Source organism: Pongo abelii, chromosome 4 (assembly GCF_028885655.2).
Source record: "Pongo abelii isolate AG06213 chromosome 4, NHGRI_mPonAbe1-v2.0_pri, whole genome shotgun sequence".
NCBI lineage: Eukaryota > Metazoa > Chordata > Mammalia > Primates > Hominidae > Pongo > Pongo abelii.
Genome location: NC_071989.2, coordinates 140,310,660 through 140,424,311, shown reverse-complemented (window position 1 = coordinate 140,424,311; position 113,652 = coordinate 140,310,660). Strand labels below are relative to the sequence as shown.

At 45.6% G+C, this 113,652-nt stretch overlaps 1 protein-coding gene across 6 annotated transcripts; it reads left to right on the top strand.

Moving 5' to 3' along the window:
- The first annotated feature begins 46,422 nt into the window (after nucleotides 1–46,422).
- ACSL6 (acyl-CoA synthetase long chain family member 6) lies at nucleotides 46,423–111,525 on the top strand. Of its 6 annotated transcripts, none has more exons than XM_054555919.2 (21): nucleotides 46,423–46,555; nucleotides 64,059–64,279; nucleotides 67,326–67,440; nucleotides 68,123–68,187; nucleotides 68,762–68,863; nucleotides 69,367–69,466; nucleotides 70,025–70,203; nucleotides 71,370–71,402; nucleotides 72,767–72,818; nucleotides 81,329–81,402; nucleotides 83,081–83,158; nucleotides 84,656–84,790; nucleotides 85,196–85,330; nucleotides 86,410–86,505; nucleotides 87,857–87,929; nucleotides 90,031–90,119; nucleotides 91,536–91,652; nucleotides 95,393–95,536; nucleotides 97,429–97,530; nucleotides 101,901–101,972; nucleotides 107,143–111,525. In XM_054555919.2, the coding sequence occupies exons 2-21, from the start codon at nucleotides 64,085–64,087 to the stop codon at nucleotides 107,278–107,280; spliced, it is 2,094 nt and encodes a 697-aa protein (XP_054411894.1). In that variant the 5' UTR covers nucleotides 46,423–46,555; nucleotides 64,059–64,084; the 3' UTR covers nucleotides 107,281–111,525. The 6 variants fall into 6 exon arrangements, with proteins under 6 accessions (XP_054411894.1, XP_063580311.1, XP_063580312.1 ...); XM_063724241.1 differs by lacking the exon at nucleotides 83,081–83,158 and adding an exon at nucleotides 83,216–83,293 and having other exon boundaries at nucleotides 46,432–46,555; XM_063724242.1 differs by lacking the exons at nucleotides 46,423–46,555; nucleotides 83,081–83,158 and adding exons at nucleotides 46,666–46,815; nucleotides 83,216–83,293 and having other exon boundaries at nucleotides 64,059–64,174.
- The last annotated feature ends 2,127 nt before the right edge of the window (nucleotides 111,526–113,652 follow it).

Here is a 113,652-nt window from a genome sequence, read left to right as displayed (position 1 = left end):
AGTGGACACCTAAAAGTTAGAGGGCTTAAACTTCTGATTAAGAGGGTTGCCTTCCAGGCAAGGGGACCCATCAGGCAGAGGTTGCAGGACAACCACAGGGTCCAGAGCAGGGGGGCTCAGAAGAGGCCACACCATGGGTTTTCCCTTGATGGGGAACTGTGAGGAGGGAGGTCTCTGCTTGTTCTTATGGAAAGTCCTGTAGGATGCATACACATGCCCCATGGGGACCCACCTGCCAGACAGCCTCACAGCCAGACACGGCCAGTTCAAAAAGCAGCAACAGATCAGAGGAGGACGATAGTGTCTGTCATGTAAGAGACAGGTCTCTTTCCACCCTCTTCTTCCCTGTCCCAGTACACCACGGAAAAAAAGGTCCTAAAGAGGGAGGAGAGAGGAGAAAGGCCAGACCATGCCCTCCCCCGCACCCCCCTTTCAGCTGTCTGTGGCCAGTGCTGGTCAGCCCCGGGGAGGGGAAGAGACGGGCGTCACATTGGAAAAGAGATTGAGGCTCTAAGCTGTGCTGGATTTTTTTTTTAATGCTGCAAGTGACTCCAGAATTGGGAATCTGCCCTAGAAGTTGACCAGGGTCAGGAGTGAGTGGCAGGAAGGGACACAGTTGTGGCTGGTGATTGGAAAAAAACAAAGTGTTCTGTGTGTGCCCCCCAGGTTCCAGGCATGCCACAGCCACGTGCAGGTGTAGAGCACCTAAACCAGCTGCCCACGGCCCTGCCGCAGCTCCCCCATGCCCTTCACTCAAAGCCAGCTATTCCCATGCACCTGCCTCCCCATTCAGATGCCTGACTAACCTTTCCCCAGGGAAACCTGTCAGGTGTGGATAACCTTCCATTCCTGCTAAAGTGGAAGTCCCTGAGACTGAGAGAGGAGAATTTGGACAAATGTTTACTGCTCTGACTCACACACATCTTCCTCCAGGGCACTTCTTTGGGGAGCTAAAATCCTTCAGCCCCTGGACCATCACCCTCTTTTCTCAGAGAAAGCCCTCCTCCCAGGCCTGCTCTTTCATCAGGACTCAGCTCAAGAAGATGCCAGAGGTCTCCTTTGCAGAGCCTGGATCCACTTTCTCAAATCCCCAGGTAGGGCCCCCTATCTCAGGCCTGGAGACCTGGCTCAGGAATTGTGGGTGCAAGGGTGATGCCCACCCCCTACTGCTTAGTTTCCAGTCCATACAGTGGGTAGCTCTGAGTTACAGCAGCAGGGGAAGTGTGACAAGCAGCCCGGAGCATAAGTGCCAAGAGCCCTGAGTAGTGGTCAGAGAAAGAGGAAGCCACAGGGCCCCGGATCACGGGAGTGCTGTGTGGTCCCAGCAGGCTGGGGCTCATGTTGTATGTAATTGGGCATTAAGGGGAGAGTGACCCAGAAGTCTGGAGGACAGTGTTCCGTGACACAGGCCTGGACCACACAGGACGGGTCTCACTGCACCTCTTCATGTAAGCTCTGCATTCTACAGACTTTGCACCTTCTGACAGTGTCCACTTCTGGGGTAAAGGAGCAGGCCCATGAGAATACCTCGGGGCCGTTATAAACCTTACTTTGATGCAGGGAGTGGGGGCTGCAGGGCTCTGTGTTTCACATGAGCTCCAGGACAAGCTCACTTGCCTCTTACTCAGAGCTCTCCAGAGTGCTCTTCCCAGATAATCACGCACATTGAGTTTTCCAAAAGGGCTTTGAGCTTTAGCGGCAAGAGGGTCATAAGCCAGACCTCGACATGGGCTGAGCGCAAGAGTGTATCATCCAGGAGGAAAAGTGTCTTTCTGTAATTTGCCCACTTAGAGGGCGAATTCTCACCCATGCAAAGGCACCTCATGCATGCTAGCGGAGATCAGCTTTGCTTGGCTGGTTGCTGTTGCCATCCTTTAATTTACATAGCTTCTGCGGTGAGCAGGTCTAACGCACACCCACCCCTGAAGGCCGAGGGAGCTGAGAGGCTGAAGTAATAAGAGGCTGAAGTAAAAGTCTGACAAGTCCAGTTTCTCAGAAAGAAGCATTTAATAGGGACTTAGGAACGGAAGTGATGTCTCTGGCAGCCAAGACAGTGGATCCCCACACTTGTCCTCCAGAAAGTACTCTTAATACGGCAAGCTTTTAGGATAAATGCATATGCAACTGTTCATATCTTAGACACTCCTGTGAAACTCCTAACCTCTGGGGGAGTTAGATAAGCATCTTTACAAGGGTTTATCTTTACTACAGGCGTTGTTTCTTGACCTTGCTGCCGAACACCTTGGTATGCAGGAGTCAAACGTCAGTCACAATGGTGGTTTTGCTTCAAGATGGCGTCACTCTTGCCATGCAACGGGCTATTTTCCTACACGTGGCTGCAATTATGGCGATTATGAACTCCCTGCTCACTGTGTGTATTTCCCCTACAGGCACCCAGAGGCAAGTAGGGCAGAGACATCTTTGCTGAAGGCCATGTGAAGCCCAAGAGCACAAGAGATTTGCCCTGGCCTGAGGGGGTTCCCAGTACAAAGGACTTTTAGCTTTAAAAAACCAGGATGGATCCAGGCAAACCTCACTGTAGTGAGGATCTCTATGCTGTACCTGATTGGTGAGTCTCCCGTCTGTACGTAGAACCTTACATTTGGCTTCATTTGTAGGAGTTTAGTTTGAAACATTTACTTTACTATTGAGCACTAACGTTCTCCAAGCATTTTCTTGCATACTGGATCTCGCAGGTTTGCGATGGACTTTTTCGACTCTGAAAACTTTCAGATTTATCCACTGAGTTACATTCTTGTCACTCCACTGAACATGTACGGTATTCCATGAGGCTGCGGTGAGGTTTTAGCTGCTATTGAAAAGCCCATGGCCTGGAATGACCACACTTCATTTCTGCAGAGATGCCTGTGCCAACAGGGCCATGAGGTCACTGACAGCAGGTAGGAGATGGATTTGGAGTTTCTGGGTCTCTCTCTGGTCTTGGTAATTGTAACTGTACTGGCCTCTTCAATGGTTGTTTTCTTAACTGAAATTGCCTTAGTTTTTCACTTTGAAATATCTAGGCTGTATTCATACACCAATGTTCATAGTAGCTGTCTTATCCCATTAGGGCTGCTATAATAAAATACCATACTGAGTGGCTATTCAAGAACAGAAATTTATTTCTCACAGTTCTGGAGGCTGGAAGCTCAAGATCAACGAACCAGAAGATTTGGTGTCCAGTGAGGACCCACTTTCTGGTTCATAGACAGCCATCTTCTTGCTATAACCTCACACCGAAGAAGGGGTAATGGAGTTTTCTAAGGTGTCTATTATAAAGGCCTAAGCTTATTCATGAGGGCTCTGCTTTCATGACCTGATCACCTCCTAAAGTCCTCACCTACAAATACCAACACATTAGGGCTTAGGTTTCAACATAAGAATATTGAGGCATAGATATTCAGTCTGTAGCTGCAGCATTATTCACAATAGCCAAAAGGTAGAAACAACCCAAATGTCCATCAGTAGATAAATGGATAAACAAAATGTGGTATGTATATAAGTGGAATATTACTCAGCCTTAAAACGAAAGGAAATTCTGACATGTGACAATATGGATGAACTTTGAAGACATTGTGCTAAATGAAATCAGTCAACACAAAATGACAAATATTATATGCTTCTATTTATTTATTTATTTATTTATTTATTTGAGACAGAGTCCTCACTCTGTTGCCCAGGCTAGAGTGCGGTGGCGTGATCTTGGCTCACTGCAACTTCCACCTTTCAGGCTCAAGCAATTTTCATGCTGCAGCCTCCTCCTGAGTAGATGGGACTACAGGCGTGAGTCACCATGCCCGGCTAATTTTTGTATTTTTAGCAGAGACAGGGTTTCAGCATGTTGGCCAGGTTGGTCTCGAACTCTTGACTTCAAGTGATCTGCCTGCCTCGGCCTCCCAAAGTGCTGGGATTACAGGTGTGAGCCACCACGCTCAGCCTGCTTCCACTTATATGAAATACCTAAAGTATTTAAATTCACAGAGCTAGAAAGTAGAGTAGTTGTTACCAGGGGCTGGGGGCTGGGGGATGAAGAGTTAATATTTAATGGGTACAGAGTTTCAGTTTGGGAAGATGAAACCGTTCTGGAGGTAGATGGTGGTGATGGTTGCACAACAATGTGAATGTACTTCATGCCACTGAATTGTACACCTAAAAATAGTTATGTTATGTATATTTTATCACATGAAAAAGTCTAGTCTGGATGTTTTCTCAGTAGACCCTGGGACTCTTTCCAAGGTTTCCCACCACCCAAATCTCTCAGCACAGAGACAGCACCCAGCCAATCCCAGCGTCCTCCCCACCCTAACCCCTAGTCCTCCTTAGCCTGGGGTCGTTGCCCCCTTGAGATCTGATGAACGACTCTTCATGTTGAGACCCCAGTTCGTGGTCCCTTCTCTGGATGGCCCTCTCAGCCTCCCTACCACCTAGAAGGCAACACCTATCCTCCTGCGGGTCACCTCTGTACCTGCAATCCTCCCTTTTTGTTAAGGTGTCATACCAGCCTTGGAGGTTTCCATGGAGAGGCCATGTCAGTATCCTCTCTAGCACTAGGAGGCCTGGGCAGGGGTTGGAGCACATACTGGGGGAGTAGACACCAGGCAGGCACCATGTTAAGATGGCTCTAGAGGCTGGAAAACTGTAGCTCACAGCAGGATATGGCACAGCCCCAGGCTCCCCTTGAAATTCATACTCTATACATTTGACATTTGGGAATGTCAGTTAAGTAGATTTGCATTTTCCATGGAGCACCCTCAGGGTGGGAGGAAGAAAGGCCCAGTGGAAAAAGCAAGGGTTCTTGCCATCTTGCCAAACTCTCTTCATTCTAAAAGTTTTTCAAATTCTCTTTGGTTTTCCAGTATTTTAAGTGCAAGAAACATAGTTTTACTTTATTTTTTTAATTTAAAAAAATAGAGCACAAATGCATGCAGAAAAGAGCATAAAACATGTAAATAAAACCTAATTAACCTAATTTAACAAGTAATTATAAGCAATCACCCATTTAACCATGCTTAAGTCAAAAAAAAATTGCCAACGCTCCAAAACTCTCCCCATATTTGTCCTTTAATCGTGACCGCTCGCCCTTAGAGGTAACCCACTCACCTGTCTTCTATGATGATTGCTTCCTTCGTTTTCTTTTTTTTTTTTTTAACCTGGATCTCTGTCAATTTTTTTCTTCCTTGGTTTTCTCTGTGCTTTTGTCACTTACTTACACATTCCTAAACAATACAGTTTTGTTTTGCCTGTTTTTAAACTTTAAATAAATAGATTGGGGTTGTTTTCGGTACATAATGCAAACAAATCTGCTGTGAACATTATCCTGGTGCATGTATATATGAATACATTAACATGTATTTATTAAACAGAATAATACATCACATTCCCCACCCCCAAAAATGTTCATGTCCTAATCCCTGGTACCTGTGATATGTTATTTTACATGCAAAAGGAGCTTTTGCAGATGTGATTAAGTTAAGGGTTTTGAGATGGGAAGATTATTCTGAATTATCCAGGTAGGCCCAATGGAATCACAAGAATCCTTGTAAGAGGGAATTAGGAGGGTCAGATCTAGAGAAGGAGACATGACAATGGAAGCAAAGGAGAGAGAGAAATTTTTAAACACTACACTGCTGGGCTTAAAGATGGAGGGAAGGGCCATGAAGCAGGAAATTTAGGAGGCCTCTAGAAGCTGGAAAAGTCAAAGAAACAGATTCTTCCAAAAGGAATGCAGCCCTACCAATACACTGATTTTAGGATTTCTTAGCTCTAGAACTGTAAGATAATAAATGTGCATTATTTAGCCACTAAATTTGTGATTATGTATGTGTATATGTGCACATGCACACATACACATAGGACTGAAATTGCTGAATCAATCATGGGATATATTCACTTTCCTAGATAATGTTAAACAATTTCACAAACATACAATTTATATTTCCATTAGCAGTATTTGAGAATTCCTTTTGCTCCACATCCTTGCCAATACATTAAATTGTCTGAAATTGCTAATTTTTTTTTTTTTTTTTGAGGAAGGGTCTCACTCTGTTGCCCACGCTGGAGTGCAGTGGCAGGATCTCAGCTCACTGCAGCCTCTGCCTCCTGGCTCAAGCGATTCTCCTGCCTCAGCCTCCCAAGTGGCTGGGACTACAGGCGTGTGCCACCACGCCTGGCTAATTTTTGTATTTTTTGATAGAGATAGGGTTTCACCATGTTGGCCAGGCTGGTCTCAAACTCCTGACCTCAAGCCATCTGCCCACCTTGGCCTCCCAAAGTGCTGGGATTACAGGCATGAGCCACCGTGCCCGGCCCAAAATGTTTTCATTTATATCAATCTGGTATGCACAAATGTCCCCAGCACAGCACAGTTGCTCTACCAAAATGTAGCCAGACAACTTTTTTAAGCAGGTCCCTGATCCATTCCCCTTCACTATGTGGGACCTCCCAACTGGGGCCACTAGTCACCCCCAAGAGAGATTTGAATTCTTTCTCTTATTGTGGGTTTAAATTTTCCTTGATCTGATTATGAGTGAGGTTGAGAAACTTTTATTGATTATTTGGATTTCCTGTATTATAAAGTGCCTGTTCAACCTTTGTCTGGCTTTCTATAGGATTGTCTGCATTATTTTTTTTTTATACAGACAGGGTCTTGCTGTCGCCCAGGCTGGAGTGCAGTTGGTATGACCATAGCTCACTACAGCCTCAAACTCCTGGCTTCAAGTGATCCCTGCACCTTGGCCTCCCAAAGAGCTGGGACTACAGGTGTGCACCACCATGTCCTAGCTAATTTTCTTTTTTTTTTTTTTGATCTTCCCTTTTTATTTTGTTTTTATTTTTTATTTTTATTTATTTATTTATTTATTTTTGATGAGTTTATAATGTATACAAATTTAATTGGTATAAATAAAATAGTACAAAAGAGGGAAAAGGGAAAAAAGCCATATTGGAACAGGTTTTCTTTTTTTTTTTTTTTTTATTTTCCCAGTGAGGTTTCTGTGATCTCTTTATTAGACACAACGTGTTATCAGCTATTCAACTCATAAAGAGCTAAAAAACATGCTAGGAAAGGAGAAATATTTTCTGTCTCTCCCTTCCTGTGAAAATGTCAGATGAGCTCATCTGTGTTCTCTCCTTTCAATGAAAGATACACTCATCCCTCAGCCCTCATCTTGTTCTCATTTCCCATTGATGATGTCAGGCAGGCCTTACAGTATCTCTTTTGTGATCTTTTTTTTTCTTTTTTCTTTTTATTATTATTATTATTATTATTATTATTATACTTTAGGCTCTATGGTACATGTGCGCAACGTGCAGGTAAGTTACATATGTATACATGTGCCATGCTGGTGCGCTGCACCCACCAACTCGTCATCTAGCATTAGGTATATCTCCCAATGCTATCCCTCCCCCCTCCCCCCACCCCACAACAGTCCCCAGAGTGTGATGTTCCCATTCCTGTGTCCACGTGTTCTCATTGTTCAATTCCCACCTATGAGTGAGAATATGCGGTGTTTGGTTTTTTGTTCTTGCGATAGTTTACTGAGAATGATGATTTCCAATTTCATCCGTGTCCCTACAAAGGACATGAACTCATCATTTTTTATGGCTGCATAGTATTCCATGGTGTATATGTGCCACATTTTCTTAATCCAGTCTATCATTGTTGGACATTTGGGTTGGTTCCAAGTCTTTGCTATTGTGAATAATGCTGCAATAAACATATGTGTGCATGTGTCTTTATAGCAGCATGATTTATAGTCCTTTGGGTATATACCCAGTAATGGGATGGCTGGGTCAAATGGCATTTCTAGTTCTAGATCCCTGAGGAATCGCCACACTGACTTCCACAAGGGTTGAACTAGTTTACAGTCCCACCAACAGTGTAAAAGTGTTCCTATTTCTCCACATCCTCTCCAGCACCTGTTGTTTCCTGACTTTTTAATGATTGCCATTCTAACTGGTGTGAGATGGTATCTCATTGTGGTTTTGATTTGCATTTCTCTGATTGCCAGTGATGGTGAGCATTTTTTCATGTGTTTTTTGGCTGCATAAATGTCTTCTTTTGAGAAGTGTCTGTTCATGTCCTTCGCCCACTTTTTGATGGGGTTGTTTGTTTTTTTCTTGTAAATCTGTTGGAGTTCATTGTAGATTCTGGATATTAGCCCTTTGTCAGATGAGTAGGTTGCGAAAATTTTCTCCCATTTTGTGGGTTGCCTGTTCACTCTGATGGTAGTTTCCTTTGCTGTGCAGAAGCTCTTTAGTTTAATTAGATCCCATTTGTCAATTGTGGCTTTTGTTGCCATTGCTTTTGGTGTTTTAGACATGAAGTCCTTGCCCATGCCTATGTCCTGAATGGTAATGCCCAGGTTTTCTTCTAGGGTTTTTATGGTTTTAGGTCTAACGTTTAAGTCTTTAATCCATCTTGAATTGATTTTTGTATAAGGTGTAAGGAAGGGATCCAGTTTCAGCTTTCTACATATGGCTAGCCAGTTTTCCCAGCACCATTTATTAAATAGGGAATCCTTTCCCCATTTCTTGTTTTTTCTCAGGTTTGTCAAAGATCAGATAGTTGTAGATATGTGGCATTATTTCTGACGGCTCTGTTCTGTTCCATTGATCTATATCTCTGTTTTGGTACCAGTACCATGCTGTTTTGGTTACTGTAGCATTGTAGTATAGTTTGAAGTCAGGTAGTGTGATGCCTCCAGCTTTGTTCTTTTGGCTTAGGATTGACTTGGCGATGTGGGCTCTTTTTTGGTTCCATATGAACTTTAAAGTAGTTTTTTCCAATTTTGTGAAGAAAGTCATGGGTAACTTGATGGGGATGGCATTGAATCTGTAAATTACCTTGGGAAGGATGGCCATTTTCATGATATTGATTCTTCCTACCCATGAGCATGGAATGTTCTTCCATTTGTTTGTATCCTCTTTTATTTCCTTGAGCAGTGGTTTGTAGTTCTCCTTGAAGAGGTCCTTCACATCCCTTGTAAGTTGGATTCCTAGGTATTTTATTCTCTTTGAAGCAATTGTGAATGGGAGTTCACTCATGATTTGGCTCTCTGTTTGTCTGTTATTGATGTATAAGAATGCTTGTGATTTTTGTACATTGATTTTGTATCCTGAGACTTTGCTGAAGTTGCTTATCAGCTTAAAGAGATTTTGGGCTGAGACAATGGGGTTTTCTAGATATACTATCATGTAATCTGCAAACAGGGACAATTTGACTTCCTCTTTTCCTAATTGAATACCCTTGATTTCCTTCTCTTGCCTAAATGCCCTGGCCAGAACTTCCAACACTATGTTGAATAGAAGTGGTGAGAGAGGGCAACCCTGTCTTGTGCCAGTTTTCAAAGGGAATGCTTCCAGTTTTTGCCCATTCAGTATGATATTGGCTGTGGGTTTGTCATAAATAGCTCTTATTATTTTGAGATACATCCCATCAATACCTAATTTATTGAGAGTTTTTAGCATGAAGCATTGTTGAATTTTGTCAAAGGCCTTTTCTGCATCTATTGAGATAATCATGTGGTTTTTGTCTTTGGTTCTGTTTATATGCTGGATTACATTTATTGATTTGCGTGTATTGAACCAGCCTTGCATCCCAGGGATGAGGCCCACTTGATCATGCTGGATAAGCTTTTTGATGTGCTGCTGGATTCTGTTTGCCAGTATTTTATTGAGGATTTTTGCATCAATGTTCATCAAGGATATTGGTCTAAAATTCTCTTTTTTGGTTGTGTCTCTGCCAGGCTTTGGTATCAGGATGATGCTGGCCTCATAAAATGAGTTAGGGAGGATTCCTTCTTTTTCTATTGATTGGAATAGTTTCAGAAGGAATGGTACCAGCTCCTCCTTGCACCTCTGGTAGAATTCGGCTGTGAACCCATCTGGTCCTGGACTTTTTTTGGTTGGTAAGCTATTGATTATTGCCACAATTTCAGCTCCTGTTATTGGTCTATTCAGAGATTCAACTTCTTCCTGGTTTAGTCTTGGGAGGGTGTATGTGTTGAGGAATTTATCCATTTCTTCTAGATTTTCTAGTTCATTTGCATAGAGGTGTTTGTAATATTCTCTGATGGTAGTTTGTATTTCTGTGGGATCGGTGGTGATATCCCCTTTATCATTTTTTATTGCATCTATTTGATTCTTCTCTCTTTTTTTCTTTATTAATCTTGCTAGCGGTCTATCAATTTTGTTGATTCTTTCAAAAAACCAGCTCCTGGATTCATTTATTTTTTGAAGGGTTTTTTGTGTCCCTATTTCCTTCAGTTCTGCTCTGATTTTAGTTATTTCTTGCCTTCTGCTAGCTTTTGAATGTGTTTGCTCTTGCTTTTCTAGTTCTTTTAATTGTGATGTTAGGGTGTCAATTTTGGATCTTTCCTGCTTTCTCTTGTGGGCATTTAGTGCTATAAATTTCCCTCTACACACTGCTTTGAATGCATCCCAGAGATTCTGGTATGTTGTGTCTTGGTTCTCATTGGTTTCAAAGAACATCTTTATTTCTGCCTTCATTTTGTTATGTACCCAATAGTCATTCAAGAGCACGTTGTTCAGTTTCCATGTAGTTGAGCGGTTTTGAGTGAGATTCTTAATCCTGAGTTCTAGCTTGATTGCACTGTGATCTGAGAGATAGTTTGTTATAATTTCTGTTCTTTTACATTTATTGAGGAGAGCTTTACTTCCAAGTATGTGGTCAATTTTGGAATAGGTGTGGTGTGGTGCTGAAAAAAATGTATATTCTGTTGATTTGGGGTGGAGAGTTCTGTAGATGTCTATTAGGTCTGCTTGGTGCAGAGCTGAGTTCAATTCCTGGGTATCCTTGTTGACTTTCTGTCTCATTGATCTGTCTAATGTTGACAGTGGGGTGTTAAAGTCTCCCATTATTAATGTGTGGGAGTCTAAGTCTCTTTGTAGGTCACTCAGGACTTGCTTTATGAATCTGGGTGCTCCTGTATTGGGTGCCTATATATTTAGGATAGTTAGCTCTTCTTGTTGAATTGATCCCTTTACCATTATGTAATGGCCTTCTTTGTCTCCTTTGATCTTTGTTGGTTTAAAGTCTGTTTTATCAGAGACTAGGATTGCAACCCCTGCCTTTTTTTGTTTTCCATTTGCTTGGTAGATCTTCCTCCATCCTTTTATTTTGAGCCTATGTGTGTCTCCGCACGTGAGATGGGTTTCCTGAATACAGCACACTGATGGGTCTTGAGTCTTTATCCAATTTGCCAGTCTGTGTCTTTTAATTGGAGCATTTAGTCCATTTACATTTAAAGTTAATATTGTTATGTGTGAATCTGATCCTGTCATTATGATGTTAGCTGGTTATTTTGCTCGTTAGTTGATGCAGTCTCTTCCTAGTCTCGATGGTCTTTACATTTCGGTATGATTTTGCAGTGGCTGGTACCGGTTGTTCCTTTCCATGTTTAGCGCTTCCTTCAGGAGCTCTTTTAGGGCAGGCCTGGTGGTGACAAAATCTCTCAGCATTTGCTTGTCTGTAAAGTATTTTATTTCTCCTTCACTTATGAAGCTTAGTTTGGCAGGATATGAAATTCTGGGTTGAAAATTCTTTTCTTTAAGAATGTTGAATATTGGCCCCCACTCTCTTCTGGCTTGTAGGGTTTCTGCCGAGAGATCCGCTGTTAGTCTGATGGGCTTCCCTTTGATGGTAACCCGACCTTTCTCTCTGGCTGCCCTTAACATTTTTTCCTTCATTTCAACTTTGGTGAATCTGACAATTATGTGTCTTGGAGTTGCTCTTCTCGAGGAGTATCTTTGTGGCGTTCTCTGTATTTCCTGAATCTGAATGTTGGCCTGCCTTGCTAGATTGGGGAAGTTCTCCTGGATAATATCCTGCAGAGTGTTTTCCAACTTGTTTCCATTCTCCCCGTCACTTTCAGGTACACCAATCAGACATAGATTTGGTCTGTTCACATAGTCCCACATTTCTTGGAGGCTTTGCTCGTTTCTTTTTATTCTTTTTTCTCTAAACTTCCCTTCTCGCTTCATTTCATTCATTTCATCTTCCAGGGCTGATACCCTTTCTTCCATTTGATCGCATCAGCTCCTGAGGCTTCTGCATTCTTCACGTAGTTCTCGAGCCTTGGTTTTCAGCTCCATCAGCTCCTTTAAGCATTTCTCTGTATTGGTTATTCTAGTTATACATTCTTCTAAATTTTTTCAAAGTTTTCAACTTCTTTGCCTTTGGTTTGAATATCCTCCCGTAGCTCGGAGTAATTTGATCGTCTGAAGCCTTCTTCTCTCAGCTCGTCAAAGTCATTCTCCGTCCAGCTTTGTTCCGTTGCTGGTGAGGAACTGCGTTCCTTTGGAGGAGGAGAGGTACTCTGCTTTTTAGAGTTTCTAGTTTTTCTGCTCTGTTTTTTCCCCATCTTTGTGGTTTTATCTACTTTTGGTCTTTGATGATGGTGATGTACAGATGGGTTTTTGGTGTGGATGTCCTTTCTGTTAGTTTTCCTTCTAACAGACAGAACCCTCAGCTGCAGGTCTGTTGGAGTACCTGGCCGGCCGTGTGAGGTGTCAGTGTGCCCCTGCTGGGGGGTGCCTCCCAGTTAGGCTGCTCGGGGGTCAAGTCAGCCGGTTCTTGAGGAGGCAGTCAGCCGGTTCTCAGATCTCCAGTTGCGTGCTGGGAGAACCACTGCTCTCCTCAAAGCTGTCAGACAGGGACATTTAAGTCTGCAGAGGTTACTGCTGTCTTTTTGTCTGTGCCCTGCCCCCAGAGGTGGAGCCTACAGAGGCAGGCAAGCCTCCTTGAGCTGTGGTGGGCTCCACCCAGTTCAAGCTTCCAGGATGCTTTGTTTAGCTAAGCGAGCCTGGGCAATGGCAGGCGCCCCTCCCCCAGCCTCGCTGCCGACTTGCTGTTTGATCTCAGACTGCTGTGCTAGCAATCAGCAAGATTCCGTGGGCGTAGGACCCTCTGAGCCAGGTGCGGGCTATACTCTCCTGGGGCACCGTTTCCTAAGCCCGTTGGAAAAGCGCAGTATTCGGGTGGGAGTGGCCCGATTTTCCAGGTGCCGTCTGTCACCCCTGGAAAGGGAACTCCCTGACCCCTTGCGCTTCCCGAGTGAGGCAATGCCTCGCCCCTGCTTCGGCTGGCGCACGGTGCACTCATCCACTGACCTGCGCCCACTCTCTGGCACTCCCTAGTGAGATGAACACGGTACCTCAGATGGAAATGCAGAAATCACCTGTCTTCTGCGTTGCTCGCGCTGGGAGCTGTAGACTGGAGCTGTTCCTATTCGGCCATCTTGGCTCCTCCCCCTAATTTTCTTATTTATAGAAGTTTTTTTTTTTTTTTTTTTAACATTCTGGATACTAATGCTCTATGGGTTATATATGTTGCAAATATCTTCTCCCACTATTTTTTATCTTTTCATTCCATGGTATCTTTTGAGGAACCAAAGTTCTAAATTTTAGTGTAGTCAAATATTTTCATTATAGATACTGGAGTGTGGCCAAGACGGCCAACTAGAAACAGCTAGGGTGCATGGCTCTCACAGGAATGAAAGAGGCAAGTAAATACAGCACCTTCAACAGAAACATCCAGGTACTCTCATTGGGAGTAATCAAGGAAACAACTTGACACACAGAGGATGGAGAAAAGGAAGGCAAAATGACAGCCCACCTAGGAGCAACACGGAGCCAAGGGAACCTCTCCCAGACAAGGAAGTGGTGAGTAAATGTACCACCCCAGGAAACCACACTTCTCCCACGGATCTTTGCAACCCTTGGGTCAGGAGATCCCTTCGTGAGTCCACTCCATCAGGGCCTTCAGTGTGACACATAGAGCGGCCGCTCAGGCATGTGTGGGCACTCAGGAGTTTTACATATTCGGGCTCCAGGCTTTCTGGTAAAAGTAACTGCAACTCCAGCAAAGTGGGAGGTTAGACCCCCATACACACCCCTAGGAAGGAGGCTGAATCCAGGGGCCCAAGAAGTGACAGTCTGCAGACCCCACTTCTAGGGCACCTCACAGGATAAGACCCACTGTCTTGGAATTTCAGCCAGCCACTGGCAACAGTGTTGCTCCTACCTGGAACAGAGTTCCTATGGGGAAGGGAGGGCTGCCATCTTTGCTGTTTGGGCGACTCAACCATTCCAGTCTTTGGGCTGTGGGGAGTCAAAACCAACTGGGGGCAGAAGGGAGTCTCCAGCACAGAACTGTTGCTCTACCAAAGTTTGGCCAGGCTGCTTCTTTAAGCAGGTCACTGATCTGTTCCTCCTCACTGGGCAGGACCTCCCAACTGGGGCCTCCAGCCCACCCCCACTGGTGTTCTCTGGCTAACAGAGATTTGAATTCTTCCTGGGGCAAGTTCCCCAGGGGAAGGGCAGGCCACCATCTTTGCTATTTGGGCAGCTCAGCCCAACTCAGGGCAACAAAGCCTCTAACTCAGGCTTTGGAGAGCCCAAACTGACCGGGGCAGAAGTAGTACCCCAGCACAGCATAGCTGCTCTATGAAAGCATGGTCAGACTGCTTCTCTAAGCAAGTCCCCAATCCCATTCCTCCTCACTGGGCAGAACCTCCCAACCGGGCCTCCAGCCACCTCCTCCAGTGTTCTCCTACTGACAGAGATTTGAATTCTCCTGGGGACAGAGTTAGGGGAACAGGCTGCCATCTTTCCTGTTTGGGTGATTTAGCCATTCTAGCCTGCAGACTTTGAGAAGTCCAAACTGACTGGGGGCAGAAGGGATAACCCAGCACAGCACAGCTACTGTACCAAAATGTGGCCAGACTTCTTTAAGCAGGTCCCAAATCTGTTCCCCCTCACTGGGCGGGACCTCCCAACCAGAGCCTCCAGCCACCACCACCAGTGTTCTCTGGCTAACAGAGATTTGAAAACTTCCTGGGACAGAGCCCCCAGAGGGAGGGGCAGGCTGCCATCTTTGCTGTTTGGTGCCTTTGCATTCCAGCTTCCAGGCTTTGGAGAGCCGAAGACGATGGTGGGTGGAAGTGGTACCCTGGCACAGCACACCTACTCTATGAAAGCATGGCCAGACTGCTTCTTCAAGTGGGTCTTCGATCCCAATCCTCCTGGGTGAGACCTCCCAACTGGGGTCTCCAGCCACCTCCTACAGGTGCATTTGGGCCAGCAATAGGTCCATACTTCCCAAGGAGGAGCTCCCAGAGGAAGGGGCAGGCTGCCATCTTTACTGTTTTGCAGCCTTCACTGGTGATACCTCCAGGTACTGGAAAATCTATGGTGACTAGGGACTGGAGTGGACTCCCAGCAAGCTGCAGCAAAGTGGCCAGTCTGTTAAAAAAAAATATCCAAAAGTCAGCAATCTCAGAGATTGAAGATAGATAAGCCCACAAAGATGACAAAGAATCTGAACAATAATGCTGAAAACTCAAAAAGCCAGAGTGCCCTCTTTCCTCCAAATGACTGCATCACCTCTTCAGTAAGAGTTTGGAACAAGTCTGAGGCTGAGATGGCTGAAATGACAGAAGTAGAATTCAGAATATGGATAGAAACGAACTTCAGTAAGCTACAGGAGTATGTTGTAACCCCATGCAAGGAAGCTAAAAATCATGATAAAACATTGCTGGAGCTGACAGACGAAATAACCAGTATAGAGAAGAATGGAACTAATCTGATAGAGCTGAAAAACACACAAGAATTTCATAACACAATCACAAGTGTTTATAGCAGAGTAGACCAAGCAGAAGAAAGAATATCAGAGCTTGAAGACTGTTCTAAAATAAGACAGACAAGAAAAGAGAAGAAAGAATGAAAAGGAATGAACAAAACCTTTGAGAAATATGGGATTATGTAAAGAGACTGAATCTATGACTGACTGGTGTACCTGAAACAGATGAGGAGACTGGAACCAATCTGGAAAACATATTTCAGGGTATCATCCATGAGAACTTCCCCAGCCTAGCAAGACAGGCCAACAGTCAAATTCAGGAAATGCAAAGAACCCCAATAAGATATTCCACTAGAAGATAATCCCCCAGACACATAACCATCAGATTCTTCCAGATCAAAATGAAAGAAAAAAATGTTAAGGGTAGCTAGAGAGAAACTCCAGGTCACCCACAAAGGGAAGCCCATCAGACTAATAAAACTCTCAGCACAAACCCTACAAGCCAGAAGAGATTTGGGGGCAATATTCAACATTCTTAATGAAAAGAATTTCCAACCCAGAATTTCATATCCAGCCAAACTAAGCTTCATAAGTGAAGGAGAAATAAAATACTTTACAGACAACAAGGGAAGTCATTACTGTCAGACCTGCTTTACAAGAGCTCCTGAAGGAAGCACTAAATACGGAAAGTGAAGACCACTGCAAGCCACTACAAAAACACACTGAAGTACACAGATCACTGGCACTATAAAGTAACCACATAAATAAGTCTGCAAAATAACCAGCTAATATCATGATGACAATACCAAATCCACACATATCAATACAACCTTAAATGTAAATGGGCTAAGTTCCCTAATTAAAAGACAGAGTGGTAAGCTGTATAAAGAACCAAGACTCATTGGTATGCTGTCTTCAAGAGACCCATCTCACATGCAGTGACACACATAGGCTCAAAATAAAGGGATGGAGGAAAATCTACCAAGCAAATGGAAAGCAGAAAAAAGCAGGGTTTGCAGCCCTAGTTTCTGACAAAACAGACTTTAAACCAACAAAGATCAAAGAGGACAAAGAAAGGCATTACATAATGGTAAAGGGTTTGATTCAACAGGAAGATATAACTAGCCTAAGTATATATATGCACCCAATACAAGAGCACTCAGATTCATAAAGCAAGTTCTTAGAGATCTTCAAAGACATATAGACTCCCACATAATAATACTGGGAGACTTTAACACCCCACTGACAGTATTGGATAGATCATTCAAGACAGAAGATTAACAAAGATATTTAGGACCTGAACTTGGGACTGAATCAAGTGGACCTCATAGATATCTACACAACTCTCCACCCCAAAACAGTAGAACATACATTCTTCTCATTGTCACATGGCACTTACTCTAAAATCAATCACATAATTGGAAGTAAAACACTCCTCAGCAAATGCAAAAGAACTGAAATAATAACAAACAGACTCTCAGACCACAGCACAATCAAATTAGAAACCAAGACTAAGAAATTCACCCAAAACCATACAATTATATGGAAATGGAATAACCTGCTCCTGAATGACTTTTAGATAAATAATGAAATTGAGGCAGAAATCAAGAAGTTCTTTGAAACAAAGACACATACCAGAATCTCTGGGACACAGCTAAAGCACTGTTAAGAGGAAAAAATGTCCTTGTCAAAAAGTTAGAAGGATCTAAAGTTAGTAACCTAACATCACAATTAAAAGAGTTAGAGAACCAAGAGCAAGCAAATCTGAAAGCTAGCAGTAGTTGAGAAATAACCAAAATCAGAGCTGAGCTGAAGGAGATAGAGACACGAAAAAAACATTCAAAAGATCAACAAACCCAGGAGCTGGCTTTTGGAAAAAATTAATAAAATAGATAAACTGCTAGATAGACTAATAAGGAAGAAAATGCAGAAGATTCAAATAAACACAATCAGAAATGATAAAGAGGATATCACCACTGACTCCACAGAAATATAGACAACTATCAGAGAATATCATGAACACCTCTATGCACATAAGCTAGAAAATCTAGAAGAAATGGATAAATTCCTGGACACATGCACCCTCCCAAGACTGAACAAGGAAGAAATTGAATCCCTGAATAGATAAATACAAGTTCTGAAACTGAGGCAGTAATAAATAGCCTATCAACCAAAAAAAGCCCAGGACCAGATAGATTCACAGCTAAATTCTACCAGATGTACAAAGAAGACATGGTACTGTTCCTACTGAAACTATTCCAAAAAATCAAAATGGAGACTCCCCACTAACTCATTCTGTGAGGCCAGCATCATCCTGCTACCAAAACCTGGCAGAGACACAACAAAAAGAGAAAATTTCAGGCCAGTATCCTTGATGAACACCAACACAAAAATCCTCAAAAAAAAATACTGGTAAACAGAATCCAACAGCACATCAAAAAGCTAGTCCACCATGATCAAGTAGGCTTTATCCCTAGGATGCAAGTTTGGTTCAGCATTCACAAATCAATAAATGTGATGCATCACATAGACAGAACTAAAGATAAAAACCACATGATTGTCTCAATAGATGCAGAAAATGCTTTCTATAAAATTCAACATTCATTCATGTTAAAAACTCTCAATAAACCTGGTATTGAAGGAACATACCTCAAAATAATAAGAGCCATCTATGGCAAACCCACAGCCAACATCATACTGAATGGGCAAAATCTGGAAGCATTCCCCTTGAAAACTGGCACAAGACAAGGATGTCCTCTCTCACCACTCCTATTCAACATGGTGTTGGAAGTTCTGGCCAAGACAATCAGGCAATAGAAAGAAATAAAGTGCATTCAAATAGGAAGAGAGGAAGGCAAACTATTGCTGTTTGGAGGTGACATGATCCTATACCTAGAAAATCCCATCATCTCAGCCCCAAAGCTTCTTAAGCTGATAAGCAACTTCAGCAATGTCTCAAGATACAAAATCAATGTGCAAAAATCACTAGCATTTTTATTCACCAACAACGTTCAAGCCAAGAGCCAAATTGTGAGCAAACTCCTATTCACAATTCCCACAAAAAGAATAAACTACCTAGGAACACAGCTAACTAGGGAGGTAAAAGATCTTGACAAGAACTACAAACCACTGCTGAAAGAAATCAGAGATGACACAAACAAATGAAAAAAAAATTCCATACTCATGAATAGGAAGAATCAATTTTATTAAAATGGTCATACTGCCTAAAGCAATCTATAGATTCAATACTATTTCCATTAAACTACTGTTGACATTCTTCACAGAACTAGAAAAAAAATTTTTAAATTTATATGGAACAAAAAAAAAGAGTCTGAATAACCAAGGCAATTCTAAGCAAAAAGAACAAAGCTGGAGGTATCACACTACCTGACTCCAAACTATATTCCAGGGCTACAGTAACCAAAATCGTATGGCACTGGTACTAGAACAGATACGTAGACCAATGGAACAGAATCAAGAACCCAGAAATAAGACCACACGCCTACAGCCATCTGATCTTTGACAAAGTCAACAAAAACAAGCAATGGGGAAAGGATTCCCTATTCAATGTGTGGTGATGGGATAAGTGGCTAGCCACATGCAGAAGATTGAAACTGGACCCCTTTCTTACACCATATACAAAAATTAACTCAAGATGGATTAAAGACTTAAACGTAAAATCCCAAACTATAAAAACCCTGGGAGACAATGTAGGCCATACCATTCAGGACATAGGCACAGACAAAGATTTCATGATAAAGATGCAAAAAGCAATTGCAACAAAAGCAAAAATGGACAAATGGAATCTAATTAAACTTAAGAGCTTCAGCACAGCAAAAGAAACTATCAACAGAGTAAACAGACAATCTACAGAATGGGAGAAAATTTTTGCCAACAAAGGTCTCATATCCAGCATTTATAAGGAGCTTAACAAATTTACAAGAAAAAAACAACCCCATAAAAAATGGGCAAAGGACATGAACTTTTCAAAAGAAGGCATACATGTGGCCAATAATCACATGAAAAAAAGCTCAGCATCACTGATCATTAGAGAAATGCAAATCAAATCAAAACTACAATGAGATACCATCTAACAACAGTCAGAATGACTACTATTAGAAAGTCAAAAAATCACAGATGCTAGTGAGGTTGTGGAGAAAAAGGAATGCTTATACATTATTGGTGGGAGTGTAAATTAGTTCAGCCATTGTGGAAGACAGTGTGGCAATTGCTCAAAGACCTAAAGACAGAAATACCATTCGACCCAGCAATCCCATTACTGGATATATACACAAAGGAATATAAATCATATTATAAAGACACATGCATGCGTATGTACATTGCAGCATTTTTCACAATAGCAAAGACACAGAATCAACCTAAATGTCCATCAGTGAGAGACTGGATAAAGAATATATGGTACATATACACCATTGAATACTATGCAGCCATAAAAAAGAACAAGATCACGTCTTTTGCAGGGACATGGCTGGAGCTGGAGGCCATTATCCTTAGCAAACTAACACAGGAACAGAAAACCAAATACCACATGGTCTTATTTAGAAGTGGGAGCTAAATGATGAGAACACATGGACACAAAGAGGGGAATAACACACATTGCAGCCTTTCGGAGGGTGGAGAGTGAAAGGAAGCAGAGGATCAGCAAAAAAGCACTAATGAATACTAGGCTTAATACCTGGGTGATGACATAATCTGTACAACAAACCCTCATGACACAAGTTTACCTATGTAACAAACCTGCACTTGTATCCCAGAATTTAAAATGAAAGTTAAAAAAATACGTACTGCTTTTTTGTTTTGTTTAGGAATTCCTTCTCTACCTTGAGATGATGATATTTTCTTGTATAGTATCTTAAAAACTGTATGGTCTTTTCTTTCACATCTATGTCTTTAATTGACCTGAAATTGCGTGAGGCAGGGCTCTGGTTTAGCTGTTTCCATATTAATACTCATTTGTTCCAGCACATTTTTTGCAAAGACTTCTTTTCCTGCTGATTTGCATTGCTGCCTCTTATATTTCAAGGGTTCATAGATACGTGGGTGTGGGTCTTTCTCTGGGTTTTCTATTATGTTCCATTGCTCTATTTGTCTCTCCTTAAACTAATATCACATTGTCTTAAATATTCTAACTTTATAATACATCTTGGTATCTACAAGAGCAAGTTCTCCCACCTTGTTTTTTTTCTTTAAGAATGTCTTGGCTATTCTTTATCCATATTCATTTTAAACTAGCTTGTCAACTTTTCCCACCACACCCCAAAATGCTGGGACTTTGAGATTGCACTGATTCTATAAATCAATTTCAGTAGAATGACATCTTTACAATATTGAGACTTCTAGTTCATAAACACGGTATTTTCACTTTGTGTGTTTGTGTGTGTGTGTGTGTCTCCCAATAAAGTTTAAAATTTTCTTAATAGAGAACTTCTTTTGTTATATTTATTCCTAGGAACTTAGTATTTTGGCATTATATTAAAAAATGGCAACTTCTTTTAAAATATCATGTTAATAAATGTCTTTTTCTGGTGTAAAGAAATGCAATTGATTTTTATAGATTGATTTTGTATCCAGCAAACTTGCTAAACTCTCTTATCAATACTAAAACCTTATCTATAGATCCTTTTGAATTTTCTACATATACAAGTGCATCACTTATGAGTAGTGACAGATTTTCTTCTATTTTTCTTAGTTTTCTATCTTTTGTTTATTTTTCTTTCCTTACTACACAGACTGGGATATCTTGTAGAATGCTGAATAGAAGTAATAACATCAGGCATCCTTGTTATAGATCTCAAAGGGAAAGATTTCATCATTTTACCATTAAGCATGATGTTTTCTCTAAGTGTATTGCAGATATTCTTTATCAGACTAAGGAAGTTCCCTTCTATTCCTAGGTTTGCTAAGAGCCTTCGTCATGAATGGATGTTGATTTTATCAATTGTTTTTTCCACATATATTGAGATGATCATATGTGTTTTCTTCTTCAATCTTTTAATGTGGTGAATCCCATTAAGTTATTTTCTAATGTTAAAATAGTTCATATTCCAGGTAGACTCAACATGGTCATCATATGTTATTACCATTTTTTTTGGTATTACTAGTTATGTGTTATATCTTTGGAGGATTTTTGTATCTGTGTTTATGAGTGAGATTTAGGGGACCACATGGCCCGATTTACCTGGAACAACTCCAGTTTACACTTGTTTTTCTGCATCATTATTGATAGCATTTACACTCTTAAAGTGCCTGGGTTTGGACGATAAAGCATATGGTCATGCTAGTAAGAATGGCCTGTGATGTTATCTTGTCATATTGTCTTTGTCCAGTTTTGGTATCACAGCAATGTTTTCTCATTCTATATTTCCGAGAACAGTTTGTATAAGATTGGAACAGTTATTTTCCTTGAATGTTTGGTAGAATTCACTGTTGAAGCCATTTGGGGGTCAAAGTTTCCTTACTGAATCCATTATTTTATAGATTATACAGTTATTACTGTTTTCTATTTTTTAGTCAACTTTGAGGTTATAATTTTATAGTAATTTGTCAATTTTTTCTAAATTGTGTTAGCATAGGGTTTTTCAAAATATGTGCTCATCTTCTTAATGTCTGCAACATTAAAGGTTCTGGTATTGGTTATTAGTTCTCTCTACTTTATTATTTCATTAGAGGTTTGTTAATTGTTTTAGTTTTTTCAAAACACCAGCTTTGAGTTTTGTCAATCCTCTCTATTAAATGATAATTTTCTGTTTCATTACTCTTTACTATTTATTACTTCTTTCTTTCATCCTTTTTTTTTTTTTTGAGATGGAGTCTCAGTCTGCCACCCAGGCTGGTGTGCAGTGGCACAATCTCAGCTCACTTCAACCTCTGCCTCCTAAATTCAAGCTATTCTCCTGCCTCAGCCTCCCGAGTAGCTGGACCACAGGCGTGTGCCACCACACCCACCTAATTTCTGTACTTTTAGTGGAAATGGGGTTTCACCATGTTGACCAGGCTGGTCTCAAAACTCCTGACCTCAAGTGATCTGCCAGCCTCAGCCTCCCAAAGTGCTGGGATTACAGGCATGAGCCACTGCACCCAGCCTTCTTTCATACGTTTTGTTTGGGTTTATTTTGCTGTTCTTTGCCATATTTCTTGACATGGATCCTTAATTTTTTGCTTTTCATGATGTATTTTTTTCTAATGTATGTACTAAACCAAACATTTTTTTCTGTAAAGGGTCAAATAGTAAATATATTTGTCTCGGCAGGTGTCTGTCTGAACTACTCAATTCTGCCATTGTAGGGCAAAAGCAGCAACAGGCAATAAATAAATAGAAGTAACTTTGTCTCAATAAAAGTTTATTTATAAAATCGGGTTGCGGGCTGGATTTTGCCACATTTTTTCTAAATTTTGCTCAGTGTATTGCTTTAGCAACATGCCACAGACCTTGATGTTATACTTTTTTATTCAGTTTAAATGTTTTATAATTTCAATTTTGATTTCTTCTTTGACACACGAGTTATTTTTGAAATGTTTCTTAATGCCTAAGTATTTAGGCATTTTTAGTTTTCTTGTTTTTTTTTTTTTCTTGTTTTTTCATTTGTCTGTTTTGCCACTGATTTCTGTTTAATTGCATTATGGTCAGAGAATATACTCTATATCAGTGCTATTTAAAAGAAATATAATGCAAACCTCATATGTAATTTTAAATTTTCTAGTAGCTATATTGGGAAAGTAAAAAGAAGCAGGTGAAAATTAATTGTAATAATATATTTTATTTGACACAATATAGTATATCCAAATACTATATCATTTCAGCATGCAATGAATATAAAAAATTACTGATATTTTACATTTCTTTTTTGACAATGTCTTTAAATACAGTGTTGATACATCTTAATTGGGACTAGCCACATTTCAAGTGTTCAGCCTGTGCCTAGTGGCTACTGTATTGGACAGTGCAGCTACAGATGATGTCATGGTTTGAAATTTATTAAGATTTACTTTATTGTCTAGTATAATGTCAATTTTTATAAATGCCCCATGTATAGTTGAGAAGAATCTGTATTCTTTAGTTATTGGATACAGCATTTTATCCATGTTTATTTGTCAGGTTTTCTCACTTTTTTAAAGTTTGGTGTCCTTACTGGATTTTTGATATGTATATTCTGTCAGTCACAGAGTAGCATGTAAACATCTTCCACTATGATTGTAAATGTGTCTAATTATCCTTGTAGTTCTGTCAGTTTTCCTTTATATATTTTGAGGTTATTCATACAAATCTTAAAGTATTGTATCTTCTTGAATTGAACAATTCCTTGTCATTGAGTTTTTTGCTTCTAGAAAAGCTGTTTGCCTTAAAGTCTATTTTGTCTTATATTTCTATGGCTCCACTTTCTTTTGGTAAGTGCTTGCGTGGTATATCTATCTTCCCCTAGTCTTACCTCAACTTTTCTCATGTTTCAGGTGTGTCTCTTGTAAGCAATATATAATTGAGCTTTGCTTTTTAACCCAATTGTTATCTTTTACCCAAGATGTTTGTTTTTCAATCTAATGTAATTATTGTTATATTTTGGATAAATTTATCATCTTATACAGTGATTTTCATTTGTCTTTCCTTCTCTTTTTCTTTGTTTTTTTTGTTTGTTTGTTTGTTTTGTTTGTTTTGGTTTGGTTTTGTTCTTTTGGATTAGTTTCTTTTTTAAATCTTTTTTACCCCTCTACTAGTTTGGAAGTTATACACTGTGTTTCAATTCTTTTAGTGATTACCCTAGAAATTATAACATTCTTAACTTATCAAGGTCTAAAGTTAATTATTATTTTCCTCTTGAGAAATAGTTTGGAACATTTTAATATCATTTACCTATTTCCCAACTTACATGTTTTCATTTTTATATATTTTCCTTCTATATTTTAACTCCATAAGAGATTATTTCTGTTTTATGCAGTTTGTGTTTGTTTAGTTCTATCCCCCCTCCATGATTATACTTTCTCTGCTCTTCTTTCATCTCAAACATTCTATGTGGAATTACTTTCCTAATGCCTTGAGTGTATCTTTTAGAATTTCTTTTAGTCAGAACTAGATGGTTAGAAAATCTCTCCGTTTTTATTTCTTGAATATAAAATTCTAGGCAGGCAGTTATTTCCTTTGGCACATTCCATAAACGATTCCCCTGCCTCCTGTCTTTATTATTGCTATTGAAAAGTCAGCTGTCAGTCTAATTCCTGCTCCTTTCAAGTGAATAAATTCCTTTTCAGACTTCTTTTTAAGATTGCCTATTTGTCGTTTATGATCTACAGTATACCTATAATGTGTCTTGGTGTAGATTTATTTTTATTTATTCTTTTTGGGTTTCAATAAGTTTCTTAAGTGTGACAATTGATGCCTTTACATCAGTTTTGGAAAAATAAAATCTGTTTTGTCTCTAAATATTTCCTCTGTTTCATTCTTTCTGCTTCATCTGGAATCCTGATTAAATATAGATTAGTTCTTTTTATTTGATCCCTCATATATCCTAATTTCCATTTTTTTCCTTCCTTCCTTCCTCCCTCCCTCCCTCTTTCTCTCTCTCTGTGTTTCTTCTTTCTTTCTTTCTCTTTTTCTTTCTTCTTTCTTTCTTTCTTCTTTTTCTTTTTTTTCTGTCTGTCTTTCTTCTCTCTGGGCTATAATCTGGATAATGCCCTCTTACCTGTTTTATGGTTTACTAAGTCTCTCTTCAGCTGAATCTAGTACGCTATAAACCTTTCCATTGAGTTTTTTATTTAAGTGTTGTGTTTTTTAAATGCTACAAGTTCTACTTTATTTTTTATTTAATTCAAAACTGCTAGATTACTTTTTATAGTTTCCTATTTCCTTCAGATATTTTCAAGCTTCTCTTCTATTTCTTTGAATCTTAACAAACATAGTTGTTTTATAATCTATGTCTGATAATTCAAATATCTAAAGTCTTTGTGGTTCTGTTTCTTCTGGTGCTCATTCACAGTGCTTTGTTTTCTCATATGCCTGGTTAATTTTTACTGTGCATGTTTCAAAGTCCTTGAAAAATTATTTATGGTGATAATTGAGGTCTAAGATGAAGGTGACTGCATTAGCTTCTGCCAGATTTATTTCTGTTTCATTCTTATTCTGAAAGTGCAGGCCTCTAGGGCCACAGGCTAGTGAGGAAAGTGTGCCCTATTAGACTCCCTACCTCAGGCAGACTTGCACTTTGACTTCTGACTCCTCACTCTGTAAGACCATCAGAACTGAGGTCAAGATTTGCAGGACTGGTAAATACTCTGAGCAGAAGTGGCTTCAGTGTTCTATACACCTCTTTAGAATTTTGTTTTCCCTTTTTTCTCCCCTTCAGTTTTTACTCTACCCCTAGTTTATACTCTGATCCTTCTTGACTATCTTATCAAGTAATTCATGCCTTTTTTCAATTCAAATAACCTAGACCAGTATATTACTGTAAATGAAACCTTTTAGTTTATTTTTGTGACTAAATGCATTCTCCATTGCAAGCCTCTGTGATACTTGATAAATTCATCTGGGTCTTCTCCCATTTCCTGGGTTGTATTTACATTCTGGGTATTTTGGAGCCATCAGAGAAGAGAGAGGCGTGGACAACAACAAACCATGTAATCATGAATCGATGAGGTCCTTCAGATGTTGGTTTTCATATGTCATTGCAAAATCTTCCCTCATTCCTCACCCAGGCTTCTTCCATCTGACCCTCTCTCAGGTCACAGGCACCCCTCCATGAGGGGAAGAGGTTGGATGGCTCTGTTGCCCCTAGCCATCCTGTTGCTTCTGGGCCAAGCTGGAGGTTCACAGTGATCTCTGTGAGAGTCTCTGGCCCAGCAGCCTAGATTGGCCACTGTGGTCTCACCCACCTCTAGCTCCACCTGAGAAGAGGGTACCCTTCCCACCCTGAGATCCTTTCAATCCTTCTGGCCAAGAAGTGGGAGGGACAGGACTTTTCCTAGGGACCTTCGCTTTCCCTCTGGCTGGCCTCACCCCAAATACTCCCTCCTATCAGTCTAGGGAACCTTTTTCTAGTTGGACTAGAGGCCTAGCTCTAAATCATTTTGCATTCATTCCCTGTGTCCCAAATTCCTTAAGAGTTCGGACTTTTGAAACTCAAGTTTTTTTTTTTGTTTTGTTTTGTTTTGTTTTTCTGTTTCTGACCCCTCCCTAGAAGTCTCAGATACATCACATTCCATGGGAATTTGGGAAGCCTTGTGGATAACAATTTACCAGGGAATTACAACTGGGTAATATCCCCTAACATTTTCCTTTAATGTAATTGTCATCATACCATTTTTCCTTGACTTCTTGGGAACTAAGGAAAGTTATAAGGAGCAGAGCCCAGGGACCACAAGCAACAAGGAGGGGGATAGGAGTTTGGGTAGAAATCCTGTTCTCTCCTACTCTCATATTTCATTTTTCACTCCTCCAGTCTGGGCTGTGAGTCCACTACCCAAGGAGGCTGCTTTGAAAGGAGCATTGCTTAAGGTCCTTGCTATAGTTGAAGCACATGAGGGTTCAATTTCAGTGAGTATCTACTCCAGGGATTTCACTAAATGGTTTCAGAATCCTTAACCTGTTGCAGCAGCAGCCTTATTGGTTTTTCTGGTTATCCTCCTGACAGCTCCTTCTAGACTTTGTAACTTATTCCTCTGCCGCTGTCTGACTCCAAAACAGTCTTGGAACTCTACCACTTAGACCAGGACAGCCAGCATTCCACAGCTCCATGACACCTCTAGGCCAGTGTCTCCCCTGGGTTGCGCCCGACCTCCCGCTTACCACATTCTAAGCTGGATCATCTTGCTCTAGTTGAGCCTCCTCTTCCCAAAGCATTTCTCACCCAGTGACTACCACCATCATCCACCCAGAAACTCAAGCCACATGGTCATCCTCACCTCCCCTGCGCCTCACCCTCACATCACCTGCTCACCTCACCTCTATCTCCAAGCACTCTCTCAATCCTGTTGGGAAGACTCTTCCTGGCCCTGTCCCCTGCCCCCAACCCCATGGCTTCTTACTCATTGTCTACTACAGGCTTCTCACTAGAATCCTGCCCTCCAGTCCTGCTCTGTCAATCTGTCTCCCACCCAGAGCCAGATGTGGTCTTCTTAAATTTAACTCCAGGCATCTCACTCCCCTGCTTCTCAAAATTCTTCAGTTTCTCTATGGCCTTGTGTCCAAGGTCATGGCCCCTTGTTCCTCCAGCCTTATCTCCCATCACTCCTGTGCCCCTGAACCCTGGGTTCACCTGGCCTGAACCACTCATGCTCCTTTCTCTCCCTCCCAGGCCTTTACACAGGTTTTTCTTTCACTCTGGAATGCTGGCCTCCGCCTCTTCTGCCCTTGTACCACCTGTTTCTCTTCAAACCATAGCTCAGACACTGCTCCCTCCAGGAAACCTCCATGTCTGGGTCAGATAACTGCCATGGGCTCAGATAGCACCTGTGCTTACCAGGTGGATTGTAGACTTTATCCTTCTCGTTTAATTGTCATTTGCTCATCTTTCTCATGACACTGTGAGCACTGTGCCTTATTTCCTCTTATAATCCCAGCATCTAGTCAATGCCTAGACAGTAGTCCTATCATAAATGCTAGTTGACTGAAAGTGATTGAATATCTTCTTTTCTTCCTTCCTTCTTCTTTCTCTTCTTCCCTCCCTCTCTCCCTTTTTTCCTTCCTTTCTTTTCCTTTCCTTTCCTTACCTTTCCTTTCCTTTCCTTTTCCTTTTCCTTTCCTTTCCTTTCCTTTCCTTTTCCTTTTCCTTTCCTTTTCCCTTTTCCTTTCCTTTGCCCATTTTTCCATTGAGGCCTCAAGTGTTTTTCTTAGAAGAGCTTCTCATATATTAAGGTGAGAAATGTTTTGTCAAATTTGTGGAAAATATTTTCTCCAGCCTGATACTTACTTGTTAATATAATTCATGATGATTTTCACACATAAAAGTTATAAATTTATATGAGCACGTCTACTGGCCTTTTGGCCTTTCTCTGCTTTCTTTTGGGAGGATGTTGAGTAAGACGGTGTATGAGGGAAACCTCTGGGGTACTGAAAATGTTCTAGATCCTGATTGAGTGTTGCTTACACAAGTGTATAAGCATATGCAAAAATTCACTGAGTTGTACACTTATCTATCTATATTATTATATATAAGACATACCTAGGCCAGGTGCAGTGGCTAACACCTATAATCCCAGCCCTTTGGGAGGCCAAGGTGGGTGGCTTGTTTGAGCCCAGGAGTTCAAGACCAGCCTGGGCAACATAGTAAAACCCTGTCTCTACAAAAAAATACAAAAAATTAGCCAGGTGTTGTGGTGTATGCCTGTAGTCCCAGCTACTCAGGAAACTGAGGCAGGAGAATCACTTAAACCCAGGAGGCAGAGGCTGCAGTGAGTCGAGATCATGCCTCTGCACTCCGGCCTGGGTGACAGAATGAGACTCCCTCTCAGAAAAAAAAATAAAAAATAGAAAAAGTAAAGTTCATTCTTTCTTGTTGCTGAGTAGTATTTCATTGTATGGCTATACCTCAATTTGTTTATCCATTTATCTGTTGGTGGAAATTTGGGATGTTTCCAATTTAGGGCTGCTACACCTAAAGCTGCAATCATTCATGTACAGGCATTCATTATATGGACACATACTTTGATTTCTCCTGGATAAATTCTTTCATTGATTTTTATTTAGAAACTCCTCTACCATTCAATGGGAGGATAAGTATTTAAACTTTTCTTCTAGTTGTTGGGCTTTTTTTTTTTTTAACATTTAGCTTTTAGTCCAGCTGGAATTAATTTTGTTGTGATTAAGCATGAGGCAGGGATCTCAACCAGCTTTTGTTTTGTTTGTTTTGTTCCTAAAAAGCCATTTTCTCCATCACTATTAGTGAAGAATTGATCCTTTCCCCCACTGATTTGTATTCTGTAACTCACCCCTCTTCAAATGTAATTATAGCAATTGGAACAATTACAGGAATTGCTCTGACCCACACACGTCCATGCCCCTCCACCATCCCTCAATTATTTCTGAGTGTCCCCAGAGCAGTATCCATGGTCACACACAACTCATACTGATGCCCACACACACTCAGATGTTAGAATTATTCACTCCCAGGTACAAGTGACCACTGATCATTGGCAGGAGATCTTAGCAGAGCCTGTCCCGTTCATGTAGTGATGCAGGCATTGGCAGAGTGGGCAGCCTGGAGTGAGCCACAGTGAACAGGGCAAAGCAGCTGGCCAACTGTTTAGCCAGAACTTCTTACCGCTGTACTCTGCTGAATGAGGCTAGAAAGAAAGCTCGGTTGTAGATGATAGGAGCCTTGAATGGCAGGCCAAGGGCTTTAGTTTACAGATGCCTGCTCTGCCCACGATCCTGCACTGAGTGCTGAGTACACAGAGGGGGCTCATCTTTAGGCCCTACCCTTGAAGCTTACCAACAAGTAAAGAGACAGCTATGGTTCATTAATTCCACTGATATTTATTGACTGCCTCCTAGTTGCCAGACACTGTTCTAAGTGCTTAGGATGTAGAAGTAAAGAAAACAGCCAAAGATCCCTGTCCTTGTAAAGTTCAGCAAGGAGAAAGAGAGACAATACTAATACTACATGTGATTTTAGTAAGAAAATGTATGGGATGTTAGAAGCTGATAAATGCTTTAGAAAAAGTAGAGCGGAATAAGGGAACCAAGGATACTTGGAAGAAGAAGAAGGAGGGATAGCGATGTTAAATAAAGTAGTCAAGGCAGCACTTGAGGAGATCATTTGCAGCCTCATTGGGAACTACACTGTTGGCCGGGCATGGCAGCTCATGCCTGTAGTCCCAGCACTTTGGGAGGCCGAGGCAGGCGGATCACTTTGAGCTCAGGAGTTCAAGATCAGCCTGGGCAACATGGTGAAACCCTGTCTCTACAAAAAATACAAAAATTAGCTGGGTGTAGTGGCGCACGCCTGTGGTCCCAGCTACTCAGAAGGCTGAGGCTGGAGAATTGCTTGGACCTGGGAGGGGGAGGTTGCAGACAGCCAAGATTGTACCACTGCACTCCAGCCTGGGCAACAGAGTGAGACCCTATTTCAAAAAAAAAAAAAAAAGAAAGAAAGAAAGAAAAGAAAGAGAGAGAGAGAGAACTACACTGTCCAGGGCCTTTGAGAGCATAGAGGGGTGCTCTTCCTGATGGCAGGGAGTTTATGGAGGGCTTCCAGGAGGAGTGTCCCATGAGTGAAGACAGTGGGGAAAGGTATTCAGGCAGAGGAAGGTGCATGAAAAGTGAAAGAGAGAGTGGCTCCGCAGAGAGCCACAGGCCAATCAAGGCTTCATGAGGGCAAGGCTGTGCGCATGAGGCATGTCCAGCCTGGGTCATGGAGAGCTTGGGTGAAGAGCACAGTCCAGGGATGTTGGTCCACAGATGGCCCCCAGTACCTACATCTGTACCCCTGGCCAGGGGTTCAGTGAGGTTCCCCAGAGCCCGAAGGGTGCTCATCATACCTGTCATGAGTGCAGGTCTACCCAGAGCTATACTGTCCATCCAGGGCCAGAGCTGACCCTCCCCAAGACATCCAACTGGCTGCCACTGAATGTGCCCCCTGAATCACAGAGTGCCAACCTTGGGAAGGGCTTGGGTGGGGGTGGGGGAGTGTGGGCTGACATCACATGCCTGGCCCTGTCCCTCAAGTAGTCTGGCTGACTCTCAGCCAAGACCAGCCTTGTGGGGCAGTCACTGAGACTGTGGCTGTGGCTTCTGATCTCAGAAGAAGGCAGGAAACTGTGGCCAAGGCCCCAGTGACAACATTTGCTCATCAAATGGGAGAAAGGAAGCGTGTGCCAGGAAATGTGTACAGCAGCCCCACCGCCCCCAGCCCGTACCTGAGTGGCCTTGGTCCAGCAGAGTCCCAGGTCTGACCTGAGGCCTGCCATGGCCCACTTTGTCCCAGATGGTATCACCCACCCCATAGTGGTCAGGGTGGTCATTATAGCATCAGGAACTCCAGACCCTAGCAGATGTGGAATGCATGACCAAAGGCCTCAGGATGACTTGAGATCTCCCCACACACACCCTGCCCCAGGGCCTCCCTGAGTTGGGGCTTCCTGTGACTGCAGCCACAGAGGTTTCTCAGGCCCCTTTTCTCTGATGCTTTTTCCATAGAACATCTGGGAACTGGTGTGAACTACTCTCTGGAGCCACAGTCTCTGAAAGCCTCATAGATTCTCCCCTGAATCCTCTGCATCTGCATCTGCATCTGCACTTCCATTCTGCCCAGAGGCCTGGAGGAAAACTCTGGCTTCCAGTGCAGTGGGGCAGAAAGTCCCACACCAGTGAGGCCACAACCACCTTCTGCTTCTATGATGGCCACGAACGTTGCTGGAGTTCACATTCTGTCCAAATGCAATGCTAGGACCTAGGATATAGCAAGGAACAGGGCTGGGCCTGCCAACAAGGAGTTTCCAAGGGAGGGAGAGAGACAGACAATTAAAGAGTGAACACATGCACACACAAGGTAATGTCCCATAGTGATAAGTGGTATTCATCCAACAAGGGACTGCGACAGAGTTTGGGTGGGCGCCATGAGATTGGGCCACAGGCCAGGCCTCCCTGAGGAGAGGACATCTGAACTCAGACCTGAATGGCATAGGAAGAATGTGGGTGCAGTGGAACAGGGACAGGGCCTGTGGTGGGAGTGACCAGGGAGTTTCTGAGGAAGAGGAGGCCAGTATGAGTGGGTGGGGGCCGTGGAGAGGATAAGCCAGAAAGGTAGACAGGGCTGGATCACTCATGGCTTTGTGGACCTGATAAGTACTCTGGATTCTCTCCAAGTTGGAGAGTTTCAGGCGGGCTAGTGACATGATCTCATTTAGGTTTTTCAGAGATGAGCCTGGCTGCTGTGGTGGAGTGGGAAGCAGGGAGACAAGAGTACTAGTGGGGTGACCAGTGAGGCACCTGCCACGGCAGGGCGGGGAGCTGGGGGCAGCTGCAGAGCAGCCAGTCACCCACGGACTCTGCATTTGTCGTTAAAACAGAGCTGGAAGGAGCTGCTGACCGGCAGGTGGGATGTGAGGTATGAGAAGAAAGAGGCAAGGGGGAACTGGAGGATTGCAGTTGGACTGCATAGACTCCAGTGACTGAAAAGCCCAGAGGTGGTACAGGTTCTGGCATGGCTGGGTCAGTGCTTCTCCATCAGTTGGTTTGTCCTCAGTCTGGCATCCCTCAATAAGGCAAAATGGCTGCACTGGTTCCAGTCCTGACATCCACCAGCAGAAGTTTCTGCTGTCAAACCATTAAACAAAAGTCCTGAACTTTTGTTTAATTTAGATGACCAATCATGGTGGCAATGGTGCAGGGTTCTACCAGTTGCTTTCACACCAGGAGTATCTGCGTACCAGAGCAGGAAGGGTGGGAAGGATGCCAGGAAAGCGCATCTGCACCGATGTCCATAGGGCTGTAGTTCACTGGAAAGGCCACTTGATATCCAGTGGGAGTTGCCAGAGGAAAGGTGGATGTAGGAGTCTGAAGCTCCAGAGAGAGATCAGGGTGGGAAATAAGAATTTAGTTGTCATTGGCAGGTAGACAGTACTTGCACCTGTGAGGCTGGGAGAGGGGACCGAGAAGCATGTGTAAATTGTGCTCTGAGGACTCAGCCCCAGAGCATTCCAGCACTTAGAGGCAGGACAGCTCCTGAGGAGAAGCAGCAAAGGAGAGAACAAAGGAGCATCTGGAGAGGTGGCAGGAAAGCCTGGGGTGTGTGCTGTCATGGAAGCAAGAGAAGAAAACACTCAGGAAGCTGTTTCCCTGCAGCTGAGTGGAAGGCTGCCCGGCAAAAAAGCAAGATGAGAACAAAGACGTGGACCCTGGATTTGGCAACATGGTGGTGTTAGTGACCTTAACAAGTCACGCCTTGGAGGACAGGCCATGAGGTGGAGAAGTAGGAATAGTGAGTGTAGACAGCTCCATCAGGGAATTCTGCTGTGAATGGTAGAGAAAAGGTGCGATATTTGGGGGTAAAAATGGACTCAAGTAAGAGTCTGTCATGGCTGGAGCCAGTGCCCATGTGGTTCACAGCTGTGGTCCAAAAGGAACATCTAGGCCACAGGACAGTCATTTTCTTCTCTGTTCTGGGTTGAACTTGGACTCAGAGCAGCCCTGGGCTAGGAGCCCCTGTGCCCTATGCCTCCGAACCCCTCGGAGTCTTTCTGTCAGAGCACACAGCCCACCCCGCTGTAACTACCCATGCCCACCTCTTCTCAGCAGCCCAGGCTGGTCCCGGGCTGGGGACAATGGAGTGGAAGATTAAGCCCCATTCACAGGGGCGTCAGCACAGACGAAAAACCCAGGGCACTGACAAAAGTGATTGATAGGGAGTTGGGGGCACGGGCATCAGAGAGTTGGGGCTGGACAGGAATGGAAATAAAGGATGAGGGAGAGTAGAGGCCCAGTGTCCAGCATGGCAGGGAGAGTGGCACGAGTGCTGGACTGTCCTGAGGCAGTGTTGTGTGGGATGTGTGTGGGTAAAAGTCATGGAAGGAGAGAGCTGGGACACAGAGGTGATGGCCTGGAAGAAGAGAGCAGGAACAGGATCCTAAAGTTCTGGGCCATCCTTGGAGGCTGGTGGTGCCTGGGCTGGGAGAAGCCCCATAAGCTGGTGCCGAGTCATCACATGTGTCATGATAAAGTTTGGAAGCATTCATCTCCTTCTGAGCTGTGTCATTTCTTCACTCATGCCACCGAACTCCAGCCCAGTGGCCCATCCACACCTGGGAAAGAAGCCACATGATTAGCTGCACAGATCAGGGCAAGATCTATCCATGGCTGACTTAGGAGCCACATGAAACCCCAAAGACTATCAGCACTCCATTTTAGGGAGGATCACCATAACCAGCTCTAGAAGATAGAGCAGGGCTGGACTTGGGGTCAAACAAGGAACTGGAGCACAGAGAGTAAGTAGATGATCTGTGACTGCTGCTGTCCTGCCCATCTGCCAAACCCACCTTAGTGTGGTCCATGAGAAGAAACAACCCCTACCGAGGACTTCCAGGAACAGCATCCTGGGCCAGATCAGGGCAGGAGGTGAAGGGAAGGTCTGTGAAGACTTCCAGGACATTCGGGATTTTCCTGCTCTGGAGTCCAGAGGACACAGGAAGGCCGTATGGGAGCAGAGGCTGGGATGGAGGTTGTTGAAGGGGAATGGGGTGAGGGGCCAATGACCTGAGGAGTGGAGATCGCAGGCATCAGACTATTGCCAGGGGATTACAGGATACCCCTGAGGGTGAGCAGAGGTCAGAAAATGGGACCTCAGGCATCTCGGAAAGGGCTTGGACTGGGCTGGGTGGATTGTCATGGGTGTGGTGGGTCTGCAACATCTCAGGATGTGGGAAAAAAATCTTGGCCACCCATTACCTGGCTACTAGAAGGAACCAAAAGTGACACATTTGATGAATAAAAAGAAAACAAGCGGTCAAATAATTACTGACCAATTCTGAAAGCTAATTTCCAAAAAGTCAGCAGAGGCTCAGAAAAAAAACAACCAAAAAGGCCAGGTTAGGAAGGACTGAGTCAAGCCAGTGGGCAACCTGTCTGTCCCAGCTGCTCAGGGGAAGCCTGGGCCTCAGCCATGCCTGGGGATGAGATGACACTGACTCATGGGAAAGACGCTGTAATCAGGATCAATATGATTTTGTGGGGGAGGTTGTTTGAGAAAGACCTGCAAGATGTTCCTTTGCCTGAACTTTCTTTCCTCCCACCTCTCATCCTGTGTTATCTGGATCCCACGCCCACCTCTGCTGCTGAGATGTCCCTTCCCCAGAGCTCCCTCACCTCCATTCCCAGAGCAGCCAACTCCTGAGCCCCATCCAGCCTGTCTTCTCTGCAGCAGTGGGCAATGCATTTAGAGAAAAACAAACCCTGTGATTTTGAAAACCTGATTATTACGTATGTCTTAATTTGCATTCCTTTTTAAAAATATAACTTCATTTTTCTTTCTGACTACAAATGTGATATATGTTCATTATAGAAAGTTTGGAGAACTCAGAAAAGCACCAAAAAGAGTACAAAAACCACCCTCGATCCAGCTCAGAGGTCATTATTTACTTCTGACACATCAGTCTGTGTCTTTCCTGACTCCCTTCCAATCACATCTTCTTTTTGTTAATTGGAGCCATACCTTCCATTCTAGTTTATAAATTTCATAATGGAATGTAAGCTCCATGAGAACAGGGGTTTTATCTTCTTTGTTCACTGCTATTTCCTAGTACGTAGTAGGCACTCAATAAATATTTGTTGGAAGAATGGATTTCATAACCCATTTTAATTTAATGCAGTGCAGCCATCTTCTGGCATTATTTCCCATTCTCATATGCCATTATTTTTACTGGCTACATAGTATTTGTCCTATGGGTATGCAATAATTTATTTCTCTAATCCACTATTGTTAGATATTAAAGTTGCTTCAAACGTGTTATATTATCAGTAACATCACGGTGAACATCTTCATATATAGCTATTTTTTGTACGTATTTCCTTAAGATAAATTCCTAGAGGGGGACTTGCTGGGTTTACCATGCTTACTAAAATTTTCTATGTATTTTGCCAAATTGCCTTCCCTCCCCAAAAGGGTGATTTAAACCCATGTCCTTAACCCTTTCCAATAGAATCTATTATCATGCTTTAAACTCTGATAACTGACAGGAAAGATGTACATTATTTTTATTTTTATTGGCTTTTTCTTTGATTACTTTTGGGATTGACAAATATTTACTAGTGATTTGTATTTTTTTATTTTCTGAATTGCTTAGTCAGCTTCTTGAGGGGTGTGTTTTTCCTAACTGATTTATAAAGAGCTCCTCATATAATACATATTTTTGAGTTGAAATTTTTTAAATTTTATGTGGTATTTTTATTTAATATTTGGGCTTTCTAATCAATTGATCTATCCATTTTTGTACTTGTATCACAGATTTTATTTTTGTGCTATTCATTATACTTACGTAATATGGTATTTTAATGCTTAGTATTATTCTCTTTTCACAAATGTTTCTCGGCCAGGCCAGCATTGTACATGTACAATTTTCAAATGATATTTAGATTCACATTGTTAAGTTTAAAAATGAGATTACATTAAATATAAACCTAAGTTTGGGAAGAATTAACGTCTTCATAACATTTAGTATTTTAATCCAAGAATATAGTTTACCTCTTCGTGCATTTATGTCCTTCTACAAAGTTTTATATTGCTCTTCATCTAGGTCCTGCACACATCTTAAGTTTATTCCCAGTTATTTTCTATTTTTTGTTGCTTTTTGAATGCAACATTTTTCCTGTTATTTTTCTGTTTCTTTTCGTATGTAATAAATACTCAGCCACCTCACAAACACTCCTCTTAAGTACAAAGCTTTTTAGTTGTTTCCGTTGAAGTTTCTGCCCTCCAGGCACTCACTTTAGGTCTTTCCTCTTTCTCTCTTCCATCCACATATAGATGTAGAGCTAAATTTGAGTAATCCAAAGTGGAAGTACAAAGCAGTGTGGGCTGCTGTCCTCAGAGGAGTGCGATCTTCCACCAGTGAGCTCATTGGTGCTTATCTTGGAAAGAGGAGTCTTATGTGGAGGCATAGTCTTGTCCAGGTTGAGAAAGGAGGGATACCCAGCCAGGAAACTGTGGAAATAGGTCCCCTGGTAGGAGCAAATCAGTTAGGGGAAGCAGAAAGCACATGGGGAGCAGAAAGTAGTGGTTAATATGGCAGGAGGTTCAGCAGGACCAGTCCTTGGATGCTTGGGCTGGCTGGAGGACCTGGACTTTACGCTTGGGCAGGGAGGACCCACCCATGAGGAGCATGGTGATGGGAATAGAAGAATGGCCCATGGAGGAAGAGGGGCTGAATCTGCATAGAAGGGGGCTGGCAGGAACAGAGGTGCCTGGAGGGAGGCGCAGGGTGAGTACGGACCTGTCTGCCAATGCTCCTCTTCCTTCAAGAGCAACTCTCTGCCCCTGCCCTGCTGAGGAAACCCTTTAAGAGCCACTGTCTGCCCCTGCCCTGCTGAGGAAACCAAGGGCACAAATTAGAGGTCCATCCTTCTCACTCCCAAAATGCACATGCTGACTCTGGCACAAAAAGTACTGCCCCAGGGTGAATTATTTTCTGACCCTCCACCAGAACAGGCCCTACTGGTGTTTACACCTGCTCAAGGACTTCTCTTTCATTCTGAAATTCTATAGCACAAAATTTTAGTGAATGCCTTTATTGAGTGTCTCTGGATTGCCAGAAGGCTGAGCGAGATACCATGTGCATGCTGAGTGTAGGAGGTGACGTAGTGTCAGGAAAGGGTGGCCCTGTGGGTTTCGGTCTGACTTTTCACAGGTGTTTGTGGCCAAGTCACCTCCCTTACTCCTCACCTCACAGTTTCGGGGAATTCACTTTGTGAAACTGTCCTCTCTTCATTGCACACTTGGCTCAGTGTGTCTGTCCTGAGTGTCTTACATGCCATTACATTTTCCTCGTTTGGGAGTTTTCATTGTACAGATTTCACCTTTTCTTTTTGGAAATTATTTTGAGAGAGGTTGGAGTGTAGGATGTGCTGGTATTTTGGGTGGATTCCCTGCTGTTGTGTCGTCACTGAGAGCTCATGGTTGGCTCTGGTATTTCTACAAATGCAGGGGATCTTCTGTTTCTTTCCCTCTGGGGTTTGCCCCTACACAACCACAGCGAGGCTGTAGTAGCTTCAATGATGAGAGCAAAGGCTCCAGTTACTAAGGTTTCTGGGGTTACACTTGCTATGTTTTCCTACTATGAAACAGAGTGCCTCCTGAATTCAGTTTGCCTCTTCCCAAGAAATTAACTCTTGCGTTTCCTTTTCCACATAAGAAATTCTCTATTTCTAATTTTAATAGATTTTATTGAGAAAAGATGTTGAATTGTTGTGAATTCCTCTTTGTACGATCTTTGCCAGTTTTCCTGTTAATAGGTATAATGGAAAGAACACAGGCTTGGAATTTGGATGGCTTTGGGTTCAAATCTCAGGCCAGCTGTGAGACCTTGGGCAAGCTATGTCAGCTCTCTAAGCCTCAGTTTCGTCAGCTGTAAAATGAGGTGTTAGTCAGTGCAGGTGACCACAAGCACCGTAACCTACTCAAGCCAGCTAAAAGGGAATTGAGATTGATCAGTCACCAGAAGTATCTCACATGTTCCAAATGCAGGAGTGCAGCTGGGCTTCCAGGGCTGACTAGAATCAGAGTTGCAGGCACAGTGGGAAATGAGGGCCACTGAAAGGTCAGACTCCATTCTGGACTGGCTGAAAACCTCTACCTGGGCTTTGAGATGCAGCATAGTTGGTTTTGAGCCCTCTTCTAGTTTGATTTTTTACACTGATTTCCCCACCTGTCATCTGCCCTATAGAGAATCTAGCAATGCATTCCTCTGTTTTTCATCTCTGCTTCTCTGGGCATATTTGCTTCACTTGTCATGTTTTTTGCAGATAAATATTCTCTGCAGAAAAGGACTAAAGTCCCAATTCAGAGTTCCCAGGGAAGAACTATGATGGGTCCAGCTAGTTATTGGACCAGTTAGTTATTGGTCACCTGGACGTTTCATAGGTGACCAGTGAACAGGGTCACACTTCTGTGACCGTGGCAGCTGCTCTCATAAAGTTATGGATGGAATGAAGGGCATAGTGAGAGCAGGCATTCTCTAAAGAAGCTGCTGCAGCGATAATCCTAGCATCCTTATATTTTAGCGTGGCTAGGGGTAGAATGTGAGTTCATCATGCAGTTGCGCTTGGATGATGCTCAACAAGTCTGTGGGTTCTGCCCCTGGCTGCTTGTTCCATATCAACCTGGCACCTTGGAGAGAGATGCTATTTTATTTTCATGGAATTTCTATTTATATAGTTAATCCATCTGTTAAAATTTCATTTAGGATTATGGTGCCTGTATTTACATTCAATATTGGCCTATTTTTAGTTCAAAAAATTTGATGTCACATCAAGTCTTAGAACTGTGTCTATATTTACCTCATAAATTGAACTGGATGACAAATAATGTTTTTATATAGTTTTAAATAATTTATATGCAGGAATTATTTAAGTTTTCAACATTTTAAACATTCTCCCTAGGGAATAATGAATGGTGCATTGGGGAGGGAGTTAGAAATCCATGATTTGGTCTGGTCTTAGTCTTAATTTTCCGTGTGGCCTGGGGCAGTTTCCTGCCCCACCTTGGTGGGCCTCTGTGGAATTAGGGAGGACAGGACAGCTGGCTCCGATGGCTTCTCAGGCCCCCGCCCTGCTGGCCTTTCTGGGTGGTCTGCCACTGGTTCTTGGGGTTGTTTCTTTTGTCAGGCCCCTTCTACACCTTTCTGGTGCCCTCTAGCAGATTTCTAGTGACTTTTTTCTCCACCTTCCTGTTACTCTCCTGGCCCTGAGGGTGTCCTCCCAAAGGACGGGTTTTGTTTTCCATGGGTCTGGGTGCAAATGGGCAGGGTCCAGTGTCTTAGGTGTTGAAGTCTTGGTTCCCTGTAATAAGCTCTGTGAGCAGGACACATTCTGCCTGCCTCCAGAGAATGCACCACCCTCTTCTGGAAATTCTCTTTTTTGACTTCCTGGCACCTGGCCGCCTCCTGGAGTTCCTCCTTCCACCACCTCTGAAAGCCTCTGGCTCTTCCCCCTTCTCTCCCTCTGTACCATCTTCCCAGGCTTAAAGGAGCTACCCTGAAAGTCCTCATGGCCACCTCCAGCCCTGTTCTCTCTCTCTCTCCAGCCCCAGCTCACTGTGGTTTTCTAATGGCCGCAAGAGAAAGGGGGACCTGGGGCAGGTGCCAAAAGACTGCAGGGTCAGAAGGTAACAGGTCCCGGGAGGAGGAACTCTCTACTCATACCCTGCTGTCAGGCAATGTGGGAGGGGGCGTCACTCTGATTTCCCTAATTATCTTCCCATGACCTGCTTCGCCTTCTCCAGCACCCCAGCCCTCACTGAACCAAGAGACACTGGAAATGGCTTCTTCTTATAATAGATTTTTCCTTGTTACAAAAATGTTTATTCATTGTAGAAAATTTGGAAAATAGAGATAAATTTAAAGAAGAAAAAAGCCTTATTATCCCATCACTCACTGATAACTACTATTAACCTTTCTTCTATTTTTTCCATGAATATATAACTGCTTCTAAACATCATTTGAATAATGCTGACTATACTGTTTTATAACCTGCATTTTTCAATTGGCCGCATGCCATGAACATCTCTCTGTGTCATTGTGCAGTCTTCTGCATCATCGTTTTTGTGGGTAGCAAAGCATATGCCATCCTATAGATATCCAAAAATGTTTCCAACCTTGTGATTGGGCATTAGGGTAGCTTCCAACTTGGCACTACTGTAAATAATATTGCAATGACAATCCTTTTGAACAAATAATTCCTGATTCCCACCCCCCTCACCATATACACGCACTTTGTATTAATTCCTGAGCAACCCACCATTGATAGTCCAAAGGTAAGAATTTTTTGAGGTTTATATTACCCCTTACCAACCCCCCCCAGAAAGGGCTCTCAGGATGTCAGACCCTCAGATACACAGTTTCTTAACATCTCTATCCTGCTTTTATTGTTTAAAATCATCTGGCCTGGTTGGTGAGCTTGAGTTGCTTAGGTGGCCACTGGGGAAAAGGGTCTGAATTCTTAGTGAAGAGAAAAGTGATTGGGGTGGGTGAGGGGGTTCCAGATGGATGAGATTGGGCTTATGGAATGCTGGTCATCTCTCCTATCACAGGGATCAGCACCCTGCGATGCCACCATAGTCTCTGGAGGAGGGAGACAAAACGTACAGGCAACAGCTTCACATTTCGCCTGGGTGGGCAGTTCAGCTGAGAAGGACAGCATTTCTTTCTTGAATTGCCTGTCTATGGCTTTTGCTCTTTTGTCTTTTTCTTATCGATTTGGATTACATGTCATACCCTCTGTTGCCTGTGGCATAAATATTTTTGCAAGTTATCTATTGATTCTTTAGATTTTTGTAATGGTGTTTTTTTAACATGTAAACATTTAAAATGTGCATGTAGTCAGACCTTCAAATCTACCAGTCTTTTCCTTTGTGGTTTCTGCCTTCTCTGCTGTGCATAAAAAGACCTTCCCCATCCCCAGATGGTGTAAACATTAATCTATATTTTCTTCAAGTTGGATTCATTTTCAGTCTTTAAAATGTAGTTTGTTTCCCATCCAATTCTGACCTCGTGTGAGTGGGAGACATATGCACAGGCGTCCCCTCAGGAACCTGGAGGTGCCAGTGCTAACTCCCAGCCAGTTGACCATTGCTAACTTCCAGCCCAGTGGACTCAGGACAACTTCTAAGAGCTCTATCTTTGCCTTTCCGTAGCTCTGGGGAAATCCCAGAAGCCCTTCAGTTATTTAATTGGCGTTTTTTTAAAAAAAGAATCTCATTGGTTTTGTCTGTCTGGTTGGATCAACAGAGAATTTTCAATTAAAAGAAACCCTCCCAAATAAGCGGGGTTAATTCATGCCTGACAGATGGACAATGGCATTTCCACAGGGCAAGTGCTGTCCATGCAGGCAGGGACCTTTTGTTTGTTTACTGCTACATCCCCAGGACCTAGAACAATGCCTTGCACATAGTGGGGACTCAGCATATACTTGTTAGATGAATGAATGCATGAATGGCTCTCATGTATTCATTGTTTAAAATGTAAAGAGGTAATAACATGGGAAAAAAACTCATGTTAGGTTTTTAAAAAGCAACATAAGGGCCAGGCACGGTGGCTGACGCCTGTAATCCCAGTACTTCGGGAGGCCTAGGTGGGCAGATCACCTGAGGTCAGGAGTTTGAGACCAGTCTGGCCAACTTGGCAAAACCCCGTCTCTACTAAAAATACAAAAATTAGCTGGGGGTGGAGGCGGGCGCCTGTAATCCCAGCTACTCGGGAGGCTGAGGCAGGAAAATCGTTTGAACCCGGGAGGCAGAGGTTCAGAAGTTGCAGTGAGCCGAAATCATACCACTGCACTCTCCAAAAAAAAAAAAAAAAGGGCAACATAAGATACTGCATAAATAATATCCATCATTCATTTATTCATTCAACAAGTACTTCTTGAACTGCACTACACATGGGGAAAAGACAGGGTTGATGTAAAGATTAAACAAGTTAGCATATTATATTAGGCTGCTGGAGCTGCCATAACAAAAATACCACAAACTTGGCAGCTTAAACAACAGAATTTTATTTACTTATGATTCTGGAGGCTGGAAATCCAAGGTCAAGGTGATGGTAGATTTGGTGTCTGGTCTGCAAGACCTCTCCTTGTCTTGCAGATGACTGCCTTCTCTCTGCAATAAAGTTATCACAATAAACTTTCTCGCAATAAAGTTCAGGCCTTTATTCCTGATGTCACTCTTCTTATAAGGACACTAGTCCTATTGGATTAGTGCCCCACCCTTATGACCTCATTTATCCTTACTTACCTTAAAGACCCTGTCTCTAAATATAGTCACATTGAAGGTTAGAGCTTCCATATATGAATTGGGATGTGGGGGACACAATTCGGTCCATAACACATACGTAAAGTGCTTAGAAATAATGTCTGGCTCATACTAAGCCCTATGTAAATGTTGGATATTATTATTGTTGTTAGAAAATACACAAAACTGCATTAGTTGTTATTACATTCTCATTGGGGGATGAAATTACAAGTGATTTTATCTTATACTTTTCTATATTTTCCAAAATTTCTGTGTTGAACAATTTTACTAATCTGAGGGGGAAAAAACACCACTACTCAGTAAAAGACGTGGTTGAATATTGTTTGCAGCTCCCCAACCATTGTATCATGTGTTAAAAGCCTTTGCTCCAGATTGGGTAGTTATCCTTAGTGGATTCTTTGTTGGGTTTCAAGTTTTTGGTTCAGGTCTCCGAATATGTGGTTGTCAGAATACAGAGAAGCAAAGACCTGGCTCAGCCCACCCAGCCCCATCAGTCAGAGCTTCCACTAGGAGATGCAGTAAAGGGGACAGAGGATGCACCATGCTGTGTGCCAGCCCCATAGCCACACCCTCTGGAGGGCAGGAAAGACCTTCAGCAGTGGGATGGTGAGTGGATCAGTTTGAGTTCTTGGCTCCAAACTGACTAAACAAAGTCTGGACTGACTGTTGTAATCAGAAAAAGAGTACATTAAAGAACATGTTCACTTCTAAAAGGCTCAACTTTTGGGGCAGTTCAAGAAACAGGCTCAAATTTCAGTTTCTGAAATGATTCCCAGAATCATCCACCATCAATGGCTTCTGTTACCACCCTTGTGCCAGCAACATAGATGCCACGTGCACGACTTTCTCTCCCTCATTTGTGGCTTTTTTATCGAAGGCTCACGAGAGTGTGTTTCATTGGTACAGTCTAAGTCACTAATCCACTCCTAGCTGCAAAGGAAGCTGGAAAAGTGAGTTTTCTGGATTCTACCGGAGACACTTGCAACTTGGGAAACTATCAAAATGTAGGAGAGAATGAATGAAAAATGAATAAATGGGAGTCAGGAGCCCAGAACTGCTGTGTGACCTAAGACAGTTGTTCGCCTTTCCCAACGTCAGTCTTCTGCTCTGTCAAATGGGATAATATCCTCTGCATTCTTTGGGCCAGACCCCATGCCAGGGCTGCAAATAGATGATTAGGCTCCTGCCTGCCAGCCCACTCAGAGATGCTAGGCTGGGAGGAGATATGTGTGAATATGGCTGGCCACTATGGTGGCTGGATTTGCTGGCTAAGGACTAAGAGGGATATCCAAGGGCTCCCCAGCCTGGCCTGGGCATTTCTGGGCCCTGGGTTCCATGGATGCCACACCCATGCAGTCTAGGGCCTGAGTCACAGCGTCTACCCATGCCTGCCGATGGTCCACAGATTGAGACTCACAGAGAAGGAAGAAGACCTTGGGAACTCAGGACAGGAAAGAACAAGTCCCATTACTCAGTGGAAGGAACAGGCCTAGAGAGGAGAGAGACCTGGCCATGATCCCACAACCGGGCTAGGGCCTTTCTGTCCCCATCTCTCAGGGGAAGCCAAGCCATGCTCAGAGGAAAACAGAAAAATACTTGGCTAAGCCAGAATCAGTCACAGCTCCAGTACTGGTTTTTGAATTAAAATATTCACAAGTAGAAGAGACATCTGTAGGGAGAGTAACGGGATGCGACATCCTGCTGGAGGCCAAGCTAAATGTGTCCCATGACATCACTCTGAAGAGGAGGCTGCCAGAGCCGCATAGGGCCTGGAGTGCTCCTGCAGCTGAGTGCCGCAGAGGCCTGAGGCTTGCAGCCTGGCTCCTGGCCCCCTGCTCTGTGAAGAAATGCTCTGTTGGCCCCCTGGCCTATGGGGAAATTACCTGACCACCTCCCTAGACCAATCTGGTCTGGGGAGATATGTTCTTTCTGCCCAGCCTTCTGGTTCCCTTGGGTCTCCTCTTCAGTACCAGCAGATCTCCAGTTACTCTGCTGCCAGTGGGAGTGTATGGGTGGGGTGGGGGGATTCTGAAAGCCATGTTACTTGCTGGGAGGAGTCCTGCCACACAGCCCACACAGCTTTTGTCACACCCTCTTGGAGGAGCCCTGCCAAGCTTGAGATCCCAGCAAAGTCCCTGCCAGGCTGTGGCTGAGTTCAAGCTGGAGCAGCTCTCCCAGGAGTCCAGATCCTATGATGGAGAAGGTGTAGGATCCTATTGTAAAGATTGGAAGTGACTCAGAGGCACACATCTGCACACTTGCACCACTACAAGGTGCACACAGGCCTGGGCACATACCTGCCATGTACTGGTACTACAGATACAGGCCCCCACACACTCACACCCAGCTGCTGAGCTGTGAGCGCACATGCACTCATGGCTGATGGTCTCTGGTGGGCCTGAAGAGATCTCTTGCTCTTCCACTCTCTGCTTCCTGACTTCTGCTCTCTGGGTTTCTATCCTCTTCTTTCTGGGCTGTGGCTCAGCCAGCTCCTGGCCTGGGAGGGCTGCATATAGAGAAGGCCCGACTGCCTGAGCGCTGTCCTCGGTGCTGGAGTCCTGGTGGGCTCTGCATGCTTGAGGAAAACAAGCAAGGGCATTGGGAGGAGGTGATCTTGCTTGGAGGTGCAGATGTTCATGGGGTGCCCACCAGAATGCCTACCCTTATTATTTCAGAAAATGTGCAACTGGGCTTCCTCCTTTCAATGGCAGACACTGCAACAGGTGTCCAAGCCCTCAGCCCAGCAGTGTGGGCATCTGTGGCTGTGTGTGGCTATATGGCCATTCATTGTGGCTATGAGGGGCTTCTTGAGACCTCGTGTGCCACATACAGTTGTGTATGAAGACCATGATTGTCTGTTTCCTCATGAGACACCTGTGATTCCATGTGGCTGCCTGTGACCATGTTACTACTGGTGAACACATATGGCAGCCTGTGATCACACTGAGTCTCCTGTGACCTTGCGTAGCCTCAGACCTGAACTCGTGCGTCCCCAGATGATCTGGGCACTATCTGGTCTAGTTGCCCGATTTGTCAGAGCCTAGGTGAACCCTTGCCACTCCCTCCCTTCACTGGTTTGCAAAGGTGGCACCCGGGGCTCCCCACGTCTGCAAACTCGGGTCCTAGGGGGCGTTGGTGTCAGCGGGCACCAGCCGACAGGAGTGTGTACCTCCTAGGACAGGTAACCGCGACCCGGCTGCCATTCGAGCCTGCCCAGCCATAAAACCCAGTCTGCCAGTCGCGCGGGGGCAGGGTCGCGTGTTGATGGGGTGGGTGGCGGCGGGGTGGGCTCAATGTCACGCTCTGGCGCTCGTCGCCCGTGCTCCCCCTTCCAGCCGGTTTCCGCAGAACGCCAGGTACTGACGTTGGGGAGCGGGGCCGGAGAGGGCTGGTTCGCTCTGCTGCCGGGCCCCTCCCCCGCCCGGGAGCTTGGCGGTTCCGATACCGCGGTCAGCGCGGGGCAAGCCCCAGACCCGGCCCGGCTGCAGGGCAGGGAGTAAGGCTCGGTTGCAAGCCCGCGTTGCGCCCTCCCCCTTGAGTCGTCTCCGCAGCGGCGCGGGGAGGCGGGAGCTGCGGGGCCGGAGGGCGGGGGCTAAAAATACCCGGCAGCGGCGGCGGCGGCGCGGCTACTGCTGGGGCTGCTGGGCTGCGGGGCTGCGGGGCTGCGGGCCGGGGAGGCCGGGCCGGGCCGGGCCCCGCTGACCGCCATGCTGACCTTCTTCCTCGTGTCGGGGGGCTCCCTCTGGCTATTCGTAGGTAAGTGCTCGTCCTGTCCGCGTCCCGGACTCCCATCTCCCGCAGGCTATGAGGTCTTCGCCCGAGGTGGAGGTGTTAACATCTCCGCGGCCGCCGAACCCCCATCCCCTGCTGCTGAGCTGTCCCGTCAAGGTCCCCGGGGCCGCCTAGGTACACCCTCCGCCCCCAGTTCTCGCGGGCTCCGGGCCGGGTTTGGGGAGCACCTGGGTCTGCGGAAGGAGATAGGGGGCTTGCTCTCTGCGACCCCACCACAAACCCCCGCCGAGTTCTTGCGTCCCCCTTCCCTGATGGCAAGGACCATCCGCGGATCAGATTAGGCCCTGAGCCAAGGCCAGGAACAGACATTGCGTCCTTGTCCGTCTCCTGGGACCAGAAATCGAGGGTGTTGATCCTCGAGGTCCCACAGCAGGTCAGCTATGTAACCCGGAGTGACCTGGGCTTCCTGATCCCAGCGAGGGGCTTCCTCACGACCCCTCCCTGCCCGTCCTTCAGCCAGAGGACAAGATTTCTGTAAAGTAGGTTTCACCTGGCTCCTCTGCTCTGCCCAGGGCTGCTGTGTCTCCAGTTTCCAGACCCCTCCCCTCCACCTCACAGGAGTCAGCCTCACCACTGCACTTCTTAGGCGGCTACAAGGACCCCTGCTCGATCCCGCCTCCGCGCGTACCTCCCTCAACCCCCCATACACCCACACCTGGAGTCTCACCACAGGCCCTTTTATCTGCCAGTTCTACTACCCGCACCGGCTACTTCCCCTCTCTGAGCCTGGGGTCCTCCAGAATATAATACCACTAAAGGATCTCCACCTCCATCCACCCCCACCCCCATGTGCAGATTCAGCCTGATAATTTGTGTGCAGTGCTTGATCCTTAAATTGGCCTTAAACCTGTCCTAGGCCACAGCAAATGCTCTATGAATGTTAGTGTTTATTATTATCTCACATTCAAACAGCACCATCAGAAGTGGTAAGAAAGCTCTGTGCCAAGGAAGAGGAGGAAGTTGACCCTTTCGAAATCCTTACCTGAGACTTTTTACGTGTTATTTAATATTCACGGAAAACCCTAGGAGGTCGGTGGCACCATCCCTTTTCTTACTGAGTTCAGAGGTCAATTGACTTGCCTAGTGTCACATGGATATCTGGCAGACTGGGATTCCATTCGAGGTTTTAATTGATCAACGAATGCTAAATGCTTGGCTGGATCAGGGCTGAACCTGGAGGGTTGGTGGGCCAAGTAATCACTTCCTTCACCCCCACCGTTTCCTTAAGTTAGGCCACAGGGACACTTCCCCTGAGCTGGGAGAGTGAGTGAAGCCTCCCTAATCCCCTCGGCTCCCTAAGCTCCTTCTGTCTGCCAGTGTCTGTGACCGGCTGTGCAGGGGCACTCTGGTCCTGAGGCACATCCAGCAGACAAGGGCAGGGCTAGAGCTGGGGTTGGAGGTAAAGGGCAAGGTTAATTAAAATAATAGTGATGGTGGTCGTAACAGCCACCATTTAATGCCTGAGTGATGGATGGTCTCAGAGCCTCTCCCCACTGTCAGGACCCCTTTGCCCTACCCTCAGGAGGCCCCACTCAGCCATGGGTCCAAGGTCAGCTCTCTGCAGACTTGGTCTTCTGTGGCTGCAGGGAGGTGTCTAGGGGCTGCAAGACCACTTGTGACTGGGGTCATCAGCAGCCTGTGAGAAAAAGTCCCTCACCCTGTGGGGTCCTTGTCTGTGAGCAGGGTTAGCTGGCACTGACTCAAAGTGGAGTCCTGTTTCCTTGTGGAGCATTTCCTAAAGTGGTCAGCTGCCTCCTCTAATGGAAAACTGGGGGATCTGCCGAACTGAGAGACTATACAGGGCCTCAGAACCGTCAAGCAGGAGCGATTCTTGGGGCAGGTAGTGGCTGCTTCCACAGAGACCGAGCTTCCCAATGCAAAAAGCAAGAGGCTGAGGCTGGTCTATGGTGCTTATTGGATAGAGTACCCCAGACAAATGCTGGGGCATTTTAAGTTATGTATCCACCCTCCTGGAGACTCCACCTGGCCCCCAGCCTTTCTCTGGTGGCAGAAGAGACTCCTGAGTTAAGAGCTGTAGTTCTGTGAGCACACCTGAGAACATGCTCTGCCTTGTCATCTCCAGGGTCCCATGGTCCCATGGCAGCTGCCAGATCCCTTCCACTCAGCCAGTAACAGGAGGCAATGTCTCTCTTTAGTAGAGTTATGTGCTTTTTGCCACCTAACCTGGCCCTAGGGAGACAAGGTAGGGCCAGGCAAGGGTTTCCCTCAAGGGCCCTCAGGGAGAGATGACATAAAGTCAGGGATGGGGGTGTGGCAATGCACCAGGAGGAGGAGCTGACTGTTGTTTGGGGGAGGTAGCCATCTATTCTGGGCTGTGTCTGTCCTGTTGCCTGCTGGAGAGGCCAGCAATGAGTCCTGGGCCAGCCCAGATCTCACCTGTGTGTTGAATACTAAACAAGGAGACAAGTAAAATAAGTCCAGCATGAGTCAGATGCTAGGTCTGGTTTGGGGAGGCATGCCCTCAGTGCCATAAACACCTAGAGGACAATGGGAGCAGTGGATCAGAGCTTCTGCCTGCCTATACAGCACCTTTGTGCAAAGTAGGAAGAAGTCTCACTCTTGGTGGATAACCTTCTAAAAGGGCACACCTTCCTCTAGGCTAAGGCAGCCCCATTCCACAGGGTCTAATCTGTTCAATCATATACCCAACCATCAGTGACATCTGAGTGGGCTTCTGCAGCATTCAGGGGAATTTGTCAGAGATAAGGAGGCCAAGATCCAAGTGGAGGAAGCCAGACTAGCAGAGTTTGTGGAAGAACTGCAATGGGGGATGAGTCTTCAGGGTCTTGTGCCTGAGCAGTGTGGGTTGTGGGAGAAGATTCTGGAGAAGGTTTTATTTGGGTGGTAGAGGAGCCCTCCATTTAGCTGCTGAGTCAAGAGGAAGAGAGTGGAGTCCAGGAGGGTAGTAGGAGGTCGTTATGATGTTATGGATAAGAATAGATGTGGTCCAAGGATGGCTTGAGTCATGGCTGGGCTCCAGTAAGGAGAAGAGATAAGCCCCCACCCCTGGCCTCTGCCTTAGGAGAAGTGGGGCTGGCCCTGGTGGGGCGAGACAAGGTTGCCAGTCTAAAGAATGGTTTGGCATGCTCCTGGCTATAGATGCCTAGGGCAAGCATAGACTTGCACACTTTGGCTTAGTTCAGGCCCGTGAGATCCTCCCCTTACCCCACTCTGGGCTCCCGTTAGGGTAGAGAACTGACTTGAGGTCTAGGGCCATCCCAGGGTTTTGGAGATGGCAGTTATGAATTGGAACAGATGGTAGAGCTCCAGGCAGAACAGGTGGCTCTGTGGCCAGCTGGGGACATGGCTCACAAAGAAAGCCTGAATTTGTACAAGGTGCACCAGCATGGAGCAGGATTTTGCCCGCAGCACCTTCTCACAGCTCTCCAGCCTATATGGTAGGAGCATACTGACACCAGGGGGCAGCAGAACCCAGTCATTATGCTCTCCAGCTAGTGTTCTGTCCTTTGTGGTTGTAAGGATTCATAGGTTGACCTTCAGAAGGCTGAATTTGGCTCAGCTACAGCCCCAGATGGGACTCAGGACTGTCCCATACTTGGGGTGAGTGATCATGAGGCTCTGGCTTGTTTATAAAAATGGGCAAAAGTTACAGGCTTTTGTATAACAGAAGCTACACTGTGTATCCAGCCAGCACTGGGCACATAGTAGGCACTCAAATACTCATTAAGCACTAGGTGTGTGTGGAGGGTTGTTTTTATGGGATTAACTGTTGCAAACAGGCTGACTTGGCTGCTGTTTCACTGAGCACCTACCATGTGTCAAGCACCTGTCTATGATTCTCCAAACTTTCCTTCCATCCTCCCACAACACTGTGTGCTATTCTCCCCATTGCCTAGGTGAGGCCCTGAGACTCAGACAGGTTCAGTGGTGAAGCAACTTGTAAGAGCTGTGAGTCAGGCCACATTCTCAGACTTTCAGTCCAGGAAGCGACCACCAGGCATGATCAGCCAGCCATGTTAGCTAAAATTATAATAACTTGTGTTAGGCTTTCCTTAAAGGGGATCCAGGATTCTGACATGCAGAAAGGGAGGAGGAAAAGAAAAGGCATTCCAGGCCAAGGGACCTGTGTGAGGGAAGATTGGCAATAGGACTGAATGAAGTTGAAGGACCAATTCTGCTGGGCCAGTGAGGTTGCCAGAGGTGGGCTCTGCAGGCCTAGGATAACAGGCCAAGCAGCATTGGCTTTATTCTGTGCAGTGGTTGTGTCAAGGAGGTGTGGATAGAACTGGGCATGTGGATGACCAAGGTGACACTATTCCTGTGCTCCAGAAGCCTCCTCCACAAGTCCATGGTCTCCTTGAGGGCAGGGCCAGGTGTCTCATATCTATGTCCCCAACCCACAGTTGGGCACACAGGATACATAAGTGTTTATTGCATAAACTAAAGAATTCCCTGAGAGTAATTTATTTTAATAATGCGTTTTATAAGCTGTTTCCTTATCACAAGTCAATCAGTAAACAACAGATTTTGAGTGTGCTCCTGCTAGGATGCCAGGCCCTGTGCCCAGCTGGGGGATGATGCCAATATGTTAGAAGCAGTAGGGAAAAGCAGGTGTAAACTCCTTGCAGGCAGGGCCAGGTTACCCTTCACTGGAGAACCCTGAGTGCTGAGAACCAGTGCAGCCTGGAATAGAGGGAGGTGCTCCAGAAGTGTTTGCTGAATGAATGAATGAACTAGTGAACCTACAGCTTCTGGGTGACTGGTTTTGTGGAAGAGAGTCTTCTCTGAGGGCTGTTGCTTCCTTAGAGCTCCAAGGTTCCAGTCTCCTGACAGATTGGGAGCTTGGGCCACTCTGCCAAGCATAGATGAGAGGAATTCCCAGTCAAGGTCCTCACCTCACTGGATGGTCTGGTGTGATGCTCCCATTCCTTGCGTTGGCCTCGCCAGAGTTCCCACTAACCATCCACTGTGTCCACAGATTGGTGGGGTTAGGGGAGTGCTGTGGATGAGATGCTGCTTTGAGCCCTTGGGGTTGTCCTTCAGGATGCCCAGGGGTGATTCCTCATCATTTGCTCGGCTGCCTCGGGAGATCCGTGGTAGGTGTGGTTATTCCTGGGCCTACTTCCTTTGTGTAGCTCCTAATTCATGTGAATCTTGGGGCCTGGGACGGGCAGAAATGGGAAGATGGGAAGTGGATTGGAACAGAAATTCCAAGCCAAGCTGAGCTATCTATTCTGAGACCCAACCAATACTCTCAGAGCCAGAAGGATTTCAAATCCCAAGAAGTCTCACCTGACCCTATTTGCCAGCTCTTCCCAGAGATACCCTTCCTCTCCCTGCACCTAATCCAGGCATGTAGTAGGGGCGTCTGGGGGAGTTGGGAATGGCTTATGATTTGCTATCTGCCCATTTAAGCCTGTGTTCCGAGATCACTGTCTCCTGGGAATTTAGAGCAGGAAGCCAGGCCAGTGAGGGAACAATCAGCATCTTAGTGCTCAGCCCCTGGTATAAGCAAATGTGGGCTGGCACCTGTTAGGGCCAGGAACAGACTTAGTAATTGATAGCTATTGGAGAAATGAGTGAGTAGGCAGGCCCAGGTTGACTGGGCAGCTCTGGGACAGACCCTATTGACCAGTGCCTGGGACCCCGCCTCACTCTCAGCACAGCCTGGCCCACCAGTGCAGGATGTGGATTCCAAGGGACTCCTTGGAATCCACATCCTGATCAAGACTCAGCTCTGCTACAAAGCCCTGTTTTTCCCTCCAACTCATGGACTGTTGTAGGGGCTGAGACTCCCCTGTGGGACTCCTCCTGCCCACACACCCCTGTCCCAGCCTTAGCTTTGCTGCAGAACATTCTAGACACTGACTGCAGATCCTGCCTCATAAATAGGCAGAAATGTCACTGGGAGAGACAGTGAGGTCAACTAGATATTGGATAGAAAGGGCAGCTAGAGGCTACACAGCAAGGACAGTTAGAGCTGGGACAGAGAGCAGCAAGGTGGCATGTGAGCAGGCCAGTGAGATTGGACAGGGAGGTTGGCTGGAGTAAGGCCTTTAGGCCAGTGAGAGGAAGACAACTGTCAGTATGGAGAAAGTGGACTCAGTGGAGACCCATCCAGGCCTGCAGTGACCCCTTTGCTTTGGAAGGGGCAGAAGCTCTGGCCACTCTGCCCTGCCACTAGAGCTGATGCTGCATGAAGCCACATAGAACCCAGGACCCTGCTTAGTGGCTGGAGAACTTCAGTGTTCATGGTGACTGTTCTTTTCAGAAGATGGGCTGGATGTGATTCTCTGGGGACACCTCCAACTCACGCATTTTTTTTCTTTTTTCTTTTTTTTGAGACAGAGCTTTGTTCTTGTAGCCCAGGCTGGAGTACAATGGTGTGATCTTGGCTCACTGCAACCTCTGCCTCCTGGGTTCAAGTGATTCTCCTGCCTCAGCCTCCCATGTAGCTGGGATTACAGGTGCCTGCCACCACACCCGGCTAATTTTTTTGTATTTTTAGTAGAGACGGGGTTTTACCACGTTGGCCAGGCTGTTCTCGAACTCCTGACCTCAGGTGATCCAGGTGATCCACCCATCTCAGCCTCCCAAAGTGCTGGGATTACAGGTGTGAGCTGCCACGCCCAGCCAACTCATGCATATTCTGCAGGCCAACTCCCCTAAGCCTAGGTCTGTCTGTAGTGGCAGGGAGGGTTTAGAGAGAAATGGAGGTTGGACCTTCCCCCATCCAGTAGGCTGGTAGGGGATTTGGGTGCATGTGTCCCCGATCTCCTTGCTACAGACCAGATATGGAAGGCTATGACCTGTGGAGCCAACTTTTCCAGGTCATTCTGAAGTGTCCTGTCTCCTCTGCCTCCCGCTTCTGCTCCCCGGACAGTTCCATGACCTCTCACAGAGACGTGCCTGGCACCTTGGCTTCATGAAGATACTGTGTGGCCCAAACGAATACTAGTTTCCCTTAGCTCCAGAGGCTGACAAGACATATCTCCCTTGGATTTCAGGAGATCTATGGAGCATCCACCAACCCACCTATTGGTTCAAAATCAATTCCAAAGTGGTTTTGTCCTAGATGTCCTCTCAGGCTCAACGGCCACATGTGTGCTTGAGATCTTGCTGTGCTATTTCTCATGGTAGTGGGAGTCTGAGTGGCATCCATGCTCCACAGGGCACAAGGTCCGTGCTGTGGTTAATAGGCAGCTCCTGGTGACCATGGGGTGTCAGAGAAGCAGTGTTCTGGCTGCTGAAAGTCAGCCAAAAAAAAAAAAAGGATAGAAGCCTGACCTTGGCATGGAGCCTTGGTTGAAGAAGGAGCACAAGCCCTGGAAGCTAGTGATCCCACACATGGGGCTCTGGGCTGCCCTCATCCCCACCTCCCGCTCGAGGGCACTTGTGGCAGCAGGAGTGTGGGCACCAGGCAGAAGACACACGTGGCCTCCATTATTAAAAGTCCTCTCTGTGCACTGCAGGGTCTTCTTGTGTACCAGCACTTTTTTCTTCCCATTTCTTTCTCCATGTTTACCATCAACACTGAAAATGACTGAAGTTTCCTTATACAAAAAAAAGGTGCTACTCCAGACTCCGCCACTACTGTTTTTGAAAAGCACAAAACCAACAGAGCCTCAGAGGGGGGCTGACCCTCTTTCTGGATCCCACCTCCATCCCTCCAACCTTACGTAGTGCTTTCCTCAGCAGCCACCGAGGCCTCCAGTTCCCTCTCCAAAGATGGTGGGTCCCTTCCAGTGGGTGCAAAGTGAGAGCCCCAGTGATTGGTGTTCACAGTGGGTCAGTGTGAACAACGCCCAATGGCTTGCCTGAGCCAGCTGGGGCCTCGTTTTGCTTTGGTCTGAAAAACATTTTTGTTTTCTGGTGAGAACAGCCCCAGCCTGGCCAGGAGCCGGCCAGCGGCAGGAATACAAACTCTTTCATGTGACAGACCCAAGTAGAGTGATGCCCTGCGGCCAGCAGCAGGCCCTCCCCTGCCGCTCCTGGGAGGCGGCCATTTGCATATTTCCCATTCATCCTGGCCTTGAAAAGGAGGCCTGAGTTCCCAGTGCTCCTGCCCTCTGAGGGCTGAGCCGCTCCAGTCTAGTGTTAACTCCGTGAACACTGTAGGCTCTCACAGGACAACAGCAGAACTTGACCGCTTGCTGCCGGAGGGAGAGCAGCTTAAGGCTGCAGCTGCTGTGCCGCCTGACCTCCAGAGGGGGGATTCAGGAGGTGGCAGATTCCCGTTGACCAGTACAGTCTTTTGCTAAACTGGAGGAAATTCAGATTTGTTTCTTCTTGTGGCATTCAGAAGAGGAATTTTGTCAGACTATGGGGATGCCAGAATATTCAGCTATTTACCAAATTTGCCAGAAAATGTGCCCTTAACCAAAGGCAAAACTCTTTTTGTCTTGCTCACTTTCCAGTCTACAAAAAAATTCAATGACTCTGGAATGGTAGGTGAAGGAGCCATGCCGGATCCTGGCTGTAGCAGCAATCCCTTTGCCAAGGATGGAGGAGCACAGCTTGCCTGGGGCACTTTTGCATCCCCAGGGCTGAGTGCCATTAGCTTGTGGGCTGTGACTCTGAAGGCATGAGGCAGATATACAGTACCCATCACCATCTTTTTCCTTTCTCCCATAGCTAAGTGCCATCCTGCCAGCCTGAGCTTCCTGCCCCAGTCCTCAGTGCAGCCAGGCCTCTGCCTCCTTCCCGCCACTGTGTGAGGGCTCCTGCCAGGGGCCCCAACATCTTAGAGGCTCTTCCTGTGACTTACCAACCCACTTCTGTCCCTCTTCTATAGCCCTGTTCTCTACCCTTTCCCACCCAGCTCGGATCCTCTCCGCGTTCTCCCTCCCTGGCTAAGGATGTCTCAGGTTCTGTCTTTTGTGCATTTCTCCCCTAGCACGTGTCCCCAGGAGACCAGCAGGGCTCCTAAGTGAACAAGCAGGCAAGCAAATCCCTCTGTTGCTCCCCCCACCTCAGTGACCCCCAACCATATATTGGCAGGACCCTCCCTACTTCAAGGAGCTTCCCTCTAGCTGGAGGAGGTCGCATCCCATCCTGCTTGTACCCCAGCCACCTGCAGTTGAGCTCTGAGTGCATGGCCTCGCCATGAGCAGCCCATATGCGCTTTACTGGTTCAAGCTTAATTTGCAGTGTGTCCTAAGTTTGAGCCAGGGGCAGAAATGAATCATTGCTCCTGAGGCGAGGACACCAGCAGTCCTAACGTGGACATGGCCAGAAAGGCAAAGTATCATGTTACAGCCACAGGATCTGGCTTCCTGCACAGGAGGGCCTGGCCAGGGAGTGTCCCTGTGCCTGTGAGGTGATGGTGGCCCTGGTCAGTATTCCTAGGGTCCTGCCTGCTGTCCCAGGGCTTGGCGTGGAAGGATCTGAACTCGTCCACACCATCAGTCCTGGTTATCATACGCTGTAAATATTTCCAAAGGGACTACTGCTGTTTTTTTAGCCCTTGCTGTCCCTCTTTGCTCTGAGAACTTTGTCCTGCCTGATTCATGGTGAGGGCAACCTTTATCTCAGAGCGTGTGAAAGACACTGTGTATCTGTTTGCTCCTCTGTTCTCAAGGCTATTCGTATTTTAAAGTTCCTGAAAGCATTGTTTGTGCCTGGCTTCCTGGTGCTAGCATCAGGAATGTGGACCCACATTCCCTGAGCAGGGCTTAGGGTGAGTGAGATTTTTGAGAGGTACTGTCATGAGGATGGGGAGGCCAGTGGGCAGTGGAGGCCGCTAAAGGGAGGCATGTTCACAGTGAGCTTGGGCTAGTTGCAACAGGTGGCTCTGTACTCAGTCACAGCCAGCCTTAGTTGGGCCTTTCTACATTCAAGGGGCTTAATTGAACCATCAGAACTATGATCAGGCTCCTTGGGGAGGCCTGGCAAGTGAGCCACCATGTAACCTGGCAATCCTGTATCATATCCTGGGCCTCTATCTCATGGGGGATGTACAGTGGGTCTCACCTGGCAATTCCCAAGTCGGGGAGGCTCTTTGCTCCATTTCTGCCCTGGTCTTATGTGGTTCTGCGAATCTAATTAAAAACCAAGAGGAAAATGGAGAGCAAACCCTTCTCTCACATCAGAGAAGCTTGAATCCCTGTGTGGAGAAGGCAGGTGTTGGGCAAGTGTGCGCTGCTGTGTTTGCACCTCTGCAGGTCAGGGTTGCACATGTGTGACGGTGAAGGCTGTGCATTTCTTAACCTGGCAACTGGGCTGCACACTGCTTGGGATGAAACTACTCCCTCAGCTCTATGCCTCTGGCACTCTGTGGGATTTCCCACTGACCACTGGATTTCCTGCCCCAGAGGCTGCCTTGAGAAGCATTAAAGGAAGCTTTCATATTGAAAACATCTCTGAAGATATTTGGAGAAAAGTAAGGGTCCTGCCTAGAAGAAAGGGGAAGTGACTTTCTGGGTTGATCAGGGGTCCTCAGATATTTGTTCATTTTAATCAGGGTGGGTTGGGGGAAGCTAGGGCCAAGTTCCAGATGAGGGTCGCTGAGGCAGGACGCTCTTCTCATGGCTCACCCCGATGGTAGGGTGAGTAGTGGAAGCCGTTATCAGCTCCAGGGAAGGTGTTGCAAGCCTGTGGGCTCTAGACTTGCCGGGCAATTGGGCAAACAGCTTTCAAGAGGGAGCTCAGAGCACTGGGTCCTGTCCTGGGACATTCTTGCAGCAAGGGAGCAGGGTTAAATTTGGGTGGACAGTGGCCCAGTGCAGGCAGACTCGTAATTGCCCAGAAGCACCTGATGTGAGTAGGGCCTGGGCATGGTGGTAAGCTGGGTCCTGTGGCCTAGACTTGTCTTTTACTTATTAGCAGTTGCCACCATGAGTCTAGCTGTCTATCTTATGATCAGAATGAGTGTCCAATTCAAAATACGCAGTGATCATATTTGTGTGCTCAGCCGCATGTTAGCTATGGAAGTAGTAGTGAAAATGCTATGGAAGTAGCCACCCACACCCCTAAGCCTCACAGATCTTGCAGTAGTGAGACCCCCGAGAGCCCCTGGGACCTCAGTCTCTCAGTCTGGCAGAGGTGCTGCAGGACTTCAGAGCTCAGCTTCCGTCCTAATAGGCAAGGGTGTGGGTTCTGGCTCCAGGGTGACCATTCCTGTGCAAGCTAGGCAACAGTATCTCTTAGTGCAGGCATGAGAGCAGGGCTGCTGTGCTGCCCTGGGGTCTTGTGGTGGAGATCAGCCACTATCTTCCACCTGCTGGCTCTGATCCTTGGTCCAGAGTGTCCTCACTCCCCAGAGCATCCCTAAGCAGATGTTTTATCTGGAACTGTGCCATTTCTTTCCTCTTCCCAAGTAGATTGGCTGTGACCTTGTGGGGGTGGGGAGCAGAGGCAGCCCCTGGGAGAGGCTGGAGGCAGACTCTCCCGGGTAGATGGTACAGTCGCCCTCAGTGCCAGAGAGCTAGCATCCCCATCCCCTACTCCCCACTACTTCCTGTCAGCCCCCACCCCCTACACACATAAACTCATGCTCACTGCAGTCCCAAGCCCATAGCAAAGGCCTGGCCCTAATCATTGTCTCAAATGGATGTGTAAGGAGGCTTTGTTCTTAAGAAACCCACTTGGCAAACTCCCTTTCAGAACTGCAAACAGGGTGGGGTGAGGGGAAAAGCAGGGGGGTGTAAGCTGAGGCTCTGGCACGCTGGCAGGGTGAGGGTTAAAGCTGGGTTGCTTGGCTCTGAGCTGATCTGAGCCAGCACCGCCCTGCATGCAGATGGAGGTGGGGCTGGCGGGGGCCTTGAGGGGCCAGCAACTCCTTACAGAACTGCTCTGTGCCCTGTTCCCTGCCAGACCTGCTCCCACAGCCACCAGGGAGCCTGCGCTACCACTGCTAACGCCTCTACCACCACCCGGCTTCTCAGAGCAGGCGGCTGTTGCCATCGACTGTCCCCAGGAGGGCAGACTCGGGGCAGGGCCTTCGCCACTTTTGTGCTTTGATCAAGATGTGGTAACTTCTTTCCCTGGGCCCCACAGGCCCTATAAAGGGAGGCTGGTTCTAGTGGGACGAGCTCAGCCGCCTCCTCAGTGCCAGGAGCCTGCTGGAAAGGTAGGGTGTGAATGCATCTACTTGTGCAAGTTGTCTTTGAGCCCCTTTGGCTTGCAAAGAGATGGAGTAACTGCTTCAGCTACTTACTATCTACTAAGTGTTTCCCTTACTACATGCCTGGCACTGCACTCTCTGTCCATGAGCTTGTTTGAGATGAGTCCCAGAGGGGCAAAGTGACCTGCCCAAGGCCACACAGCTATCAAGAGACTGAGTCAAGATTTGGACCCAGGTCAGTTCAGCACCGGAATACCCACTTTGGGTCCTCTCCCAAGCTCATTTGCTAGGGTCCCTGGGCCCTGGGAGAGGTTGTAGTTTTCTTTTTAGAGCTCTTCACTTGGAGTTGAGGAGATTCTTTGATGATTTGGTGGCTGGGCTTGAGCTTCCCCACCCTTTTTGAAGACCTCAGAGGTTTGCAGAGGCCCAGAACTCCATCATATGAACTCCTATTAGAGAGGCTGATACAGAGGAAGCTGGAGTGATTCAAAGGGGAGGGAAGAATCTGAGGATCATGGAGAGCCTCAGTGTGAGCATTAGTTTGGACTCTGGTCCTAAGGCAACAGGAAGCCAGATAAGGTTTTTGAGCAGTGGCATGACAGGATCCTATCCACATATCAGGAAATAACTTTGGTAACAGGACAAGCAACTGTTAGAGCGAGGAAACCTATGGAGAGGGTGGTATGGGAGTCTGGGCTGTGCTTGGTGGTGGCTGTCAGGCCAGGGGCTGTTGGGGTAGAGAGGAGTGGTCGGGTATCCAGCTAGACAGTGAAGCCTAGAGTATTGAGGTTAGGAGGCTGGACCAGCAGAGAGTTCTTGGAGCCATGTCAGGGTCCCCAGGGCCATTTCCACAGTGACTGTGCTCTGGGGCTTTGCTTCTGCCACCCCGCCACCTTGGAGCCAACATATTTCCCACCAGGGCTCCTTTCTTCCTGTTCTCTCCCATGCTGGATTGCCCTAAATCAGCAGAGGGCATGCTGAGGTGGGAGGAAGTTCCAGTTTCCTCAGCCTTAGCTACCACTTGGTATTCTGAACTGGTCTGTGCTGGAGAAAAAGATGTCGGATATTCCAGGAAGAGAGGAGGAGGTGGCTAGTTCATGTTAGGTGGCTTGTTCATGCCTGGGTCCTCCTGCCAGGTGAATATTTACAAATACAGCCACTCACCTGGCAACACCAGCACCACTGATTCCCTTGAGTGCTGGCCACACTCCTCTTGCCCCCGACACACACACAATGCACATCTCTGCTGCAGCCAAGAGAGTCTCTTGGAGTATGGAAGGAGGCAGTACGGCTGGGACCCTAGAGACCACCAAGCCCTACCCCAGGTCAAAAGAGAGGTGTGGAGGTCAGAGGAGGCCAAGGCCCTGTGAAATAATGAGATGAGACCAGACTCCAAGGCCTAGGCTCTGCCCTCCCCATGCCAAAGGCTTGGTGGCTTGGGCTGGCTCTGAGGCCCATGTCCTCAGGGGACCTGGACTCGCAGCACTGCCTTGCAGTGGCTCCCAGGTCTGAAGGGAACCTCAGTGTAAATGCAAGCAGTTCTGACTGTCTGAGAAGGTCGATAAGCCTGAAAGAACGAGACCCTCTGGTTGCTGCCCAGCCAAGGTAGGGTACAGGCCCAGCCTCAAGGCCAGAGGAGCTGCCACTGCTGCAAATACCTCCTTCAGGGTGAGCACCTAAGTAGAAGTTGTAAGGAGGAGTGGGCAGCCAAGCCCTTTGCACACTGCCTTCCATCACCCCAGGTAGGAGGAGAAGGACTCAGCCAGGAGAAGATGGTGAGTTCTTGATGTGAGGCCAGGAAGAAGCCCACCCATGTCCATAGCGAAAAATAGCAAATGACTGGCCCAACTGGCTGGTCCCCTCATACATGCTCTGGTGGCCCTGCACTTCCCCCAGCCCCTGAACCTGGGCCTGGGCTCTTCCAAGCAGCTGGAGCTGGTTGTCTGTGGGTTCAGTGCCAATGCGAAGGAAAGGATGGATTGTGGGAGTGGGCCCAGTGTTGGCAGGGGTTGGGGTGGCCATACCACATGAGGGTCTGGCATTGAGACTGCAGTCTTGGGCTTGAGTCCATGTTCTACTACTTGTTTACTGTGTGCCTCACTTGCTGAACAAGGTGCCTTCTCCAGTGGAGTCTCTGTTCTCCCACCTTAGAGGGAGTACCTGCAGCTGTTGTGAGGGTCAAACAGTACAGTGTGTAGGAAAAGGCTGCCCAGGCATCAGGAATTCAGGAATTTTAGGCCAAGTCCCCTTCTTCCTCCCACTGAGGACCATGGTAATATGGTGACTACTGAAAGCTCAGCATATCCAAGAGGCCAGCCTCACAGACTTGTAGCACTGATCTTTGTATGATATTTTGTGGGCTCAGTGCCTTATTTTCTGCACAGAATATTCTGTTCCCTAAGTGTCCCATGTGCTCTTTCAACTCCAGCCTTTGTATATTTACTTTCCTCTGCCAGGCCACCCTTTCATCTTTATCTTTCATTCTCAGGATCAATATCACTTCCTGCCAGAAGCCTGCCCTGACTCCCTCGTACCTGAGTCAGGCAGCTTTTCTGGCTCCCCATGTCTGATCATAACACTGCCCATTTCCTCATGTGTCCTTCCCATGGGACCGAGGGCAGGCCCAACTCTGAGCTAGATGAGAACAGGGACTGTGTGAGGGTCTGCCAGATGGGTGGAAAGACAGATGGATGACTTGGCTAATCTGGGCTGTGCTCTGTAAAAACTCTAGCATTGCACCGAATGCCACAATACGCAAATCTCAGAGTCTGTGAGCATCTGCCAAGGACCAGGGACTGGTGGTAATGAGGTATACTTCCAGGGTTCCCTTTAAAACTTTTGGGGTATACAGCTGAGCCCTCGTGCTAGGCATGAGTTTCTTGGTCCTTGGCTTCTCAGATCATTAAGTCAGTTCAGCTCCTTTAAGAAAAATGTGCATCAGCTCAGAACCCACACTAAGAGTTGGTGAGTGTGTCTGGATTTCTACTAAGTAGTGCGTCATTTATCTGATAGGCCTGGCTGTGATTTCTTCTTCCCATCTATAGCTTAGGGAAGTAAATGTCCCAAGAAGGCCACCTAGTCACCTACCCAGAGTCTTCTCCAGAGTGATTTTCCCTGGTGAATCTACTGTGGTCTATAGCTTGGCCTCTGCTTTATTATGCAGAAGCTGAATTGGATGGATATGCTAGGAGTGGGTTGTTCCTCCAGGATGGTCTCATAACTGACCCAGCTCAAGGAAGCTCCTATTAAAACTGGATTTCCAGCTCAGGAGCTCAGTGAAAATACCACACTTGGCTGGAGGCTCACCCAGAGCCTGTGGGTGGCTGATGAGTGTTCCCAGGACTCAGCCTGCTGTGCCATCTGCAGGGCATAAACTCCTTCTGTGGGGCCACAGTGTCCAGGCCAAATCACCTCTGCCCAGTGCTTGTACCAGGCCTGCTCCTGACCCCTTTTCATGTGTCCTGGGCTGAGCAGTCCTCTTGGTTTGACAAGCATATTCTTTAGCCATCTCTTTAGTCCTCTGAATATGCCAGATGCAGTGCAAGGGGCTTTAAATGTCTAAATGGTACTGCCCTCATTTTAAAGATGGGGAAGTGGAGGTTCAGAGAAGAAGGAAAGGCTCAACCTTGCATTGCTCATAAGAGAAGGAGAAGGAATTATAACTGAAGAGTTTTTTGTGTGTCTCTGCAATGACTTTGCACATCACTGACTTCATCTCTGGTGTCATGATGTTATGGTTTAACACAAATGCCATTTATTGGGATTTCAGCAGATCTCCCCTCTCTCAGGGGTCAAGCAATTTTTTGGCTCATATCCCATGGCTGCAGAGTAGCCACTATTGCATTCTCCTTGTTTCCCTTCTTGGAAGCACAGCCATGCTTCCAAAGGCTGAGGGCCTGTGAGGAGGGTGCCTGTGGTGGTACAGGGCAGCCTCGAGCCCACCCTGCCATCACTGGGCTGGCAGACCTGTAGGTGCCTCTAGCCTCAGGTCCTACTAGGCAGTGACATGAGGGAGTTCCACTGGGGATGCCAGCACCCATCACCTGGCCCACCCTTGATACTTTCCTCAGTTCCAAGCAAGGTACAGAACCCTTGAGCCAAGCTGGCTGTGTATTTGCTCTGCCAACACTGCCTCACTTAGTGGCCAAGAGGAGGATGCTGCAGGCCCCTGGGGCCTGCTTCTCTTTCAACCATTCTCCAGTGCTTCTCACAGAGACCTTCCCTCTGTCTACCCCAGGGCATCTCCCATGTCTCCCTGATGGGCCCACTGTACCCACTTGGGCTGTAGTGGGTGAGGGTGGCTTCCTGGCCGCCATCTGTGACATGGCGGGAGATGTTGGTCCTCCGGGTGGCGCACACAGCACTCCGCTGAGCCATTTCTCTCTGAGTCATGGTTTCTCTTCCTACCAGTTTAACACCTGCTCTCCTCTGCCACTTGCCTTGCCTCTGAACACTTGCTGATGGGATCAGGGAGGACAACACAGGGCCCAGTTACGGTGGGGCCAGCTGTCCTCTTGGTACTCGCTCAGGGACAGTGCAGAGCCATAGTGCTCATACAGTCAGATAGGTCTTCACCTTCACATCATGAGGGCTGGAGTATCTGTCAGGGCTGATCTGTAGTCTTTGCCCTGCCCCCACTTTGCTCTTGCTCAGGGTCAGGGCCTGGAGTTGGGAGATTAGAGGTAGAGGGGGAGGAGCCTGCATTTCTTCACCCGTGGGCACTGTGCTGAGCACTTCTGCTGCCCTTCCCTCTTCTCCACACCCCAGGAGCAAAGATAAGTAAAATGCTATGACAGCAGTCACACAGGAGAACAGAGCACCCAGGCCTTGAGGTCCAGGAAGCATCATTCCCAGAGCTGCCAGAGCAGTGGCCCTGGAAAATATGGAAGCAGCTGTCAGCCATGGCCCAGGGCCTGAGCGTGTGGTTCTCAGGAAAAGTGGGCAGGATATCTGACTGTCAGGTGTGACGGCAGAAGGTTCTGGCCTCTTCCTGGGAAAGGCCCTTCTAGGTAGCCAGCTTCTGGGGTGCACTCTGTACATCCCAACTCCCCCAGGGCCTGCCCTGCAGTGTTTCAGACCAGATATCAGGTCCTGTGACCCAGGACCCCTCCCTAACCTGCCCGTCAGGTCTCTTGCCTCATCTGACTCTTGTTTTCAACAGAGTTTGTCCTCTCACTTCTGGAGAAGATGCAGACACAGGAGATCCTGAGGATACTGCGACTGCCTGAGCTAGGTGACTTGGGACAGTTTTTCCGCAGCCTCTCGGCCACCACCCTCGTGAGTATGGGTGCCCTGGCTGCCATCCTTGCCTACTGGTTCACTCACCGGCCAAAGGCCTTGCAGCCGCCATGCAACCTCCTGATGCAGTCAGAAGAAGTAGAGGTGAGCAGGGTAGGAGACGTTCCACTGCAGAAAGTAGGGGGCGGAGGACAGGCATCTTGGAAGTAGAAGCCAGACTTGTGGCTTATTTGACCTCACAAGGCCCAGAGAAGGTCTGTCTCCCCTGGCAGTCAGCCACTTAGCTCTGCAGCAGCCTTGGGCAGGGTCTCCTACCAGGCACTCCTTCTGCCTCTCCCAGGAACTGCCTCTGGGCAGAGCCTGACCTGGGCCTTGCACTGGGCCTCTGGTTTGCCTGCTTCTCGGGTAGGAGGGCCTTGGCTCATTGGTATTGCAGTAGGAAGCCTAAGTAGGTTCTTGAGGAGCTTCCTGGTATATTCCCTCCCAAATTCTCCCGGTCTGGTGCTGGGACCCAGGATTCAGCCCACCCCTGGCCCTGCTCTCCCTGAGTACATGGACTCACACATGGTGCCACCAGGGGGAAGACAATACAAGTGCCAGTGGACAAGGGTGTTCTAGGCTAAGCCTGGAAGGACTGGTGAGGCGTGTTTCATTATTAAGCTTATGGAATTTATTTTTGCCTTTTAAAAATTTGCTTTTTCTCCTCTTTAATTCTGTTAATTTGGAATAGATAATGTATCCTCATAGTCCAGAACAAACAAATGGAATGTACTGAAAAGCTTCTGTCTTCTTCCTTGCTCTCCCAGTTCTCTTCCCCTGAGGCAACCTGCTAATGCTCTGTCCTGGCCATGAGCAGATGTGTAGAGACACTCACCACGCTTTAACTCATATCCACCACATACCCTGTTGTGCACCTTGCCTTTTGCTCTTGACAGTGCACCTTGGCGATCATAAGCATGTTTTGCCTTGTAGGGGAGGGTGCAGGTTGAGGTAGGGGCTGGGATCTTCAGGGCATTTTTCCAGCAGAATGGTATGTGCAAAGGTGCAGGTATGTGCACATGGGGGCTTTGTGTGGGATGCTAGGTAGTGGAGAGGGGCCGGAGATGGGCTGGCCAAGTGCTGTTGAGAATGCCCTTTGGTGACTGGCAGTCCTGGGTTTGAAGCCTGGCTGTGCCTCTGAGTTGTATGGCCCTGGGCAGTTTCTTAACTCTCTGAGCCTCAGGGGTCTCAGTTGTAAAGTGTGTAATAAAAAGAGCACCTGCTTTCTAAGGTGTGGTAAAGATTGGGTGTGATGACCCAGAGAAGTCACTAAGGACAGCTGTTTTTGGTTAAGCTTGTGATTATATCACATCTGGAGAGGTCAGCAAGGACAGAGCCCTGTGAACTGTGCAGGGACCAGCAGAGGGAACAGCGTGGAGCTATTTGAGGTTTTCAGTAGGGAGAGACATGGCCAGTTTGTGCCGTAGAAAGGTGGGTGTGACAGGGGCAAGCGTAAGAAAGCAGCTGCAGGCATCTGGGTTGGAGGTGACAGTGGTCTGGATGGTATCAGAATGGTGAGAGGGATGACCCTGGCTCGTGCGTAGGGGCCACTGAGTGAGTCACCTTGTGGGTCTGGAAGACAGGACATGGGATGAAGCTAATGCCTCCCTTCCTGGAATGACTGCATCCTCCCTTGCCTCATCCCCCAGGAGCCCAGAAAGCCAGAGTGGCTGCACCAGAGTAGGCAAAGGAGACAGTGGTAGGAAATGAGATGGGAGAGGCAAGAGGGGCCGGGCCTGGCAGCATTGACTGTACCTGCTGTGTGGTGAGAAACAATTCAGATCTTGTCACCCCCTCTGGCCTAAAACCCTTTCCTGGCTCCCCATTACCCTCAACCTCAAGTCCAGATTCTACCTTGATCTGCAGCCTCTCTGGCCTCCTCCCCCACCATTGCCATCTGGAGCTCCATGAATTGCCTACAGTTCCCCAAATGCACCTGTGCCTCCTGCCGGTGCATTTGCATGTGGTGCTGCTTATACAGGGTTGCTGTTCCCTCCTCCTCACTCTGTCCGGCAACCCCCATGCATCCTTCAAAGCCCAGCTTGGCAGCTGATCGATAACACACACGCCCAGTGTTGAGCCTCTTCTGTCCCTGGCATACAGTCTCTCCTTGTACCATATCTGTTGCCCAAGTAACAGCTGGGTCTGATTGGATGTGTCCCAGCTTCTCTTGCAGGTCTTAGGTGGGCTTGGTCCTTGAAAGCACTGGCCAATCAGAACTTTCCACTCCAAAACAGTCGGGAGTTGCCTGTGGTTTTGAGTTTGGCTGTTTGCTTTCTGGTTCTCACAGATGTTTTTTTCCTTAGACCTGCTGTTCCAAGAGGTGGCAGGCTCTGGCCCAGCCCAGGGTAGCTCAAATAGTGCTTGAAGAAGAGGTGGAGCTGTGATACTGGAGAGTGGGTTTGGGCACCCTGGGGAAGGGTGACAGGGTGGAAGGGGAGGAGGCAGGAGAAGGCTGGCTCCTCGCCCTACTCACCAGCACAGAGGGGGTTTGCCACTTTCCCACTCTGCATCCGTGCCACTTTGGACCCAGGAACTTGCTGCCTGCCTCTCCTCCTCCATTGCACATGAACATAATTCAGCCTGTCCTCCCTCCCTAGCCTCCTAGGCCTCTGTGCCTGGGACAGAACCTTCAGCACAGTCCTCTAACTCACATCATTATGTGAATGATGGGTGGCAGCCTTCTTAGCTAACACCACACCCAACTGATCCTTAACTCAGGGACATAGCAGTAGATGATGGGATGGGAGATACCTTGGCAGGTTGTTCCTGAATCCAGCCAATACTCCCCACTGTGTTGTATGAATGAGCCATGGGTATATATGACTATTAACTGAAAACTCTGGACATTCTGTGTATGCTGACCTGCTGTGTGAATGCTGTATGTGTGTGTGGAGTTTGTATGTGGGGACACTGGTATATTCAGCCTTTATGCATGAGCCAACTATGTCGGAGTGTGGCTACATGCAGGTTGAGTGTGTACAGTCCAGGTGTGTGTAGTCCATGTGTACGCGGGCACACAGATGCCACAGTGCTAACTGCATGCACAGGTTGTACATCTGAGCTGTGTACAGCCTTGTGCATGCTGCAGCCCTCTCCTGGCACCTCTACCTGCCTCAGCCAACTTCTCTGGCCGGTGCTTGGCTTGCAGGACTGTGGCGGGGCACGGCGATCTGTGATTGGGTCTGGCCCTCAGCTACTTACCCACTACTATGATGATGCCCGGACCATGTACCAGGTGTTCCGCCGTGGGCTTAGCATCTCAGGTGAGAAGGGTGGGGGGTGTGGAGGGGCTGTGTGGCAGGGGTTGAGTGGGTGCAAGGGTGGGTATGCAAGCATGATACCAGGGCCATGGCAGGTGAGCTATCCCCAGGTTCAGTGGAGAGAAGCTACTCCTGGCCTTCCTCCCACCAGTCAGAGAAGCAGCTGCATTATATGGCTAAAGGGCTGACCTCAGCTTTGTTCCAGCCCTTGGGGCAGCTTGACCTTAGGCCATCACTTGGCCCACACTCTATACTCTTGGGGAGCCTTGAACTGCCAGGCCACTGGCTGGCATGGTTCTGAACCCGAACCTCTGAGATGTCTGGGTGTTCTCAGGGTAAGAGGCAAAGAGAAGCAGCCTACCACCTCCTCCCAGTGGTCCCCAGGTGTCTGTATCCTTTGGGTCTGTGATAAGGATCACCACACAAATTATGGTGGGGACTGGGCGCTGCATCATTCCCCATTTCCAGACCTCCCTGATCCCTGGGGTGATGCCGTACTTATGTGCTTTAGGCCCTCGTGGGCTTCAGAAGATTAGACAGGTAGCTGGCAGTGCAGGAGGGCAGTTCACTTGGCCCATGGACACACTACAGTATGGGATGTCCATCCAGGTTTCTGATGGGCAGATGCAGGTGGCACACCCACTCTGACCCCTCCCTGACACAAGGCTTTCTTATCTGTCTACAGGGAATGGGCCCTGTCTTGGTTTCAGGAAGCCTAAGCAGCCTTACCAGTGGCTGTCCTACCAGGAGGTGAGTGATACAGGGGCCCCACCCTGGCCACCCATACAGATCTGGCACTCAGGGCAGGTAGGGAGGGATGTGGGCACCTGCTGGGTCTCGGAGGGTCATTTATTTCCCTGGCCTGTCTGCCAAACTCCCGGCAACAGCCTCGAAGGGCTTCCAGCATACCCGGGTTGGAAGTCAGGGAGGTCCCTCAGATCTATAAGAATCCTGGCTGGGTGTGGTGGCTCATGCCTGTAATCCCAGCACTTTGGGAGGCCAAGGTGGGTGGATTGCCTGAGCACAGGAGTTCGAGACCAGCCTGGGCAACGCAGTGAAACTCTGTCTGTACTAAAATACAAAAAATTAGCCAGGTGTGGTGGCATGCACCTGTAATCCCAGCTACTTGGGAGGCTAAGACAGGAGAATTGCTTGAACCTGGGAGGCAGAGGTTGCAGTGAGCAGAGATTGTGCCATTGCACTCCAGCCTGGGTGACAGATCAAGACTCCATCTCAAAAAAAAAAAAAAGAATCCCTCCTGGGGATCTCCTTCCCCTGTTGAAGAGTCCTTGTTTTCCCATCACTTCACCACATCTGTGTGCAGGTGGCCGACAGGGCTGAATTTCTGGGGTCCGGACTTCTCCAGCACAATTGTAAAGCATGCACCGATCAGTTTATTGGTGTTTTTGCACAAAATCGGCCAGAGGTAAGCACCCACCTTGACTGGTTTTAGAGGGATTTGTGGAGTAGGGGTTGGCTACCATGGAATAGTCCTGCTTTCACTGTTTGTAGGGCCCAGGACAAAAGAAAAAACAGAGACCCTTGGGCTATGCCACCACTCCTCTTCCCAGCCTGGCTCTGCCCCTCATCAGCACTGGCCACCCCAGCCACGCTCCATCCACACCCCACCCAGCTCTACAAACAGCTGCCCCGTGAGCCAATGGGGAGGAAAGACCTGAGGAATAGGCTCATGCGGGCCATGGAACTGTCCTTGCGGCAGTTTAGACATGAAATCCAGGAGTTACAGAATTCTCTGGGACAGGCCTGGTCCAGAAGGCTGTGGGTGAGCAGACACAACCCATTAACCTCGTGGATTCCTTGCCACAGGCATAGGGCTTAGAGCAGGGACCCTGGTTACCTGGGCCTAAGGGCAGGACAGCCCTCTAATCTCCCCTCCTTCCCCACCCCCTGCCTTGTGTGTCTCCATAGTGGATCATTGCGGAGCTGGCCTGCTACACATATTCCATGGTGGTGGTCCCGCTCTATGACACCCTGGGCCCTGGGGCTATCCGCTACATCGTCAATACAGGTAAGCCCACTGCCACCACACCCTGCCACTGGCAGCTGGCCCCCAGCCTCCAGCTTCTCAGGTTATGCTGATTGTCTGACACTCGTAAGAGGCACTTTGCTCTCAGAAAATACTAGGGGCTTACACTGTGGCTCCTGCGTTGGCTTCCTGAGTCAAGCTGTCCCTGGTCAGACTTTACCCGAAGGTTCCTTCCACAGGGCTCAGCTGCCAAGAAGGAGCCTCTGCAACAGCCTCCACACAGGGTGCAACCCTCTGAAGTTCATGACAGCTTGGCACAGATGCAGGGGGGTGGTAAATATCTCAGACAGACCTGGGATGATGGGGGCAGAGCCTGGAACAAAGGGGAGCTTGGAATCTGCTTGAGGAGGTTCCCTGGCCTTCTGCCCTTGGTTCCGCCCAGGACCCACGGCAAATTCCTCTGTACACGAGGCCTGTCTTATGTATTTATTTACACATAAGCTATGGGCACACAGACCATGGAAGTGCTGCCTGGCACATGCTGCCTGCACTCATGGCCTGGGCCCACATGGCCTGACTCTCCTTGATGGCCCCCTGCAGCGGACATCAGCACCGTGATTGTGGACAAACCTCAGAAGGCGGTGCTTCTGCTAGAGCATGTGGAGAGGAAGGAGACTCCAGGCCTCAAGCTGATCATCCTCATGGACCCATTCGAAGAAGCCCTGAAAGAGAGAGGGCAGAAGTGCGGGGTGGTCATTAAGTCCATGCAGGCCGTGGAGGTGAGGGTCTGCCTCTGGGCTGTTTGCTGGGCTACTGCTGGCTGGTCACCAAGTCAGAACTTCTGGTTATCTGTCCCTCTCATGCCCTGGGGTGGCTGTTTTGGGCCCGCAGGGTATATCAGTGTCCAGACAGGGTAGGCTTTGCAAGGGCTGGTGGTGGGTGGTGGGGTTGGTGCCCACAGGCATCCTCTAGGAGATAGGCTCCATGGCTGGATCAGTTAATCCAGCCTGGCACTAGGTGCTGACTGGTGGACTGTGGTGCCAGCTTACCTCAGAGGTACTCACATAGCCTCTGGAGCTTCCTCATTTCCAGCTAGCCTCAGCCTGTCTGTGTCTGAGGACTATAGACATAGGTCCAGGAGACTGGGAGATGTTCTTGCAAATGTGATCCAGACCCCCAGCGGCCAGCAGAATGGATGTTTCTGTGCCTGGCCTCCCCAGAGACATCAGGTTGGTGGCAGTCTGTGGTCTGCTGGGGTGACACAGGACATCCTGGCCTCCAAGGCCTCAGGCCCTGCCCAGTAGCAGCTGACCCCCCACTGTGCCCTACTGGATCTAGGCCCCAGGCCCTCCTTCTCCTGCCTCGCTGTGTGCTCCCCACTCTACTGGTAATGCCTATGCATTGTACCCCTTCCTGGCACTGGCAGCTGACCTACACTGGCAGCCCCCACCTGCCCCACTAGCACTGACTGCTCATCCAGAAGCCTAGTCCACCCAGCTGCTGCATCCTGAGCATGTGCCCAGCCGTGCCAAGAGCACTTTAAGCCCAACATGCTCACACTTGGATTGCCATCGTACAGGTGGCGTGTGCACTTTGCTTAGCCTCTCCCTGGGGCTCGGGCTCCCTGTCTGTAATGTGTGGGGTGGTCTAGAACCTCTAGTCACCCTCCCTGTCTCCCAGGAGCCTCAGGCTTAGCTGTCTGTCTGAGAAGAGGCCACTGAGGTCGTGTCTGCCATGACCATCTCAGTGGCCTCTTTGGAATCTTAGACTCTGGGATTGGTGCAGGAGTGAGGCCTACTGAGCTGTTTATTCTAATTTTGTGTGTGTGTGTGTGTGTGTGTGTGTATGTATGTGCGTGTGTGTGAGAGAGAGACAGAGACAGAGGGACAGAAAGAGAGAGAGAAAGAACTTTTGAGCATTTAAAAACAGCATTTTCTTCTTTCAGGACTGTGGCCAAGAGAATCACCATGCTCCTGTGGTAAGCGAATCCGCCTGCAGGTCTTTATTGAGTGAGATGGCGTGCAGGGCCTGTCCTCACAGAGTCCCTCACTGTGCACAGAACAGCACCTCTGTGTTAATAAGCAACTCCCGTGTGCAAGCCAGGAAATGTCCACTCGGGTGTCCAGGACTTCTGTAAGGCTGAGGGCCCAGGGAAGGACCTGGAACAGGAGTCAGGTATTTGGGAGGGAGAAAAAAGAGCTGCCAATCCTGGCCACCCTTGGTTCTTCAAGTAACTTCTTTGGGAAGTCTTATTTTCTCACTATGAATATGGCGAACTCGCCAGAAGATGCAGTAGACAGAAGCAGCAACAGAACCAGAAATGGACTCTTGTGCCAAATGGCCTTGTGGCATCTGCTGTCTTTGTTCGTCTTTGCTTTGTGAACTGTTCTGTGCGTCATCCCCATGTGATACTTCCTGGGGTTGAGCCACAGTGAGGACAGCTGCCCCCGGGATGGGCCATGTGGGGGTTTTCAACTTTCTAAAAGGCATATGGCCTCCAGGCCTCCCTCCAGCTCAGTCCTTCCCTCTCCCTTTACACAGGCCTGAGCAGGTCACCCCTGTTTTCCCAGGGCACTGCATGGGTAGCTCCTGGTGTTTGCCCATCTCCCACACATCAGGGCTCAGTCTTAGAGAACCACTCTCCCATCCTTCAGCACCCTTTCTCTCTTCTGCCTCTGTGCCTGTGCCCAGGCTGGTTCTTCTCCCCAAAACACCCACCCACACTTCATCTGGAGAAATCTTGCTTGCCCTTCCATCTCAACTCAACTGTTACCTCCTCTAGGAAGCCATCCTCTACATGCAAGCAGACTTGATGGGCTCCTTCTGGTGACCCCAGACTATGTGCCCAGTGCCAGGGCAAGGGCTGATGCAGAGCAGCCTTGGTGACACAGTGGGCAGCTCAGTGCCCAAGCCACACGTGCTCCCAAGCTTAACCCCAGATACTTGGGAGAACATGGGAAGGAGGGAGGGAACTGGGTCACATCCACTAGAAACGTCAGAGCTTTGATAGAGACCGAGATGTGGCCATTGCAGCCCAATCCCACCTAGGATAATTCAGCCTAGGCTCAAGTAGGGGAGGCAGTGGGACCAGATGTGAGGTTGGTGGGACAGATTAGTGTTCACACTCCAGTTAGGTTTCCTCAGCTTCTTTTTCTTTTTCCTGAGCGCTCACCTGCCCACCTTTCTGAGTGCAGAACACAGGAGCATGCAGGCGTGCCCAACACGTGCTCCCACCCACATACAGCATACATATGGGCCTGGCTGGTTGGGGAGCCCAGGCATCTTGGGCCCTGGCTGGCCACACTGGGTCTCCCTAACACACTCCTCTTCTCACCCCTGCAGCCCCCGCAGCCTGATGACCTCTCCATTGTGTGTTTCACAAGCGGCACGACAGGTAAGCAGAGGCACGCAGATCCCCAGCCATGGCTACCTGCACCCTTCCCTGGTGGCCTAGTAGGTGACAGCTGGAGTCTTTGATACCCTGTTTGAAATGGGCTGAGCTTTGTCTGGTGCCTGGCTCCAGACACTGGGTCCCTCCTGCACCTCCCAGTGCCCAGAATAAGAGTGGCCAGATACAGATGGACAGTGTGCATTGGGAGGTCCAGTGTGAGGGCTTGGCACCTCCCAGAGCTGAGTCAGCAGAGTCATGGGCAGCTGGATCATGTGCTGAGGGAAGATCCTTTCTCACTGGCATCATTTCTCTCTGGTAAACAGCTCTCACTCCCCTGCTTTCTGCCTCTGCCTGACCTTTGTGTTGGGGACTGGGGAAAGAGTGTGAGGTTTGGCGTCTGAGCACCTTGGTTTGAGTCCTACCTCCACTGCTTGCTGGGGGACTGTGAGCCAGTCATTTAACTTCTCTGCCACCAGTGTCCCCAATTTCTCATCTGCTATGAGGGTGGCTAAAGGTGTCAAGTGGGAGATGGGACAGTGTGTGAAAGGGCAATGCAGATGCTCTGCGGGCTGGGGCTGGTGTGCCATGAGCAAGGCTGTCAGGCAAAGCACACAAGCAGAAATGACGCCCTCTGTGCTTGGAGCTGACAGAGGAGCACACACATCAACAGTGGCAGGAATAATCAAGGAAGGTTTCCTGGGGGAGGCAGAAAGCGCAAGAGGACATAGCACAGGCACAACCCTCTGCATTTCTATAGCATGCTGTCCACCCTCTCTCTGCACCACTGGGGCCTCAGCACAGCCTGTGAGGTGAGCAGGATTGTCACCAAGCCTGCTTGCTCCAAAGGGACACCAGCAGCAAGTAGAAGCACCAGGACCTGTGCCCTGCTCTCATAATTCCCAGGCCAGAGCCTTTCCCAGTGCTACCTTTCCATCTCATCTGATGACGTGGATGTCACTTGCCTTGCCCTGAATGGGCAGGAAGTCTCCAGCCTTCTTTTTCCAAACTGAGGATTGGCCCATCTTGATGACAGCTCTCAGTAGGCAGTGAACTGGGTTCTGCATGCCTTCTGCAGATGCAGCCTCTAAGGCATTTGACAGACCTGTGACCAGACCTACAACCAGGATTATTCATGTTAGTGGATCACGATAAACATGCTTTATCGAATATAGATAGATTTTTACTATTAACTCACATGGGTTCAAGGATTTCCATCATATTCTACTAAACTCTGTCAGAAAAATAACAACACAGCCCTTCCTCTCTAGGAGCTGACATCCAGAGCCAACCCAGGATTCAAAAATGCCCTTCAGGTTTATGTTGCTTTTTAAAGAGCACTTTCCGATGTCTTTTTGTCTTGAGTTTTACAATGTGAATTTTTGGTGACATGGTTTTGGGGAGCAGGTCACTGCTATGGCCTTATCTTTGGACCTGCCTTCAAAGTGTGCCTTCAGCCTTTTAACAGGTGACTTGGTCACAGACATTGCCCTTGGATCTGGAGAAAAACTTCATGATGCAGAAATGTGCTATTGCCTGGCTGGGGAGGGCAGACATCATGTCCAGTGCTTTTCCAGACTGTAGGAAGCTGAGCCATCCTACTCAAGCTCTGTGTGGTGGAAGCAGAATGTATGGGGCTTGGAACATAGGCTGTGATTTACTTTCCCAGACCTCCCACTCCAAAGCTATGGCTGGTGCCTGGGCAGAGCTGGGGGAGTGAGCAGGGCTCTGGCCTGATATCACCCCGCCTGGCTTGTGCACTTGGATTTCCTTGGCTTTAGGCTAAGCCCGTGCTGTGCCTCTTGTACTCATCCTCTTGTCGGGCACATCAGCCTTGTGTGTCCTCAGCGTCACAGCCCAGATACAGCTTCCCTTAAATGTAAGCTAAATGTCCTGGCTCCCAGCCTCATCAAGGGCCACATTGTTCTTTTCATGGGGAAAAATGGAAAATATGATCTGAACCTGACATTTGGCCCATGATTCTGGTGGAATCATTCCAGGAAGATTTCATTCTTGGCATGGGGTGGAAAAAATCTGTGGAGATTCCTAGAATAAGTCAGTACTTTGAAGTCCCTATTCAGGCCAAGAAGGCCTGGGAGGTGGTGAGAGCTTGTGGTCTGTCTGTACCCAGTGATGGCTGAGGGGTGGGCATGTGGTTTGCTGTTCATTTCCAAATAACTGTTAGCTGGACTGGAATCTGAACCCATTCCCACCTCTGAAAAAAAGATAATATGTGGATGTAACACAGCCCAGTTTGGGAAATTGGGTCCCTTGAATGATAGTTAGGATGTTTTATCCTTGTGAGTTCATATACCTTGTCTTCCTAGCAAAGAAAATACAGTGCTTTTAAAAAACATAACTTCCAGTCTATGTGTCTTTAGCACTCTTTTTCTAATTCATCTATATTCATTCATTCAGCTAATTTTTGTGAGTACCCACTATGCATCAGACCTAGCATTAGGTGCTGAGGGCATAGGGATGGAGAAGACATAGGTCTGCACCCATGAGCTCCCAGCTTGTGTCATCAGGCAGTTACAATATGATGCAGTCACTGCCTTGAGGTCTGCATCCCTGGTGCATGGGTTACCCAGCCACCGAGAGATCAGTACAGCAGGACAGAAAGGATTCCCAGAGGAAGTCACTCTAAACAGAGTCCTGAAGGATCAGTAGCTGCAGAAGCCAGGGAAGGGCATTCCCTGCAGGAGAAAGAGCATGTGCGGAGGCCTGATGGTAGCACAGAACATGCTGCTTTGCAGGAGTTTTGAGAGGAAAAGAGAGGGCCCAAGGCAGGGCTTGAGGGCACGAGCACGAGGGAGATGATGGGACAGGAGTTCCCAATAGAGGTCAGGCAGGAGGGGCTGGAGAGACTAGAGGAGAACAGGATCTGTCAGCATCGTCTGTGGTTAAGTTGTAACTGGAGGATGTCACCATGAAATGACCTGCTGGTGCTCTTGACAAAGGCTGGTCCTCCCAGCACTTTGGGAGGCCGAGGTGGGCGGATCACAAGGTCAGGAGATCGAGCCCATCCTGGCTAACATGGTGAAACCCCATCTGTACTAAAAATACGAACAATTAGCTGAGTGTGGTGGCGCGCGCCTGTAGTCCCAGCTACTTGGGAGCAGAGGAAGGAGAATCGCTTGAACCCGGGAGGCGGAGGTTGCAGTGAGCTGAAATTATGCCACTTCACTCCAGTCTGGGCAACAGAGCAAGACTCCATCACAAAAACAAAACAAAACAAAAGGCTTGTCCTGGGGCATGGGGTGGAGGAGCTGGTTGCTGTGGACTGAGAAGCGAATGGGAAGTAAAGATATTCATTCAGTACAAGCATGTGTACACTTCTTTCAAGAAGCTTGGCCATGCCACCAAAAGGCATGCTCCATCATGTTCACAGCAACACTGTAATAGTCAAAATCTGGAAATAATTCAAATGCTTATTTGCTTACAGTAGAACATTATGCCACAATGTTGAGCAAAAGAAACCAGGCACAAAAGATTGTATGATTTCTTTCATATGAAATTATAAAACATGATAAATTACCCTGTGGTTTTACAAATCAGGATAGGGGGTATCTTCTGGGATAATGGCACCCTGGAAGGGTGATAAGGGAGCCTCTGGGATGCTGGTGATGTTCTATGTCTTGATCTGGGTGCTGGTTGTACAGCCAAGTTCACTTTGGAAAACTCCATTGAGCTTTACACTTATTTGGGCACTTTTCCATGTGTGTGTTATACTTGAGGAGAAGTTGTGGGGGGTTTTTTTGTGTTTTTTTTAATAGTTGACTATGAAGGTATGGCAGAGAGCAAAATTGGCAGCTGGTGGAGCCAAGGGCTTTGGGGGAGGTTTGTTGCTCTTCTGGAGTTCCTGAAAGTGTTTCTTATGGCTGAGAAGGGGCCACTGGAGACAGAGAAAAGGAAGAGGATGCTCAAGCACCAAAGCCCCCGAAGCTTTGGTGTGGGCTGGGGAGAGAGGAGGCCTCCAAGTACCAGGGAGGAGATGGCCCTGCTAGGAAGGAAGGGGTAAGAGCAGAGTCTGGGAGGCCAGGAAGATGCGGGGAGTCTTCTGACGGCTTCTGCCTCCTTTGTGGAGTGGGAGTCAGAGTCCTGGCTGAGGATGAGAGGAGTCTAAAGGGGCCATTTGTTGACAGTTTCTGGGAAGAGAGCCCCTCTGGGACAGAGGCTATGAGCCTCGGGGTCCGCGCTGTGGAGGGAGCAGGAAGGTTGGCAGCTGGATTGGCTTGGTGGGGTTTTCAGAATGGGATCCTTGGGGAGGCCCAAGAGCTGAAGCACTTGACAGGAGAGTTACTGAAGGGAGGGACACAGGAGTCAGCGTGGGAGGGAGGGAGGGACAAGAAAGAAGATAGGAGGGGAAGGGCCACAGGTCTGGAGTCATATGAAAGCGTCTCAAAGCATGAGGGATCAATTCTAAGCACTGGCTGTGGGGCCGGGAGGCTGAGGGGGTGGAGGCCATTCAAATTGGGGCATCCCTTCTGTTCTGAGGATGCCCATGAAAGCCCAGGCATATACAGTCATTTAGCTGAGCATGTAAGTGCCCATCAGCCCCAGAACTGTGGCTACTCAGAGGTGGGCTTTCTGGGGAAAATGTTCACCATGACCTATTCGTTTTGTGCTATTTGGTTCAAGACCTGAATGAATGTAGATATAAAATTAAATCTCAGCACTCCTGCTGTACAGCTTTAGGATTACTTAACCTCTCTTAAGCTTGTTTTCTTGGGTATTAGATGAATACATTTAACTTACTGCATAGGGCTGTTTCAAGAAATAACTGAGTTACCATGTATGAAGTGCCCAGCACAGTGCTAACATTAGTGGGTGTTGAGTACTTGGCTACTATTATAGTTATTATTTCTATTCTTACTAGCCCTCAAGTCTGATTTTTTAGATTGGTGGATATGGGATTGATAAAAGTAAGACTCAGACCTAAAGATTTGAGAGCCTTTAGCAGGAAGACGAACACTCTACCTGCATTATGAAACTTCCAGAGAATGTCAGTCACCAGTAACTATTATAACCCACCTTTAACTATTTAAAAGCAGAAACAAGCAGCCAGAATCCCCCAGCTGGGTGGCCCAGAACTGTCCCCAAACCCACTTCCACCCCTGCAGGAGAAACCTTGAGCTTAACTCCATCCGCAGCTGTTGTCACTTGGAGCCAACATCCAACCAGGGCAGATCGTCACCCAGCAAAATGCCTTTCTACATAATAGCCACCATGGGAGGCCTGCCCAGGAACACTGACCAAAGCCAAAATGTCATTGGCAGAATGTAACACTTGGAGAGTTTTTCTTCAGTGGCTAGAGAGAAAATTAAATACAAGAATGGTCAGCTTATGAGTGGATGATGGGTAATAGACAGTGGGTCTCATACTTCTGAGACATTGGCGGCCTGGGTAGCCAGCATCTCTTACTGACATTGCACCAGAAAAGGAGAAAACCAGGGAAAATTCTGCAATATGATTCTGTAACCTTTCAGTCTCCCCCCACAATATGTTGCCAACATTCACTTCTTCTTCATCCTTTGGGACCACATGTAGAGACAACTTAAAGAAATAATTTGGGCATGTCTGGGAATGTTTTAAAATTCCATATGCCATTAGACATGTATAAATTGGCATTCATATCCACAAGAAAACTAAAGGACATGAACTTTTCTCATCATGTTGGAGAAGAAAAGGGCTTATCTAACCAAGTGGAATTGAATAACTACTGCTGTTGTATGTGTTTTGGCTTGAACTGAATGGAGGCTTTAGAATTATTTTTTATCAATGAAGACAGTTTTCCCTTGAGATTCTTACACCAGTCACCCTGAGTTCTCTCAAGCATGAACAAGTCAGCCAACTTCGCAAATCCAAAGCTCTGTAACACGGGACTCTATTTCATGACACTTCTGATTTCATACCTAGTGTTTGGGAGATATTCCTTAGAAACTTCCAGATCCTAAGAGTCAGTGGGAAGAAATTGCTAGGTGACACTTGGAATACTCTGTGGGCCCAGGTACTCTGTGGGATTTGTGTATGAGACAACTTGGATATTTCTTAATCTGAGCCTGGGTTTGAGGAAAGATGTTAGGATGAAAGAAGGATAGGCAGAGATAAAATTAGACCCCATGGCACTTTTTCTTTTCAAAAGGAAGATATTTTGACAGATATTTATTAGAGAAATGTAACTTTTTAAATCATGTCATAATCTTCTGTGTCCCCAGAATCACCTCTGTGATTTGCAATATGGGTGGAAGTGCCAGAGTGCAGGTTAAAACCCCATCCACCATACATTCAGTCAAACAGATGTGTCTTGTCTCTTGAATTCAAAGATTGGGCCATGCCTGATGCTCTTATCTCTGACAAATGGGTCACCAGTAAGTTGAACAAGTAGGCCTCCTGGGCTATAATTATGAGAGCAACTTTATTTTTATCTTCATTCGTGCCTTTAAATTTGTGCCGCGGGGGTAGTTCTTTTTCTGCTCCTGGGCAAAAACTCAGGCATCTTGTGCCTTTTCTGGTCACTCTCAGTTAATTAAAAAGTCCTATGGACCTTGCAAGTCACAAACACAGTCTTAATTCAGAATTACAAGTGTCAGTCCAAAATAGGAATCAGTACACTTCACTGAGACTCCTTCCTCTCCTGAGCGAGGGCTGGCTGCAGGCTTGGTAAGGAGGGCATGGTCCTCCTCTCCTCTGTTCCTCTCTGATGTTTTTCCTTCTCCCCCAGCTTGCTAACAGAGGTTTCTGCCCTCTCCTACCAGGTCTGAAGTGGGGTAGGAGAATAAATAAGTGGACTATGAAAGTTGAAAGATGGTTTTGGGCAAACGTCTAAAACTCCCTCTACTTGATGGCTGCCTTCATGAGCACTCTTGATTTAGGTGGTGCCCTTCCTTGGGTTGCCTGCTGCCTGCTCCACTTCAGCTTCTGCCTCTGGTGTACTCTTGATTGTCTCCCCTCATGGGCGATGGTCCTTTTGCCCTGGCAAACTGGTCTCGTGGATAAGATTTCTTGCACCCTACCATTCCCACCACTGCTCTCTGAGACTGATGTTCTTTTCTGTAGACTCCATATCCAGACTCCCTGGGATTAATTTGGTTTTTTTTAGTTTTACAACCACAGTCTTCTTCATCTTTCTCACTGGGCCCCCCAGCTGCAGGGAGCACAATCAGGCACTTCAAGTGATCCCATTAGGGGCTGAGTTAGCTCGGGTGTTAGGTTGAGATTGGGAGAGAGGACCCTTCATTCCTCCCCTTTTGATGGGCTATGACTCAGTGTAGCTGTCTCCAAAGATAAAAAAAAATTCTCTCTCTCTCTCTCTCTTTCTCTCCCCACCCCCTCATTGAGGCAAATTTCACATAGCATAAAATCAACTCCATTTTAAAGTGAGCAATTCAGGGGCATTGAGTACAACACTCTCTTAGTCTCTACTCAGCCCTTTTATTGCCTCATTCAGCGTGAGGGTTGCAAAGTTAACATGTTGGCTTATTTGATGTTTCCTGGGTAAATTCTGCATGTAGTCTGGCCCCTCACTTTTGTGTTTTACAGCTATTGTATCTGCTGCCTCAGTGGAAGCATCTGATTTAACATCTTTGGCTGCCTCAGTGGAAACTAATTTAACATCTTTCATACCTAGATTCTATCTTTAGATCTTATAGAAGCCTGTGAGGTGGGCATTACTGTCCCTATCTTACAGGTAAGGAAACAGAGAGGAACAACGACTTGCCAGTGTTATGCTGGTAGTGAGTGGCAAGGCTAGCATTTGAGCCTTGTCAGATCTGTCCAGCAGGAACTTTGGGATTGTATCTACCCTGACAGGATATGGTGGCCAAGTTGGCCTCCCTTCCCAGCCTGCTGTGCCTGGGATCCCTAGCCACCTCTACCCTCTGAGTCATCCTAGCAGCCCCTGACTTCCTCAAGGGCCCAGAGAACTAGGCCTCACGAGCAGTAGTGAAAGGTCATATCAAAACAAAGCAAGAATATTTGTGTCCCATTTCTGCCAAGGAGCAGGCAGGAAGGGCTGCCCAGCCCTCTTGGATCTGCAGCCTGGCCTGAGCCTGGGGCCTTTCCAGGTGCCAAATGCAGCAGGGAAGTCCTCTGCGATCAGAGTTGGCTGCTGGACTCAGGAGACCAGCCCCACTCAGGCCCAGGGAGTAGTACAGAGCCCTTGCTGTACATAAGGGTACTGGGGGCTAAGAGCCTCTGCTCCTGAAGGAAGATGGGAGAGGATAAGGCACAGACCACAAGCAGTTGACCCTTCAGGCCTTGAGGCACCCCTCCTGTGCAGCCATGTCACCTGCCTCCTGATCCCATGCTGCTGGGAGCCTAGTGGTAGGCTATGTCTGTAGGATAGAGGTCCCTGAAGCAGCATTCATCTGCCTGTAAGTCTAAAGGTGGCTGAAGACAAAGGCCAGAGGCTTGGGTGGACAGCCTGGGTGTCTGGGACTGCCAACTTGGGCACTGCTCTCAAGAAGTGGCCCTTGAGTTTCTAACTAATTTGACTTCTTGCTTTCTTTTTATAGGGAACCCAAAAGGTGCGATGCTCACCCATGGGAACGTGGTGGCTGATTTCTCAGGCTTTCTGAAAGTGACAGAGGTGAATAAAGTAGAATTACTGTTGCAGGTGTCTCTTGAGGACAACCTCAAGCCTCAGAGGATTTTTTTTATTTGTTTGTTTTCTTTTTATTTTATTTTTTTCCTGATATAATCTGGGCTGCCACTCACAGGCAGGAGTTTCTGTTCTTGTTAGAGCAACCCCACTTTTACCATCACTTTTCACTCCAAATACTGAAATGATCCATACGTGACAAATCTTCAGTTGATTTCTGGGAGTACTAAGATCCCAGAAAGAAAAGCATGCAAACCTATTTTTCCTTTCTAACTTCAAATAACTTTGAAAATTGATATACCTATGGTTTTGTGTGTACCTTTATTTAGAAAGTAATCCTTAATAACTTGTTTTTCAAAGGTCAGGGTTTAATTCAGTCATTTTGTGTTTAAGGACTACTAGAGTCTGAGAAACAACGGCAACTGCTAATTTATAAGGCTGTACTTAAAGGTAAATCTAAAATCAAAAAAGCTTTGATGTCTTGGCCTGACCAAAGCATGTTAGCATTTTATAACTGGCTAACAAAGGAGGACTTTTCCCACAAGTGGTGAGTATGTCCTGCAGTTTCCTTCAGCATAAAGGAGTGTATCTTTTCAAAAAAGTTTGCCTTTTTCTCACTGTGGAGAAAGTCCCTCTCCACGTTCATGGTAGATGACATTATGGAGTGTGTGCCCCAAACACTTAGTAGAAAACTGTGAGAGACAGTTTATTTTAGTAGAAAACTGTGAGAGACAGTTGGTGGCTGAGCCCAGGTCAGAAGCCAAGGTTTGCCCAAGCTGGCCCAAAAGCCAGCACAGGAGAATGAAGGCCTCTGCAAAGGGGTGGAGAGCAGGGAAGTCCAGCAGAGGAGAGCACCTGGAGGTACAGCCCACCCGGATCCCAAGCCTTGTGCAGGGCTCCCCTGGCTGGAGTAGCCCCTGTCCCTAGGGTCAGTCCCATCTGTGAGATGTGTCCTGGGCCCTCCCTTTGCTGGCGGGGCACAGCAGGGCTCCCTGTCAGCATTCCCCTTTAAGGCCCTGGTTCCAGGGATGGCTTGTGAGGCCAGGCTCAGCCAGTGTTTGGGGTTTGGCCTTGTCTCCTCCTCTGGCTGGGGCTTGTACCCCAGCCACAGTTGCATAGACTTAGGAGTCTCTGGGCCCCTTTCTCTGCAAGGACTAGAAAGTGCTGACTAGTCAAGACCTTCTGAATCCCTGCCCAGGTAGCCCAGGGATCCTGGAGAAATGGGGTGTGGGGCAGGTCCTGCAGGTGTGGGGAGGAAGGGGAGAGAGCCGGGCTAGCGCTGACTGACTGCAAGTGAGGGGCAGGCCCTCAGAGAGGAGACTTCCCTGCGGAGCCCACTCTGCTGGTTTCTGTGTGCTTCATTTGGCTCTTTGCTTCTGCAGATAACCTAGACCCACTGACGCTGCGACCTAACACTCCGCTTCCTATGCTGCCCTGTCTCTCTGTCTCTTCTTTCTGCTCCTTTCCCCTCCCTCTCTCTCTCCCTCTCTCTCTCATTTCTTCTCTCTTTCATTTCACCTCTCTCTCTGTCCTCACCACTCCCATTCCCCTCCCCCTCTTCCTGTTTGCCCTCCAGGACCATTTTCTCTTTATTGTTTTATGATTCTCTTGTCGTCTTCCTGTCAGTGTTTCTTTCCTTTCTGTCTCCCATGCCCGTCGCCTGCAGAAAGTGATCTTTCCGAGACAGGACGATGTGCTCATCTCCTTCCTGCCTCTGGCTCACATGTTTGAGAGAGTAATCCAGGTAAGACGCCCACCTGACTGACCGGGCCTTGCCTGGGCTCCTTCTTTTTTCTTACAGAGTCAGTGGGCTCCCACTTGTGCGGATGTGCACATTTCCTATTTGCCTTTAGCACACATGTTTGAGCGAATGGTGCAGGTAAGGCCCTGGCATCAGGGAGGCACACTCTGTGCCTAGAACCCATAACCCTAGCGGGTGTCACTTGTCACTGGTGGCATGAAGTAGGACCAAACTGCCCTGTCCTCAGAAGGTACCATAGGGGTCAGAGGGCTCAGAGGACTTTAGCCACCCCACTTGTCCCTCCTGGGAGCATTGTTCCAGGGAAGCCCCCAGGCCTGCCCTGTCTTACCCATGGACACACTCAGCTGAGAGAGACCCCAGCTGATAGCATCTTCTCAGAGAGCATTGCAGCTTTGCAGAAGTGCTTTACCTTTCAAGCTCTGTGCAGTGCAGCTCCATTTATGACCAAAACACTTATGTTCCATAACTTTTACAATTCACAAACTCCTAAAAGAGAAAACAAAAGAGTAAAGTTGGGGAATGAAACTGGCATGGCTCCTCAGGCTGCAGATGGGGACTGGCCTGAGGCTTGGCCTGAGGCTGGCCCTGAGACAGGCCTTGTGGAAATACAGAGGGAGTGGGAGGAGGAATCCATATGTGATTATGGAGACAAGGAATTCCCCATATATGTGTCACTCAAGGGACCAGCGTATGAAAAAACTGTGTCTTCTAGGCCTTTCTCATTTTGCCTTGGGGGAGGTCTTATGTAATAGTGCAGGTAAGGCTCTGGCATCTGGAGAGCATGCTTTCTAGCTTTCCAGACCTGGATTCAATGCCAGCAATTACTGTAAATTAGTTTTGTGACCCTGGGCAAGTCATGTAACCTCTTTGAGCTTTGTGTTCCTCACCTGTAGAAATGCCACTTCCCTTAGAGGGTTGCTATGAGCATTAAAGAAAGGAGCATATATAAGGCCCCTGGTGTACTCCTAGTCCCATTAGGAACCAGCCAGGGGCTCCCCCTTGGCCTCCCACTAAACAGCACCCACAGCCAACTTCGGCAGCATCTTCAGTACTCATGGGGCCTACACACCTTCACCTTCCCAGAATTCCCTGGGGAAATCCAATGACTCTAAGACTTGGAGCAGACCCATTAGTAGGCTGTAGTACATCTCAAAGGCCTGAGTCCCCAGGGAGGCCCATGTCCAGGGTTTGGGAGTAGGTGAGGGGGCACACGCCAGTGAGAATGGCTGCTTTGGCATCTCCCAGAGGCTCAGGATTCCACTCCATCTTCTGCTTCATCTCCCTGTGCCTGAGTGGGACTTAGTTGGAAGGTGAGGGGGTGGGGGTCACCTCAGATGGCATTCATCAGATGGCAGCAGCCAGAGGTGGATCAGGGGGTCATGGGTGCCCTCCATGTAGGGCAGCACTTTGGACCGCTTTGGACTATAGCCAGTAGTGACCACCCTAAGGGACTCCTCCCTTCCTGTCCTGTCTTTCCAGTCTGTCGTCTATTGCCACGGAGGGCGTGTTGGCTTCTTCCAGGGAGACATCCGTCTCCTCTCAGATGACATGAAGGCTCTATGCCCCACCATCTTCCCTGTGGTCCCACGACTGCTGAACCGGATGTATGACAAGGTGAGTTCTGCAGGGAGTCTTCAGCCAGGCTGAGGGGCTGCATATTTGCTTGTTTGGACAGGGTCTGGAGCCCCAGGCAGGCTTTCAATGCCTCCACCGCCAAGTCCTGGAACTTGGCTCCTCTTTTGTAGTTCCTGACTCTTTCTCATTCTTCCTTCTCCCATTTTCTTCCTATTCTCCAAAAACCCCTGTGGGAGAGATTTTTTTCAGGAACTTCCATCTTCACAGCATGCCTGGACCCTGGCAGTGTTAACCTTCAGCTCAATGTCACACACTCAGTGACCTCCTGCAGGGGCAAAATGGAACATGGCTTCTCTGCTGGCCAGTCTGGGCCTTATTCCTGGGGGATATATCTAGAAGTGAGACATTCAGGCTCTGACAGCTGCTCCAACTTGTGTTCCTCAGATCTTCAGCCAGGCAAACACACCGTTAAAGCGCTGGCTCCTGGAGTTTGCTGCAAAGCGTAAGCAAGCCGAGGTTCGGAGTGGAATCATCAGGAATGATAGTATCTGGGATGAACTCTTCTTTAATAAGATTCAGGTAAGAAAATTAACAAGTGATTATAGAGTGACACCTAAGTATCCAACGGGTGACCTTACAGGAGAACTGGAGAAGTTCATCCCAGTGCCCTGTAATCATGTGAAATAATAACTCATTTGCTCATGAAATCAAAGCTTAAGCTATGATTGAAATTTTAAACTTAGACATTTTTGATTTTTGGAGATACGTTACATTTGAGATGAGCAAGAAGAAAACCTACTATGGATAGTAGGTCCCTTGATCTCCACAGGCAACAGTGTGGCTTTGCCCTTGGGTAGTCAGGTCAGTGCTCCACTGAGAAGCTCCTGGGCCCTGAAGGTTCTCTTGCCCCTCCCTGTAATCCTGGCCATGGTGGCTTTCCAGCAGCATGGTTCTAGCCAAATGGTTCAAAATCTTCTTTTTCTTTCCTGTGTTCTGTCCCTTTAATATCTCCCACACCAGGCCAATCTTGAATTACTCATTTCTGTACCTCCTCAAAAGTTTCCAAGCTCTGCATCATCCAAGGAATCTGTAGTCAATTAGTAGCATTATTCATTTTTTTCTTGCTACTCTATTTTTAGTTATGAAAATTAATATTTAAAATATATTGGCTCAACTTACGTAAACAAAGTGTTTCAAGTATTCTTTGTCCTCAGAAGTACATAGTAAGTAAAGCATGGTATTGATTTATACATGAAAAAAGGCAATGCCATTAAAATGGAAATTGGAAGAAATTGTCCTAAGTAATTGTTTTGGATTCTTGTCAATGATGGGAGAGTGAGGGAACAGCTGTGTATTTTAAGGAAGGGAGAAGAACCAATATTATAGAATGCCACCCAGACTAATGGTACTTATCTCAAAAGGCATAAAAGAATTGGTCATATGGTGGATTGAGCTACAGAGCTGATTGTGTTTATCATTAGGAAGGGGAAGGAATTTCCTCAGCTCATGTGTTGTACAACCTCAGGCCTTCTTTCTGATCCCAGCCCTAGCATCCAGGTAGGACCCAATTGTTGGATGTTGACCTTGGATGAAACCCAGATGGGCTGGACACCATCTCAGACATCACAAAATTCGGCAGCTCTTCTCTCTTCCCACAGGCCAGTCTTGGTGGGTGTGTGCGGATGATTGTTACTGGAGCAGCCCCAGCATCACCAACAGTTCTGGGATTTCTCCGGGCAGCTCTAGGGTGCCAGGTATTGTCATTGTGTGTCCTCCCTTGGGAACAGCAGGAAGTTCGTTAGGGCAGGAAAACTACTATACCCTCTACTGCTCAGAGAAAGAACTGGGGGACAAGATTTTTGTGAGACAAAAGCTCCCTCCTCTGAGGAGGAAAAAACTCAGAGCCAGTGAAAGCCAGGATGGCATTGCCACATTCTGGATAGCCCAGGTTTATCCACTCTGGGAAATTCTTTTATCTGGACCTTTGGAAGTTTTTCACAAAGGGCAAAGGGATCAGACAAACCATAGACAGATCATCAATGTGCTGTAGAATCTGTACCACACCTATACTGCATCTCTACCTTCTTCAGCCTGCAAAATATCTTGCAACCCAGAAAAGGAGAACAAGGCAGAAAGCCCATTTATGTGTTATTTGATCTATTATGTTTTGTCATCTCTAAAAGTTTATTTCTTCATTTTCCATTCAACTCATATTTATTAAGTTTCTGCATATGAAGGGTATCATAATGTGGTTGTGGCTGACAGATTTGGAGTAAAGTAGACCCATCTTTTTCATAATTGTGCGTGCTTAAATTTTTCTGCTTTAGAAGCCTTGATCTTTATTCACTGTACTCCTATTCCACATCAGCATGGCCTAACCACTTCTAAAGGCAGACACTCCCACATGGTGTATTCATGCAAACAGGTGGGGCTCTGGAGGGGAATAGCTTATGGAGCCAAAATAAAACACAGAGTAGATTTTAAAATGTTTATCTTTAATTCATTATTATCCAGATGAAAAGTAGATCCAGTGGTTGAAAATAGGTCAGAAACCTTTACCCTAAACTATATAACCTTATCTACTAAGTGTCTGTGATAAAAATAGCACTTCTCACGCCTGTAATCCCAGCACTTTGGGAGGCCGAGGCGGGTGGATCATGAGGTCAGGAGATCGAGACCATCCTGGCTAACACGAGGAAACCCCGTCTCTACTAAAAATACAAAAAATTAGCCGGGCTTGGTGGCACGTGCCTGTAGTCCCAGCTACTCGGGAGGCTGAGGCAGGAGAATGGTGTGAACCCAGGAGGTGGAGCTTGCAGTGAACGGAGATCATGCCATTGCACTCCAGCCTGGGCGACAGAGTGAGACTCCATCTCAAAAAAAAAAAAAAAAAATAGCACTTCTTCCAAGCGAATGTGGCCATGCTTGTTGTCTGTGTCCAGTTTCACCTGGAGTTATCTACCTCCAGAGTACCTCCCTCCCTCCATCGCCCTGATCATGAAGTGGTCAGACACGCTCAGTGGGAGGTTAGCTGTCTGGAAGGGGTGGCCAGTCAGCTGTTGGAGGGTGTGTGCCCACAGTGTGGCTTCTGTGTTTTGTTTGAAGGTTTATGAAGGTTATGGCCAAACTGAGTGCACAGCTGGATGTACCTTCACCACGCCTGGCGACTGGACCTCAGGTAGGACGGGCTAGAGATGTGGGACTGGCTTGCAAGGCACTGTGGAGTAAAAGCAGCCAGCTCTAAAGCTCCCTCATGGAAAGTAAATTTGCAAGGGCACTTAGGAATAAAGCAAAAGAGATAGAAGAAAAACATTAACGGTAGTTATGTCTGGGTGGTGGCATTGTGAATCTGTAAACACTGTTGAGGTTTTTCCCTTTTTTATTCATCCTTAGCATACTGGAAGAATCTGGTCTAAATTTGGTGAGTAATCCGTGGGCTACCCACTACAGCCCTGCTTCCCCTTGGCCCTGAAGGATGAATCTCCTCAGAATGAGGGTGTGGATGACAGCTGTTCCTTTTTGAGATTGCCGCTGCCTTTGAGACGTTGACATCACAGGAGAACGTAGTTCTCAAAGGGCCTCTAAAATGGCCCTTTAAGAAACAGTACCCTGGCCACTATGAACCTGCCTCTCCTTTACACGTCAGGTCCAATTCATAGCCTGCTTCCTTCATTCGAAAATACTGTAAGCAAGGCCATGTAGTATCTAGAATCTATAAAAATCCAATATACTGATATTATAAACATTTTTCCATCTGGAGTTGTATCTTGTGATCTATTACTTCTTTTGTGCATAACTTCTATTTATCTATCAAAGAAATAGGAAAATACTAAAACCTGTGACCAAAAAAAAACACAATAATCTCCAAAGGTGGTTCCTGTGGGAGATCTACCAGCAGCAAAGTGATTAAATAATTTATTTACAAAATAGGCTTTATTCAACTATAATTTTAAAAGACAGGACTAAGGAAAAAATGCTTCTGTACTTAGCTTGGCCAAATATGATTTCAATTTAAAATCCACCTATCCTGTTTCTGCTGACTATCTCAAGGTACTCTGAAAATAATATTGCATTAAACAGCATATTTCTTTCACGTGCACATCATCCTAAAATTTTCCAGTTTGTAGTTGAGCAAACTTAAGTACAAGGAGTGGCCCCAGGCTTGGAAAGGAAGTCAGTATCCTGAAGGATTCTTTTGCTGAGTGGTTTTCAGCAAAAGGGGAAACAGGTCTGTAGTAGGCAGCCCGTGGATTACCCACCACATGTAGAGCAGATTCTTCCAGTATCTACCCCTCATGTATCCCTTCCTTTTGGACATGTATCTCTTCCCTCTCAAGTCATCCTTTACATTTTCCTATGTAAACACTGCTGAGGTTTTTCCCTTTTTTGGTTCACTCTTAGCATAAAATTTGAAAAGGCTTTTGTGTATAAGGATAGACATCTTTGAATAGTATTGTCAAAGATTTGACAGCCTCTCTTTTAAAAGAGAAACCAAGGTGGCAAGCCTCATTTTTCATATACGTGGCTCAATTTTCTTTCAGGACCTTGGCTAGCATCTGCTTAAAACCCCTCCAACTTGCCAGTGAATTATCTAACAACCACAATCATTAGAAAAATGACTTAGATGTAATTTTGTGGTAAATTTGACCAAGAGAATTTGGAGTCTTATTTTCATGGGGCAAGTTTCTTCATCCCAGCTTTCCATTCCTTTGTTATTCAACAAGTAGTGTGGGACCAGCAGCTGCATTGCCTTGGTGCCTGTAAGAAGTGCCGAATCTCAGGCCCCATTCCAAACCCACCGAATCAGAATCCACAGCTTATGATTTCTAGATTTCCAGCACATTAATCAACAGTCTGGTGGCTAGAGGAAAAGCAATGATTGCTATATTTTATGATCCCCAAACCAAGACGTGTGATCTGACAATGGGGAAAATGATTTAATGTGGGCACCATTGTCAAAAATCTTGAGCCTGTGTTTGATGCCCCCCATCCTACCCTAGCCAGGACCCTGTGCACGTTGGTGCTGGGCCAGGTGTGCTTGTCCTGCTCATTAAGAATCAGATGTAAAACAAATGCCCAGGCAGAGGTTGGCCTTTGCTTTCTCCAGAACTTTGTTTTATTACCAACACTTGTCAGTAACAAATGCCCCTTTAAACGTGTGTTACTTTCATCCATAATTCCCTACTTTGGCCACTCAGAGATTTTAAGGGGCTTGGAACATCTTCAGTGCTAAAACGGATCTGAACACTAACAAATGCCATCTTGCTCCGGTGTTCCAGGGCACGTAGGGGCACCACTTCCCTGCAATCATATCAAGCTCGTTGATGTTGAGGAACTGAACTACTGGGCCTGCAAAGGAGAGGGAGAGGTAAACAAGGATTTAGCCATTCATGCCCATGGCTGCTACATGTAGTGAGTAAAAACAAACAAGAACAGTAGGGATGGAATGATTTTCCTTTTGCCTTGTGTATAAAGTCATTTTAAACTACTGATTAATTTGACTCAGCTCAACTCAGCATCTCCTCTCCTGTTTATGAGGCAACCAAGAGCTAGTGCTGGGACTGAGCTGGTCTAAATCAAGATTTGGAATTCCCAGACTTTTAAATTAATTAATTAATTTGTTATTAGTATTATTATTATTATTATTATTATTATTTTGAGACGGAATCTCGCTCTGTCGCCCAGGCTGGAGTACAGTAGTGTGATCTCTGCTCACTGCAACCTCCGCCTCCCAGGTTCATACCATTCTCCTGCCTCAGCCTCCCAAGTAGCTGGGACTACAGGCACCTGCCACCACGCCTAGCTAATTTTTTTCGTATTTTTAATAGAGATGGGGTTTCACCGTGTTAGACAGGATGGTCTCGATCTCCTGACTTCATGATCCGCCCACCTCGGCCTCCCAAAGTGCTGGGATTACAGGCATGAGCCACCGTGCCTGGCCCTTAATTAATTAAATTTTTAATAGAGACAAGGCCTTGCTCTGCCACCCAGGCTGGAGTGCAGTGGCGTGATTATAGTCTACTGAACTCGAGACCATAGCCTCGAACTCCTGGGCTCAAGCAACTCTCCTGCTTCAGCCTCTCAAGTAGCTAGGACCACAGGCATGTGTCATCATGCCAAGATAACTTTTTATTTTTTTTTTAGAGATTGGGTCTTGCTGTGTTGCCCAGGCTGATCTTAAACTCTTGGCCTCAAGCAATCCTTCCTGCCTTGGCTTCCCAAAGCACTGGGATTACAGGTGCTAGCCATCATGCCTAGCTCCAAATTTTGTAAAAATTCATTTTTTCCCCTAACTGTGTCATGGCCTGCTGCTGTGTGATCTGTCCCAGCAGAAACATGACCCTTTACAAATAGGCCAGATGGAGTAGATAGAGCTGGCCTGTACTTGTTCATTCCATGGGAGTAAGTGGGAATGATTGCCTGCTAATGGAGCAGGGGGCTGAAGCATCCCTGGTAGAATCAGCCAGCCATTAATATCTGTGATGAGTCCCCATCAAGTGTCACAGAGCAGCATGTGGCCAGAGGGCTCCTGAGGGAGAAGAGATGACAAAGGCCTAAGGTGGCCAGGGCAGGGGGGAAAGATGGGGAGGATGTTGCTTGACAGAAGGCAGGAGACAGTTCAGATGGCTGCTGGCTGTTCCTTGTCCTCTGTTTCCATCCCTGCCATATCCACAGTGGCTTTCCTGATGGATAGTGCACCTTATCTCCGTATGCCTGGTGACAGCTTCCCATCTCCTCATTCCTCATGATGTGGCTGAGATAAGCCATGGTTTTTGTCCCATAGATATGTGTGAGAGGACCAAATGTGTTCAAAGGCTACTTGAAAGATCCAGACAGGACGAAGGAGGCCCTGGACAGCGATGGCTGGCTTCACACTGGAGACATCGGAAAATGGCTGCCGGTGTGTACGTTTGGAACCACGGAGCTCCAAACATTTTGGCGGTGGGAGGGTGTGTGGTCCGGGTCACTGAGGCAGGAGTCTTCTCCAAATCCTCCCTGACAATGAGTCATTCAGGAGCACCTCTGGGGTCTGGGGGGAGGCTCTTCCTTCCTTGAGCCCCAGAGCGTCTTCCTCTTCTCACTCCGTCTCATGAAGGTGATGAGGGACCTGTGCAGGTGGGTGTGGCTGAGGTCTTGGAGACTGAATTCCTATCCTTAATGGTTTCCAGAAAGACATCTGACATTGTGTGGAATCTGATGTGAAGTAGGAGGAACAGGGGGTACATGTCTCTAGGACGTCTGAGAAGGGCAAGGCCTGCAAGCCCTCCAATGCTGGCCCGCAGCCAAAAGGTGGCACTGAGTGAAGGGGAAAGCTCGGAGACAGGTGGGAGAATGCCTTAGTTCCTGTGGCTTTGCCAGCAGTTGCTCATGTAACCTTGAGCAGAGCCGCATCCCCCTCTGTGGCTTCACCTTGACTCACTTATAGAAGAGGAGAACAAGCCTTCATAGCATTCCTTGCCCATGGCCCCCAGCTTTTAACCAAAACCACTTTGCCTCATTCTCTCATTTTTAAAATAGGGATCATAATGTTGCTTACCTCTGAAGTTATTGTTTTGTTGTGCAAGATCTGGACTTTATCCTTTATTATTTATTTATGAAATGGAGTCTCGTTCTGTCACCCAGACTGGAGTGCAGTGATGAGATCTTGGCTCACTGCAACCTCCACCTCCCGGGTTCAAGCGATTCTCCTGCCTCAGCCTCCCCAGTAGCTGGGACTACAGGTGCCCGCCATCCCATCCGGCTAACTTTTTTGTATTTTTAGTAGAAACAGGGTTTCAATACGTTGGCCAGGCTGATCTCAAACCCCTGATCTCAAGTGATCTGCCCATCTCGGCCTCCCAAAGTGCTGGGATTACAGGCATGAGCCACTGCACTCAGCCTGGATTTTATCCTTTAAAAATGTTTTAATAAAAGAAAGAAAAATAAAGTTGTTTTTGTGAGGAACAAATGAGATTATGCCTGCAAAGCACTTAGCACAGTACCGGGCACATAGGAGATGCTTAGATGAATGCTTTGACCAGAAAACGGCTGTCACTGACACTGAGAACTCTTGCCTGGAGCAGCCCACCCCAGGAACCTCTCCTGTGTCTTTGGGAAGTGCTAAGGTTTGGGTGGACATTTTGAGGTGTTGAGTTAATGAGGCACGTGAATGATGTTGAGCCCAAGGGGGGCTGAGTGGGCTGGTAAATGGATCTGCCCCTGCTTGGGCCTGTGTACTTCCCTTTGAGAAACCCTCATGCCTGCCCCAGACAAACATGTATCTCCAGTGAGTGCCCTGGCCCAGGGACTCTGCTTAGGGAAGATATGCATGATTAGACAGTTCCCAACCCAATGTGATGGGCATGAGTTGGGGGCACACTGGGGGCACACTCACCTCGGGAGAGGGCAGAGGAGGACAGGCACCTACTGCATCCAAGTCTTAGGATATGAGTCATGTTCCAAGAGGAGGGAGTGGGAAGGACAATCAGGGCGTGATAGTAATAAATACTGAGTAGAGGCACTAGACATGCGAAGCAACTAATTCCAACTGAAGACCCATAGGTGTGGGAGAGAGAGGCTAGAGAGGTCAGCAGGCCCTGAACATCTGCAGAAGGTGGATTTTCCTGTCGGCTCAGGGAGCTTAGGCTTCAAGCCCCCTCACTTGCATCAGCCCCTTCCAAAGCCCTGCACTTCATTTTACCTGGTTTTTCTTAAAGAGGGCCCTCAATATTGTAAAAGCTTGAAGTCTCACAAATCCCTGGATCTGCTGCTGATGCCCTGTAACTTGAATGAAACCATCCACCATTTAGGGGCTAATATGAAGCAAATAAATGAATTCATGTAAAGCACTTATTGTTTTGCTTGAGCACAGAGCCTAAAGTTGCAGGCAGGTAGTCTGTGAGAGTCCATTTTTTAGATTATTATTTTTTAATGATTTTTGAAATTTAATTAAAACTTATTGCAGCTATTGAGATACTTATTTTTCTATATTTCTTATGTAAAGCAAATCATGCATTCTTGACATAATTCAACTTAATCATGATGTGACTTTTTAAATAATATTTTTCCTAAAAATTGTGTTTGACCTTTCCATTTATATTCACAAATGAGAATGATCTGTAATTTTCCTTTTTATATACAACCCTATTATGGTTTTGTCATCACCTTATTGAATGAGTTGGTAAGTGGGTTTTTTCCCCATTTTTTGGAAGAGTATGTTCAAGCTTTGAATGATTCATTCTTGAAATCTAGGTAGAAATCATCTATAAAGACATTTGTGCTTTTAAAAATGTTATTTTGAAATCATGTTAAATAGATCAAGGAATAAGCATAGTCTTCTTCTGGTCCAGAAGGATCAGGATCCAAATCCTGGTTCCCCAACTCCTAGCTGTGTGGCTTTGGAGGAGTTAACTAAGCTTTCTGATCCTCATTTTCCTCGTCTGTGAAACAGAGGTGACAACACCCAGCTAATGGACCATGAGGACCAAATATGCTGGGGTAGGGATAGTGCCTGATGTCTAGCCTGGGTTTTGAGCAAAACAGAGTCTGCTCATTTTTCTCTTTTGGAGAGATTGCTCTGGCACTGGCAGATCAAGCAGATGGAGTGGAGACAGAGTGTGTGCAGAAGTCCAGTCAGAAAGTGGTTTTGCTGGGAGGAGGTGGTGGATATGAGATGGATTTGTGAGCAAAGACAGGTGAGCCTGACCACTGGAGATCCCAGGAGAGGCAAACAACAAGGTCATCTCCAGGTTTGGGGTTGGAGGCTGGGGCAGGCTTGAGAAGCTTGGTCGTGAGTTTCATATAGGAGCATGTTACATCCTCTGAGACAAACAGCCTAGTTTTTGAAGCATTCCAAGGGTATTTGGGTTCTGGATCTGGAGCTCAGTGAAGAGCTGGAAGCTTGAACTGACTTGGGAGTGACCAATGAAGAGAAAACGGTGGTTACTCCAAGGTGCATTGTCAGTGGTGGTGAGGGGAAAGAGGCCCACCTAGTCACCTTGGAAGCTCAGAAAGGTCGAGGAGAGTCAGAGAGGTGAGGACGGGTCCTGGAGGCCAGTGGCACCAGCACTCCCTGTCCAAGGAGGTGACCTGCCTGCTGCAGAAGTCCTACAGGGGCCTGGGCTCCTAGTGCCATCTGGCATGTCAGGTAGGAGTCACAGGGGGCTCTGTCAGGTCTGTGCTATATGCCAGGGGATGCAGAGGCTGCTCTTTAGGGGTGGAGACAGTAGCTGGGCAAGAGACTTGAGTGTGGTCTAAGGGAGTGAACCAAAGATGCTGGTGAGAAAAAGGCAGCTGGAACAAGGGTGTGTGCAAGAGGGGTGCCCTGATGGAAGGGCGGTGGGCCTCCAAGAAGGAGGAGGTGAGGATACCTGCTGCTAGGCATGAGGGTGGCAGTGGTGGGAGGACTGTGTGGGGGGCTAACTGCTGAGGGGAAAGGACAGTGGATGCTCACGGCCCAGCAGAACTTGGATGCCATCAACCTGAAGTACAGTGGTTCTCTCCAGCAGCCCTGCAGCTCCCTAAGAGCAGACACAACAGGTGGAAAAGAAATTGGGGTGGGGTCTGCAGGGTGGGGTAGGGCAGGGAGTTACGGCACTGAGGAGCAAAGGTTCAGGCTTGAGAGTGCCATGTTCTTATAAAGCTGTTTGTCCAACTCTACAGGCAGGAACTCTTAAAATTATTGATCGGAAAAAGCACATATTTAAACTTGCTCAGGGAGAATATGTTGCACCCGAGAAGATTGAGAACATCTACATCCGGAGCCAACCTGTGGCGCAAATCTATGTCCATGGGGACAGCTTAAAGGTGAGGCCCCTAGGCTTCAGCCCTTCCACATATGCTGGGCATGCTGAAAAACCCAGATTAAACATTAACCTCCAATCAGACACCAGGATTCTCCTCTGCATTTTAAAACATGAGAGAAAACTCCTTTTTAAAGGAGAAATCTTACTTATAGTTTGTTAAAATGTAATTAGGTCAAGTAAATTGTCTGAAGTAGTACTAATGAACATTCCCATTCCTTTTCACTTATGCTCTACTTACTTCCAAGGATTTTTGAGATAAAATGCTAGAGCAAGATTCAGGGTTTCTACTGTTTTTATTTTTATTTTAAAAAGTATTATTACTATTATTATTGAGACAGGGTCTCGCTCTTTCACCCAGGCTGGAGTACAGTGGCACAATCATGGCTCACTGCAGCCTCAACCTCCCTCCTGGGCTGTAGCCATCTTCCCACCTCATCCCCTTCCCCCTCCCTCCCCTTCCCCAATAGCTGGGACTACAGGTGCACACCACCATGCCCAGCTATTTTTTTTTAATTTTTAGTAGAGACAAGGTCTTACTATGTTGCCCAGGCTAGTCTCGAACTCCTGAGCTCGAGTGATTCTCCTCCTGCCTCAGCCTCCCAGAGTGCTGGGATTAGAGGCGTGAGCCATCACACCTGACCTGTTTTGATTTTTTTAATATGCAAATGAACTTTACAAATTAATGAGTACAGCAAAAAAAATGTACTAATGGTACTAATACTAATATAGGTTACTAGGATTCAGTTATTCGGAGGAGTTTTATACTTATTTTCCTTTCAATATTATTTAGATTTAAAGTCAGAAAGATCATGAGTATATTCCATGATATCTAAGATATCGAATATATTCACTCTGTCACCCAGGCTGGAGTGCAGTGGCACAATCTTGGTTCACTGCAGCCTCTACCCCCAGGGTTCAAGTGATTCCCTTGCCTCAGACTCCCGAGTAGCTGGGACTACAGGCGCCCACCACCATGCCTGGCTAATTTTTTTAAAAAATATTTTTAGTAGAGACAGGGTTTCACCACGTTGGCCAGGCTGGTCTTGAACTCCTGACCTCAAGTGATGTGCCTGCCTCAGCCTCCCAAAGTGCTGGGATTACAGGCGTGAGCCACCATGCCCTGCCTGATATCAAATATATTCTGTACTATCATTGCATTTCTATAAATATTATGAAATTATTTTCGAAGAAATGCTTTAAAAATCAAAATAGGCCTGGCATGGTGGTTCACACCTGTAATCCCAACACTTTGGGAGACCGAGGCAGGAGGATCGCTTGAGCCCAGAAGTTCAAGACCAGCCTGGGCAACATGGTAAAACCCTATCTCTACAAAAAATACAAAAATTAGCTACATGTGGTGGCATGCACCTGTAGTCCCAGCTACTCGGGAGGTTGAGATGGGAGGATCACTTGAGCTCAGGAGGTCGAGGCTGCAGTGAGCCATGATCATACCACTGAACTCCTGCCTAGGCAACAGAGTGAAACCTTGTCTCAAAAGAAAAAATAAACAAAATGAAGAAGTCTTTCATGAATGAAGATCATATTAATGAAACCATTTCAGCGTGGTTTGGTAATCCTGGGAAACATTTTGGTTCATAGAATTTGGATCAGAGTTGTTTGCTCAGCCTCCTAAAGATGTGCTGATTTGAGATTGGCATGAGAATCGAAGGTGCCTATCAGTCTACTTTACTGATTCTTAATGTCCTTATTTTTTCATATAAAACTAGGGGAATATATCAGAAAATGAATGGTATGATATATTGGCAGAAATGTTTTATAAACATATACTTAGTTTTTGAAAAAGGTGGAGTCTGAGAATTTTAATGCTGGACCACAAATAACCACTTTAAATGCATTTGTCATGACTGTGTTCTCCTTTGGTGAGCACTACAGGCCTTTTTGGTAGGCATTGTTGTGCCTGACCCTGAAGTTATGCCCTCCTGGGCCCAGAAGAGAGGAATTGAAGGAACATATGCAGATCTCTGCACAAATAAGGTTGGTATCTTGGGGCTGTCTACTGAAAGGTTACTGAATGTTTTATGATACCACATAATGAGAAGACAGAAAAGCTGTAGACCAGTGAAATTCAAGCTCATATGAAATTTCTAACATTACTTTATACATAGTGGGGATTCTAAACCAGAGATTTGTCTTTTTGTTACTGAAGAAACTCATATTTCTTCTTAGAAAGATTGACAAATGTTTGGATTTTAAGCCAGGAGACATCACAGAAACCTTATCCAGCCCTGTTGCTTTGTGGCTTAGAGGAGAGTCCAGAGAGGGTGGTAACTTGCCCAAGGTCACAGAGCTGGTTAGCAGCAGAGTCAGATGTGAGCATAGGCTTTCTGACTCACCTGCCATGCTCCTTCAGATGTAAGGTGGATTTTGTGTCTACTGGATATAGACAGCTAGTCATGGAATAGAAAAAGTAGCACAATTCTTCCTTCTTAGAGCATTAGCTATTCACACCTTCCTGAAACCTTCTAATGGCACATCGAGAACTCTGTGGAGGAGGTCGCCGTGCTCTGACTCAGTGTAGCCCCTTGAGTCACATGGTCCATTTCTTAGTAGTAGCCATAGACCCTCCCTCTCCTACTGGACCCTGGGCCCTGGGCTCATCTAGGGGTAGCAAGACTCACCAGGCTGACCAAAAGCAAATCAACAGAATATACATTTTTTTCAGCACCACACCACACCTATTCCAAAATTGACCACATAGTTGGAAGTAAAGCTCTCCTCAGCAAATGTAAAAGATCAGAAATTATAACAAACTGTCTCTCAGACCACAGTGCAATCAAACTAGGACTCAGGATTAAGAAACTCACTCAAAACCGCTCAACTACATGGAAACTGAACAACTGCTCCTGAATGACTACTGGGTACATAACGAAATGAAGGCAGAAATAAAGATGGTCTTTGAAACCAATGAGAACAAAGACACAACATACCAGAATCTCTGGGACACATTCAAAGCAGTGTGTAGAGGGAAATTTATAGCACTAAATGCCCACAAGAGAAAGCAGGAAAGTTCCAAAATTGACACCCTAACATCACAATTAAAAGAACTAGAAAAGCAAGAGCAAACACATTCAAAAGCTAGCAGAAGGCAAGAAATAACTAAAATCAGAGCAGAACTGAAGGAAATAGAGACACAAAAAACCCTTCATAAAATTAATGAATCCAGGAGCTGGTTTTTTGAAAGGAACAACAAAATTGATAGACCGCTAGCAAGACTAATAAAGAAGAAAAGAGAGAAGAATCAAATAGACATAAGAAAAAATGACAAAGGGGATATCACCACCAATCCCACAGAAATACAAACTACCATCAGAGAATACTACAAACACCTCTACACAAATGAACTAGAAAATCTAGAAGAAATGGATAAATTCCTCGACACATACACCCTCCCAAGACTAAACCAGGAAGAAGTTGACTCTCTGAATAGACCAATAACAGGCTCTGAAATTGTGGCAATAATCAATAGCTTACCAACCAAAAAGAGTCCAGGACCAGAGGATTCACAGCCGAATTCTACCAGAGGTACAAGGAGGAACTGGTACCATTCCTTCTGAAACTATTCCAATCAATAGAAAAAGAGGGAATCCTCTCTAACTCATTTTATGAGGCCAGCATCATCCTGATACCAAAGCCGGGCAGAGACACAACCAAAAAAGAGAATTTTAGACCAATATCCTTGATGAACATTGATGCAAAAATCCTCAATAAAATACTGGCAAACCGAATCCAGCAACACATCAAAAAGCTTATCCACCATGATCAAGTGGGCTTCATCCCTGGGATGCAAGGCTGGTTCAATATCCACAAATCAATAAATGTAATCCAGCATATAAACAGAACCAAAGACAAATACCACATGATTATCTCAATAGATGCAGAAAAGGCCTTTGACAAAATTCAACAACCCTTCATGCTAAAAACTCTCAATAAATTAGGTATTGATGGGACGTGTCTCAAAATAATAAGAGCTATCTATGAAAAACTCACAGCCAATATCATACTGAATGGGCAAAAAATGGAAGCATTCCCTTTGAAAACTGGCACAAGACAGGGATGCCCTCTCTCACCACTCCTATTCAACATAGTGTTGGAAGTTCTGGCCAGGGCAATGAGGCAGGAGAAGGAAATAAAGGGTATTCAATTAGGAAAAGAGGAAGTCAAATTGTCCCTGTTTGCAGACGACATGATTGTATATCTAGAAAACCCCATCATCTCAGCCCGAAATCTCCTTAAGCTGATAAGCAACTTCAGCAAAGTCTCAGGATACAAAATCAATGTACAAAAATCACAAGCATTCTTATACACCAATAACAGACAAACAGCCAAATCATGAGTGAACTCCCATTCACAATTGCTTCAAAGAAAATAAGATACCTAGGAATCCAACTTACAAGGGACATGAAGGACCTCTTCAAGGAGAACTACAAACCACTGCTCAGTGAAATAAAAGAGGATACAAACAAATGGAAGAACATTCCATGCTCATGGGTAGGAAGAATCAATATCGTGAAAATGGCCATACTGCCCAAGGTAATTTATACATTCAATGCCATCCCCATCAAGCTACCAATGACTTTCTTCACAGAATTGGAAAAAACTACTTTAAAGTTCATGTGGAACCAAAAAAGAGCCCGCATTGCCAAATCAATCCTAAGCCAAAAGAACAAAGCTGGAGGCATCATGCTACCTGACTTCAAACTATACTGCAAGGCTACAGTAACCAAAACAGCATGGTACTGGTACCAAAACAGAGATATAGATCAATGGAACAGAACAGAGCCGTCAGAAATAATGCCACATATCTACAACTATCTGATCTTTGACAAACCTGAGAAAAACAAGCAATGGGGAAAGGATTCCCTATTTAATAAATGGTTCTGGGAAAACTGGCTGGCCATATGTAGAAAGCTAAGAGTGGATCCCTTCCTTACACCTTATACAAAAATTAATTCAAGATGGATTAAAGACTTAAACGTTAGACCTAAAACCATAAAAACCCTAGAAGAAAACCTAGGCATTACCATTCAGGACATAGGCATGGGCAAGGACTTCATGTCTAAAACACCAAAAGCAATGGCAACAAAAGCCACAATTGACAAGTGGGATCTAATTAAACTAAAGAGCTTCTGCACAGCAAAAGAAACTACCATCAGAGTGAACAGGCAACCCACAAAATGGGAGAAAATTTTCGCAACCTACTCATCTGACAAAGGACTCATATCCAGAATCTACAATGAACTCCAACAAATTTACAAGAAAAAACAAACAACCCCATCAAAAAGTGGGTGAAGGATATGAACAGGCACTTCTCAAAAGAAGACATTTATGCAGCCAAAAAACACATGAAAAAATGCTCACCATCACTGGCCATCAGAGAAATGCAAATCAAAACCACAATGAGATACCATCTCACACCAGTTAGAATGGCAATCATTAAAAAGTCGGGAAACAACAGGTGCTGGAGAGGATGTGGAGAAATAGGAACACTTTTACACTGTTGGTGGGACTGTAAACTAGTTCAACCATTGTGGAAGTCAGTGTGGCGATTCCTCAGGGATCTAGAACTAGAAATACCATTTGACCCAGCCACCCCATTACTGGGTATATACCCAAAGGATTATAAATCATGCTGCTATAAAGACACATGCACATGTATGTTTATTGCGGCACTATTCACAATAGCAAAGACTTGGAACCAACCCAAATGTCCAACAATGATAGACTGGATTAAGAAAATGTGGCACATATACACCATGGAATACTATGCAGCCATAAAAAATGATGAGTTCATGTCCTTTGTAGGGACATGGATGAAATTGGAAATCATCATTCTCAGTAAACTATCGCAAGGACAAAAAACCAAACACCGCATGTTCTCACTCATAGGTGGGAATTGAACAATGAGAACACATGGACACAGGAAGGAGAACATCACACTCTGGGGACTGTTGTGGGGTGGGGGGAGGGGGGAGGGATAGCTTTAGGAGATATACCTAATGCTAAATGACGAGTTAATGGGTGTAGCACACCAGCATGGCACATGTATGCATATGTAACTAACCTGTACATTGTGCATATGTACCCTAAAACTTAAAGTATAATAATTAAAAAAAAAAAAAAATTGAGTGGTCCCTTAGCCCATTCATGGTCACTCCTTTGGCCATTTCGGGTACTTACTTGCCAGATTGGAGTGCTGCCAGGGAGTATCAGCCTCAGTTGCGGGCTGTGGGTTAGCACATGTTGGCACAATCATCAGTTGCACTTTACTCAAAAGTGTTGTTTCCTCTACCTCCATTTTGAAATGTGTTCTTGTCTTGTAATTTTTCTCATATGGTTTGATTCAGGATCTGAAGAAAGCCATTTTGGAAGATATGGTGAGGTTAGGAAAAGAAAGTGGACTCCATTCTTTTGAGCAGGTAACTGTTACCTTCCCCATACTCGTTACAGCCCTTTAGGCAGTGATGAAAATTAAATTAACCCATGGTGACCCTGACCTAGATTCCTGACTTTTCATGGTGTGGCCCGCCAGCAGGCTGTGTACCAGTGGACCCCTGAAGGCCTGTTCCAAGCTGCCTCCTGAACCAAAATAGGTCACATGTCAAAAGAGATTGCACTCGTCCTTATAATTACAAACTTTCATAAGGCTGAAATAATACCCTAGCTGTCACTAGCAAATCATGTGTACATGATCTGTCTTCCAAGCTTCCTGCATTACCGAAGACGACAGTCCTATCTTATTTTTATTTTTGTGGGGACCGTCTTCTTGGCTTCAGCAGACAAGCTTACTTGTTAGGAGGACACTGGAAAGATTGGTCTCCTCGGGCCAGTGATCTGTCAGCCCAGCATGCCCTCTGTAAAGAGGAGGAAACAGAATGCTTTGGGAGAGGACACAGCAGTCCTCCAAGACTTTTTTTTTTTCTGCAAGGTTGGGTTCTTACTGTAATTGAGCTCATAAGCATACTTAGTCTGACTTACATATATAATTTATACATCCTCTTTTGTCAAAAATTCAAAGAGAAAAATGCTTCAAATGGAAAAATATTAATATACTGATTTTTAAAATTTCCTTATATTTAAAATAATTGTTTTTCATAAGATAAACATTTCATGAAAATAATTGTTTTTCATACAAGTTTGTTTCCCCAAATTTAGTGACAGGGGTCTTCAAGTTTGACAAGAATCTTTAAATTTTGTATGTTCACTTAATAACCTAAAAACATTTAAAACCAGTTTAAAATATAAAACTCTTATAGTGCTTTAATTTGCAATTTAAAAAAATTTTCATGGATTAAAATTTTATTTTTTTAGTTTCAAACTATGGAAATCTAAGCATAGTTTCAGGGTCTAAAAATACTGTTTTTCTTTAAAAATAGATCTTTATATTAATCCATTTTGAGAAACACTGCTTTACCCTCAACTGTCAGTATGTTTTAGGGCAATTTAGGCCTGGGTAAATAAATATTTTTTAAAAGTATGGAATCTGAGGCATTCAGGCAAGTTACATTTATCTTTCTAAAAGAAAAAGGTCAATTTTGGCATACGAACTGACTTCATTGCCCTTCCTCAGTGGAGAGTTGTGTGATGGGATCCTCTGTGATCATGTAGACCAGGGACCACAAATGAGTGGTCGTAGGCCTGGTTGGTCTGGGCCTACGTGGATTTGAAGGGCTGACTGCAGCCTAAGCTGCAGTTCCCGCGGACATCCTGGTGCATTCACAAGGCCTGCACGCCCCCTGCTGGTGTTTGGATGCGGGACCTGTCCCAGGGCACACAGAGTATCATGACACCCAGATTCCTCTTCATGGAAAAAAATACCAACTCTTAAGATTATGCTTAAAAGGGACCTTTAGTTAAGTTTCCAGTGTTAACCATTGCTCTGGTTAGAACTTTCACTGAGAGGAGACGAGTTCTTGACTTTCCACATGGCGTTCGCAGAGTTTCTGCTCTAATAATCTGCCCTCACCATGGTAACCTCAAATACAGGGAAGTCATGTGGGATCTCAGAGGCCTTTAGTTTTATTGCCAAGGCTGTCGCCTTTTGATTTTCTCTGTTCTCATTCTCCTCTTTGTTGGTCTATGACATCCTCCCTACCATATCCAGTGTGTGCCGTCAGCTGACCGCAGGAAAGCAAAAACCAGGCCTCATGCCTGAGGAGGGTGTGCTCTCAGTTGTGATCCAAAGCTCAACATAAATTATTTCAGTTAATCCATAATCCATTGTCAGCTTGTCCTTTCCCTCTTCCTCAAAAATAATGGCCAATTAAGGCATAACTCTAATTAAACACACACATACACACACAAGTAACGAATTCAAGTTCAATATCCAAAGTTTAAGTCATTCAACAAAAGCTTTAGGAGTTCAGACTTACTGGGCTTGGTTGATCTGAATTAAACCTTGAATTAGAAAAACAAATGATGTAATTTAATTTCCAAGAACAGACAATTCCTAGAACTAGGCCAACCATTATTAATTTATGGAGATCTTTGGAAGATATATTTTAATGAGTAGATAGGTGGCTGGGAAGTATTTGGGCATACTTAACCATGATTTAAGCATTTGTTTGACATTTATATGCCTTATTAATTTGCATAGGTAATACAGTGTGAACTTTGACACTTGATAGATTTTTCAATTTCTGACTAATTAAGCACTTACTAAAAATATTTTATTGTATTTCCTGTCATTGAAATGAACACTTACCTAACCAATTTGCCTTTAAATAAGAAAATGAGCATTTCCCTAACTCATGTAATTGTTTTTTTTTTTACTTTATCTCTCCTGTTCTAAATTATTCACTCTGTGTTTATTATCTACAAGCAATATTGTGTTAAAGGATTTCATTAAGACCATTGAAAAACTTAAAATACTATGTCTCTAAAATTGTGAAAAGTTTATGCTTTTATGAGTTGGCATAAATGGACAATTTTGAGGAATTTTATTCCAATGCTATATTTAAATGTTACAGTATTTCTGAATTATTTTTAAAAATCCTGTAGCATCTCTTTTCAGTGAAAAGAGTATGGTTTCAGGAAGGAAAGCTAACATTGGGCATCTCCCTTTTTCTTTTCCCAACAAAAACTTTGTTAATTAAAAAATGGAAATTCCAGTTTTGTGAAGTGTGTGGCATAAAGAGAGAATAAGGACTCTCATACCTTTTTTCTAAAAGTTCACAATTCGACAGTTTGGCTTTATGAGAAAATAATTATTATAAAAAATGAACATGTGCTTTTATCATTGATTCACTTCTGAAAAAAACTATAGGTTTGTGGCCCATAGTTAAAGTCAGTGTCAGTTAAACAACTGGCTGACTCATTTTTTTCCACTTACTGCCTATATTTTTTAGTCACTCAAGCAGGTTGTATAGGTATTTTCATAGAAGGATTTAAATAGTTCAAGGGCCGTAGGTCAGACCAGACCAGGGACTGGCAGCCTACCAGCAGTGCCACTCTGACCTGCTCACTAAGGGACTGAAAGGTGAGCCCAGAGCAGGCTGCCATATTGCTTGGGCTTCTGCAAGGCTGTATTTAATGATATAGCCTCTTCTCAGGCAGAACTATTTTGTAGACAGCCACATGGAGTTGCAGATGTCCCACTCAGCCATTTAGGTTTGGGGAGGTAGCTGGCTCGGCAGATATTCCAAATCTACCTGTTGATGCTGTTCTTTCTACCTAAGATCATAATGTTTTCTTTTACATTTCTACTTAACCATATAAATGACATTATATACCTCTCCTTATGAAATCTACATTTCCAGTACTGTATTTTTTAGTAGTTTCTTCTTGTCACTGCTGGCTTTTCAAAGATACTCACCCCAAGTTCCCATACTGAACATAGACTCTTGTCCCAATTATACAATGTTCTCTACATGCTGTTAGGAATGCAGACAAACCGAAACCCAGGCTACAACACTGAGAAATTATATCTTGGCATTTGTATCTCCTTTTTAAAAGCATAGTATTAATTTTAATAACAAAAGAAGGTGGATAGATGGTTTGCACTTAACAGAAGTCTTCATGTGATAGTGCTTCTACAGAAAGAGAAATTTTTTTTGAAAAGTTAAGGATATTAGTACTGTCAATTTTTCAGTTTTTCATTTTGACAGTAAAGGTTAGTTACTACTGCATTAAATCCCGTAACTAAGATTAAATTTGATTTTGATTATGTTAATGTTTTCTTTAAGCTAATTAATTTTGTCATCAAATGGTGATGTCATCAAACTTATTTAAGTAGAACTTAGATGACATCTTATATAAAAATTGAGCATGCACAAAACATAAGAGCAGTGCTACTCAGTTTGGTTTAGGGCTTGAGCCAGAGCTTCTACACACACACTTTTCCTCCTAAGCACCTCACCTCATCTTCCCACCCTTCTCCATTTCCTTTCTACCCTTACCTATCTAAACCCCACTTCCGCACCATCCCCAGCAGTGGCCTCTGCAGATCACCTAGTTCTCAGTGCACTATGGTTTAAAAACGTCTTCCTTGGGACCTGTTTCCAATAAATATTGGGTCTCCTAGGATGGTTTATGTTTTGTAACAACAAATTAGGAAAAAAGTATATTCTACAGGGTACAAAGAACAGCAGCCCTATTCCTTACTGAATCTGTGCTTCTTTGAATGTCAAGCACACTGAGAGAGTTTTCAAACAAAACCCTTTTTACAATAACCATATCTGATTTTGAAACACTTGATGATACACATCTTTAGCCAAAATTTCCAGCTATTTAAGATGATACCTATCTTTAGCCATAGATGATACCATAAAGATGATGCCCATCTTTAGGCAAGATTTCCAGCTATTTAAATTGGATATCCTAGAAATCCCCTCAAAAACAATCTTCCCATTTCTCTTGGAGAGATTTTTCCAAAATGTGTATTCAGCCATGCCATTGCCCTAACTAAAAACCTTCAGTATCTTACTATTGTATTTGGAATAAAATTTGAGCTCCTCCATAAACTGGCTCATCTACCACTTTAGCTTCATCCCTCACACTCTTTGCCTCTTATTTTATGTAACAAGAAACCACTTAGAGTTCCCTTTTCGCACTCTGCCATTTCTCACTCCCATGGCTTTGTTTTGGTGTTGCCTCTGCCTATAATGCCCTTCTCCACCCACTTTTCCCCGTTTGCTGGTTAACTATAACCCATTATTTAACATCCATCTGATTTGGGAAGTCTTCCCTGACTGTCTCTCCCTCTCCCCTCCTATGCCTGAGATGGGTGCCCTTTATCTCATGCATACCATACTGATAATTGCCCAGTGTTTCTCTCTCTCCACTACTGGACGTGAATGTGCGCTCCCTAAGGTCAGAGGCATTCATGATTCCTCTTTGTATCCTCAGTGCCTGGCATAGAGTAAGCAACTAATTCATTTCTGTTGACTGGCTAAATGAATGAATAGGAAGGAAAAAAGTTGGCTTTTAAATACGTAAAATAGGCTGAAATGTTCTCAACATAATTTTGACTTAGCATAATGTCTGCATGTCAATATATCTACTCTCATGTGCCTGTTTGCTTTTTACTATGTATACTATAAATACTGTGTTCTATTCCTGTTAAAGGTGTATTCTGCATTTGGTTTTTAGGTTAAAGCCATTCACATCCATTCTGACATGTTCTCAGTTCAAAATGGCTTGCTGACACCAACACTAAAAGCTAAGAGACCAGAGCTGAGAGAGTACTTCAAAAAACAAATAGAAGAGCTTTACTCAATCTCCATGTGAAGTTCAATGAAAGTTCTTCTCAGTATAATGGACTGTGTAGCAATATTATAGTTATTCTTGAAAGTAATGAGTCAAAATGACACAGCTGAAAATGAATAAGCATCTGATTTTATGACTGAGCCTTTACCTGTCCCAAGAGGTCTTTAACAATATTTTCTCTATCATCAATGAGTACACTTTATTTTTATTATTAAAATGATATTGTGGTGGGCTGCTAAAAATATCGCAAATGGCAATGTAAAAATCAAGACATTTTCTCAAGAACTGTGTACCACTAAAAGTAATATATTGTCAATGTTCACAGAACTATTAAACATAAAGGAAAAACATAAGTGATATATTGTACTTAATTATTTGTGAAACAGTAACCAGATGCAGCAAATATCTAGGCAATGTGGACTACCTCATTCAATAACTGATTGTCAAAATCACAATTAAATCAGACTTCAAAAATTAAAGCTAGGTATATAGAATCATGCTAAAACAAAACATGATAACTCATAGTCTACGTAACTTCAGAATCTTTAAACATGGCAATCCATATTGTCATATGTGAAAATTTTCTCTCTGATTTTTACTTTCATTCATAAAAAATGAAAATTCAGAAATTCTTTTTTTCCTTTTTGTTTTGAGACAGGGTCTGCTCTGTCACCTAGGCTGGAGTGCAGGGGCTCAATCATGGCTCATTGCAGTCTCCATCTCCTGGGCTCAAGCGATCCTCCTGTCTCACCTCCCAAGTAGCTAAGACTACAGGCACACGCCACCACACCTGGCTAATAGAAAATTTTTTTTTTAGAGATTTTGCTCAGGCTGGTCTCAAACTCCTGAGCTCAAGGGATCCTCCTGCCTTGGCCTCCCTAAGTGCTAGGATTACAGGCATGAGCCATTGTTCCCAGCCAAATTCAGATATTATTAAAACACATGTCATATTTATATAGTAACTTACCAAGACCTTTCAATACATTTTCTCATTTATTAAGCTCATTAAAGTATTCAGGAACTACCTAGAAAAAATATAATGTAAAACTATTCAAGGATAGTATGTGTATGTTCATGGACTTCTTATCATAATGAATTCTAAAAGACATCTGTTGACTCTACAATGAATGGATCCTTGAGGAAGACTTGGGAGAAGAAACTCAGAGTTATTTCTCAGGGTAGGCAGCAATTAATGTACCTACATTCCTTGCTGGGGTCTTCTAGTCTTCCATTCCCAATGTGCCCATGCTATGCCTGGAAACCCTATATGGTTGTAATTCTGAACAATTTCACTTTTTTTCCAGTAAGAATATCAAGGCACAAGGTGGGAAGGAGGGGATATTATTTCCAGGGAAAATAGTTTTTCAACAATATAACTTTGATAAACCTCTTTAAAATGCCCCAAGAAAACTTTTTAAGTCCATAGACAAAGAAATACCGCCTAATGGCATAATTCCATTCCTAAAATCTTTAAGTGTGCCGAAGTTTAACCACTAAAACCTCCTTTCTTGCATTATGTATTTAGACGCACCGTGTATTGGGGTGTCAATAATTTCTTCTAATTAAAGTCCAGATACTATGGACAGCAATTAAGTTCCAAGCTATAGATTGTGCCTCTGAAAAAGGCATGGACCCCAGGAAGGTGTTTTTCTTCTGTAGAGACAAGACTCTAAAAGCATATGAACAATCCATATGCAATTCGTGTGTTAATTTAAAATGTATGTGCTCAGTGTTTGTAGTCTAGAAGCTCCTTTCCCTTGGAGGAATGCCAGGCAGTTTGCAAAAATAAATGCTGTTAGTTAAAAACCACATAATCACATGGGCCTATTGAATAAATATGCATCAGTGATTATATACTTATATTTCAGTCTTGTCAAAAGTGAATCACAGTTTCATTTGATGTATTTACCCAGTCTTTTTATCCAGTCTTTCTTGGGCATATTCTCTCTGAAGACCCGCTGTTGCACTTCTAAATTTGACATTTAAGAAATGAGCTAGTTCTATACACACTGATTTTTAAAGGCGTTTCTGAATAAACTAATACTTAAAATGTCCAAAGTCACATCTGTACAGCATTAGATTTTTATATTTAATATATATTTGACTAATTAAAAGTGAAAATTGTTACCTGAACTGGATATTCATACTATTTTAAGGGCAAGTTGCTTACATTTCAATAACAACAAAAAAAGAATCTGTTTCCCATTGTCCTCCTACTCAACTAAAATTCATAGTTGGCTTTAAGTCCAAAAGAATTTTGAACAATGTGACATAAACAAGTAATTTAAAACTTATTTTGTTTTATTTATACTTTATAATAGATATGACAGATTATGGACCACTTAATATGTCTTCTTTTTGGCTGGGCACGGTGGCTCACTCCTGTAATCCCAGCACTTTGGGAGGCCGAGGCGGGCAGATCACGAGGTCAGGAGATCGAGACCATCCTGGCTAATACGGTGAAACCCCATCTCTACTTAAAAAATACAAAAAATTAGCTGGGCGTGGTGGCGGGTGCCTGTAGTCCCAACTACTCAGGAGGCTGAGGCAGGAGAATGGCATGAACCCAGGAGGCGGAGCTTGCAGTGAGCCAAGATCGTGCCACTGTACTCCAGCCTGGGCAACAGAGCGAGACTCCGTCTCAAAAAAAAAAAAAAAAAGCAAGATTTCTTCTTTTTGCCACTTAAAAGATCTTACATTTCTAGATTTCCACGTCTATGTGGAAATCATCACACTTGGGCCAATAAATGGGTTAGTTCAGATGTGCTGAGAAAAGTAAATAGTGTACCCTAAATATCTTGCATGTACATTTATCTATTTCTCTGTTTAATGCCACTTAATTTTGTAAGAAATGAGAAATGAACCCCTATGTATCAGTGGAAAAATCCTTCTTGCTTCAGATTTCCCAACTTTATTCTGGAGGAGAAAAAAATCTGTATTTCTCATTAACAGAGATAGAAAAAGGTGATGTACTTATGATGGTCACATTCATATTGGGCATTGGATCTATTTAAGCCTAGAAGTATAACAGATAATCAGTTCCTTAAGTGTAAATATGTTCTTAAATGTTCGGCCTTTTTATCTGTTATTCAAATGTATTAGTAATTCTCATATTTTGCAAACAGATCCTTTTGTGTATATTATAAAATATATACCAAATCTGTTTTTCCTTTTGCTGTGGAAGATGTCTTTATATAATATTGAGACTTCCCTTGCAAATGGGAGAGGAGACTCTGGTCAGGTATAGTATGTAGACCTAGCCCCATGTATGAGGAACTCATAAACTCAGAAATCCAAGGATTAAACATTTTATGTCTCCTTCATTTATGCAAGTCATGCTTTCATTCTACATGTAGTTAAAGCTACAAGTATGAGAAAAAATAGAACTTTCCATTGGAATTTTTTACAATCAGGTAGTGTTTTAGCAACTTCAAATCAGCACTTAATTTGATTGTATTACCTATTAAAGAACCAATAACCTTTCCTTTTTCTGCAGTAAAGAAAAGGAAATATCCTTTATTTTCCAAATGTATGAAGCATAAATGTGATATAGTTATTTAAAATATTAAATACTTTAAAATGAATGTAAAGAATGGGAAAATATATTTTTGCATGAAAACAGACTACTTACAAATGTGCTTAATATCTCAGGAAAAAAAAGAATGAATAACCATATATAAAATTGGTAAACTATAAATTGGCTGTATTTCCTTGCCGGTTCTAATTTTAAGGAAGCATTTACATGAAAAGAAAAAAGGTTCCTAGTAGTCTGAATTTCCTCTCGAGTATGCTAGAAAATACTTTCTGTGAATTTACAATTAACCGCAATAAGAAGTGGGTTAGCATTCAAGTAAGGTCAATACCCCAAATGAGAAATTCTTCAGTTAGAACACATTAATGGTTGTAACACACAGGCAGTAGATAAATATTTGAAATGTGAGCATTTCTAAACTTGGTCCCAAATGGAAAGGGTTTCATGAGGTGACAGTGGCTTTTAAACATTCATTTGACTGATTATTCTAATTTTCCTTGTTAAATCATTGCAACAGTTGCATGGGGGAAAATGGATATTTTTTGAAGAATTGCTTATTCTACTTTCAATTTTTAAAAATCGAGGGAATTAAAATATTACTTTTTTAAATATGCATAAAAGTATCTTAACTGTAATTACATTTTCAGTTGCTTTGTTATAATAGCATGCATATTAAATATAAAATGCATTTATGAAAATTTTTGTAAAAAATAAAAGATTTTTCATTTCTCAAAGATGCTTATGATTACTATTTTATATATTTACATAATATAATACCCTCATGTGAGTATATTTGGTAATTATCAATCACAGTTACTGCTTATGATAAACATAGTATCAAGCTACATTACCAATCAGTATACTTTACATCCGTACTCTACGTCCTCTGTTAAAGTTCCACAAACTCCAAGAACTTATGGTCCATCCAGAGAAAAGCTCCTCTGCCCAAGCCTCTGTTGGAATTTTTGCTATTGTCAGATATCTCCTGGATTTAAATCATTTTTATGAATACATAACAAATAACTGTCTTCAAATTTTCCATTATGGTGGCCTTTAAAATATCATTTCCATGTATTTTACTCATATTCAGAATAATGGATACAATTTCTAAAAATAATGAATTCTGCTGTGTCCAAGATATGCAGATTCTGCCTTCTCCATGTGTTTGCTATCATCCATTCCTCCCTATTGTCACAGCTATTAGTGTAGTTTGTGCCACCCTTATCTCTTGTCTGGAATATTACAGTGCTTTCTTAACTAGCCTTCATGTTTCCACTCCAGCATCCTCAAATTTCGCCATCCACATTTCAGCCAGGGCAATCTTTCTAAATTGAAAATCTAGATAGAAAATGCCACTTTCCTGCTTAATAGTCCTTCAGTGACTTCCCATAGTTTCCAGGATAAACTTCAAACTCGCTGGTTCAGCACACAGGGTCTAGCATCTCTTCTACTCCCTCCTCCATGGAGCCTCGGCTCCAATCATACTCATTACTTTTGTGTTTCCCTAAAAGCATCATACTTTCTTGTGCCTACGTGCCTTTACACATGTAGTCCCTTTCTCCTAGAATGCCCTTTCCTCTAATTCCCCTAACTCCAACCATTCATCTTTTAAAACTCGGATTCCAGCATCCTTTTCTCTGAGAAGCTTCCCACGTGGTTGATTGGTTGATAGTCCTTTTGCCCCACCCCCACTTAGACTGAGTTGCTTGAAGTTTTATGTCCAGTGCAGCTCTGGCTAATAGCAGATGCTAAAGAAATGCCTATTAAGGAAAATCCCCTTGGTCCTTTTTCATATGTTGCATAGCATTAAGACTGCAATACCTGAAGGTATATTTCCTCTATCACTGTATTTTATTCCATTCTTGTCATCCAAGCAAAAATAAACTGGTTTGCAGTTGGATTCCCGTAGTTCACGGATAGCACCACAAAGATGCTCAGTGGGTTACTCCATAAGAAAACATCATTCAAAAAGATTTACTCTGGGCTCCGGTGAATCTCAAACCCACAAACTGGCTGTTTTCCCAAAAGATTTATTCAGAAATCTCTTTGACATTTGTTTTCCCATGGAAGTTAATATCTCCATGACTGTTCCAAGCCTAGTCAAATCCACCATGTGTTGAACTGAAATGCTGATTACTGAGTTCTGGGTCTAGGTATGGAAGCAGTGCAATGGGGAAATGGAAGAAGTTTGAACACTCATTATTGAACACTTGCACTGGTGTTTGCAGATTTGGAAGTGGAGTAGGGGGAAAGAGATGACTGAATTTGAGATATCTCTGCCCTGTCTCATCCTTTTGTAGGAGACACGTTTCTTTCCTCCTTTATAGGTTGACTCCAGGTGAAGTATCAAAGAGACCAAGTCTGTCTCTAGTTCCTTCACTTCCCCTTGCTACCAAGGAATTCAAGATCCTCTCTTTGCTCCCCCTACTTTTCTCCCAGCCATGTGTTAGGAAGAATGGGAGTATGACAAGCGCAGCAGCCAGATGCCAGGAGAACCATGGTCCCTATGCCAATCATCTGTTTTAAATAGCTTCCCTACACTCTGGTTTCCTCAGTGGCAAAATGAGGGGGCATCTAGATCATCTCTGAGGACCCTTTTGGCTAAAGAAATCATATCAAAGTTTATTTCTGGTTTTGAAACCTGATACATTAATTCCCACAAACCTATGGGAATTACTTGATGACACATCAGTGAATGTAATTCAGTATAGTGAGACAGAGTTCTAGGGAACAGGACCACCAAATGGCAGACCAGCTTTTGGTTTAACCTATTTTCATTTTGCAATGTTTCTTCCATTTCTGGGCCTAAGGCACCCCAGGCTCTAGACCTCCCAAATGTCATTTAAGAACTCTGAATTTTT

Coding starts and splice junctions, on each gene's coding strand:
- ACSL6 (XM_024247585.3), top strand. CDS start 46,767: ATGCTGACCTTCTTCCTCGTGTCGGGGGGCTCCCTCTGGCTATTCGTA. Junction 64,280..67,325: donor TGCAGTCAGAAGAAGTAGAG/GTGAGCAGGGTA, acceptor CTTGGCTTGCAG/GACTGTGGCGGGGCACGGCG. Junction 81,403..83,215: donor GCTTTCTGAAAGTGACAGAG/GTGAATAAAGTA, acceptor TTTTTCTTACAG/AGTCAGTGGGCTCCCACTTG.